General features: G+C 36.0%; 2 pseudogenes; one reads left to right on the top strand and one right to left on the bottom strand.

Moving 5' to 3' along the window:
* Positions 1–43336: 43336 nt before the first annotated feature.
* Positions 43337–98944, bottom strand: LOC114493624 (annotated as a pseudogene).
* Positions 98945–119859: 20915 nt separating this feature from the next.
* LOC114493470 lies at positions 119860–120324 on the top strand (annotated as a pseudogene).
* The last annotated feature ends 23855 nt before the right edge of the window (positions 120325–144179 follow it).

The raw sequence follows: 144179 nt of genomic DNA, 5'->3' as shown, positions 1-144179 counted from the left end.
TGTTTGCCTTTCAATGCCTGGCTTATTTCATTTAGTATAATGCTCTCCAGTCCCATCCATGCTGCCTCCAAGGGTAAGAGTTCTTTCTTTCTTTCTGCTGTATGTATTCCATTGTGTAAATGTACCAGTTTTTTAATCCACTCATGATAAAATCAACAAGGCTTTAACCAGACTCATCAAGAAAAAAAAACGGCCCAAATAGATAAAATCAGAAATGAAAGAGGAGAAATTACTACTGATACCACAGAAATAAAAAGAATTGTAATAAATTACTATGAACAACTAATGCCAAGAAATTTGAAAACCTGGGTGAAATGGGCAAATTTCTAGAAAAATATAATTTTCCAAAATCAAATCAAGGAGAAGCAGAAAGCCTGAACAGACTGATAACAGCTAGTGAAACTAAAGCAGTAGTCAAAAAAACTCTCAGCACACAAAAGCCTTGAACTGGATGGTTTCAGAGGAGATTTTACAAAACATTTAAGGAGGAGATAACCCCTATCCTTCTCAAAGTATTCCAAAAAATCCAAGAAGAGTGAAGACCCCCAAAATCTTTTCATGAGGCCAACATCATCATAATCCCAAGAGCAAATAAAGACACAAGCAAAGAAAGAAAACTATAGGCCAATATTGATGATGAACATAGATGCTAAAATCTTCAACAAAATATTGTCAAACCGCATCCAACAATACATTAAAATGATCATATACCATGAGCAAGTGGGATTCATCCCAGGGATACAAGGATGGTACAATATTTTCAAATCAATAAACATAATATATCACATAAGCAAAAAGAAAGACAAAAATCACATGATCATATCAATAGATGTGGAAAAAGCACTTGATAAGGTACAGCACCAATTTATGATAAAAACACTAGACAAAGTGGCAATAGAGGGTGCATATCTCAATATAATAAAGGCCATATATGAGAGACCTACAGCCAACAACATACCCAATCATCTAAAACTGAAAGCTCTCCCACTAAGATCAGGAACAAGGCAAGGGCGTTTGCTTTCACCACTTCTATTCAACATAGTATTGGAAGTTCTAGCCAGAGTGACCAGATAAGAAAAAGAAATAAAAGACATTAAAATTGGAAAGGAAGAAGACATGATAGAAAATCCTATGGATTCCAGTAAAAAACTACTCAACCTAATAAGTGAATTTGGTAAAACAGCAGGATACAAAGTAAATATTCATAAACTGGAAGTATTTTTGTACACCACCAACAAAATATCAGAAACAAATTAGGAAAAAATCCCATTTGCTATAATAACAAGAATAATAAAGTACCTAGTAATAAACCTAACCAAGGAAGTAAAAGACCTGTACTCAGAAAACTACAGGACACCAAAGAAAGAAATTAAGGAAGACACAAATAAATGGAAGCACATACCATATTCATGGATTGGAAGAATTAATATCATCAAAATGTCCATACTACCCAAAGCAATTTATAGATTCAATACAATCTCTATTAAAATACCAATGACATATTTCACAGATGTACAACATTTTATTTGGAAACATAAACTACCCTGAATAGCCTCAGCAATTCTGAGAAAGAAGAACAAAGTAGGAGGGATCACAATACCTGATATCAAACTATATTATAAGGTCACTGTAATCAAAACAGTGGTACCGGCATAAGAATAGACACATAGATCAGTGGAACAGAATAGAGAGCCCAGAAATAAACTGAGGTTTCTATAGTCAATTAACATTTGACATAGGGGGAAGAAGCATAAAATGGAATAAAAATAGTCTCTTCAAGAAATGGTGTTGGGAGATCTGGGTAACTACAAAGTCAATATTCATAAACTGGAAAAAAATGCAAAAACAAAAAACTTGACCACCAACTTGCACCGTTCGCAAAAATAAACTCAAGATGGATAAAAGACTTAGATATGAGTCATGGCACCATAAAAGTTCTAGAGGAGAACATAGGCAGGAAATTTCAGATATTCCACACAGCAATATTTTCTTCCCATACTCTTATTCTTGTTGATGATACACTATTCTTTCTTGTGTTCTCTCATTTTACCCTATTGTTTTTGCTCTGGGGATGGAATTGGAAGAAACTAATTTCTAAGGTGGAAATGACTAATATGGTCTAGTGCCTTATTTCTTAAAACTTAGTGTGAATCCACCCAATACATAGGTCCTGGGACAAATTCTATGTGTTAATAAGAGTTCAGCCTTCCTCATGACCATTGTTTAAACCAAGAAAGTATTTGTTTATCTGTTTTGTGCTCAAGAATTGTAGTTCTAAAACTAATTTTTGCTATATTAATGCTGACCAACTTGCTAATATTTAGTAAAAATTGAATCATAGATAGTTCCCTTTCTCTTTCTCACCTGCCATGAGGAATTATGGAGAAGAAAAATAAAAACTTAGTGATGTAATGAGATAACTATAGGTCCTTTTGTTTTCTCCCCAAAAGCTAAAAATTTAGAGAATTCAAAAAGAATTTATGCAAAATCCAAGTTTAAACAGAAACATTTTCTTTTTAATAGGGAATTGAATTCAGTGTCTTTCATGTGCCTCTAATACATCTAAAATCAGAAACAAGTCAATCTGTAGCTTAACTACATACAAATTCCTTGAAAGGCATCATAAATTATTGGTCTAAAATAAACATTAGATTATTCACCTAAGTGCTCTTAATCACTGTAATGGATTTATTATAATGCAAGGAAGACACTTTTTCAGTGATTTGCATGAGAGTTTATACTATTTCAAAATATTATTGCCTTTTATTATTGGTCATTTTTCCTTACACCATTATTATATATTTTACAGATTAGGAAATAATTTGGATATATACTAGATAAAGTCTAAATAGAATAATTATCAGAAAATTTGACAAAGATGCAATTTGGGTATTGGTTGGCAAAGATGGGATTTGAGCATTTCCGTGGACTTGAATGAAATACGAAGCTCTGTGAATATAAAATATGAAGTACTAGTAATCCATGGCATGCAGTGATATCACAATTAGTCAAATTATCACCTACAATTGATTGTAGTAAGTATCTTTGGAGAAAAGTACCTTGATAGCCTAATTATTACCATGTTTGACCATTATGATTATATAAATGACTAAAAGAAGCTGGGTGTGGGGAGAGTCTTCTGAATGAATGGGAATATTTATTTACAGAAAGAAAATGGGGAAGCACAAGTTTTTAACTCTTAGTTCAAGGCATGGTCAGTAAACCTGACAGCTTCTATGGTAGCCTCTAATAATTTCTTATTTCTTGTAGCACCAGTACCAACATTGCTGATAATTAAATACAGAATTTAATTATAAAGATTACAAATTATAATGTAAGTTGAATTGACAAGCTCACCAAATCATGAAAGCTAAGGCATCAACAGTAAGTTGTGGGACTCTGAAACCTGGAATGGAGGCATTGGCAATGGAAGCAAATTGCCTATGAGAAGACTTGCCTTCCCTTGAGTGCAAACTCATCAATAACCTTACCCAGGGCAGCCACTTTGTTAGGGTACTACCATTCTCCTCAAGACTCACCCCAACCATTCTTTTTAGGGCCATTACTAGGGTCATATCTCAGTATGCTCCAAGGTACAAAGTCTCACAAAATAGCTTATATGCCTAGAGAATGGCAAAATTCTGCTAATTTATATTGACAGAAATTTGAGGAATACATGAGGAAATAAATTCTAAGGGTGTTGGACCAAGAAAGATGGAACAGAGCATTGTGTTGGTACACATTTATGGATATGGGTGAACTTACTGAAGATTCTAAATTTAATTCATTAGCGTGTATAGCTGGAAGTGACTCCAACAGTTTACTTGTGTTGACTGAAAGTTAGGCTCAAAAGAAATTAATACACTATACTATACTGTAATATAATATTAACGATATTTTATATATATGAATGAAGAGATGCTAGAAATTCTTTGGAATATCAGAAGTCAAAGGCTTATGGAGATGGAAACATTGGAGTAGATTTATCATGCATGCCATGCACAGCCATTCCTAACTACATCTCCTGAGACTCCATTTACAAAGGCTTGAAGAAGTACATTAGCAGGGAATGCCTGGGTCCTTGAATAGCTCCATGATGACTGTTCTCTATAGGCCAAACAGCAGCACTTACTTTCCAAAAGTAAGTTGGGCACATTTTCTGTAATGGATAGCATACACACAGTGGTAATTAGAATGTCTGGACCTACAGGAATATTCAAGCAAGAGCAATTTTCTCAGTGGGCAGCATTTCCAGCTATCCATTTGCCTAGGTAGAAAGTACATTGTATTATTTTGCTAGAGTTGTCATAACAAAATACCACAAGTTGGGTACGTTTACAGTTTCTTTTTCCTACCCTCCACCAGGACATCAGCTGGTCAAAGTCCTTTTACCTGGCAGGGTGACCCAAACTTTTATTGTGATGGGTCTGAATCCTGACCTTTTTATTTGTTGGAATTTTGATTAATTTTTACTACTGGACATGGAAGTTCTAAGAAGTGCCCAGAGAATCCCCTGAATTCCAGACACGATCTTCTTGCCTTGTTGGGTAGTGTCAACCCAATCACAATCAAGAAACTGAACGTGTCCTAGACCTCAGTTCCCCACCTGCCTTCATAATTCCTCCCCCAGTCCCTCTTGGTCTTCCCCTGCCCTCACCCACATAGGTAACCTCTGAATCTTCTATAAATTTGATTACATAGTATATACTCTTCTTTTGGCAATTGTTTTTCAATTCGTTTATGTTGTTGGGAGTGTCAATAGTCGGCTCCTTTTTATTCTTTATTAGTATTATAGTATACGAATATATCAAAATTTATTTAGCCATTCCTATATTGATGTATATTTGTATTATTTCCAGTTTATGACAATCAAAATAAAGCCTCTATGAACATTTCTATGAACTCGGTGGGAAAAATGCTTTCATTTCTCTTTCTAGAGCAGAATGTAGATAGAATAGTGTGGTAAAAGTGAACTTAGAATCCCTTGAAGGTCTGAAGTCCCTTGTCTTTAGATTTCTTGACCCTTAAACAAGATTTTGGGTTGAATCCTGGTAAAAAGCATAATGTGGAGATCATAAAGTGTGAAGTTTGCACTTTAAACCACTGTAACCTGTGCATGGCCTTTTACAACAATTCCAGATTTAGGGAATGTTGTGAATTAATGAGTATATCATTATGGCCAAGTTTATTATATACTGAGAATGAGCACTCCTTTCAAGTTAATGGTTTGAAAATACACATATCCTAAAACTGATCCTTAAATTTCAAATGTATATAAAACAGGCTACTGTGCTATTGCCTCTGCAATTTGACTACACATTCATTTGCTATTGTACAATGAAGAAGAAAAAAAGTCTAGTGATACTGAGAAACTTTCTAATGAGGCCCAAAAAAGCCAGAATACATTAAAAGTACTGAGAGAATCCCATACCAATTGTTAGGCCAACAGATAAAGGCAGGGTTGGTTGATAACTACTCAGAAGTAGAAATCATGTTAAAGGTGATGTTTTGGCTGGTAGGCTTTCTTCAGGCCTTAAAAATAAAACTTTTTTCTAAAATTTTTAAATTTTCTTTTTTACTCAAGGAAGGCCTCAAAGACAGAATGCTGTCTTTAACCTTATTCTATATTCCACAGAGTGTTTTATAGACTAGAAAAATATTGCTGGGGCAAAAATGATTTGGTCTGGGAAAGATCAGAAGAAATCTATCATTATGATTTTTAACAAATAAGCAGACACTGAGAACTTCATCCCCAAGAGTTGTGCGGCATCCAGTGTTCTACCCAGAGACTTTGTAGTAAATAAATAAGACTGGCCTACAGTTCACTGTATTTTGGGATCTGAATGTTACTTTCTTTTAGATTGGCTTACCTAAAACTTTGCTTTTCTTTCTACAGTAGAATTTTGTGTACAGAATTTTTTTGAAGATTTTATTTATTTATTTTTAGAGAGGGAGGGGAGGGAGAGAGAGAGAGAGAGAAACATCAATATGTGGTTGCTGGGGGCTGTGGCCTGCAACCCAGGCATATGCCCTGACTGGGAATCAAACCTGTGACATTTTGGTTCGCAGCCCGGGCTCATTCCACTGAGCTACGCCAGCCAGGGCCAGAATTTTTCTTTAAAAAATAAATAAGATAACAGTTTGGAAAAAATTAAAATGAAAGAAATCCAAGCATTAACTTAAAAATTACCAGCAAATTGGTCTTCATATCTTTTTGTCTAGTGAGCAAAAAAACATGATCTAAAAAAATGCTTATCTTGATAAATATAGCCAGGTACATGCAGGGATTGTGACATTCACTGACGACTACAGGACCATATTTCAAAATCACCAACTATGTTGGTCTATTGTGAATATCTAACAAAATGAAATAAATATCTACATAGCATAAGGAAAGATAATTTCAAAAGGGAAGGGCACTATTGATTACTGAAAACCAACTCTGAACCAAGTGTTTTGCATGTATTATCTCATTTAATCATCACAATAACCTCATTAGGAGTAAAACAGTTACTCATTATCAAATAGTTAGAAAGTGTTACATCCAGCACTGAATGAAGCCTGCTTTCTTTCTACTACACAGAAATACATCTTAAATATATACTGGGTACTATTCATTCATTAATTTGGTGAGAAACAATAACTTTATAATCAAATAGTATCCCAATACCACAAAATGTATTAGATACTCAAAAAAGTGATATATCTTTAATAGTAACTTAGATATTCTATAAAAACTTATAGATTTCATATTGTTTTAAAAATATCAATAATAGATATTTTCTAAAAATTCAAATTTCTATCTTAAATTTTTTTGCTTTTTAAAAATAATTTTCAGTGCTGGCATTTTATAATATTGATGAGTGTCAATTTATCATATTTTTTGTTAGGAGAAAATGCATTAATGTACTACAAATGATTAAGTAAAATAACAAGTTCTTACACAATAAAGAAATTATTCAGAAACTGGAAAACCTGTTAAAACTTACATATTTTGATGGTAACTACAGTTTTTTATTAACTTTTAATTCACTTTATTAGTTAATTTTTTTAAATTCTAAAATTATCATATTTTATGCTTTGTTCACTGTTAATAATAAACTGTCATAAAGGACTCAAAGGTAAGATTTTCAAATGAACTGTAATGATTCTTAAGACTGGAAATCTTGTGCTATTTTTTCCATCATAGTTTCTAGAAAACAGTACAAAGTTCACATCAGGGATGTAGACCCTAAGAGTTCACTCTTCATATCATCTATAGATGATTTGATCAAACCTACCAGGGGTAGCAAACAGTTTCTTCCTACCTAAGTTTAGAGCACTTGCTGAGATTTAACTATTTCAACCCAGCTGCAGGAACCTCTATTTAGAATTTGTGGTCTGTAAAAGAAGCTTCTGTAATCTCTCTGAGAAGATTCTTACAATGGACGTATTGGAGGATAGATTACTCTACTTTAACTGTGTCTCCATGGTGGAACCAAGGTGAAGAGCCATTTATATTTTAAGTGAAGTTTGATGAACAGATCATTAATTGTATTTTCAATTTATTGAGTCAGAGTTAAGGGGCCAACACAGAGGACTGACATTCAGAACTCATCATCTGTCTAGTTCAGCATAGCGCAAACAGTACTTGAAAGTTTGTAGTTATAGCATTCTTTCTCTTTAGTTACAGTCCATGGCTAAGTGTGATTTACTTAAAGTGAACAAAAATTTTGTTTGAAAAGTGCAAGGGATTTTCATAATATCATCTAACTTTGCAACATTTTAAATAATTTCAAAAATATGAGATCGGAATAAGTGATTCAGAGCCACGCTGACAACAAAGATTATAATGAATTATTTCTTAGTGATGAGTTCTGAGTATGACGATCCTGTTGAAGACTCAGTAGATCATAGAACTGTAAGTGGTTACCAAAAGATGATTACAACACTAACTTTGTAAACACCTTTTTAAATGGCCTTTCTCCTTACTAATACTAGGGCAAGTGTAGTAGTATTTGCAGAAGAGAAAAATATATCTCCTAGCATGCTCAAATACGCTTTTAAATTAGAAGAAAAATTCTTTTTACTAAATTGACACTATTTTAAAATACTTCTGTACTGAATTTAGTATTGCTTCTATGAAATTAGTTTTTGACAAATGCTTGTCTTCAATCTTCTCTTCATCAACTACCGATAGTTTTATAACTTGATAAAAGGAGGGAAATTTAGCATGATTTTCCAACCTAAACTTCAACTTTCTTTTCTGGCAGAGACAGTCTTAGCCATTTATGTTCATGCATTTTTCACTGCATTTTTTTAAATAGAGAATTTGCATTTTCTTTATGTCATTAGACAAAATAAAATCCATAATTAAAATGTGATTTGGCTTTAAAAAAGTGCTTATTTTCCAAAACCAAATAAGAAACAAACAAAACCTCAGTAGTTTAACTAACTACAACAAGATATTGTGGTAAATACCTGCTCCTCAAGATGTGTGTCCAGTCCCCCCAACTCAATCTTGAGTGAACCTGTGGAGTCTAGGTAGGAGTGGAACTGACTATATTTTATTTGAAGAGAAAATTAAGAAGGTCTAAACAGTGAGGCATTGCTCCAAGGAATTGCTAAATGCTTTTTGCATAAAGAAGCAGCAAGAAAAAATATGAAATGCATAAAACTCCGCACAGCAGTTTTAGAGCTTTGATAAAATATGAAATGTCTTTAACCCCTTTGCTGTTCTTGCAAACGCTGGCAATTCAAGAATTTTATTATTCTGGGGCTAACGTATTTTAAACCTCAATAACTGAATGTTTCCTTTGGGATACCTTCAGGCAAACTATATATTGATTTTCTCAGAATGCACTGTATTTTTCATTAGCACCAAGGTTTGGTGGATATCTAGTCATTTGTTCACCAAATTCCTCTGAAAATTAAAATGGACTACTCCATTTTGGCTCTGGAGTCTTCAGAGCATAGGCATTAACTTTTTTCTATTAACCACTACCAGCATGCACTATTTTGACATCCATCTTGTCCAGGCATCTGATACCAAGCCACCGCTTTGATGTGGTATGCCATTTGCCTCTAAATACCATTCCTTATTTGCTACTTTGGTTGGATGACACATTTGACATCTCCAAGATCGAAAAGTTTTTTCTGATTTATGTTTTCCAGCTATATAGTTACGGATTTGCCTACATCATGCAAATAAAATCTTACGTGACCATTCTTTCGTGACATTTAGTTATTTTAAAAGGCAAATCATGTTGACTTTGCTCAATAGTCATTATTTAATTTGTTGGCAGGAACTTTATCTGTGATGTAGGTAGTGCGGTTTTCACAGTGGGAAGTAGAATTTCATAAGTGATTTTGGTGTACTTTCCCGTCTCAATCCCTATGAATCACTTCTGTTTTCCTGATTGAGGTGGTCCCCCGTCTTTGTCTAATACTTCTTCATACCCACACAGTTTCAACTCTCCTAGTCCTCCCCAAAGACAGGTAGTTTGAAGAAACAGGTGGTACTTTTTTTTGGTCATACATTTAAATCATGCAGTTTGCCAGTGAATGAGAAAACTGAGCCCCCTGAATCTATATATCACCACGGATCTGTGGTTCTTACTTAATTTTCATAACCTCTGTAGTAGGTGTCTATTAGTATACCAGTTCTACAAATGAGAAAACTGATAAAACTGTACTCTATGGTCTGATTGTTAATTCAGTGGTACAGAGGAACTGAGGTGTATCCTCAAGCATCTACTATGGCAGGAATGATTTAAGGAAACAGGGAAGGGCTCAATGCAGGCATGCACTGGCTGTTCTGTATTTACTGTATGAGTTCTTAATTTTGAAATTTTGAAATTCAAAATTTTGAAATTATAAATGCTTTTTATGAGTAGGGCATTATTCTAGGCATGGAGGATGCAATGATGAATTAAACACAAAATACTCTTGCTTTCATAGAATTTACATTCAATCAGAATGAAGGTGAAAGAGTCAATACACAAGGAAACTGATAAATGAACAAGGTAATGGATAAAGGCTTTGAAGATAATAAGACAGGGTGATGTAGAAAGAGGAACTTCAAAAGGCAGAGTTCAGCTGTGGGTGATGAAAGCTACTTTAAATCGGTTGATAATTTCTCGGAGGACGTGAACTTTGTGTTCAGGCCTGAATGTTATGAAGCAGCTAGCCATGTAGAAATCTAGGAACAGGGAAAACAGTGAAATAACCCGGCTGTGGTGACAAATTTGGAGTTACCACAGGAAGGAGAGGGTAGCCAGAGAATTGTGTGCAAAGTGGCAGCATCATTAGTATGAGATGAGATCCTTTTATCCTGCATTAACCAAATTTGTAATTTAAACTTTAGGCCAGGATCAGTGTTCACTTACAATGGAATATTATGAGATTTTGAATCAAATGTTCTTTTACAAGAATTCATGTTGAGAAGAAGACAGAATTCAACTTAAATGTAGCAACAAACAAGTAAAATATAACAAAGACATTGAAATAGAGAACAGGCTGACAGTGTCCAGAGGGGAGAGGGGAGGGAATTTCAGGGGAATTTCAGGGGAAAAGGGGAAGGGTTTACAGGAACAAGTATAAAGGACACATGGACAAAAACTAGGGAGGGGTGGAAATGGGAGGGAGGTGGGGAGGCCTGTGGGGAGTGGGCTGGGATGGGAGTAAAAGAAAACTGTACTTGAACAACAATTAAAATAAAAATGAATACAAATAAAGAAAGAAAGAAACCATTTAATGAAGTAGTGAGCATTTCTGTGTATCAGACTCTGAGCTAGGCAGTGGTAAGATTATGAATATGACATGATCCTGTCATTAAGGAAGTCCCTGAGAGGTAAAATGAAGGTTAAAACTACTGTCAGCCAGATGTGCATGTGAAATGAAGCAACTTCCAAAGTTGTTTCAACCCCATGTCAGTTGCCTCTTGTATGTGCTCTGACTAGGGACCAAACCCACAACCCAGGCATGTGCACTAACTGGGAATTGAACCAGTGAACTTTGCTTTGCGGGATGATGCCCAACAAACTGAATCACACTAGTCAGGGCAATAATACAGATTTTTAAAATTCACATCTTCAAACTATTTCCACATACTCTATCAGTTGTAATAGTATATATTTTATTTTCTAAATCTGACTGCAATTATTTTACTCTAAATTTTAATCTGAATTTCTAACACTAATTAGTTTTAGGAAGAATGTGGCTGTTTGCAAATTACCAGAGTCCCTTATTTTTCTCCCTTTATTATTTAAAGAAAAACAAAACTAATATACTCTTATTATAAATATTATGAAGATTTATAGAATAAAAGGTCTAAATACTGATTGACTACCCCTCTCCTTTCCAATCTTAAACCTGAGAAGCATTCACCATAGTTAGATGTATATCTTGCATATCTTTTTCTACACTTACACCTCTCCTTTTCTATACACAGAATTTGCTCAATTTTCTCTTTATATGGACAAATCACATCGTACATGTTCTGTGACTTCCTTAGTAGTCTATCACTAATATATTTTCAAGTTAATATACAGGGATTTAAACCATCTGTTAGGATGCCATGGAATTCCATAGAATCAATACATCATAATGTATTATTATTTTGTGCTTTTTAAGATTGTCTGTGTTATAAAATATTCAACATCAGACAAGAGTAGAGAATAAAGTAATAAAAATAATGAACACCTGTGTCTACAGCATGCAGCTACATCATACATTTAACAAGATATCTATTGATGAGAATTTGTTATTAGTAGATCTCCAGTGTTACAAACAATGTTGCAATGAACATCTTTGCACACTTATCACTATGCATATGTGCAAACTACATATGAAAAGTCATCACCTAGAAGAGGAATAGCTGGAACACAGGGCATGGGCATTTGAAAATTTGAGGCCCAGGAATTTGTCCCACAAAATGGTTGTGCTTACAACTGCCATTAACAATGGAGGCAAGCAAGGCCTTAACTTGAACATGGTACATTTACACAATGAAGAATGAAAAGTAATAGAATTTTAACATGAAAGAACAATTTTTAGAAATGTCAAATTAAACTTTTAAGATTATATTTTCAAACTCAGAGCTACTAAACTGCTTTACCTTTACTAACTTCATTATCTGTCAGTTCTTCTGGCTGTTGTCTTCTTGCTCATAAATTCAGGTTTATTTAGAAAGTTAAAAGTATTTCTGCAAAGATCAAAAAAACCTGATTCCAAAGGGTTCCTCTCTAGAGTTTGCATTTGCACTTTGTTTTCACCTGCTGCTGTTCCCACTGTCTGAAGTAATTTTATGTAGTATTACCACCCAATATAAAAAATATCACCCAGGATCCTTTCTTCATCTATTATAATTGGAATAATTCCAATATTGCCTTTTCATCTCCATGAGTTAGGTGAAAAATCTTTTCCTTTATCATAATTTCTTTTTCAGAAATTTTTTCTCTTTATCACGATTCTTTTTTCAGGAATTCTACTTTCTATTTAATTTACCTAAACACTTAGAAATGTTGAATTTGATCAAAGTTACAAATCTGTATTTCAAACTCAACAAATTAGCATCAAATTGCAACTAATTTTCTGATAAATTTTGCTTACTGAGGGATGTTCTGAAAATTAAGTGCATATTACTCTTGCATCATGTTAAGGAAATACATGAAACAAAAATAACTATATATTTTATATAAAAACCCTTAGAGTCTTTTAAAATTAAGGGTGTGCTATTTATAGAGAACTTAATTTAAGAGTCCTCTTGAACTATTTTCAAGGGAGAAAAAGGATAAAATTTTATTAAATGGATTTATGACCTCCAATCAAAAATATGTATTGAACTCTGCTGCTTACAAGGCTCTGTTAGGTACTGTTGAATTCAACAATAAATGACACATCCCTCACAATTCAAGGAGTTTAAACCTCAGTCAAACTAGACTTTGGTCTCTGTTATAGGTAGATAATAGTTATACATTTTCTGTATTTTTCTTTCTTTTTAAAAATATTATATTTATTTATGCTTAGAGGGAGATGGAAAGAGAGGATGAGAAATATTGATTGACTGCTTCTTCTACATGCCTGGACCAGGGACCAAACCTGCAATCGAAGCATGTGCCCTGACCAGAATTAAACCTGCAGCCTTGCAGTTTGCAGGACAACACCCAGCCAACCGAGCTACACCAGTCAGGGCTGCACTTTTCAAACAAAAATAAAAAGTTATAAAGTTAACTGAATCAATGTGTAATACTAGCTGAAAATAATTTAATTATAGCTCCTATCTCATACTTTATTTCCAGCGGAAAAGATAAGAAATGATGATAACTGTCAGCCTGTTCTCATCTCAATGTCTTTGGCTATGCTTTGCTTGCTTGTTCATTTTGCTGATTAGGTTCCTGTTAAAGGTGAGATTATGTGGTCTTTGTCTTTTACTATCTGCCTTATTTCACTTAGCATAATGCTTTCCAGTTCCATCCATGCTGTCGCAAAGGGTAGGAGCTCCTTCTATCTTTCTGCTGGATAGAATTCCATTGTGTAGATGTACCATAGTTTTTTGATCCATTCATGTACTGATGGGCACTTGGGTTGCTTCCAAGGGAGAGGGGAGGGGATAAAGGGAGGAAAGGGTGAAGGGTTTACAGGAACAATTATAAAGGACATATGGACAACAACAAGCGGTGGTGGAATTGGGGGAGGGAGGCAGGGAGGGCTGGGGTGCTGGGGAGGGGTGGGGGAAAAGACAGAAAACTATACTTGAAAAAATAAAAAATATATAATAATAAAAAATAATTAAAATTTAAAAAATGATGATAAGAAGTAGGAAGATTTTTCAGGTAGCCAGAGGTTCAGGCTAAGGCAAGCTGTTCACTAAGTAAGTCCCTTATGGATTTCAGTATTTCTGGCTATGAGGAGAGTGTGTTCAATGCTGAGGAAAAGTATGGGAATGGAAATTATGCATATTCTGGTGAATTATCAGAGAGATGATCTAATGAATTGCTATGAACTTTGGGGTTTATGATTTATAGTCTTGCATTGTTGGAACAGGTATATGAATCCTCACCTGCTTATAGAAATTGTATGAGGATTGGCTTAAAAATAAAAACAGAAAATGAAAGTGGTGTTCTTTAGATAAACCTGAATTCTTCAGCTACTGCAGTTGTAAATAGACTCGGTGATCTCATGGTTAGACAACACACTTTTATAAACTACACATATTTTAAGCTTTATTTTATTTCTTAAACAGTCCAAGTACTGTTTGTGATAAAATCATTATTGCTAAAAGCATATGAGAAGAATAAGAGGAAACAAAGCTGCGGAGTAACTAGGACTTTCTCTAGAAACAGGATGCCTTTGCAGGTACAGCTCTGAGTGCTGCGCTCAGTAAACATGCGTGCACAGGTGCATACCCCCGTCATACCTTTTTCTTGTCCTGACTTTATGCCCTAAAATTAAACTTTTAAGCCATTAAAATCAAACCACTTAAGGGATAAATATTTGTTTAGTCAGGATGAAAGAATAGATGAATTCAAATTTGTGGTTTAATTTCAATGTACTAAAACTCGAACTAAATATTCTAAGGTTTTGTGTCAGATCTAGTAACAATACTTTTTCTTTATCAAAGTGCTTTAATTCCATTGTGAACTTGAAGTAAAATGCCCTCTGTTATCTTTATGAGCTTAAATTAACCTCATATTAACCTTTATTATTATTTTGAATTGTTTTTCTATGCTAACAAAGTTACAGAAGGTGTTTAGCTATTTATCTCTTCCAGGATGCTGAATTATATTCTGATCATCTGAGACAGTATATACCTGATATAAACAAGCATTTTTTTCCTAGACAGATTATCACAATTCACTATAGCAGCAGTTCTCCAATGTTTTATATAGAAATCACCTGGGGAGCTTGTTAAAAATTCAGATTGCCAGGCTCTTTCCCCTGTGATTCTGATTCAACAGGTCAGGGTGAAGTTCAGAAAGCTTTATTTTCTCAGCTACCCCTTTCCCTTCTGATGTAAGAGGTCGATCCAAGCCTGGCACTTTAAGAATACTGCTAGGGGTCAAAGTCTAAAATAGATTTAATGAAACATTTGGAGTGAAATATTTTCTTACTTTCCTGCTGTTTTTCTTACTTTTCACTACTCCAAACTTTCTGTACAAACTTTCATCAACCCGTTTGCCCTGAAATCCACAATTAAACAACTAATTTGATCTTTTCCTAAGAGTATTTGTTTTTCCCATGGAAAATATTATTTTATTCATTTTATGTTCCTCTAGTAAAATTTGTTCAGCCACACCAGTAGTCTTTATGAGTAGACTTAGTTTTTCTATCATTGTAGGAAACTGATGAGGAATTAATAACCCTATTAATAACTCTGTTTCATGAAATCACACTTTCAAAGTGATTGTGATTTTGAAATGGAATGATACTGTTACTATGATAAAGGTCCTCTGGTTTAGGGAGACCACACCATCTTGGCTCTGAGCATCTTTGTGTGGTGAGTGCAGTTGTCTGTTTCTTCTTTAGTTTAGGGTGATTTTGGAAATTAAACATTCATTGTTCACTGCTCAAATATCACTTCAGTGTGCACTCCATGAGAAGCACTATCCTGGGCCCTCGGGACACCACTGTAAGTAAAATAGAACTGGCCCTTGCCCTCCTGAAACTTTCAGTCTAAATTCTGGCCTGAAGTAATTGGTAGATTTTATGAGATTACTTGGGTTGTTAAAGTGAACTTGAACTTAAAAGGAACATTAGTGATACAGGGTTGCTGAAAATTTTTAAAGCTGGAAGGGCCCTTAAACATAATTTATTTTAGACTTCTTATTTTAAAACTGACAAGAGTGTCATGAAGAGATAACTCCTCATTTTAAAATTGAGGATACTGACCAAGGTCCCAAAGCCACGTGGCTGCTCAGCATTTCATATTCTCCGTTGCACTCTGTTTTCCATTCCATTCCTATATTTTTATTGCTCATATTTGTGTAATGTATGGAGAGGCAGCTTCTGTTGACCCAAGGCAATCCCTTACAGAGGGACACGATGTGAGCCAGAGCAAGAGCAGATGGTTGAGGTTCTAAATACAGTTGACAAGTAGAGGGGACTAGTCAGACTGGTTTAAGAGTATTTATAATTAAGATCTTCAATGTTTTTATAATTAAGGTCTTCAATGTTTTTATAAGAGTATTTATAATTAAGATCTTAAATTTGTTTCGATAACTACTGATGGTTTTTTGAATTTCCTTTTATATACAGTTTGAATAGAAATGATTTGTCAGGAAATCCTCTGAAGTATGTTCTCACAAATAGTCACACTAGGTTACTTATAGGCATCTATCTTCCTTCAAGAAATTGACTTATTGAACTCTCTCATATTTAAAGGGTTGTAAAGACTGAACAGACAGTGTGTCCAGGCACTGCATAATAATAGTAATAGTGAGATAATCCAATCACTGGATTGAAAAAAAAAGGGAAAATCAGAAAATTTTAACAAAAAAGCAAAATTTTGTACAAACAAGGATAAAAACAATAAGAAAAGAGGTTTAAAAAGAAAAAGAGGGAATTAACATAAGTGAGAATGCCAATGTATTATTGTGCAGGGAGCTACATAATAGTTAGGACCTACTACAGCTACAACACAAATTTTGAACTATATCACCAATGTCCTATAATACCATAAATCTGAATAGCCAATTAGGACCTTAGCCATTTGAGAGTGATAGCTTGAAAACAGATGAAAATATTTAAAGGATGTTTCGCAAAATATCCCCACAAAGTCTCAGAATACCAGAGGAAGGACTGGCAAAATTCATCAGCTCATTACTATCACTGACCACCATGTTGTGTCAACAGAGGAGGATGACTTTAAGTTAAATAACACTTGTTAATTATAATAAAACTAAATAGACTATAACTTTTTAAACAGTAGCATCAGACTAAGCATAGATGTACAAATTTGATAAACTCTGATGGAATAAATAAAACTATAGAGCTTAGATTTACACATTTTAGAATATTAGAGCTGAATATAGCCCAGAGTGCAATCAGTTCAACTGTGTTTGTATTTTATTTGAAAATAAGAAGAAAACATATCCAGAAATGCTGAATAACTAATTCAAGGTCATTCAGCTTGTGATAAAGACTAGATTAGAAAGCTGATCAAAATATATCTACTCTAAGCTCAGTGCTTGGTACTGTGAGCTGTTGAAAAAAATGTTTATGCCACTTTCCTGTCCAAAAGGAGTCTGAAATCAAGCTTGATTTTTGTCCAGACAAACATATGTGCTCATCTCAAGGTGGCAATTCCTGCCTTAAAAATCAAGGGAAAGGCAAACTTGGGGTGAGCAAATTATGAAATTACCTGTAGTCTCTTAATGCAAAAAGTATTCTTTCCAAACTCAATTCTTTCTAAATTGTGTATAGAAATAGAATTGAATTACTTCAAAAGTGTTGGAGACCAATGAAAATACTTGAAATTTTGAATGTTTAAACTTGTTTTTCATTCCTTATGAATTTTTGGAACACAGAATTCACTTTTAACCAGTCTCTCACACTGGAAATTTTAACTTTACAATGATTAAGAAACATGGTGACTTGGAGACACATTAATGCTGGTTCATGGTCAGTGAAGTTTGGGAGAAGGGAGATCTTTGGTTTGTGAAGGGAAAAGTCAGTACTTTATACAAAATTCTTGCATAGGAGAACATTTTAAATGCTTTAAAAAGCTGTTTTGGGGGAAGTCATTTACTTATTCATTCATTTACAAATATTTATTAAGGCAAGGCATTTTTATAGATGCCAAGAACACAGCAGTAAACCAAATAGACATAAATATCTTCCCTCAATTAGCTTATATTTTATTTCTGTTGAGACTCGATGAGCAGATAAAGAAGTTAAACATACAGTTTGTCAGATGGCAACAAGCACCATGGAGTGAAAGGGATCAGGGCTTTGGGGGTTGGATTGCGACTTTAAATAGTGCATGAGGGAAGGCCCCACTGAGAAGATGACATTTAAGGAAAATCAAAGGGGATGAGAAGGCAAACTGCATAGCTCCCTGGGAAAACAGCATATCTGGAGAAAGAGTGTTCCAGTTAAAGGAAACAGCAAGGGCAAAGGACCTGTATTGGAAGCATGTTAAAGTGTTTGAGGATGCCAGTGCAGCATGTGCCGGAATGCTTGAGGGGAGGACAAGGAGATAACATCAGAGGGGCAATGGAGAGTCATAGCATGTAGGGCCTTGAAAGTTATTTGAGAGCTTTGACTTTTACTTTGATTTAGATAAAAAGCCACACAAGCCCTGACAGGTGTGGGTCAACTGGGAGTTGTCCTGCAAGGCCTAAGGTCACCAGCCTGATTCCAGGTCAGTGCATATGCCTGAGTTGCAGGTTCCATCCTTGGTTGGGGCATGTACAAGAGGCAGTTGACTGATGATCCTCTCTCACATTGATATTTCCCTCCCTTTCTCTCTCTCTAAAAGTAAATAAATAAAACTTTTTAAAAACCCCTATTGAAAAGGAAAATGTCATTCAAGGGTTTTGAGTGAGGGAATGATGATCTGCCCTATACTTTAAAAAGAACATGCATAAGTGCTATGTTGAGAACATTCTCTATTCTCTTCTGGGGAAGAGATGGGAGGCCAGTTAGGAGGCTTTTGCAATAAGGTAAGAAGTGACAGAGGCTCGAAACAAACTGATAATAGCTGAAGTGATGAGAAGTGGTCAGAGATCGGGTCAGAGGTCTGGATATATTCTGTGTAGAGCTAAACTATTTTGCTAGTGGATTAATTAAGGGAACTGAGGAAAATAGAGGAGTCAGAATGACTGTAAGTTTCAGCCTTGAACACTTGTGAGGTTGGAGCTGCCATTTGTTGAATGGGGGAATGGGGAGGGGCAGTTGTGGGAGGTAGGAAACTAGAAGCTTGGTTTTGAGCATAGTTAACTGCTTTTTGCTCATATTGTGACTACAGATTTGCTGTGTGTGGCTATGTGAAAAATCAGCAATCATAAAGACTTAAAATAAATTAACTTTTTATCAGTTTTGGACAGAACATTTTCAGAAAGTTTTTTTTTTCTCTAGAAAAATGTGGCAAATGATTTAGTAAACATTTCTTTAAAATATTTAGTATTTATACTTAAATTGAGAAGTTCATAGTTTAGATAAATCCAGTTCTTCTTCTTCCCCCCCTCCAGAATACTAAGAAAAAATTTTAGATGTACAGTTGTTAACAATTAGATAGGAATAATAGAGTTAGTTAAATATAAATAGGTATAATGGCATTCGTTTTTGTTTTATGATATTAAAGCAAATCCCAGATAGCATGTATTTTCATGCATAAATACTTCAGTAAAAATGTTTATGTCAGAAAAATGTTTTATCCACTTATTATCTAGCTATAGCTTTTAAAAAAATTATTCTCACCTGAGGACAGTTTTTTTTTTCATTGGCTTCAGAAAGAGATGAAGGGGGAAAGAGATAGAGAAACATCAACGTGAGAGAGAAACATCCATTGGTTGCCTCTTGTAGACTCCCCAACTGGGTATAGAATCTGCAACCTAGGTAATGTGCCCTGACCAAAAATTGAACCTGCAATCTTTTGGTGTAGGGGACAACATTTCAACCAACAGAGCCATACCAGCAGGGCTAGTTATAGCTTTTAGTTCCAATTCCAATTTCAATGAACATATCCAATCACATTCAAGTCCTTATCTGTCTACCAACAAGTATAAGAGAGCCTTAAAGTAAGTCAAGAATGCTCTAAACAAAGTGACAATAATAAAGTTACATAAAAATTCTTCAATGACATTATACTATAGATATAAAAATAAAACATTTCCTTTTCCTCATGCAATCTTGTGTGAAGTATTTGATTTTTCTAGGAATATTTGTGTAAACATACTTGTGTACCTCTCTGAGAAAGTATAGCTACTGAACAACTGCCTGACATACAGCTTAGCCTATGCCTGCAAATGAACTACTGAGAACTTTCCTGGGAGGTTAAAAATGTTTCAGTGTTCCATTTAAGAAAGCAAGAGATTTCAAATAATCCAAAGTGAAGCTTCCAGATCAGTGTTATTTTCAAAATATTTACATGGAGTGAACTTTTAATTATTATACCACTTTAAAACATTAATGAATTACCTGAGAAATATTTTGCATAATAGATTGGTAAATAAATATCTGTCAACTGCCCCCAGATTCAATTGCACAAATTATTATCACATTTATAAAGCCTATGGTTGAAATTTATTTTAGCCAAGAATACTCCAAAAGATATTGAAAAGGAGGCATAGATTTCAGCCATTTTCAGATTCTTCAAACTGATCTTTGTGGTACATCAAGGGTTTGTATTGGAAAGGACATCATAGGCATACAGGTCTGGAAGTGCCCATAGGGTTCATCTAGTTCATCATGTCATCCTAAGCATTATTAAAATTTCCAGATGCAAAACCAGTTATAATAGGCCAGCTTTCCAACCTGTGAACCCTGGAGAACTCTTTTAAAGGCAGAATCTCCTTTTCAAAGATATTAAAAATAAGGTTCCTCCTCATTTCATTTCTGCAGGGTCCCCAACAGTGGTGGTATATTTTAAAGGGTCTCCTCACAATACTTTAAACCCTTAAAAGATTTTAGAACTTAAACTTCAAATAATCTTCTCTTTGTCAAGGTACTTTGGTGTTCTTCAAATAATAGCTCTTTGTTTAAAGAAAATCAGACTTAAACTTGTGTATTAAGTGATTAAAGTAAAAGCTCATTATTATGTTTTCCCTGTTACTTCACCTCTGATCTTTCAACTATAACCTCTGCTTTTGATCCATTTCCAAAGTATTAAAATATAACCACTATAAAGAATTAGCCTTTATATTAGCACAACCACCAACATGGCCCTTGGCTATTTCTGATTATTCAGGCCTTGTTCTTCAGTTTTGAGACTACCTAGTACTTTTTGGGCTCACTTCATATCAGTGGTCACCCAACTTTCTCTTTCAAGGCCTAACTATTTCAGCATTCATACATTGAATGTTAACATCATTAAAATATTTAAAACTTCTGTTTTTGCAACTATGCTTATAAAAGGAAATAAACAAAAAATGAAAAAATATGTTAAGGTAGAGAATGACAGGTGATTATTTTCATAATGTTCTTAAATATTATTGCTATATCAATAATAATATATATGTACATACATATATATTCCCTATAATTGATTAAAATGATCAAGTAGGTTAAAATATCTGATATAATAATGATAATTTAAGAGCATATTTCATTGGTCATTCTTGGGAACCAAATCATTATTCTAAAAACTGATCAATTAAATATAATAAGCAAAAAATACAGTTTTTAAATATCAAAAATTTAAAAATATTTTTAATTTCTATTAAATATTTATAAACTTCTCTATCCTTAGTAAATTCATTTTACATCTACTATAATTGTATATCATCTATGCTGGGGGTTCCAAGGTTTTACAAGATTAATTTAGGAACTTATTAGGTACTATTCTTTACAATGATGTACTTCAATAAAGAAAATTAGTGGTGCTATTTTTATTTTTGTGTTTTAAATTTATTTTGATTCTATTTTATTGATTATCCTATTACAGTTGTCCTGAGTAGTGCTATTTCTTAAATCAAAGAATGAAATGACTTTCTTTAATGGCTCTGTATTAGTTGATGAAAAGGGGAGGGCCAAATGTGGGACAGCAAAGGTTTCCCTGTTTTCTCCCAGTGCCCACAACACACTCTGAAGACCTATTTCAGGGAGGAAGAAGCTTTCTAGAAGTTTGGTGCCATCTCAAAAAAATCTCAACAACCTCTTAGCTCCTTATGGGGTAATACATTTTAACTTAAGTTTATTACAACTCTAACATTAAATTAGTAGCTTTGGCCTCCAAATTCCAGGTGATTGCACTGTACATTTTCACTTTTGTAGATGTGCAATACTGATACCTCCTCTTTAAGATCCAAATTATGATGAATCGTGATCCATAACATTTCTCTGCTATATCCACTCATCTGCCTAAACTTTCTCCTTATTGTTCTCCTTGCTGGTTTTCACTCTTATCAAAGCAGGAACTCTATGGCAAAATTTCCCCAGGGCACATCTCTTCTGATAGGAAAAGACAAGCTTCTCCCCTACTTATCTCCTGTCCTTGACTATAGACAGATTCACTCACATTCACGAAGATATTCACTTAAAATAGTCACTTCCGCAAACTTCCAGATGCAGCTATTATGTTCCTGTCTTCAAGCAGTGGTCCCCAGACTTCTCAGATGGAGTCAGTGGCTCCATTTTTTTCTTCTGCAGTCACAGAACCTAGTTTATAACTTTACTGTGTTCTCTAGTCATTTGTTCATTTAATGGTGTGGATCTGACTTATGAGCTTCTCCGTAGCAGAGTCCATGTCTTAATAATTTTTTTTCCAGTACAGGTCCTGATCCTTGGTAAAAATTTAATAGACATCTGTTGAAAAACTAAAAGAATGAATAGTCTTGTGCACTTTTATTGTTTCTCTGACAATTTCTTCCCATGCTTATGGCATTTTTGTTTGTTTTCACGATTACTATACTGTTATGTTTATTAAGTGGAATGTGGTCTTCAATATAAATAAATAACACCAGTTCTTATTTTTTCCTTAAGTTGAACTTAAATAATCCATGCTTCAGTAAAGCACTGTGGGAACTTCATTTTATGTTTGTCTATGCTGGGGAACCCTAGCTGAATTGCTATAAAAAGGCAAAAATTAGGGTTGGTCCGGAGACTGACTAAATTGATTTATTAGAGCTTGTCACCAACACAGGCATTTGTTTTCTAACTTATTTGCAATAGCTTTTCTTCTCTTTTTGTAGATACTGGAAACCAGAGGGAAAGCCACAACCATGTAAGATCAATCTTAAAGTGTTTTTCATCAATGGTAGGGAAGTTGAGAGCCAAGTGAGGACGTTTGTATTTTGGCAACTTTATCTTTACTCTGACCTTCCTTGCCTTCTGGCCTGGCCATGCTTTACCTGGCCCTCCTTTTTCCCTTCTTCCTACTTAAAAGGGTTTTGTCTTAGTGGAAAATGTGTGTTAGTAGGTCTCCTTAGTTATGTGAGTCACAGTTTCCTCATCTTTAAAGAAGAATAATAGATCTGCATGCTTAGGAAGATCAAATACATAATGCACATGAAAATTTTCTGTGAACTCTAAGAAATTATATAAATCTAAATTAATATTATTTTAAATTTATTAGACATCATTTATATGACCATAATTCAGTACTTCTACTTGTGTGTCTGTGTCCTTTAAGGTGACAACTAAGTAATGTAATAATCCAGTCTTGTTATAATTGGGATGTGCCTAGCCATCGGGAGAGGATGACTCCATCTCTGTTGTTTAGCCCTGAAGCGCCATGATCACAGGTGGGCCTGGCAGGCAGGTGGGTGGGACTGACTGTGAGGCAGGGAAGCACTGGCAGTGAGGACAGAGAGTGACTGGACAGGAAGCCATAGAACACCTCACCACCTGGAGATTGTCCCATGATCAAAGGGACAAGAATGTAGTTTTCTTTTAAAAAAATTAATGTATACAGATTAAAAAGGAGATTTATATTGCAAAATGAGCCATTTAAAAGTATAAACCATCAGATTAGGAAAACATTCCACATTAGCAGAAGGATGCTTTTATGTCCACATAACTTTGTTAATAGTATTCCAAACCAGTACATCTGAGGAAAATTATTACTGTAGGTTGCTTTTAAGATTCTTCATAGAAAGCCATGGGTGAAATCTAATATACGGGGTGGTTTGTCCACTTGAGTGTATATTGTGCCATCTTCACTTGTAGGAAGAAAGCATATGATTAAAAGAAGATTTTAAGGAGACCCTTGATGCGCATGCAGACCACACAATATACTTGTTAAAGAATATGAATAAAAATGAAATTTTATGGCAATCAACTTTGTTTTTTATGGTCTTCCAAATTAAGTATTTATGTACTGTAAAGTTCATAATATTTCTAATGTTAATTTTAGAACAAATAGTTTGGAAATAGCTAATTTGGTGAGATTATAGTTTATCACAGAAAAGACACTAATTAAATATCAGCACACTAGATATTATTATTGAATAACTAATATCAGCACACCAAATAATTTCAGATAAGTGAAATAGCAACATGAAATGGGTGACAAGTACATCTAGAGGATCAGATAACGCTGACCCTCAGTCTTTGTTATTTTGTCAAGACAGTTTCTTTATCGATAGAAGTGTCCCCCTCGCTAGTCCATGAGTGCTGCATTGTTTTCCAGAACATTTATTTTAGCTTTACCCTCCTCAAAAACATGTGTTATATAAAAAGTGTGGTTGGGAAACATTGAAAGGAACTGCAAAAGTAGGAAGAATCCCAAATAAAGTTCCTACCTCCTAGGTGATATCTAGGAAAATTTGCTTATTCAAATTTTAGTGCATTGTAGTTCATTGATTTGTTAAACCATTTTACTCTAGACTCTAACTCTCAAATGATGAACGATGAGTAATTATTCATCAGTTTATCATTCATATTTTTATCCTGAGCATTTTGCTTAATGCATAGTAGGTGCTCCATAAATGGGTTTTAAATGAATGAATAGATGATATTTTATATCTTTAAAGCAATTTCATGAACATGGTAGCCATTTTTCTTACTGCAGTCTTCATGTGCAATCATCATCCCACTTTTGAAATGGTAAAATCAATTTTGTGTTTCTTTCAGTGGATGCTTCTCTGAGATGAGAGCACAGACTAAAATGAGTTCAAATTAAAACCGGTCTGTCCTGTTCTCCTTGGTGTTCCTAGGGCCTGGAGCAGTGCTTGGATTATGGGATAAGAGCTAACTCTTATCTTTGGTACTTGCCTGGCACAATACTTTAGAAATATTAACTTATTTAATTTTCACTTCAGTTCTATGATTAAAACCTTCATTTATAGGTGAGGAAACTGATGAGCTGAGTTAGGTCATTAAGGCCCTTGCCTAAACTAGTAAGTGGAAATGCTTCAGAGCTGTGCTTCTCAGACTCTGTACCCTTCAGGATCACCTGGGGACCTTGTTAAATGTAAACTTGCTAAGCCCCCACCTCAATGTTTCTGGTTCAGCAGATCTGGGGTGAGACCCAAGAATTGTCTTCTCCAAGTTCCCAAAGGATGCTACAGGTCCATCCAGAAACCATCCTCGGAGAATCAATGCAATAGTGTTTACAGAGCATTTTCTCACCTTAGCTATTTTAATTCCCACATTTCAATAATCAGTTATTTTGCCTATTTTGTAGATGAGGGACCTGAGGTGCAGAGAAGTTAATTGGCCTTTCCACAACCACAGAGAGAGTGGAAAGACTGTCTGGACTTAAGTCTGACTCTAAATCAGTGCCCTTGGCATTGTCCTAAGAGGCCTCTACATGGTACTGGATTTTTAAAAACGCTGCTCCAGTAGATAAATTGTAAAGACTTTATGGATATGGCAGATAAACAAAGGAACCCCATGGGAACAGAGGAACTTACATCTTCTACTCTGTTTCCCTTAATTAATCTGAGTGACCAAGATAGTCTCAAGACAAGGTGACTTGTTCAAAACTTACTTTCACCCTAACTTAGAACAGCCCTTGTCATGTAATACAATCAGAGGCATATCATAGCACTGTATGCGAGGTTTCTTTGGCTTGTACTACTGTTAAAGAACTTTTCCTGCAAAAATAAAAGGAAAAATTCAAGAGTATTCATTGAAAATTACCACATTTTAATATTTAATCCTTCTTAATAATGACACTTGTTCTAAAAAAGTGTTTGAAAAATATCTTACAACAATTTTCACTAAAATTTCTGAAGTACTAGAATTTTTTTAAGATACCAACCTCACTACACATTAGAGACTTGAAGGTACAAGATTTTGTTTTCCTCAGCTCCTTTCAGGCATTAACATTCTAATGCCATATTCTTATGACAAAGACTAATAAGAAGAGAAAGTGGCACACCCTGGATCTATCTCAGTGATAAAGATAGGAGTGGGAAGCAGTAGAAATCTACCTTGTTCTCATTACTACGGTGCTAAAACTGTCATCAATTATAATCACTCACCACATCCGTAACGGGAGACTTTGTTGGTAACTTCTCTTGAACACAAACTCAGTCTCCTTTAATCCAGTACGTATGTGAAACAGATATGGAAATATATTGAGAGTGCTTACATGGATGGCATTCTCTTCACTTATAAAAGCATGTGCTGAAAAAGAAGTGATGTCAGCACATAATAGCAAGGTTTCTAAAAGACAGTTATTTCTTTTTTATTGCTCATCCTCTTATAAGCAAAATAGAAAATGTTATAAGCATTTACTGGAACCTGTATTTCTAGTCATAGTTATCTATGCAGAACTTTTGTCTTTGCCCAACGTGCAAAAATGTCATTTACATGTCTTCCTTATCCTTTGCCTATGGCCTCAGGTTCATTTTTGTTTAGTTTGACTTGACTCATTTTTTCCCTGTATTCTTTAATTCCTTTTTCCCTTCCACTATCTCTTTTTTCAGCAAATAATTATTGGGTTAGTAATGTCCTAGATTTGGAAGGTAAGACACATGCTTATGCTGGAGAAGAAAACATGAACATATAAAAAAGTCCCATAGTTCAAGGTGATACATTATATGATGAAGAAGCCAGAAAATAGTCCAGGACACAGGAGGTGCCATAAGCATTCAGTGGGAATAGAAATCCCTATTTAACTCATGTTTTTAGGATGGCTTCATAAAAAACATTTTTTTGTCAATCTGTTACTGGATAACAACCACTCCAAAATGGAGTGGCTTAAAACAATAGCAATTTATTATTTGTCTTAATTATACAGTTTAAGCTGGGCTCAGCTGTCTTCTTCCTCACTGGGTGTCAACTAGTGTTGGAATGTGCAAGATAGCTTATTTGCTGGTAGGTTCGACACCTCATCTAGGTGGCCAGGACTGGTAGTGGTTGACTGGGCATCTCTCTCCATGAGGTCTCTCCCCACTAGAGTAGCTGAGACTCTATTCATGGTTGCTCAAGGCTCAGAGAGAGCATTTCAAGAGACTGCTTTCCACTTGCTAATGTCCCATCGGCCAAAGCAAATCAGTGTGGGAGGCAATGAATTCTAGGCAGCTAATAAATACTTGGTTCTCTGAGGGCCACCAATCCAAAGTACTTGGACAACCTGACTACATATGGAAGAAAGAATAAAAGTCACATATGGAGAATCTGAGCTTGAGTAATTACAAAAAATATGGATTAGCACAATCTATTAGAAGAGAAGAAGTTTTCTGGAGGAACCAGTTTTATATATGGTAAGTTTGAGATGATGGGAATGTCCACTAGGCAGACAGAGAAAATTTATTAGAATAAAATGAGTTAAAGGCTGAAGTTCTAAACTCTGGAGTCACGTACAGAAAAGAAATAGGTGAGGTTATGTGATTGCATGTGTGGGGGGGGCAGGGTTTCTGCCCACTTGGTTCTCTCTACTTCTTAAAAATTTCTGCCTGCTCTGGGGCAGAGCCCCCACCCTGGCTGCCATGGTTGGGAATAAGTCTACCAAGACACAATCTGCTTGGGGAGAAAGGGTAGCCAATCTCTCAGAGGAGAAGGGCCTGGAACCTGTTCCTCGATTATCTTTTATTGGGTTTAATTTGCATAGGAATATAGGGTGTATACATAAAGCTCATCAATCATTGTCAGGCAGTAAGGATCAAACAATAGATAACATTCAAAGAACTCTGAGGGCTTATTCTGAGTCAGGGTCAGATAGTTAAAGGGCCATACAACTTTGGGCAACAAACTCACTTCATGCTTGGACCTTTATCATTTAAATTGAGGGTATTAGCAAAGCAGGTTTCATAGAATTTTATGCATTCTTTCTCAGGCCTGATAGCCCTAGGAAACTCGCCCTTTCCAGAACTGGGCATTGTTTCAGGCTTAAGGCATTGTTGCAGGCTTAAGTCAGGCTGGGGAAGTAAGGCAGCCAAGAAATCAGGAGACTTCTTGCAGACAGAATGAGGACTCAGGCTATGTCAAAGCCAAAGGGTGAGGGTCCATAGCCCCCCAAGTCCTTCCCTGAGGGCCCTCTCATCACCATGCTTGTCTTAGGTCATCCCTCCCTTGAGGAATCTTACCCACCATTGACTAACTGGTCATGCACTGGGGGCCAGGCAGGGTGAAGTAAAGTGGACAGAGGTGGTGCTCCTGCCAGGGAGATAAGCTTTGTCTCCTTAGTGGCTTATGGTCCCAAGGTCTCTCACTCTGCCTTAGCCATGAGGGGTTACAGGTTCTGAAACCAGGCAGGGCGGTTCCCAACAACTGCATGAGTTCTGAGAAAGATAGAAAATGCATCAATTAACTTTCAGCTATGCTTATAGTTTGAAATTGGGAGGAAACAGAGGACCCAGGTTAGGATCGCACGTATTCTCATATGCTGTGATGTAACACTATTAGAATTTTATATTACCAGTTGAATTTGACTCTCATTTTTCAGACATCTGGGAGTAGAATTTAATTGAGAAGTTATTTGTTTTTATTTTAGTTACTTTTACTATGGGACGAATCTAGTGCCTAAAGTTAATGACTTAAAAATATGTGTTTATTAATAATAGCTAATATCCTTTGAAACTTCTTCATGGTCCTCAAGTAGGTGAAATTATTGTATGAAAGCTAAAGTTAATGATACAACTTGACAGAATTAAGCCTTTATTAATTAATTTTATTTAAACAATTAATTCTATTAAGTTTTCTTAATCTTTCTGTAGTCCTACTTTTGGAAACTAACAAACTTGTACAAGCTTGATTTCAATGAAGAATTCATTTTCTTCTTCTGAAATGGACTTGATATTGAGGCTAGATTAACTCAAGTGCAGGAGATTAAAAATGTGGTGCAGAGATATTTTCTTCATGTCCACTAACAAACTAAACTCAATATTCAGAGACAATTAATAGTTTACTATGAACCTGTTACACACATAAATGAGAACTATTGGTTGAGGAACTGCGTTCATATACTGTTTGAGGAAGTGTCACGAGGTTTTTGCATTTAAGCACTGTCTTGTTTCTCTGAGCTGCTCAGGTAGGCCTTCAATAGTAAATCAGTCCCAAACGACTGTGGGTAGGCTGTGGAGCCCTGTAACACTGCAGCGGGTGGGGATGGGATATACATAGTACAGAAACCATTTGGAATTTTTTTCTACTTAGTCCCCTGCTTTTAGAGAAAAATATGAAAGCTAGGAATTTGGTTAAAACTGAAATCAGATATTTGTGATCTTGTATTGTTTTATGGTACCCCTGATTTCCCATTTCCATCTCACTTTTAAGTCACTTTGGATTTATTATATGAAAAACAGTTCAGGGGTGTCCAACCTTTTGGTGTCTCTATGCCACACTGGAAGAAGAAGAGTTGTCTTGGGTCACACATTAGATACATTGTGACAAGTATTTACAAAAAAAAATCTCATAATGTTTTAAGTAAATTTATGATTTTGTGTTGGGCAGCACTCACAGCCATCCTGGGCAGCACGTAGCCTATGGGCCACAGGTTGGATACCCCTGCTAGTTGCATATCTGCAAGACTATAATGAGAACTATATAAAAAGTTAATTGTAACTTTGAATGTCCTTACTGTGTAGCAATTTTATTTAGTGTGCTATTTGGTTCTCTCTACTTTTTAAAAATTTCATGGTAATGTAGATAGGTGTTATGTAGGTCATGTCTTCCATAATGTGCTACCTTATGACCTAATAAAAATAGGTAACATTTATCGAGCTCCTACTATATCTTAAGTGTTTTTACCTGTATCCTGTATTATTTTATTTGATCCTCACAGCGGCTTTATGAATTAGGTACTGTTATTCCTAATTTGTAGAATTCCTATTCTGAGACACAGAGAAGTTATATAACCTATTCAAGATAACAAAGCTACTTCACAACAGAATAGGATTTAAACATGAATCTCTGAATTAACAGTCAGAGCTTTTAACTACTATCCAGTCACCAGACATTTTATGATCTTTCTCTTACTACTTTGGAATTTATTTTTTTACCTTTTAAAATCTTGAACTCCAAAACTGAGAAAAAATGGACCGATGGAGAAAGGGCACTCATCTGTAACATTGCTTCACTATTCTCCCACTATTTCTTGAGGGGCCACATCTGTAATCAGGTAGCTGTTATAGTAATAAATACATAGGGTTTGCTACATGTCAGTGCTGTTGTTTGAAGTATATTTTGTTTCTTAGCTTATTTAATTCTCAGAACAACCCTGTGACATAGGCATTCTTATTATCTTCATTTTACAGATGAGAAAATTTAACACTGAGAGGTTAAGTAATACGTTCAAGGTCACATAGCTATTAAGTAGCAGAGTTAGGGTTCAGATTCAGGCAATATAACCTCAGTCCATGTATATATCTTTTTAAGTTATTTATTTATTTTTAGAGAGATGGAGAGAAATATCAATGCATGAGGGAAACATCAACTGGTTGCCTCTAGCACACCCCCAACCAGGGACTTGGTTCACAACTCAGCCATGTGCCCTGACCAGGAATCGAACCCATGACATTTTGGTCCATGGGACAATGCCCAACTCATTGAGCCACACCAGTCAGGACCCCAGTCCATGTATTTAACCACTACACAATACTGCTTCTTTAGTTTTAATTTGTTTTTTCTTAAGCTACATCTTTTTTACATAATTATTTTGAGGAACAAACTAAATAATCAAAATTAGCCTTGCCTGTATAAAGACTACGCTATACTTTATCCTTTCTTCCAATTTCTTTTAAAAGCTGTATGGTTTATATTGGGATAATAAAGTTATTCTTTGTGTTTAATAATGATCTGTGATCTATCTTACCCCTTATGGAGCCCTTTTGCTTATTAAGTATCTACTTATTTTAATCAACTCATTTTTGGGACACCTGTGTCCTCATGCACTGAAAGCACAGAAGATCTGAATGTAGCCTAAATATTGTTGAAATAGAATCCATTTCTGATCTGATTTGAAAACAACAATACTAGAATTAGAATATTCCATGTACCATCTTTTTGCAAGTAAAAGAAATATAGGTATCTCTTAATCTAAGCATATCATTCTGGACTAGAGGGCTGATGTAAGAACCGAAAGAAGCTTTTCTCTTGGAAAACTGGCTAGTGCTCACAAATGGGCCTATTTATAGCAGGCAAAACCCTTCTTCAACACTTTGAAACTATGCATTTGAGAGAGAAGATAGTTTATTGACTTATGTTCTAAAAAGTTAGCAATATTATCAATGGGAATGATTCTAGAAATTAGACTGGGTGGTCCTTTCTGCAAAACTATGGTGACACTTCGGAAAAGGAGAAAATGCCCATGGCATACATTCCGGTGACTATGTCGATTACCTCTACCTAGACAAAGGGCTGATGCCTGCAGCCTCCAAAATCAGAAAATGAGTCTGGAGGTATCAATATGGTAAACATCAACTTTCTAAAAAAAATATTTTATTTATTTATTTTTAAAGAGAGGGGAAGGGAGGAAGATAAACATCAGTGTGTGGTTGTCTCTCACGTGTCCACTACTAGGGACATGGCCCACAACCCAGGCATGTGCCCTGACTGGGAATTGAACTGACAACCCTTTGGTGCCCAGGCCAGCACTGAGTCCACTGAGCCACACCAGCCAGGGCAAAACATCAATGTTTTAAAGGAAATTTTAGACAGAAGTAATACTCAATTTCTGACTTTTCTCATGTCCTTCAGTGACAAACAAATTTTAACGAGAAGAGTTCTTAATATGAAAATGCAAAAGAAATAAAAGTTTTAAAGAGAGTTAGTTAAATAGCATGAAAATAATTCATGTTTATTATGCTCAACTATTGTATCAACTCCTGTTGATTATATGACTTTTACTTAGATTTGGAAATCTTTCCATTTTCAAAATTAAATCTTATAATGTTATATTAATGATCAGTAAAATGAAGATCTAGATGTAAAAATTCACTTTAAAATCACTGCAACATTCTTAAATCCACAGGATGCAAAAATACTTTGAAAAGTGATGTACCATTTAGAGTACTTGTTTATAGTTATCAAATTTCCTTCAGTCTTTAAATAAATAGGAACTTCCAATGAACTTTGAACATGAAAATAACTTTTGCTGATTAACTCTGACTTTAGCATTTTAAATGACTTTCATTTGAAAAAATATTCAGTTAAGTGTATAGAATAACTAGCAGCATGCACATAGTGACTATATCTACCATTCTATTAATTTGCAGAATGCAAAACTAATTATATAGATTCACTAGCAGATTTATTTCCTCATTTTAAGAGGGGTTGTAACACATACAGTTTTAATTTATCATAACTTTGAAAATTCCTTGGGATTTTAGTTATATATGAACTAATGAATAACTAAATATCCTTTAGTCACAGTCTTTCACTCAGTGAACATAGAGTTTAGACAACTTTCTATGTAGGAATATAAATCATCTAGTAGAAAGGGTTTTTTCCTAGCTACTTGTATCCCCATAGTGATAGTAGGTATTAAACTGAAGCTAGAAGAAAATTCCTTACTTTCATATGATCTTCAAACAATTTTAAACCCACTAAATTCTTTTCGAGTCGAATTTCATGTGTTCCAATAACCCTGGGCTCTTCTTTGGATCTTGTTATCACAGGATATGTAATTTTAGAAATGTTTTTATTTAAGTCATAAAATAAAATGTACCCCTGTTATAGCATGGATATTGCATGCCTTTCGATTTAACACAAGCCAGCCTTCTCTCAGCTAACTCTGAATGGAGTTCCCATGGAATCACAAAAGCTGAGAACTATATTTTATATAAAGTCTGTTACTGTTTTCATAATGGAGGAAATGGCTTGCTCTTTCATAGTGGATTCCAAGAGAGTGAGACCTATTAGGTGCCATCAAATCAAATTTAGTGATTAGTGACAGACTTGAAGGTAAGAGATAGACTTGAATTGTGGCCTATGCCTGCACTACAAAACAAAGTCAAGAAAGTTATTGGAGGCTTTTATTTTTACAAGTGCATTTTTTCTGAGTTCATGACTCCATTCTTCACTAACATAGTAGGTGTATCAGTTCAGTACACATGCAATCTTATTATTTAATTATAGGAATTTATAGTAATATCATGAATACTAATTAACCTGTTTTACTAGGATGACCCCAAAGGGTTACAGGAAAATTATATTTAAACTTGTTCATTCATTCACTTATCTGTTCTCTTATTCAACAAACTTTTGTTCTTTTCCTACTATGTGGTAAGTCCTTAAAAGACAGTCCTTAAAAGACATTGGTAAGTGGGGAAACAAATCCAAAAAAACTGAATCAACAGACTTGATCCTCGCTCACATGAGGGTTCAGAGGAGTGGAGGAGGCAGGCATTAACCACATCACCATACTAATGAAAATACTGTATAATGACAAGTAGATATGTTATTTTATGAAAAGCAACTCTGTACTTAGTACAGCAAAGCAGCCAGGCTTTTTCTTGTGGTGAGGTAGGGGTGACAAAGAGGTTCTGCAGATGTGTGAGCAGGTGGAGTGTGAGGCGCTTGTATTGAGAGACAAAAAGCATTTACTACAGTCACAGAGGGCAGCAAGGTGGTGAGATGGGGAAAGTACAGGAAGGCCAGTGTTGCAGGTGTCCCAAAGGAGAGAGAAGCACAAGAAAATCAGGGGTCAGATCACTTGGGGGTTTTCAGCCATTTATAAACTTTGGTCTTTTATCCTACGAGCAAGCACAATAGAAACTATGACAGTGTTTTGAGAAAGGGAGTGTAGTGAATCTAATTGTAGCCCCCATATAGATATGTCCAAGACCTGAGCCCTGGAACCTGTGAATGCAACCTTATTTGTAAAAGGGATTTGTAGATATAAAGAAGGTAAGGCTCTTGAGATGAGGTCATCCTGGATTATCCCAGTGGGTCCTAAATCTAATGATAAGTCCTAATAAGAGACAAAAGAGGAGAAAGAACCTCAAAAGGGAAGGCCACGTGAAGCTGGAGGCAGAAGTTGGACAATCTAAGGAAGGACGACAATCATCAAGAGCTTGAAAGGAACAGAGCCTCTCCCAGAGCCTCTGGAGGGAGCACAGCTCTGAGAACACCTTAATTGCAGACTGTAGCCTCCAGAACTGTGAGAAAGTAAAACTCTGTTGTTTGGAGCCACAAAATTTGTAAGAATTGGTTATGATAGCCCTAGGAAACTAACATGGGGGTGGCAATTTAGTCTGATTCTTGTTGTGGACGTTACTGGTGCAGTGTGCGGAAACCTAATTCAAGTCAAATCAGAGAGACTGGGGTGGAGCTGGTAGTTTCATTTTATTTGAGTCAAGAGCTGATGGTAGCTTGCTTGGTCCAGGAGGATGACAGTAGAAGTAGACTAAAGGAGGTAAATTTGAAAGGACTTGGTGATGGACTATTTACCAAGGTAAGGGAGGGCGGCAGGTGTCAGTTTTAAGATACACCTTCTTTTTAAAAAGATTTCATGTATTTATATTTTTAGAGAGAGAGGAAGGGTGGAAGAAAGAGAGGGAGAGAAAGATCGATGTGAGAGAGAAACGTGGATTGGTTTCCTCTAATATGTGCCTGAACCTGCAACTCAGGCTTGTGCCCTGATTGGGAATTGAACTAGTGACATTTTTGCTTTGTGGGATGACATCCAACCACCTGAGCTACACTGGTCAGGGCAAAGATTTATCTTTTGTTTGGAGCAGATAAATTTGTGTTTTATTTATTATCTGCTATGCTTCAGACATGGACCTAAATTCTGGTGGCAGTACAAATAGGAAAGACAAGATTGTGCTGTTTTAGAGATCATAATTAGCAAGGAAATGTAATATGTGAAATGCACACATACGTCTACTTCATGAATACATAAGTAAAAAACATTAGTAATAAGAAAATTGGCTTATTTTACATTAGATTCAGAGTAGTAATTATATACTATAATTATACCAGACACAGCTGACCAAGAAGATGTAATGGCTTTTTTAAAAGGTAGTCTCCCCAATACCATCTTGTCATGTTGAGATGAAATAGGATGAAACACAGTTCAGTGTCATAGTAATCCTGTTATATCTAAAAAAGAAAAAAGAAAAAAACAAACTATACTTGTTTTACCTCTGTTTAAGTAAAAGGACTGAACAAAATTATTTCCAAAGGTCCCTTTTAGTTGAAAACAATTTTTTGATTCCATGTTATACAGGAAAATGTCAAGAGTCTATATTTAGAAAGAATTCACTAAGTATAACTTAGGGATAAACAATAATTTATAATAGATCTTAAAGAAGGTATAAATTATCATGTTTTTCAAAGATGGCTCCTAGATTATAATCAATCCTGCACCCCCCACCCCGGGGATGTTGCCATTCCCTGAATTGGAGATTTTAACGTATCTCTGATAGTCACTAAAGATTTTTGTGTATTCTTTATACATAAATGTCCAATATTAGCATTTTGAAGAAAGGACTGGTGAACATTAAATTTCAGTTTGGGGGATCTGATTGTAGTCTCAGGTATTATATTATGAATTTTAGTCCTATTCCATCAATTGCTGGTAGCTTTTAACTGGTTCTCAAAATGATGCTTGATGTAGTTCCATTTGTCTATTTTTACTTTTATTGCCCATGCTTTTGTGTTATATCCATGAAATCACTGCCAAGATCAATGTCCTGAAGCTTTCCCTATGTTCTCTCTAGGAGTTTTACAATTTTAGATCTTATAGTTAAGTCTTGAATCCATTTATTTTTGTTTATAGACAAGAAAAGGGTCCCAATTTATTCTTTTTCATGTGGATATCCAGTTTTCCTAACACCATTTGTTGAGATTATCATTTTACTATTGTGTGTTCTTGGTATCCTTGTAGAGGTCAGTTGACCATGTATGCATGGATTTATTTCTGGGCTCTCTATTTCTGATTCATTGGTATATCAGTCTATCTTTATGCCAGTACCATACTGTTTTGATTACTGTATTTTTACAATATATTTTGAAATCAGAGAGTGTGATGCTTCCAGCTTTGTTTTTTCTTAAGACTGATTTGGCTATTGATGGTATCTTTTGTGGTTTCACATGAAGTAAAAACAGAAAAGTGGGACTACATCAAACTAAAAAGTTGTGCAGTGGAGGAAACAATCAATACTGTGAAAAGGCAACCTATGAAATGAGAGAAAATATTTGTAAACCATTTATATGATAAGGGCTTAATATTCAAAATATATAAGAAACTCCTACAACTTAATAGCAAAAAACTAACAACTTGTTTAAAAGTGGGCTATGGACTTGAATAGAGAATTCTTCAAAGAGAACATACAAATGACAAACTGGTATATGAAAAAGTGTTCAAAACTACTAATCATCAGGGACATGCAAGTGAAAACCACAATGAGATATTACTTCACCTCTGTCAGGATGGATAGCTACTATAAAAACAAACAAAGATAACTTAACAAAGATAAGATGAGTAGACAAAGAAAATGTGCTATATACATACCATGGAATATTATCAACCCTAAAAAGGAAGAAAATCCTGCCATTTGTCACCATAAGGATGGAGCTGGAGGATTATGCTAAGTCAAATAATCCATTTTACAGGAAGACAAATATTGTAGGATTCATTTGCTTATAGGTGGTATGTAAGAGTTGACTTTAAATCATGAAAGATTGGGATGGTGGTTGCAGATCCTAGAGGACAGGGACATGGGAGTTACTAATCAAGGAGCAGAAAGCTTCAGTTAAGTAAGATGAATAAATTCTAGAGGTTTGTTGTGCAGCGTGGAGCCTATAGTCAATGATGGTGCATTATGCACCTAAAAAGTTGTTAAAAAGATAGACCTCCTGTTAAGTGTTTTTAACATACTAAAATGATTATTTTTTAAAGATTTTATTTATTTATTTTTAGAGAGGGAAGGGAGGGAGAAAGAGAGAGAGAGAGAAACATCAATGTGCACTTGCTGGGAGCCGTGGCCTGCAACCCAGGCATGTGCCCTGACCAGGAATCGAACCTGCGATGCTTTGGTTCGCAGCCTGGGCTCAATCCACTGAGCCATGCCAGCCATTATTTTATCTTAACATGATAAAATAAAATCTGAGAACGTTATGCTGACTTGGCCTCATTCTGTGAGACTTTCCAAAAAAGGGGCAGGAACTGAATGCAAGTATCCACAGGTGTGGTTTAAGAGGTCCAGCTGCTGAGGGAGTCAGCAGGAGGTAGACAGAAGCAGCCTCCGTGGTTGGAGGCTGAGGGCCCTCAAGGTGAATCCTGTTACAAGATTCACGTGCTATATCTTACTTTTGTTTTTGTTTTCTTAAACCTGTAAAATACCTATTTTGTAAATGTATTTTGAAGATTAGTGAACCTTTATAAAGGATTTAACACAGTTTTGGGGTTGTAATAGAAGCTAAATAAACGGTATCAATTATTATGGTTATTGTGAAAATGTTAGGAAGAATCATCTTGAATCTCTATAAAACAATTGGCACTGATGAGCTACTTTAATTAAATGCACTGGATTGAAGTCTGGTTAGCTCAGCTCATTTGAGCTACTCCTCAGGAGGATGTGAGGCAGAAATTCAAGAGGAGAAAGGTAAAGACCTTCAAGATTTTCAAACAGCCTACTTCTGCTCCATCCAAACAGGCTGGGGGGTGAGAAATCATATTGTGTTTGAAACAGAATATTTCTAAAACATCTATATATAATCATATGTATCTGTTAATTTTACAATGCTTATTTTAAATTTAATTTCATTGTAATTATGTACATAAAGGAAACAATATTCTCCCAGTTTATTGACTTCCTAAATGATCCTTGGTTACTGCTGAAAGCTGCATTGGGTGCTTTGCATTCATAAGGGTGTTACTTAATAGAGTATTATTTATTTAACAAATGACTAAATAGTGCAACTGAAGAAATAACTTGCCAAATGTCCTCAGAATGACCATATATTTTAGTAAAGATTCATTGATTTAAAACTGTTTGAAACTTACCGAGGTTCATATTTTCTCACATTTTATCTGAGAAATGCACAATGTTTATTTGTAAAATGGGGATGAATTTTAATATTGCATTTCTTACTGCTGTGGGGTTTAGAGTTGACTTCATATCATTAAATGCATGGGTGAATTAGCGTATTTATTTGCATGTATGATATATCTGTATTTCAAAGCAAACATTTCAAAGGAGCACCAAAATATGTATGTAAAGTTTGTATTTGCCTCCTAGTAATGTTAGAGAGAGAGTATGCTCTACACAGATCTGGGTTTATAAGAAAAAAAATTGGACTTCTTGGAACTCCATTAATCAATTTTCATGGGCATACATGTAGGCAGACTTATATATGCAAATCTTACAAGTGTCTACGACATAATTTTAAAATCTGACAATATATAGGAAAGATCAAATTCTACCCACAGGTGACTTAATATTGGTCAAAACAATGCCTTTGCACCTCTGTATTTATAGCACAAAGCCAAGAGACACAGGGACAAGCATAGTTTGTGAAACAGTTACACACATTTCATTTTATAATGTACACACTCTACAGTAAACAGCCTGAGACCAAGAACATATTGGAAATGGTGCCAGAGGCCTGGTATGCTATTTCAGTTATCTATAAATGTAAGCTTCTTTAATTAAGCACAACATGGTCTCATTTTTTTACATGCTTTTCCCTAGATTTTGGTTCTTAGTTTTTATTTTATCATAACTATATTTAAACACATGAGGGCCTGGTTTCACTTTGGTGTGTGCGTATTCAATTCCCATGGAAGGTAATGGGGGTTGTGAATACCTATAGAGGAGAGACTATACCTGCAGCCTCCAAAACAAATTAAGAACAATTTAAAATGCCCTGGAGTGATAAAGAGCAAGTTCAAGGGGTCAATCAGAAGGTAAATATAGTATGTTTTAAAAATTATTTTTGTGAAAACTCTGTGGCTTTGAGGCCCATGGGAGGAATAGATGGGTGTGAACAGAATGAAAGGATAAAAACTAACAATTATGCCTAGGGTAAAAGTGTAAATGATAGTTTACTTTAGCAGAAACCATGTGCATGGTAACATATTTTTTATGAGAGCTATTTGTATTTCCAAGAGCTATGTAACCATTGTTTATCCCTCGGAATGTCCTTGTGGGGTGCGCATTTCCTACCAGTCGCCCTTGTGTGACAGTGACATGCAGATGCATTCAGTTTTGAGGATCTAATATTGTAAGGGGTCAACTGACCTACTGTCGGTGTGCCCCTACTCAAATAAGAAGTCAGGGAGTTGGAGGGGGCTCAGAACTTGCCTCAAATACTTGAGTGGCAGAATTTGGACTGGATTTTGTAAGGAAACATTCTATCGTGTTATCTAAGAGACACGGAACACATTTGTTGCCATGTACCATGCCTACCTCTTATCCTCCCACCTTACCCACTTCTCTTCCATAGTCAACCTGGTCATTAGTTATCAAGGTGCCAGGAAAATACACACTCGGAACATTAGTCTTGAATGCTATTTAAATATTGGCAAGCCTACTCTCTCCTTAAAAAGTAGCAGAAAATATTAATTCACTAAAAACAAATACACACCTTCACCCCATTCCTGTTACAGCAACATAACAAAAATAACCTAATGACAACACCAGTTGCATAGCATAGTATATACCACCTATTCTGATTGGGCATTATGTAGTATAAAAACCATTGAATTAAAGTCAGAACACCTGAATTCTAGCCAGTGCCTCTCAATTCTGGCTGCCATTAGAAACATCTGGTAAGCTTTAAAACACTACAGATGCTAGAAACACCCCTTGCTACACCCAGGCGTCTAATTCAGTTGGTTTGTGGTAAGGATCAGGCCTCAGTATGTTCACAAACTCCTCAGATGAGTTTACTACTCTACTTCCCATTCTATAATACCAACTTTTTGTTAATATTTTTCAAGAATTCACCCCCTCTTTAAGCTTCCGTTTTCACATCTCTGAAAGTGGGGCAGCACATACGCAACCTGTTTGTCTCACATAGCCTTGAAGGGCAAATGGTGAGATGATTTAAAAACTTGTGAAAGCTCAAACATGCTGTATTCATGTGAGATGATGACGATCAGGTTAACATTCTTGTGCTTTAAAGAAGTAAGGCCGGAGAAACATTGGGAAAACTTTTTCCTCCAATCTCCAATTCCCTTAATTTTCTACATTGGTTTCTTGATAAAGCTTCAGTCTATTTCTACCTGAGTATATGTTGGGTACTTTTTTCTGTATAATGTTTGCTGATTGATCTCTGTTAACTCAATGGTAAAAATTGAGAGTGAGAAGTGTGATATGTGTGTATGTTTATGTTTATGTGCATATGCACACCTGCACGTTTGTCCACTCTCTTGTTAGATTTAAACAGTGGATAGTGATAAATATATAAAAAGGCAATTGGCCAAAGCATGTCATAGTATATTCATTCATCCAAAAAATACTCTATTGAGGGATAAATATGTGCCTGTCTCTCCACCACCGCATAAAAATAGATGACATTGTCAACACCCTGAAGGAATTCACAGGCAATTGACAATGACAGACAAGTAAACCAACACTTACAATACAGCATCATGATGCTGCAGTTGAAGATTTTTCAGTATCCTGAAGACGTCTGTGAAGAGAACTGAAGGGCATGAGAATGTGGTCAGGTAAGACATGAGAAGATATAAAGTCTGAACTGAGTCTTGGCAGACACAAGGAGTAAGGTAGGTGGAGGAAGGGGATGGCTCTTCTATGCAGAGGTGAAAGTGCAGGAAGAGAAGTGAAAGAATGAGGTCCATTCCGGGAAAGTTTCTGGAGTTTATGTAACTGCATATGAGAATACATTTGGGGAACTGAGTGTGGATGTGTAAGGAGAGAGAGGTAGCCAGGAGCCAAACCCAAGTGGGTTCGCAATTATTATTCTGAGTGCTGTGGGGTTACATTTTATTTACATAGGGGTATATGGATTGGATTGCTCTTTGGGAAGTTCACCCCAAGAATCATGGGGAAGGGAAGGAGATAGGCTAGAAGGTAAGAGACCAAAAGGATTCATATAGAACGATGTAGTCTGGGCAAAAAAAAAAAAAATGGTAAAAGATTGAACTAAGGCAGGAAGGTGATCAAGCCATTTTACAGAGTAGAATTAGTAAAATTCAGCGATAGATTAGTAATAATCATATTAAACATGTTTTATTGTTGTTCAAGTACAGTTTCCATTTCCCCACCAAAACTTTCCCCACCCCCACCTCCCACCCTCAATCCTGCCCCCCTTTGGTCTTGTCCATGGGTCTTTTATACATGTTCCTTGATGACCCTTCCCCTTTCCCCCCATTATCCTCATCTCCCCTCCCCTCTGGTTACTGTCAATTTGTTCTTTATTTCAGTGTCTCTGGTTATATTTTGCTTGCTTGTTTGTTTTATTGATTAGGTTCCTCTTATAGGTGAGATCATATGGTATTTGTCTTTTACCACCTGGCTTATTCCACTTAGCATAATGTTCTCCAGTTCCATCCATGATGTCACAAAGGGAAGGAGCTCCTTCTTTGTTTCTGCTGCTTAGTATTCCATTGTGTAAATGTACCACGGTGTTTTGATCCACTCATTTACTGGTTGCTTCCAGCACTTGGCTATTGTAAACTGTGCTGTGATGAACATTGGGGTGCATAGGTTCTTTTGAATTGGTGTTTTGGGATGCTTAGGGTATAATCCCAGCAGTGGAATTGCTGAGTCAAAAGGCAGTACCATTTTTAATTTTCTGAGGAAATTCCATAGTGTTTTCCACAGTGGCTGCACCAGTTTGCATTCCATCAACAACAAAACCAAAACATGGATAACAGAATGGCAGATTGGAACAGTTGTAGACTAAATAATGCCTCCCTCCCCAAAGATGTTTATGTCCCAGTCCCTGGAACCCTGTGAATGTGTTACTTTCTATTAGAAAAAGGACTTGGACTTCACAGATAGGATTAAGTTAATGGTTTTGAGACTCTCCTGAATTTCCTGGTTGGGCCCAATGTCATTATAAGGATCTTTGAAGAAAACATGTGGAGGATCAGAGTCAGTAGTAGGAGATCTGAGGATAGAAGCAGGAGTTTGGAGTGATGGGAGGAAGGGATCTCAAGTTAAGGAATGTGGGTGACCTCTAGAAAAATGTAAGAAGGTGAATTCTCCTTTAAAGCATCCAGAAAGAAAACATCCTTGCAAACACCTTGATTTTAGATATCTAACCTCCACAACTAAGTTTTTGATGATTTGTTACAGCAGCAATAGGAAGCTAATAGAGTGACTTTCCTTGCCACAGTGCTGGGTGAGAGACAGATAGAATAGATATCAAGATACTCAAGTGAGTGTGAGACACTCCTCTCTACCCTCACTCCCATGTATATATAATTGGAGAAGTTGCCTTTGGGAGGGGATACTTTCTAATCACAGCCTAGTGAGGAGTGCTTTGTGGACATTATTTGAATAGCTTAGGAATAAATACCCTGTTTCTAGAAGGTACAGGTGATTCACATCTGATTGTTGACAGATAAAGCTGTGCGCTGGATTCCAAATGCTACCTAGGGAATCTAGATGGTGAAGGAAAGGCTAACTGACCACTTGTTTGTGGACCAAAGGAGACTGCTACTCTACAAAAGCTGGATCTTTAGGTTTTCCACATTCTTTCTGTTCATCTTACCCAACACTCACTAATCATTGAACTAGAATAGTCCCTTAAATTTATTGCCTTCTGCAATTGCTACATAACTTTTTATTGCACTTTGATGTTAGAGTCTAAATTTTTTGGACACTATGTTCTCTTTTTTTTTGGATTCTTCCATAATGTTATTGGAATACATCTTGAAGTATTTTTCTTTATAACGATATCTATGAGAAAACTTTCGGGGTCCTCATATGCGCAAAGACATTTTTCTTTTTTTTTTCCTTACATTTGATTCATAGTTTGGCTATGTATAAAATTTTAGGTTCAACATTATTTAACTCTAAAACTTTAAAGACATTATGTCATTTTCTTCTAGCATCAGTAATGAGATTCCATTCTCATCCATACTCTTTAAATGCCTATTCTTTTATACTGGAAGCTTTAAAGAAATTATTTTGAAATTTTTATGTCAGAAATATTACAAAGTATGCCCAGCTGTAGGTCTTTAAAAAATTCTTTCTGCTTATCCTGTTGTGGCACTTTTGATCTGTGGACTACTCTTCTCCAATTCTGGATATTTTATTCTACCTATTCCTTGATTATTTCTCCTTCCTCCCTTAAAAAATTATTTTCAGACTCAGTTATATAGATAATAAACCTGACAGAGTAATCTTTTATGTCTTTTAAAAAAACTCAGCCGTTTTAATATTCTTTTACAGTAGACTAAGCAGTTCTCTGGATGACCACAGACATGTGAGCTGTGTGATAGCACTCAGAAACATCACAGTAAAGAGGGTTTCCTGATTGGTGCATGGTCTTCAATAATTATAAGGAGTTACTTGTATGAACCTGCTGTCAAACCAGTAAGACTGTGTTTATGCATCTGTTATTTTCAGGATTGTTGGTACTTGGGCATACTTTCCCTAGATTACTTCGCTTCCTTGTATCACAAGGCTCAACTCGCTCACGTTCACCTTGATGACAGTACCTTTGGTAGTAACAACCAAGGTTGTGTAAACTGGGCATGGGGGATTAATCTTTATACCAAGAAATGGTGGGCAAAGGTGGCTTTCGGTTCAGGAAGTGTTTCATGGGCCTTCTTGAAATGAAAGCCTGTTGGCCTAATGAACCTTTCATATTTAGGTGGTTTTCGAGTATAGCCACCTCCAGTGAAGCAGACTTTAGTAACCATCCTCTTCCATGCTTTCTTTCTCTTTCTTGTTCAAATAACTTTTAATAACTTTGCTTCTCCTTGGGCATGGACTTTGGGCTGAGACACTTTCCAATTTTTTGCTTTTTCTTTTTGTGTTTCTTTAATCACATTGGAAAGTACTTTAGCTGGGGACTGTCCCTCTCTGTCCAGTAGATATGCAGGTACTGCTCCTTGTGGAGTCTTTTCATCATTCTTTTGTATGGTGTCTCTCTTTTCATGCATCTTGATGGTCTTTTTCATTTGTATTTCCTCAGAATTGCAGGGTTTATGGTAGAGTTTAGTCTTCAGACCAATCATCTTTTCTTTGCATTTTTTGAATGATGAGCCTCTTGGTCTTCCTTCTTCCTCATTTTCTCATGGTAATCCAAACAATATACACAGCACTTACTGTGTAACTCAATATACTTGTTTTGTGGATGGTTACATGGCCAATGAGCGGCAAGGTGCAGTCTCCTGAGTGGGAAGAAGCGCTCAACATTTGGGTCTCAGAGACTCATGAGCTGACTCTACACAATTTGAGTCGGGAAAGGACTAATTCTTTTTTTATTTTTTTTAATACTGGAATGAATGAGCATATTTATGTATTTATTAATACTGTAATGGTGGGCTAATTCTTTATATCTTAGAAGTTTTTCCTGTATTTGTTACCCACTTTTTCCTTTTAACTTTTTATGATGTATTCTCTACTTGTTTTAGTTATTCTATTGAATTCTTTATTTCAAGTATCATATTTTTAATTTCCAAAACTTTTTTTGAAAGATTTTATTCATTATTCATCTAAAAATGAATAAAGAGAGGGAGAAACATCAATGTTGGGCAATCCAGTCACTACCCTGAGAAGGTCAGACCAGTGACCTTTCAGCCTGTGAGATGAAGCCCAACCCACTGTGCCACACCAGTCAGGGCCTCTAAAAACCTGTATTTTTCTGTTCCTCTTTTCCATATCTGTATACATTTTTATACATGCATTATTATCTTGAATCTCCCTGAAGATGTAATCAACATTTTTTATAAACTATTCTATTTACTAAATAACCTCTCATTTCACATTAGCATGAATTTCTTAAGAAATGTCTTTGGTATAAACACTTGGGAAAGGGAAGAAGAGGGAAGAAAACAAGACTGAACAGAGGAAGAGGTTAAGTTGCAAAGCAATCTCAACTGAGCTCTCAGCTGAATTTGGGAAGTTCCAAAACTGGGATGGTCTTTAGAGTCTCCCCAGTGTAGAGTGAGGGGGTCAGGACTTTATATAACCATGTTGATCAGTCATTGAATGTAGGCTGCTCTAGGAAGGGTGTGATCTTGGGTGGGTGGATGTCTCTTGTCAGCCAATGAAATTCTCTTACAGATTACTGCTGGAAGTTCTCCCAGCAAAGGAAGGTGACTGTTCATCTTAGCATCTACCACATCTGGTTTTTGTTTGTTTGTTTGTTTTAAGGTTTAGTTGTTAGATTCTACTTGCTCAGCTTTTTTCTTTCCCCTTTATGGTATTGTTTTACCCTCAAATGTTTGGTGAATTTCAGTTTTCATTCATTTTACAAAATGAAAGTCTAGGAAGTTAATATGGATAACACTGTTTTAATAATAAAGCTGTTCCCTGAATGCAGAGCTAACAAAGAACTCTATGCATGTGATTGGGGAATGCAGTTTGGTGAGAATCACTAGAACTATCTGGCGATCCCAAATGCTGGAATGAGGTGCCATTTCTGCTAGGCACTTGAGACAATTTTAGAATGTCTTTAAAAATTAATTATCTTAGGGGATCACTTTGTAAGTTATATAAATATCTAACCACTATGCATACACTGAAATGAATATAATATTGAATGTCAACAGTAATTGAAAAAAATTAAAAAAGAAACAAATGAAACAGTCATTTAAAGGATCTGATTTTAAGCCTTGGAATAAATGTTAATCCTAAATGCCATACAGATCTCTCGGGGTGGTGAGAGTGGGGAGCTGTCCACATTCCAATATTGCCCAAACTTATTTTCCATAGAAATCACCTGGGACTCTTGTCAAAAATCCAGAATTCTGAGTCAACAAACCAGATTCCCCAGGGAAGGGTCCTGAGATTCAAGACCTTTTTTTGTTTTTTATCCTCACCCAAGGACTTTTTCTTTTCTTTCTTTCTTTATTTATTTACTTACTTACTTATTTATGTTTACTGTTATTCAATTACAGTTGTCCCAATTTCTCCACTGATACTCTCCCCTAGCCACCTATACCCTGCTCCCACAGTTACTCCCCACCCTGTTGTCCATGTCCATGGATCCTTTATACATGTTCCTTGACTAGACCCTTTCCCTTCTTTCCCTCATTATCCCTATCCCCACAAGCTGGCCACTGTCAGTTTGGTCCTTATTTCCACGTCTCTGGTTCTATTTGCTCATTTGTCTGTTTGTTCTTAGGTTCCACTTACGTGTGAGATCATACAATATTTGTATTTTGCCACCTGGCTTGTTTCACTTAGCATAATGCTCTCCAGGTCCACCCATGCTGTTGTGAAGGGTAAGAGCTCTTTTTTTTTCTTTTCTGCTGCATAGTATTCCATTGTGTAAATGTACTATAGTTGTTTTTTTTTTTATCCACTCATTTACTGTTGGGAACTTAGGCTGTTTCCAGCACTTGGCTCTTGTAATAATGCTGCTGTGAACCTTAGGGTGCATGTGTTCTTTTGAATTGGTGTTTCAGGATTCTTGGGTTATAATCCTAGCAGACCAGTAGGTCAAAAGGCAGTTCCATTTTTAGTTTTTTGAGGAAATTCCATACTGTTTTCCACAGTGGCTGCACCAGTTTGCATTTCCAACAGTGTACTAGGGTTCTCTTTCCTCCCCATCCACACCAGCTCCTGTTGTTTGTTGATTTGTTGATGATGGCTATTCTGGCCAGTTGAAGTGGTACCTCGTTGTAGTTTTAATTTGTATCTCTGGTGGCTAGTGATATTGAGCATTCTTTCTTATGTCTATGGTCCTTCTGCATGTCCTCCTCAGAGAAGTGTCTGTTCAGGTACTTTGCCCAATTTTAAATTGAATTGTTTATATTCCTGATTTGAATCATATGAGTTCTTTATATATTTTGGAGATCAAACCCTTGTCTGAGGTATCATTGACAAATATATTTTCCCATAGAGCTTGTCCCCTTTTTATTTTGCTGATGTTTTCTTTAGCTGTGCAGAAGCTGTTCAATTTGATGTAGTCCCATTTATTTATTCTTTCCTTTATCAAGGACACTTTTTCATTGCTTTTGCAAATATAGGATGTGAGAGAGAGAAACACTGATGCAAGAAAGAAGCATCAGTTCATTGCCTCCTGTATGTGCCCAGACCAGGGACTGAACCCACAATCTTGGAGGGCAATGCTCCAACCAAGTGAGCTGCACCAGCCAGGGCAAGATTCATTATCTTTAACACAAATAACACATATTTCATGATCAGCCCAGGGTGGCAACAACACCTACATGCAATCCATCAATCCACCTTCCCTATTCAGCCATTCACCCATCCACCTCACTTCCACTCTCTGTATCCACTTCCTTGAAGTTTTTCTGTGGCTCTGCAGCCAGGAACAGTGCTTTTGTTTATGTTATATTTTTTTCCCTATGTTTCTTTAAAAAGGATGATCCTGCTTTTGTTTGTTTATTTATATGATAGCTTCTACCTACTTCCTATGTTACAGAAAGTCATCAAAGTCTCTGCAGTTCTTGTTCTCGGGATTGTTATCAAATCATTTTCTGTTGTACTTTACTGTTTCTTCAATTGATTTTTAGTAAAGAGAGAAGGTAAACATTACACTCAAAATACCCTCTTGAATCAAACCTCAATAATCACACCTTTGAAAAATATCCTGAGCTAGGTTATTGCTAATGTATAATATGACAGATTGGATATGAGGGTAAGGGAGATGGAGCAGTCTTGGGTAACCCTCAATTGTCTGGCTGTAGCAGTTGGGCAAATTTTTATGTTTACTAAAAAGATTAGAGGAATAAGAGACCATTTTGCTGGGAAAAGATAATAAAGTTAGTTTTTTACATGTTCAGTTGGATATTAAGGAAGAGATCTGATCTGGAAGTGTGTACCTGTGAGTCATTCATTCATTCATTTGTGAATTTGCATATATTAAACACCTTCTTATTATTTGCCAGGATACAAAAGCAGAAATATCTTACAGGGGATACAAACAAATAATTAAGCAAGTACAATAAAATATGACAAGTACAATAGTGGGGAATATATGAAATGCATGTCAACTCAGTGAAGATCACCCCAACTCAGACCTGGTGATCAGCAAGGAACTGACATCCAAACTGAGACAGGACAAATTGGATGAGTCCTATAATGTCACCTAGATATGGAAGTTATTTTAGAAAGAATGAAGAGCCAGTGGGAAAGCTGATAGCCAGAAGAGAATACCAGTAGGAATTTCTGTATGACTAGTTCTTAGCAGGGAGGAAGGCAAGAGAGGAGGCTGGAAAGGCAAGAAGGTTGAGTTGATACAGGATCTTATACAATGGGAAGCCACTGAAAAGTTTTAAGTAACCATTCTAAAAATGAATCTGGAACCTTAGAAATAGCTACCACCTAGTGGTTCTCTAGCTTTGTTCTGCATCTAATTAACCAAAAAAACTTGTCAAAAGTGCACCTATTATCTGTGGCATAGCATTAAACCCTTTACATGTATGTCTACTTTACATCTATTATCTCTGACACGTCACAGTCTCAGACAGGGAGGGAATTTATACTCCTGAGGTCATATTGCTAGTAAGTGCTCAAACTAAGACCTGAACCCAAGCAGCCTGGCTGTAAAGTCCCTGCCTTCTCTCACTCCTCACTGTGTCACCTCCAGGTAAAAGCACTGTATAAAATAGACCCTTGAATTTCACAGAGGATGTATTATGAAGACTTTGAGAATGCTGAGATTTACAATGCTACTGTAGGAAACCATTTGTTCTTACCCATACCCAGGGATTTTAATTTAGGAGAACAGAAGTGGGCATAGGAATCTGAATTTTAATAGGCCTAAAAATATTGTTTTGTGGTAGATGGTTCCCTGGCTCTGCTTAGAGTAACTTGAGACTAGAGAAGAGATCTGATGTCAGTCCCTTAGAGCTGAAGACTCCATAAAAATGACCAACAAAAAATGTCTGGAGAAGCAGGAGGTAAATTTCAAGAGTTTTATTGTGGAAAAGGAGAAAATTTGAAGAGAAAAGAGTTTAATGATATGCTGTGCAGCAGGCAAGAAACTTTGGGTAAGAGCTGGAAATTGCCCATTGGGTGTGGTCACGAGTTCATTGATAAGGCTGATACATTTCCCTCCAAAGCCACAAATCCTGCTTCAGAAGAGCTTCTGCTTCTGGTTGTCCACACTGCATGAAACCAACCCTAATAGTATTTCCATTTTTCTCACATTTCTCTCTATTTCACAGAAGCAGTTAACATAGATTTTGGGAAGGTCATTTCTCTATAGCTTACCTTTAGCATTGAATTTCAACTATTGCATAGCTCCGAATGGCAGAATCGCTTAAATATCTTACAAATTTGCAGATATGCTCTAGGACTTGACACTTTAAATATGCAAAGATTGTTTGTTTTGATAAAGCACTACTCAAGCAGCAGTCTCTTTAGGTGAGAGAGTCTACTACCCAAGATAATTGAGCTTGAAGAGAAGTGAACTATGACTTAAGACAAACTCTGTGCCTATTTTTAAATGTAGGCAACCAAAATTCTCACAATTGAAGTTTAAACTGGCAGTGGGTAATCATTGTTTTGGAATATTTAATGCTTTCAAAATCAAAATAAACAGACTCTGCTTTGAAATTCTGCTGCCTATTCAGGCACCAATGGTAAGTAATATCCTTTTTCCCCCCAACATGCTGAAATGTACATGTCTGATTCCTAGTGCTTTTTGCCTAGGAATTGATTTACCTAATAAATAGTGTTAAATCTCTACTTAACTTACTTTCAATTATATGTTTCTTATTGTAACTCTAACAGTTCCAATTTCTTCCTAGAAATGAAAAACATTTCTTCTAAACTGAATTCCAAAACTACTTAATTATTCTTCAGCCATCCTTCCATTTTATGTTAATTCACATATTTATCTTAAATTAGAGGTTCCAAATCCTCAGCCCGAAAGATCACTTAGAAGTTTTAATGATAATAAAAATAAATAACAATCATTGAGCACTTAGTATGTGTGGCATTGTATTATGTTCTTTACATATCCTTTAAGCCTCGTGGTTTTCCAAAATGAATGACACCTATAGTTCTAAGGTCATATAGTTAGTAAGTGCCAAAACTGAGACTTGAACCAAAAGAGTCTAGATGCAAATCCCCTTTCTTACAGTTGGAATGTATTGCCCCTTACAGTTGGATAGAAGCATTGTATGAAATAGACCCTTAAACTTCTCCAAATCTGTCTAAGAAAGCTTTGAAAATTCTGTGATTCGCAATGTCACCAAAGGAAACCATTTACCCCATGAACAGCAGATGGTTTCCTAAACCCATTGGAGAGCTTGCTGACTCTCCTACAGACTATCCTCATTACCTGCTTTGTTCATCTTACTCTAATATCATTGTAGATTATGATGATAGACTATTGAGTTTACTAGCTCATTTGTTTAATTCACTCAACAGATGTTGAACATGTGACCAATAAGACAAGGTCCTTGTCTTCAAGGAGTGTATAACCTAGGGGAAGGAGCAGAAATCATAAACAGAATGATAAATGTATAAATATCAAGAGTTTGGCAGGTTATTTTGTGGTTTTCATATACATGTATGTGTACATGAAATGTTCATATACAATGTTGAGTTTGTAGAGCCACTCAAACAAAGATGGCATCTTTCAGATGTGAGAAGAGGTTAATTTAAGAGGCTGCAAAAGGCTTTTATTTGGAAAGGGCTGAGAGCAAACATTCTAACAAGATGGGAATGCCAAAGAAAAATATTACCTTTTGCAAGGACAAGAAGAAGTCATATCAAGGATATGTTATGCTATGAATTTTGTAATATTGAGAAAATAACATCTGGACCACTAAGTTTCTTTGATTTTCATATTTCTGTCAGGTGAGAGATGGAATAACCTGACAATCAATGGTCACTTCTATAATAACCTGAGTGAGAATTTCAAACTTTCATAAGGAAAGGAAGAGTAACAAAAGTTCATTCTATAGTGTTGCTTCCAACTCTCCTGTCTACAGTTGTCTTCTAATATCATTCAATCCTTCTGAAATAGCCTCTCATGTATCGCAAGACTTTGGGAATTTAAAATTTTTTAATCAAACTCTGCAGATTATCAAACTTATGCTTTATGATTACTGCCATTAGAAACCAAGTAAAAAAGCAATTTTCTATTTCATTGCTTTTATTAATCATGGTATAGAGCCTTATGTTTGCTTCTAACTTTAAATTACTCTGTGTTCTATATTTGGGTGTGGGTTTTAACTGATCTCTTAAAGAATTATCATAACAGTCAAAACTGTTTTTAAGAATTCACCAGGAAATCTGAATGAAAGGCCCATTAAGTGATTTTTTAATGGTAACACCTGCTTAAAATACAAACTATTGTGTTAACAGTTACCATCAGCCAACCTACTAGAAAGCTTAAGTTAAGTGCTACAATAATATCCTTTTATAAAAAACTTGAAGTATAATTATCTCTAGGTTATTTTCAACATAGTCTATTTCAGTTACTAACATTTATACTTTGTTCACATTTATTAATATACTGATTTTACAGAAAAATTTAATTAAGACCATGATAAAGAATCAAATAAAAATAAACATTTTGAACTTCAGAAAAAGTATTTTTCTTAACAATGTGTGCAAAAAATTCCTCACTTATATTTACACTAAAAATATTCACCTATGCCCTTATTCATTCAAATTGGAAAAACAATTAGGTTGTCTGTATAATACAATTTAGAAATCATTTGAGAGAAATAATAGCTTTTCTTTACTAAAAGAATAAAAACAAACTTTTCTGTTATTTTTATATTTTAGCAGTTTAAAAAGCAATATAGCTCTGAAACTGATTCTGAGTGTTCTCTCTAGTACATACTAGACATGTTTTCAACAAATTTATTAACCTAACAAAGCTCTTACTTTCTTATTTGTAAAATGGGGTAAACACAATTATTTCACAAGCTTGTTCAAAATGTCAGATGAGGTAATGCACATAGTGTAGACAGTGTATATAAACAAGGAAGTCCTACACACATTATATACACAAATACCCTCATAAAACTTTTTTGATTGGTGAACTAGATTTGTAGGAAAAATCTAGTGAATTGATATTTATAAAAGAAATATTTTATGTTTTAAGATAAAATCCTTTTAGGAATTTCTACAACTCAATTATATAAGAAAAGGGAATATGTATAAATGAAAAAGCCACTGTACTGTAGTAGGAACAGAGCATAATCTATCCAGGAATTATGCTGGATAGCAGGAATATTTCTTTAATGGGACATTGATACTAGATCTGATCTTTTATCTCAAATAACCCTTTACTATTTCAGAAAATATTGATTTTAATGATAGGTATATTTAAATTAACAAAAAGTAGTTGTCACCCTGCCCAAGTTAGAGATTTTATCTTGTTTTTTGATCTGCTGACATTATGGTGTCCCAGCCTTCCAGAGTGTGCTAGGCAGTCACTGGGTGAGGATGGAGGCAAATTCAAGAAAAGACATCATTAGTACCCTTTAGGAACTTATTATCCAGTTGAGGGAATGCACTCAACACTCAAAATAAGGAAAAACGCATTTATGAACCAACATGCCAGTGAGTGCAAATTGATATAAAAACTCTGCTGGTCTGAAAGAGAGATAATGGACCCAAATATTTTAAATTCAGATTGTTTTCTGCTTGGGTATGGTCTGTAGTGGTCATTCTCAATGTGTCTGCATGGCTGTCAAAAGCATGATTTGAAATGTTCCCATCTCACAATTCATTTCTCTTCTATTCCCTGTCTTGTTATCCTTGCCCCATCAATTAGACAAATTGTACATTTGTAGGGTGATTCATAGTCTAGCTTATATATTTTCATACTTGCTGCAAAAAATTACATTTACTCTCTTCTATGAAATAAAGAGGGTTCTCTTTCAACCAAAGAGATAGTTTATTTGTCTAGACTAATTATTATAGTAATAGCATTAGGCAGGAACTCTTCTTTTGTTATACAACATGAAAAGTTCTATTTGATTCTATTAAATAACTAAATACTATGATTGACCCTAACCATACTTTCAAAGTTATAGCTTGTCTATCCATAGAGCTTCAGAAATGACAGAGCTTAATTAGTTCTAACAAGCTACTCCTGGTGGACCCTGCTTTATCTGTCAGGATAAGATAAGATAGGTCCCCAGATTTTGGTCTCGGGTCTCTTCTTTTTAAGAGTATTTATTTATTTATTTTTAGAAAGAGCAGAAGGGAAGAAGAAAGAGAAACATCAAAGCATGAGATAAACATTGGGGACCTGACCCACAACCCAGGCATGTGCCCTGACTGGGAATCAAACCGGTGACTTTTCAGTCTGTGGAGTGATACCCAACCACTTAGCCACACCAGTCAGGGTAGTCTCTGGTCTCTTTACTTTAAAAATTATTTAGGACTCCCAGAAAGCATTTGTTCAAGTAGCTTATAACTGATTTTTACTTTATCTTAAAAATTAAGGAAAATTTGAAAATATTTATGATTTTTAAATGACAATAATAAATCCATTATATATTTTTAAAATATATTTTATTGATTATGCTATTACAGTTGTCCCAATATTTTCTGCTTTGCCCCCCCCCCAGCTGGTACTCCTCTTCCCTCCAGCAATCCCCACCCGCCTTAGTTCATGTCCATGGGTTGTGCATATAAGTTCTTTGGCTTCTCCATTTTCTATACTATTCTTAACACCACCCCTGTCTATTTTGTACGTACCAATTATGCTTCTTAACCCCTGCACCATTTCCTACATTGTCCCACTTCTCCCTCCTCACTCCCAGCTGATAACTGTCCAAATGATCTTCATATCTATAATTCTATTTCTGTTCTGGTTATTTGCTTAGTTTTTTTTTAATTCAGTTGTTGGTAGTTGTGAATTTGTTGCTATTTTAATGTTCATAGTTTTAATCTTCTTTTTCTTAAGTCCCTTTAACGTGTCATGTAATATTGGTTTGGTAATGATGAACTCCTTTGACTTTACCTTGTATGGAAAGCACTTTATCTGCCCTTCCATTCTAAATGGTAGCTTTGCTGCATAGAGTAATCTAGGTTGTAGGTCCTTGCTTTTCATCACTTTGAATACTTTTGTCAGTCCCTTCTGCCCGCAAAGTTTCTTTTGAGAAATCAGCTGATGGTCTTATGGGAACTCCTTTGTAGGTACCTCTCTGCTTTTCTCTTGCTGCCTTTAAGATTCTCTCTTTAATATTTACCATTGGGATTTTAAGTATGATATGTCTTGGTGTGGCTCTCTTTGGGTCCAGCTTGTTTGGGACTCTCTGTGCTTCCTGGACTTGTATGTCTATTTCCTTCATCAAATAGGGAAGTTTTCTTTCATTATTTTTTCAAATAAGTTTTCTGTTTCCTGCTATTCCTCTTCTCCTTCTGGCATCCATATAGATTTCAATGTTGGTATATTTGGAGATGTCCCAGAGGGTCCTTAGACTATCTTCATTTCTTTGAATTTTTTTCCTTCTTGCTGCTCTGGTTGAATGCTTATTTCTTCCTTATGTTCCAAACTGTTGCTTTGAATCCAAGCTTCCTCTCCTCCACTGATGGTTCCCTGTAGATTTTTCTTTATTTTACTTAGTGTAACCTTCATTTCTTCCTTTGTATTGTTGCAGTACTCAGTGAGTTCTTTGAGCATCCTGATCACCTGTGTTTTGAACTTTGCATCTGATAGGTTGGTTATCTCCATTTCATTTAGTTCTTTTTCTGGGATTTTATTCTGTTCTTCCATTTGGGCTATATTTCTTTGTTTCCTCAATTTGTCAGTCTCCCGTGTTTGTTTCTGTGTATCAGACAGAACTGCTTTGACTTCCTGTCTTAGTAACATGACCTATTGTAGAAAAGGCACCTATAAATTATGTAGGGCAGACCCTTAGGTAATCACCATGGTGGGGCAACCTGCTTCACTGCCTTGTGGCTCTGTATGGGGGGAGGGCTCAGAGAAGGGACAATGTGACTGCCTGGTTTCTGGAGGTTTGTCCAGTACTTGCCCTGTTTCCAGCCACTTCAGCCACTTCCCATATGTGACTGGAGTCCTTTCAGCTATTGCCCTGGTGGAAAATTCTAGAGCAGGTGGGTTTGCGTATGTTCTAAGTCTGTGTGGACCCTTTAAAAGGAGTCTCCTGAAAACCTGGAAGTTTCTTCTGCCACTCTGGGTCTCACTGGATTTCGCAGCTGGAAGTCATGGGAATTTATCTTCCTGGTGTTGGAAGCCTGGGCTGTGTGGTCTGGCCTGGGGCTGGGATTGCTCACTCCCAAGGTATCCCTCCTAATTTCTTTCTACCATACATGAATGTAGAACCATTCATTCCACTGCCATCTCTATGGCCCCTCTCCTTGTACCCATTTGGATGGATATGGCTTTAAATCCTTGCTTGTTGGACTTCCATACAGCTTGATTTTCTGATGGTTCTGGTGTTATTCATTTTGAAATCTAGTTGTAGTTCTTTCTATAGTTGCATGAGGAGGTGAAGCATGTCTACCTATGCCTCCATCTTTAAATCCATTATATGTTAACATAAACAATACATTTTTATGTAAACTTACTAAATTTTCCAAAATAAATTAGTAGGGAGGGGGCCATCACTATTGATTTTAAAACATCTCACCCTGGCTGGTGTAGTTCAGTGAACTGAGCACAGGCTGTGAACCAAAGGGTTGCCGGTTTGATTCCTAGTCAGGGCACATGCCTGGGTTGTGGGCCAGGTACCCAGTGGGGACCAAGTGAGAGGCAACCACACAGTGATATTTCTCTCCCTCTCTTTCCCCCTCCATTCCCCTCTCTCTAAAACTAAATAAATAAAATCTTTAAAAAATAAAATAAAAATTAAAAATCTCCTTAACCATTGAACTCTTATATCAGCTTCTGTATCAGTTGATTGCAATATAACATATCATGTAGAGTTGGACATCTCTTTTGCATTTGTGAGAGAATGAGAACAAAAAGGGAAGTAGCATCTTCAACTATTATGATGTAATTCTGACCTTACAGATCCCAAAAGAGCTTCAGGAATCCAAGGGGGTTTCTAAACTGTTAGAACCACTGGGCTAAGTTATACTGTGATAACATAAAATCCTCAAATCCTAGTAGTTTGACCATGAAGTTTTCTTTTTCTTCTTTATCATTCTAATTCCATTGTGCATCATTTGGACATTTTGCTCATGTTATTGTGGCTCTCACTCTAGGACCCATTTTGGTAGAGCAGAAACTCATTAGAACATTGCTGGCCACTGTGGCAAAGGGAAAGAAAGCATTCAAAATATAGGCTAATTCTAAAAGCTTCCCCCCAAAATGACACATTACTTCTGCTCACATGTCATTTGCCAAAGCAACTAACACATCCCAGCCTGACTTCATGAAGGCAAGGAGCTATAACATTCCTGTATGGACAGACACAGGATATTAGTCAACAGTAATACTGTCTACTTTACCCACTAACATTTTTCAAGGCACACTTAACTCTGTTGTGTCAAGTCATTGAGTGTGCATAGATTTTGATCTTGGTCAGAGTTTAGTAAGGTAATCTTTATCTTTGCCTCCAAACCTGTTATTTTTCTAGGATTTAAGAATTCTACAAATACCTGGCATACAGTTAGTGTTTAATAAACATTCATCAAATAAGTGGGAAAACACTTTATAAAATTTCATTTAGACTTTGGCATGACACCGTTTCCCTAAAAGTACAAGAATGATATATCCAAATATAGATCAGGTTAATTTGGATCTTGGAAGTGTTTTATTGATAATTTAGCTCAACCCCATCATTTAACAGATAATGCAGTTGAAATGGAAATAACACCATATTAATCATAAAAATGGAAAGAGAGTTGTGTCCAGTGTTATGAAAATGGCATTGAGTTTTGGGGGGGGGACTCCTAGGTAAGTCCTGATACTCAAATGATATCATCTTACAGACTTCTGCATCAGAATTGTATATTGTCCAATGTCTAAAAATTCTAGGACTCAAAAAAGTTAATGGAATTTCAAAGCAACTGTAGCTTAAAAACACTTACTCACTTTGCTTTCCTTGAGGTGCCACTGGAATAAGAATTCCTTGCCAAATTTTTAGTTCTCCTACAGGCTTGTTTCGAATGCTATTGTGTTGACTACTTCAACTGCAAAAGCCATTTTCTAAAAGCAATTATGCTCATAGAAATATCTTGCAAATGATAGCAAGGTTATATACTACAAATTGCCAAGATGTGGAAGATTGCTCCCACCTCCCAGAAATCCAATTAAACATTTGTATTTTATTTTTATTAACTCTAGAACTTGAATTGCCAAACTTAAATAAAAAATATTGACTGAATATAGACAAACATACAGTATTTCCTTTTCCCACAGTAGAGTAAAAATTAATCAATGAAAGAAATAGATACTTATATTCATAACATACTTTGCTCCTAAGGAAAATATATTATTCTAATTAAACTTTGCAATAGGCCAGTAGGTGTAGGTAGAGAAAAGACAAATATTCCCTTTACAAATATTCAAAAAATCAAAGTGGAAGCAGGTTAACTGGAAGCCAGAAGTTTCACAGTGTGTCACTCACAGAACCAAAAAGACTTGATGGTGCTTTTTTCTCCCAAGATGGTGCCCCAGACATGTAGCCACTGTGACTGTGGTTATACATTTTGACAAACAACAAAAATTAGAAAAGCATCTTGCTTAAAATATCTGGAATGAAATCTAAATTGTACATATGACAATTATGTTCGCAAAAAACAAGAAATTGCTTCCATTTTCAAAAGCATTCTCTCCAATATTTTATTTTCCCCATATTCTTTATGTATAAAAATATCTATTGTCTAACTTCAAATAAATGCAGATATAACTGTGATATAAAGTAGCATTTATGCCACTAGTGCCATTAAAAACCCTCACATGTGAATGGGTGTTTAATTAGGCTGTATTAGATTAATCCCATGTCTCCATTGGTTCTAACAAATGAAAAGGTATTATGCACTGTCATGGGGATAGACATTTAAAGCCCAGTGTAACTTTCATATTTTTCCATGCGATCGGTCAGCCAGGACTTTCTTCTAATTTGATGAAAATTTGGTTTGTAAATCAGAAAACCTTTTAATTGCAAGAAATGCAAAGCAGGAGTCTTTTTTTGTTTTGTTTTTAAAGGATTGACATTACCTTTGTTGTTTGATACATTAAAGTGAGACCCATAAGGGACAGCTCTAAACAATAAACTTCATATAAAATAGATAAAAGCTTCTTCCTTGGGCCTACATAGAAATTCAGACAGAGGCTTAGAAAGATCAACTCAGTACTTCTAATATGATAATATTGCCTAGGTATCAGTAGAATATTTGTTATAAAAGGTCTTAAATGTCATTTTCTAATGTCATTTTGAGGTAATTTTAACCACTTTTAAAATAATTGCATACAGATTATGGTTATTGTATAAGAAAAGACTTGCTTCCAATTTAAGCAATGGTGGGAAGTTAAATGTAAATGTAAGTAGGGAAACCTAATTTTTAAATCAGAAAAATATTTCACTCGACATGTAAGTTTTGCTTTGTCACTGTACTGTATTCCGTTCAGTAGAACAAAGACCCGATGCATAATGAGCCAATGTAAATGAAGTCAAATCAGCAAAAGCATAGTGGGGGAGGGGAAGGTGTAAAATATGACAGTCAGTATAATGACCAGGGAGTAGAGAATTTAAATGTTTAATGCCTACACATTCAGATTCGTTTTTGTGTCATAGCTTTGAATGGGTAGACTGAGGTGCTTGAAAGTCCAGAATGAAAACATCCCCTGGACCAAAAGAATTATTAATACTATTTAATAGCACAGATATGATCTGCACTCCTAATCATCTTCTTTCTACCACTCCTCTAACCCACCTCAGAATAAAAAAAAGAAAGATGGTTATAATTAGAGATAATTAGGGAATGCTGTTAGTGTTTATTTGGTGCTTTCTCTCCCACCCTCCTGCACTGCATGCCAGCTTCCCATCTCCCAGCCATGATGGAGGCTCAGAACACAATAGGAGCACAGCAACAATATGAATTGCAAATACATGTATATCTTTCTGCACAACCTATCTTATTGACTCTTAATAAAATGAGTATCTTCTGAAAAATATCCTGAGCTGTAAATTGCTTTACTACTCAAGATGGGCTTTGAAAAAATACTACACATGCCTTACAATCAACTACACAGAGTTGTGTTAAACAGAATTGCTTAGCTCTTGTCTGTAAATTACTCCCCACCCTCTCCAATAAAGGAATGAATCTTGCTTAATAATCTATGCTGCTTAGTATGCGTTATAAGTGTACATGTGAAAATCTTCATATTTTACCTATCCCCCACTTTAGAACTACAATAAGCCTTCATCATAATGTTCTCATGTTTAACATTTCTCTACATAGATAGTGTGAATTTTCCAGAATACTGACATATAGATCATTGAATGCAGTGTCCCCCACCATGCTGTTTTCTCTCGTGTGAGTCCCAAACTATGGCTGCCGTCAAAGGTATTCATAAATTCGTTTTGCTGTCTAGGCAGTTTAACACACAGTAATTAAACTGGAGCTATAAACAGCTAGGCATATACGTGGACTTCTCAGATTTTAATATTACAGTAAACTAGAGACTATTAATTCTTGAAAATAAGTGCATTGATAATATGAAGGTGGGATTCTATTTTGGGGGGAGATAGGTGGGAAATGAATGAAAAATTATTGTAAAGTCAGTTAAATTAGTAATTTTAGTGTTAAGTAATTCAAAAGAGTTTGTGTCTTTACAGATTTAGAAAAAGAAAAGATTTCTTTGCTACTAGTGGTGTGTATTAAAACATTTCTGTCAAACTATCTCCATGTATGGGAGGGGGGTGTGTTGAGGGTTGGGGGGAACACAGGAACCTGGGTACTTGCTTTGTGAATGTTTAGGCTTTTTGCAGGCTAGAATCTAAAGAAGAAATAAAATCCTAGCCTTTTACCTTTGAACCCTTTTGTGAAATATCTTAATGCTGCCAAATGTGAATATAGTGAACTTAATCAGTAAATTTGACTGAGATTTATGAACTTTTTTATTCTAAATGCATTTACATATATACAAGCACATATATGTACATAAATTTATTTTATTACATCCATTTTACACAAACTGAACCTTAAGCAGTTGAAGTACTAAAAAAAGCCAATCAAAATACTCTTCATATATCCTTAAGTCCATAAACCTCTTTAAATTGTCTCTTTTAAAAAACAGCTAAATTATGGAAATGCAGACTGCATTACAGAATATTTGCCAGTTATATCTTGATTCTTATTTGAAATTCCCACAAGAATATAGGCATGACAGTAATATAAACCATAGAAACAGGCAAAAAAAAAAGTAGAACACAGGGACTTGTAAATAAATCCATGAATATCAAGAAGCACAGATGCTAAGATTATGCATTTTTACCAGTACAGTTCGGTGCTTGTAAACTATAAGGCCAGACATTTGTAAGATGCAGTGTAGCTGGCCCTGCAAGGCAGGGAGGGAAAGGAAAGACACTGAGAAAGGTGGGGAGGAGGGAAAAAGGGAGGGATAGTGAGTGAGAGAGAGAGAGGGAGGGAGAAAGAGAGAGAGGATTGAGAAGGGGGGCACACATAGCCAGACACAATAACGCATAATAATGTTAACATTCCTGCATGTCTAATGGCTTAAATATGCTGTGTGCCTCACTCTGGCCCCACACAGCAGCTGATGTCAAAGAACCATTTAATATTTTATCAATAGTCCTCCTTTGAACCCCCCCAAAATGTTCCTATACAAAAAGATTCAGGGGTTTCCAAGCATGGAAAAAATTAAATCTCTTGAATGGCAAAATTTTAGGACACGACGTATTTGTGAATACCTCATGTTCCACAAGATTCACACCATTCTCCAACTCGTCTTACATTATTTACATCTTGGCAGTGTCAACATGTCTTATTTACCAAGGAAACAAAGTCATATTTTTAGCATGTGTTTTTTTCACATTAGAAATGCATAGCTTTATTTTTTTAATGTAAAGTAAGTGGGTTGATTGAATTATTGTAATATCAGTTGGACTTTTATGGGTTTTTTGGGGGGTGGAAAATATTGTTTTCTAGTTTGACGGATACTATGCCTGTAACAAAGAATGACTGAATTGTCTTAACAAAGAAGATGAAGGCTGTATGTGTTGGTTACAATAGAATAACCACCTTCCAGATCTCTTAAATCCACAATATATGTAGTGCGGGTCCTGAGTGGCTTTTGTTTTCAATGTCTTTTGTAAGCTTTTAGGGTTTTTTCTGCATCAAATGTCAAGTTAATTTACAGGGCGCTATTACTGATATGTTTCCTTGGTTTGTGGTTTTCTGTGAAAGGCAGGCAGCTGAGACCAAGTCTTAGGCTGGGGGGAGGGGCAGCCAGTGAGCCCATAACACATACGCTGTGCCAGGCTCTGTAAATTGGCTGCCCGGATGACAGCGGGCCCAGGGAAACCTCCAGTCTTCATTTGCATGCTGAAGAATATCCAGGATTAAACCGGACTGATTTTCATACAGGATTTAGACCTGACATTTATTATTCGGTTCACAGACCTCTTGAAGGAAAGTTTGTTTTCCACTCATAGATGAAAAATCTTCTAAGATAAATAAAGACTGGCTTAGCACTAACAGTAAATAAATATCTTTCCTGTATTTCTTATGAATTTATCATATATGATTACCAGACAGATGTTTGCCATCAAATTATTATATTTTCCTCTTTAGCAATTCTAAAGGAAAATATCTATCAAGGCCCCACTCAGTATTTATAAAATATATCCACTTAATTTTGGAAGCTGATTTTTCATAAATAAATTTAGAGACAGACACTTGCTTTTAAGAACAAATTAAAACAATATTGGAGTAGTAAAATACTCTGAAATGCTTACTTTTACACCTGCTCCATGTGTTTTTATGAGGACAGAGAAGATTTTGGTTGTATTGTAAGTATCAATTACTTTTATATAAAACATGAAAATTATAAATGAATGCTACACATGAGCCCTATCTACCAAATTTATAACATAGATAGTTCGTTTTCATTGCCAGATAGATCCATAAAATATTCCAGTGTCTTTGAACTTTTAGGTATCAGTTGTTTATTCATAGAAACATTTATAATTCAATACTTTGGCAATATTTTGACTAAACCAACGTTTAATTTCTAATGTTCTAACAAAACCTATTCAGACACAGTACCAATATGAAGAAATATGGTAGAGTTGCTTTACATTTTCTGGAATGCATTTTTTATGTGGGCCAGAGTAAAGACTGAAAATACTGATCAGGCAGGCCCAGAGGAAATTTAGTATGCCTCATGTATTAAACACAACAGATTTTTCAAATGCATTGGAAATATACTTTATACATGAAAATATGTAAGGTAAATAATACAAATGTCAGCAATTAAATGTATTATTGTTCCTGTTAGTGCATGTGGAATAAATATTGTAAAATCTGCTACAAATTTGAATTTTGAATGTGTCAGTGAAACTTTCGAAAATGTGTCCCAGTATTGGATTTCTTTATGGTATAAACTTATTCATCACAAATCTTAAACATGAATGGTATGGGATGTATTCTTTGAAAATTTTGTTTGCTTTAATATTGTCCTTTATTATAAATATACATATTGATCACATTTACTTCTTCAAAACAACTTATGATTATTCTAAGTAAGAGGTATATATAATTAAAGTTTTAGACAGACTATAATAGTGAACTTTTTATGGAGAGATATCAATATCACATATACAATTCAGATTGTTAACCAAACATTTAATAAATGAACAAATGAGTTCATCTGCCTTTGCCTTAATTCAATTACCATATATAAAATGCACACGAGTAATCAGATTCTTTATAAAAAAAATCAGGTAAAACTGAAGAGTAGAAATTATTGCTGTGAAAAGATTTTGGTCATCTTTCATGTTGAAATATTTCTTCTTTATATGTGTGTAAATGACAATGCTAACATAAATGTTATTTTAAAAAGCATCTATACATGCAAAGTGAAGAGAATAAAGGCACTTAGTTGGACAATTCAGGCTAAACCCCTCAGTTTTGCTTGCAATAGATAATTGAAGCAAAAGTGTTTTTCCCATGAATTATCTGGATGATTGCATCAATTCTTCACTTTGCTTTCTATGTGTATGTAGACACAACGATGTATGTCCTTAGCCATTGCCACTTCAAAAACCATGCAAATACAGGACACATTCATTTATGACGCTGCTACCTTTAGGTTTAATACACCACTGAACTTATTTTTTTAATCAAAATGGAAGCTCAAAAAAGGGGAGGGGTTAAATATATTTTCCTAAGTAATTATTTCTAAATCAATATACAGTGATATTTAGATATAACATACAATTATATATGTATCATTCAAACTAGGTTTCCCCAAACTTCACTGGCATACTGATGACCCAGTATCCTTGTTATTACTCCTATTAGTGGTCTACTTCCACAGTAGGCCCTGCTAATTGTGTGGGAAGTATTCACAGTGGTGAGATACCAATATAGTAGTGAAGAACATTTAATTGTGCAAGTTTGACCCTCAACCTGAAATCCTGAACGTATGTGTTTGAGAAAAGAGAATTCTGAATCCAGTTGGTCTGAATGGGGAGGACCATTTTCAATCAAGCCAATTTTTAATGACTTTATTGTTATTACACTTAAAAATATGGCTGATATAATGAACTGAACTCATACAGTTATTTTGTCTTTTTTAGTAACTGCATAAGAAATAGATATTAATTGCCTCATCATTTAAAATTCTTGATACAGTTCACACTTACTCACTTTAAACTCAAGATGTCTCTCAATCAAATTGTGGGGCTCTTTATATCTTCTAATGTAATTAGTATTGCTCAGTATTCATGACAAACATAAGGATCAAGGAAAAGGATTTTTACTTGGTAATCATTGTAAATATGAAATTGTCAAGCTAGTCCTAATTAGTCACTGAGATAAAGATAATATGCAAGTCTCTAAGAGGTGTAACAGACTTAGAACAAAATTCGAATATGCCACCATTAGATTATTGTTTCAAACGCCTATGCTTAATAAAGTTGGTGGACCATGTTTGCCAAACAATTCTGTCAGGCAAGGATTCATAGTTTAAAAGTAATTAAGCAAGTCAGCCAAATCTTCAAAGCATGCAAATGTCCGTGCTTTTGTTGGTTTGCAGATGTGTAAGATGTTTGGTAAAAAGTATCACCTAAGAAAAAATTCCATTTATTACACTTTTTGAACTTCAACAGGTAGAGAATCAGATTTAAAGTTGCCTTTAAAAAACATTCTAGTAAAGTATTTGAGTATTTAACATTTTTATTATTCAAATTCTTATCATTTTACACTACTCCCTAGAGAAGGGCCAAGAAAATATTAAAAATACTATAGAAATATAAAGGATAAGATATTTGTCACTCCCATTTAAATTGATGTATGCTGCTGTCCTATAAACGTCACATCAGATAACCCTGAAAAATTACCATGAATCTCCATAATTACACATATTCATGATGCTGTTTTGCATAGCACTAACAGCAGACTGCATGTGGGGTGGGATGTGAAGGGGGGTAGGAGTGATGTGACAGATTAAAATTATTACCAGTATCATGGAAATAGACATAGCAACAGTTCCATTTTGTTAGGTCTTACAAAACAAAAGCATATATTAAAATTGCATAGTAATTAAGTAACTAGAAATTTTTCTCCTACACACTTCACCATAAAAAGTTAACAGCGATAAGCTGATTAGAGATATCATTGTTACTTGAAATGTGCTTATATTTACCATAGATTCCTAGGTACAGGACCATGTCAGCTGAAAAGAGAAGATTCTTTTTAACTCTTTTTGAGGGGGGGAGGGGAGCAGGTAGGTTTTGGAGAATTTTCAAGCCTTCCAAAGTATACAGGTTTCTTATATTGTTCGAAGGCTCTTCATGAGCTGAGTGCAAATCATGTAGGTACATTTCCTCTGATAAATATGAGGACTGACTCATATTTGGTAAACAGTTAAAAGACTCTAAGAGATAGCAAAATTGTCTGGTGTCTATCTCAATGGCTTTTTTGTGCTGAGGCAGAGAGCAGAGTTAATCAGGGACTCTAGAAGTAATTATCGACAGAGTTTGGGTAATACAAATGCTTGGGTAAACAGCGATTGTTCTTTCCACAAGATTTTGAGTAGAAACAACAATACTGGTATTGTCCTCCACTTCTCATTAAGGGGACTGGGGAGGGAGTGCTGCACTGTGAGGCGGGTGGGAAACTGACAGGCAAACTGTGTTCCAAACGACTCTCTCCTGATCCCACTACCACAGCCTCTGGCTTTTGGCATCAGGAGTGCCAGCTGCATCAGGAGAAGCCAAGCTTGTCATACCATCTTCACATCAAATCTACTGGGCACAAGAGCTAGAGCATAGTTAGAGCTTAATGAAGAAACAAATACAAAAGGGAAGATTAGGCCTTGTTAACACTTGCATTCATTTGTTCTTATAGAAACTGCATTGGATGGGTTGTTTTTATAGAACTCTTTCTTTTTTCTCTTAAGCAGAAAAGTTACATTGAGGATGCATTTTTTATACTGTAAATACACAGGGAAAAAAAAATGTTCAGTTTCCCTGTAACTATCAGCCAGCAAATTGTTTTGTCAAAAATGCCACTTGAAACAGTGATGTCCATGACAACTGTCAAAATTGGTAAATAAGTACTTTTCATTTTTTTATATTAATCATATTGTATTCTTGCTACATGAAGCATTTCCTTGCATACTTAAGTGGTACTATTGCATTCTTTTGAAAAATTGGGATGTGCAAGTTTATCTATTGTTATTAGATAAACAATCTTCTCTTTAGGGTGAAATATTTACATTTCATGGCACCACATTACTTTTATCTTCAAATTAATTGCATTTGAGAAAAAAGAACCATATTTTTGAAGTTCACTATAAACTAGCCAGAAAGTTTGACAGCAGAATGCCACAATTATTTTTTATTGTTGTAAGCAATCAGTCAACTGTACAAAGGTGTATTGTGTACAGCTGCAATGTAAAACCTATTTTTGTTTATGCTATCTGTCAACCACTTAATATGGTTAAGGTACATTCTAAATTACATTATTCCAAAGGAAACAAGAACACTTCAATGGAATAATATACTCTCTATTCTATACTTTGTATACAGGGCCTACCCCCAAAAAGCTCATAATATGGCCCTTAAACTGTAGGTACATGATATAAGAAGCAGGGCAATTTCTTGTAGACTCCAAAGAGAGGAATTTGCAGACTCTGTATTGGGAACGAGATATTTGATTTTTACAAATTCTCACATATTTTAGATGCAAACTTCATGAGGAGACCATTTATACCTTTGCCTTGTTTATGATGGAAAACACGGGAATATGGACAGCTAGTTATTCTTTCAGGAAGTAACTTTCTGTAGATACATGAAAAGACAATATCCAAACACAGTAGTGTAATTACTAAATATTTTAAATTTTTACAAGAAAAGTATTTCAAATAAACTGTATTATAGAAATGGCAAAATGGCTCAATGGACAAGTCATTTTATATAAACCAAGCTTGACCAAGGTAAATTTATAACTATACTCACATAATGATGATAAAAAATTAAGACATTATAAGTTAGATTTTGTGCTGTAAAAGTAGAGTTTACTGTTTCATATGAAGCAAGACTCTACATCTCAGGTATAACTGGCAAATTATCCCTTAATTTTTGAGGAATGTCACTTTGATTTACATTGGCCTAATATGAGTAAGTCCCTTGTTTTTCTTTTTATATCCTAAAGAAAATCAATGTTTTTAGTGTGGTGGAGATGAATCCTTTTTATTCTGTTGTTTTCTGGAAATACCACCGTACCAGTGTTGTATACTGAGTTCTCTTGAACTTTACTGTTTATGATTTTATATTTTTGTATGACATGATTTTGCCTATGTATAAACACCCAAGCAACAGTGGGCCTTGAAATACTCAAGAATATTTCATATTTCTTACAGCACACACCTGTCAGTTCTCTGAACTCCAGGGAGCCATCACTGTAAGGTGGTGCATCTCCACATGGGAGGTCATGTTGTAGGGCGTTGACCTCATTACAAACACTTCTCAGAGAAATTTGCATGAATTTATTGATTAATCATTTAAATGGCACTTAGTGTTATAAGTGGAAAGTGTCATATGCTTTCAGCCCAAGAGCAGTTAGATACAGAATATTGCTATTTTTGTTTGTTAGTTTTATTGGTAGTCTCCTCAGTTGTTTGTAATTGAACATAACAGGCAGACTTGCACGATGTCTCCAAATGTGTTTAGCTACACAGTGGTATTAATGTGACTTTTTTTGTGATAATAAGTAAAATGAGGCTACATTTTTCTTTTTCAGCAATATAACTCCTTTTTAGAATTCTATTAATAATAACTTCAGCATTAATGTGACTATACTAATATTCATCTCTAAAACTGTCCAACCAGTTTTAGCTGATGCAATCAATTTTGTCTTGATAGGACACATAGCTAGATTATGTGCAAGAGGATCTTTACCTTTGGAATTCATTGCATCTTAATTATAATATCAAATACATGTATGTTCATTTGAATTATTTTGTGGCAACGTGATCAAGTAAAATAGTTCACATTCCAAAAGCAAATTTGACCAAAATATTTACTTATTGTACCATAATCATCGCATGTAACTATTACATATATCTAAATATTTTACTGACAAAAATGTATCCTAGTAAGCTTTTTGTCTGAAACTGTCTGAAGGTGGATTAAAATTGTAGAGTTTAGAGTAGATAGAGCTCTAAGTAGTATTACATTCATCAAATTGACAGTAATCAATTTGGCTCCATTTTGAGCCATCAAATTGGCTCCATTTTGTATTACAAAATGTTATTGAAAGAAGTTTATAGTTTTATAAAGTTTTTAAAAATTTTTTAATTTATTTATTTTTAGAGAGGGAAGGGAGGGAGAGAGAGAGAGAGAGAGAAACACTAGTGTGTGGTTGCTGGGGGCCGTGGCCTGCAACCCAGGCATGTGCCCTGACTGGGAATCGAACCTGTGATGCTTTGGTTCGCAGTCCACGCTCAATTCACTGAGTTACACCAGCCAGGGCTAGTTTTATAAAGTTTAATGTTAATTTGCACAGGTTTATTAGTTAGGTGAACAAAAAATAAAAGAATAAATTATACTTTCATTTAGATCAGCAGGCATCCACCATGAATTTTTTTTGTGCCTTCCTTTAAAATGGGTTGATTTTAAGTGAAACATGAACTAAACTATAGCAAATTAACTTTTCTCTCTAAACTGGCCAAAAATTTGTTTGGTAAGAATTAAATAATTCAAATATAACTAAAGAAATCAAATATATAGGACTATTAAATATTTGGGCATGGGATGCACTTTTAAGTTGTTCTCTTTCTTAAAAGAGCAAGCCATTCTTGTTCAGAGCAATAATGAGAATAAACTTGCTACACTGCTCTCACCTACCCCTTGTCCTCTAGCTCTGTGGAGCTATCTGGAGGGAAAGGGCATGAATAGGAATGGAATCATGGCTGGGCCTAGTAGCAAGCAAGTTCTGCTCTAGTATTCTAATCTCAAGCTTGCTAAAATTAGAGACACAATCTCACTAAGAATTCCCCCTGGTCTCCACCTCTGTGGCAGAGAAGAAAAGCATAGTTTTTTTCAAGAGAGAACTGTTGGAAGGATAGGAGTGTGGGGATAGTTTGTAGTCAGAGTTCTTTTTATCTGAGCTCATGCTTGCATGTGCTGGATAAGTGTATCTTTGTTCACTCTCTTTTCCACAGGCTTCAATATCTAGGGTCTTTAAAAAAAATCCATTCACCTAAGTCTAGGTTGACGAAATTTCCACTCAGTATGATACTGCTCAGTCTGGGTGAATCAGGTGGCCATTTTGACGTATAGAAATCCATTAGAGGACTGGCCTTGGAGTGTGGAGACCTGCAGCTCGTCTGCATTTGGAGCCAATTGCATTGTCTCACTGAGCCTGGGGAATTTCTTCCTAACATAGTGCCTCTGAAGATTACATAAAAATCATCTGATGAAATAACTAGTGCTGTGTCTAGAGCACAAGAGGTGCCCCAGAATAATGGCTGAGTTGAAATTTGAATTTGTAGATAGAGCCCAGGATACATTCAGAGCTGGACGATTCTCTAAGAATGGTTGTTTTATCCTGAGAGGCTCATGGGAGACATAGCACCCCTTCATCATCTGGGAAAAGTGACGAGGCCCACTGTGGGGCTGCTGCTGGGTTCTGAGGTCAGACTTCCAATTGAACCAAACCATATGAAACTTTTGAGTTTTCTCAGAGCTACAACTTGGGCCTGAGTTGGAAAACTAGATGCTTAAAAACAAGCAAAATGAAAGTTGACACAGAAATCCAGTGTTTTTTATCTTTGCTTTTTAACATAGAACCTGACATAAAGTAGACTAAATACATAAATAAGAAGTGAATTTTAAGTACACAAACCACTGAAGTTTGAAAATATGTAATTCCAAGGTCACCCCTACCCCTTTCCTTTATTTTTTCTTTTGAGAATAAAAAGTTTAAGGGACTTTAAGAGAGTGAAGGACATTTTTAAATGATTCATTTTTATATTCACATATGTTGAAAAAGAACCTACTTGACAGATACATTTATGGAGTGTACCTTAAAGTAGTGATACAAGAATACACACATATTAATGTATATTTCTTACACAGTTTGTTTCACCACAAATTCTAGCCATCACATATTAATTCATGGAGTAGACTATCATTTCATAGTACAAACATTTGTTTACAATATTTTATTAAATGACATAGTCAGGTATTTATTAAATATGCCCTTTAACTATTTCATGATGAAGAATGTATTTTCAGATGCCACCACACACATTTGGACTGAGTCGAGACTGCCAATGTATGTAGGCCAAGAAAAATGAGTGTCTCAGCTGTAGGCATTGTGTTGACCTGTTAACCTGAATTTCATTTCTGACTACTTTTGTATTTAAACTTAAATTCCATAACCTATATATGCATGGGGGATTAATTCTCATTTGAGAATTATCATCCTACTTTAAAATAACTGTAACAGCAAAAATAGGTGTTCAATCCAAATCTTTTTCAAGATTTGGAGTTTGTTTTCTTGAGAGTTCTTCCACACAACAGAGTGGAAGAGGCAACTAAGTATGGGGCAACAGAAGAGGCAACTAAGACTGATGCCAACAGAAGGAGTTTGCAGAGCTGCTACTTCTTCATGAACGGTGGCATCTGTAGGGTTCCTTCATTGTCTGACATTCACAAAAATTCTACCACATCTATATACATTTAAGTACTAATATAAATACAAAAGCTTTGTAAATGATATTTTCCTAGTGACTATAATGTCTATAAATCTCAATGATTCAAAATAAAACCAGGTATAGAACTTCTTTTTGATATAGAACTTACATAGGCCAAAATTATAAAAATACAGTCACCTAAAAGTAAAATAAATACAGAAAACAGATAATAATTTTATAGCTGCCAATTGATGGTATCATCCCACTGATAAATGCTAATGCTAATGTAAAAAAGGGTGCACTGAATGTTCAACTTTGCAAATGTTTCTGTAAAGATTAGAAAGGGAATTATCTTTCTTTCTAGGAAACATATAAAAGTTAATGCAAGAAAATATTTCTACCTATTTATTTTCTTCATTGTACTTTGATTTTAAGGTCAAGACAATCTCTCTATACATTAAATTTAATTTAGCCCATTTTATATCCTAGAAAAATGGGTGATAATTTTAGATCATTATTTAAATATCTGTCTTCAAAGTGTTTTTTGATTATTTGGGGAGAGCTTAATAAGTTTTTTCATATGATATTTTTACCTAATGAACATTTGAACTTGAAATGTGAAATGGCAATGATGCACTTACCTTTGTTTCTATAGCACTGCATGGTCTGATAACACACACTTATAGAAATTATCCTACTAAGTAAATAAGTAATAACTTTACACCCAATGGATTTTTTGGATAATAAACATTTCTCACAGTTGGATGCTTATTTTTAAGATTCAGCTGTTTTAACTAAAAGACAGATATGTACTTCAAGTCCCTCCCCCCTTCCTGTGTTGTAAAAGACTTATAAGGACAAATTTAATTAGGGAGTTCATTACTTATAGTATATAAGAACTTGAGATAACCACAGAGAAACATGAGGATGGTTAGTTGTGTTCCACTTTCATTTACTTCGAAAAATAATGTATCACACAACAGATTTACTGAACTATTAGGACTCAAAGGAGTGCTAGTTAAATGAGGTGCTTATGTCACACCTCACTCACATCAACCCATGATGACATTCTAATAACATACTTGCATGTATAAATCTTCATAATTATAAAGTTAATGTTTTTTATCTTGTTCATTTTTAGCACACTTTACATTTTATTTAGAATAAATTGCAATCAACGTATAGTGCTATAATATTAATAACATTTTAATGTCAAGCATATATTAACTATATTTCCTACAATACACCCCCCCAAATTCGGAGTTATTGCTCTTTGCCACATACACATGGCTATATGTTTCTCACCAGTCACAATCTTCACTCTCTTTTCTCTATCTCTCTTTCTTTCTCTGCCCTTCTATCTCTTTTTTTTTTCTTCCTCTATTTCCTCCAGCCTTTCCTTCTCTCCACCCAGGTCCCTTTCAGTTCTTCACTGCAGAGTACAGTGAACATATTAAGAACATTCAGTTGCGGTTGGGCTTCTAACCTTGTTCAACTTCAACATTAGCAAAGGGATTCAATTTCTTGAATTCATTAATAGTGTTTTGCCACAAAAGGCTTTGTAGTTCTCTCCTGAATATTGAGCCTAGCTTAATAACATTCCATTTATGTTAAAGACACACTTAATCTGTAAATGTGACCTTTAGAAGAATTCTCTTGTTTTTCATTAAAGAAACACTGCATTACAAATATTAATTATTCTTTGATGCCATATTTTAATTAACTAATCATGTGCTATTTGCAGCAATAAGGAGTGTAGTAATGTATGTGCAGTAGTGCTATGTAACGCAAGATCGATATCGAAGAATCCATTGCTGCAGAAAAGACATGTTTTGAGTATTTTCTCCAGATGAGTTTGCTTCTGTGAAACATTTAGTCTAGAATGCTGCTTTGTTTTGCTTTGTGTTTTGTATTTTTAAATGCCAATGAAAGTCTGATTAAAATGCTGAACATATCGTTAGCCCCATCACTAATAAGTGAACGTTCACTGATGCATATTAGCAGGGTCTAGCAATGTGGTGAAATTGTCACTTAAGTGCTTGGAATCTGAACACAGAAAATGACAGGCAATGCCGAAGGTCCGGCTCCAGTGCATGTCTTCACTGGAGCTGGAGTCACTAGAATGGTGAAACCAGTTTAGGTTCAAGGTCGCTGCTGACATTCAGCTGTCACAGCTTCATTGTCTGCAGGCCTTCTCTCCATTGACACATTCAAGAGTACTTTATAGCAACCACAAAGAGCCAGTCAATTGATACCATTACACTTTATGCACACACAAACTGCAAGCCTGTTCAGGACTGTTGATACAGTCTAACATTTATTCATTAAGGGAGCTATTGAAAATGCAACTTGCCCAGCCCCACTCTTAACAACATAGACTTACTTGTTTAGCCCAAACATTTAGCTACGTCTTTTTCAAGTTTTGCACAGCATTCTCTAATTGAGGTAACATTATCTGCATTTTAATGCTACACCATTTATGTCCAATGAAAGATTACCTGAAGAACCCTGCCATTATACACTAGTTTAAATACGGGCAGTCGTATAGAAAAAATATACACAAAAGATGTAAGCGAGGAAGGAGGGGGAGAAGGGAGATATTTATTTGTTCTGGGAGTGCCACGGAAATCCAATTGCTCAGAAATGAAATAAGAGTCTGGAGTGAAAGGAGGGAAAACCTAAGCTTGGGTCAGGGAAGAGGCAGTGATTAGCTCCATTGTCAGGAGTTCTTTTGAGCTTTGTTGGTTGTAAAGAAAAACCCACTAATGAATGTATTGAACCTTGCCAGAACTTTGTGTGGAAGACAACTTAAGTTTTGGTGCTTATCTAAAAACTAGTAGTAAAGCATGTGGATACATAAAACAACACATATGTCTCTTTATTAACAGCTTGCCCATAGACAACATTGTTTAAGATTGTATGTTGCACAAATAGCTTATTTAATATGTGTATGTTTAATTCAATATTCACGGGTCTTGAAAAAAATCACCTCAATGATGAGATATAAGAAAATATATCCTATTTAATAGTTCAAAAACAGGAAAATAGGGTGAAATATAATGTATCTAAGCCCTTCTTGGTTTTCTACCAATATTTGTAAAGAAAGATCTGTGTAAAAGTTGTTAGAAGGTTGTTTTATATCTACATATTTTAAGTATGCAAAAAAACACTTCATTTAGAAATGTAATCAGCTAACATTAAAAATAATAGACTTTGGGGAAAGGGTCAATATGTCTATGTACTACATTAGAAAATGTTTATCATGTTCCATCATGTGTGACATTTCCAATGCAGAATTGAGTCTTTTTTTGTAGTTCAATATAATATTTATTACATGTACTTATTTACCTCTACAAAATGCATGCATTATCTAAAATGTGGCTCTCATTAACGTAAGAGTTCAATTAGGTAGCAGTATACTAGAAAGAATGATTTGGTCAATCACTTGTCAAAATCATTGCTAAAACCTAGAGAACTTACATTGTATAAGAAGTAGAAATAAGACATATTCTTCTGCAAGTTCTGCCCTAAGTTAAGTTTTGTCAAATACTCTTAAGTATTACATTAGTGAAGCAAAGTTTGAACACTGAATGAGAAAAAATTCTCACTCTTCTCTCATGACCCTGCATCATCAAACTCACGCATGGTTGCATGACTTTGTGGCAAGAATGAAGGTTATTACTTGACAGCATGATGCTCTGTCTCTGAGAATTTGTTTTACAAATAAATGAGTGTTTGTTCAATGGATTTGCTCATTTTTTATTAGCATTAAAGCATTATTCTTCCAAAGCATACTATTTGGGGGGCAACAGGAGTAACCACTAAGCGTATTGTCCTCTTATAATGCCACGACTGTCTTTACTTTTGGCTCAGATTTCTAACTGCAGCTCTAGGAGACTTTTTGTGGAGGTTGTCTTGTAGTTAAGAAATTGTCTCTTTAGACCCATGTCTGCATAAGGGAAGATTGAACTTTTCTTCAGGTATTCATTATTTGCTTCAGGAATCAAACTAACCTAAGCAAAGGCTAAATACAACCAAATAAAAACTAGTTATACAGAGGTAGTTTTTCTCCAGTCCAAACCATTGGGAATTCATTATGATAAGATTTTCTACCAAGAATGTCTCTATTTCAGGAATTTTGACTTATTAATGGCCAACCGAGTAATTTGAGGGTGAGAATTGCAAGAATTATCTCAAAAAATTCATGGAGTAAAGGGACTCAATATCTATAGGATATCTACTATATTCTGGATATTATATTTGGCACTTTACTTCTGCTCAGTCTCTACAACAACTCTGTGTATTGGGAGATTATTATTGTTTCATTTTATGAATGAAAAGAAGCTCCTGGATTCTTAAAAACATACTTCAGATTACAAAGCAAGTAAATGTTAAAACTGAGATTTAAACTCAAGACCTTATTCTCCTGAAAATTATACTCTCCTAAATATCTATTTCAGCTAAAGGAATTGGGGAAATTTGGCTAATGTTGATGATGCCATTTTGGTGAATGCTACCATCTCTCTTTCTCCTTTAGATCATCTCACCTCTTTTCCAATTCACTCCCCAGAGTGATCTTTTCCTTTTGTCTCTTTTTCTTCCCTCCTTTCCTTTACTCCTAGAAAACACTGAAGATTCATTATCATCCATATCGTACTTCTTCCATATCCGACATCTTCCATACCAGCCTAATAGAAACAGCTTCACTAATGAAGGAAGATGATCTACTTGTTCACAACTGTTCATACTGGGGATTTTTCTCCTGAAATAAAGAATATTAATATAAATCTGTCAGTCCAAAATTCTGGGTCTATAAATGTTACATAAACCATTTTAACATATATTAATCCTTCAAGCTTCTCTCCAAAACTATTTTTATATCTGTGTATTAATTTAACAATTTTTTTCTAGGAAATTTCTTCTGAGAAGAGGAAACAAACCTATGGCACTACCCTATGTTGTTTCCAGATTGAGGAGATGTGTGTTATACTTATAGCCTTGACCACAGTGCACTATTGTGCGTTGTGTTCCCGTGTGTGCGTATGTGCATGTGTGTGACCTTCCTGTCTAACATCTGGCCATCCTCTGTTCTCACTACTTTTGTATGGAGGGATTTTAATATGCTTATGACATTTTTGAGAAAAAGAACTGTTTAAATGCAAAATTATCACTTAACTATACCATGGTCAATTTTTGAAGTATTCATTCATTTGAATGTCAAAGGAATTATCCCATTTGAAAATTAGAGAGGGTCTAGTGCTTTTGTCACAGACACATTTACTTTGCCTCCTAATGCAATTTTTCTTTGTCTGTCCAGCTCTATTTCCAAACACTACTCTAAATGGGAACTTTTTCAGAAATGCCTTATGATAAATGACACCAAATAATATTCAAATATTAGCAGAGGGAGAGTGATGACTGAGCAAACAGTTTGACTCTCCTCCTCAAACTCTGCTGACAGTGGATACATATTTCTATTTTTAATGATGTAACTTGGTCAAAAACATTTTTAAATTATATTAAGTTGTACATGGGAAAATTAAATTATTATCTGGAAACTCACCCCATGTGTAATTTTTCTTCTTACTGTTAAATCAAATATTATATGGCATGGTTATTGTTTATATTTCACACTTTTGGTAAAGGAAGATTTTTGTGTTATAAATAGCTTACAAAAATTATAAAATCTTTTAAGTAAGTGAAATATGCTTTTAAGGTATGCTTTCAGTTAATTTCTAATCTAGAAGGAGCCTTATTTGATGGCTGTACCCTATAATTAGGGAGATCAGTAATCAAGGCAACTGTGATTTATTTTGCTAGGAGAGCTCAGAGACTGAAGACATCTGGCCTAAATGAGTCTGATGGTAAAATTCAAAATGCACCTAAATTTGCTTTGTTGCATGATTCCCTTCAGAGGGACAAGAGAAGAGGTTATATTCTCTACATAAGGACAACTCTACAGTGTCAACATCAAATAATATTTGTTTTCTGGCAGCAGAACATTGTATCATATTTCCAAGGACAATAAGCATTTGGGTAGACGTCAATGAATACTAAACACCAATTGATCTGATACATCCATATGCACTCTCACAAATGCCCATGGTGGTCTGTAATGGTTGAAAAATTACATTTTGCTTCTCTTAAAAGATCTGTCACTTTTAGGCCAGAGTGGGATTTTGGAGGGATAATCTCCTACCATAGAAAGCTCTCCTGACAACGGTGGTGTTTTGGGGTTGTTTGTTGTTTGGCTTGTTGATGATGCTTAGCCAAGGAGACACTTCCTTTCAGATTCTGTCTTCCAAACCCCAGGGCTCTGTTCTGGGCAGTTCAGCCTAATGGAATTAAGCCTGACACGTTTCAACTCTATTTCTTTATAAAATAAACATAAAACAATGGTTTAGATTTCTAATAAAACTCTTGAAGCATGTGGGACTCCAACTTTCCCTCTTCTTTACACATCTGTAAATAAAGCACATAAAAGAGAAGCACAACAGGATAAATCAACATAAATTTGAAATCCACTGCAGCATATTAAATGGCGCAGTCTCAGTCAAAGAGAGGCTGACCCGGCGGCTTCGTGCAGTTTGAAGCTAATTGTTTTCGTCAGGATGGGAACGTCTGGAAGTCCATAGCTGTGTCCCACCAGTAAGGCTCCAGTAACTGAGCCGGCCCACAGAGAATGGACCCACTTTGTAGCGACACAGCGGGCTCAGACACCACCTATTCTGCTCTCCAAACTGTCATGCATAACAACTTTATTGTGCTAAATTGAACTTGAAAGCAACCAAAGGCTATGAGAAGGAGAGGCTATGAGAAAAGCGTGCTGTCAGCGCTGGCAAAGGCTGACCTGGAAAGTAGGCTCAGAGACAGGGGAATAAAAGACCAGGCCCCATGAACACAGCATATTGTTTCATTTTAAAGTATGATTCCCATACCAGAGAAAGTAGCAAATGTGATGTAAATTTATTTAAATAGATTCGACCGCTTAAAAGTTTGCCAGCCGCTCTTATCCAACTTTCCCAGCTCTCTGATTCGTTACTTACAGTGGGAATATAATGACATATAGTCATCATTGTAACAGCTTCTTTGCAGGGGCACAATGATGATTAATAGCCAGCAGCAAATTTTCACATGGGCTCTGAAGCACTATGGCATTAAGCAGCCAAACAGTCCCCAAATCCCCCTTTTCTGTTCCACTGAAAAGTCCCCTCCTTGTACCTTGCAGATAGGAACAAAGCCTATCTTAATTCCAATCAGCTTTTCCTCATTCAAAGGGAACTTCTCTTTTTCATAATTGATTCATGTGCATTTTTTAGTGTTTCACTGAGCTGAAGCCACTTTTCTCCTTTTCTCTGTTCTGCCCCCACACTGGCACCCCTCTTTTTTTGAGGGGGTGAGGATTGGGAAACATTTCAACAACAGCAATCACAATAAAAACGGTGTGTTTTTTCTTCCCCAAATATTTGCCAAATAGATTTCTCAATTAGTATTCATTTGTGCTTTACAGTGAAAGGGTGTAAGATAAAAATTAACTGCTGGATTTCTCCATCCTTGGAAATGGTTTTGGTTAATAAAAGTATGAGCTCACTGAAATCACTGTGACAGGAGCCCCGAAGGATGCCCTGTGTCATAGGGGGAGCCTCAGTAGTTCTTGTTCCCACGAGGGACTCAGAGCTGGAACAAGGACAGAGTCTCTTGCTCTGGACAGATTGTTTTATCTCTTCTGTGCTGGTAGCCATCAAAAAAGGAAAAAGTAAGCAGCAGAAGGCAGAAAATGAAAACTTCTTAACCTGCTCTATCCTTCCTAAGTATCGTTTTACCCTATAGTAATCTCACATTATAATAATTAGTAGAAACTCCTGCGCTGTTTGTAGGAGTGCTCTTTCTCATCTACACTTTCCACCTCCTGTGATAACGACACAGTCACATCAACCAGTGCTGTCTTGGAAAGAGATTTCTACATGTCAACTCATCTGTGTTTCTATGACAATCAAATGGCCACAGAGTGCAGAGTTTTAGTAGCTATGCTTTGCATATTTGTTAGATTCCCTACAATCCTGTCCTCATTTGTATATATGAGTAGGGTGACCAGATGACCCTGTTTGCTCAGGACACACTTCATTTCTGTCTATTTTTTTACATAATTATTAATAGTTCTCTCTGCCACTCTCAATTTGATGCGAGCAATTTGCAACACTCATACCTCTTGCTATTAAAACTACCCAAATGACATCTACAAAGCAAAACAGTGGGTTGTCTTTTACCCAGGTGGCTATGGACTGATGTACCCTATTGCATTTTAGGGGGAAGAATCTGACTTGGAAACCCTGCTGCCAAGGTAGCAGCACAAACTTTTGTTTCATCCACTTTTAAGAGGTCAACTGACCCTATGCAGCTTCTTTGCTATGTGGCACAAAGGAGGTCATTTGCTGAAATGAAAGACATATTGCAAACCAGATTTTAAGCGTGACACTTTCCTTTGGCTGGGTCATGGTTCTCACTGTGAACCAGAGCAACACACTTTACTGGTCAGATGAAAATACTACGGCATGTTTGATAATGACCTTTCTCTTGCTTTGATGTCTTCAAATGGTTAAATGAAGAACATGCTGTGTTGATAGGAGTGATTCCATTCTTCCTATTCACTGTAGTTCTGATACCTCCTCATAAAAAAGCCACATATTAAAGTAGCATCCTAACACTATATTGTATTTTTCATCCAAAAATATCATACAGGTGAGTGTATTACAGTCTTTGGGTTATAGAACCAGAGTGTCCCAGCAAGTGTTATAAATCCACAGGCCGTATCCCTAAAGTCTGAATTTTGCATTTGAACTTCAGAGTTAACTGAGAGATGTGTAATATCGTAAGCAGAAAAGTCCCTACTTACTGGGCCACTGAGAAAGTTCATATGTGTTGTCCATTCCTGAAAGTATATGGAGTAAATGCTAGTTTCAGACTAACATTAGCAAGATCCGAAAATTTCCAACTTTCCATCAAATGTAGCCCATATTCAAACACCAGAAGGGCATGAGTATGAGAATTATGACACTATTCACAGTTCCTTGGTGAAACCATTGTTCTTAACCAAATTTGGGCCTATCCAACCTTTATTAGTGCATTTTATACCATTTTTAGATAATTCTTTCAGAAATGAAATGAGCAGAGTACATGAAAGATGTTTTGTGATATGCTCTTATGCCTTCATGTTCTCATGTTACTCCTATGAAAAAGTATAATGAAAATTTTCATAAAATATCAGTTTTGTTAGATCATGATTATGGGTCTGGCTATGAAACTCCCACATTCATGAAGAAACCTGATTTTTAATGGCTAAGACAGGATTTCTATTTATTTAATTTTTTTAAACTGTTTAAGTTTTTCAATTATAGTTTACATTCAATATTATTTTATATTAGTTTCAAATGTGCAACATCAAGGTTAGACAATCATATACTTTACAAAGTGTTCCCCTAATATTTCTGGTACCCACCTGCCACCATACATAGTTATTATAATCTTACTGACTATTTCCTATGCTGTACTTTATATCCAAATGACTGTTTTGTAACTACCCATCTGTACTTCTCAGTCCCTTCACCTTTTCACCCAGTTTCCCAACTTCCCTCCCCTCTGGCAATTATCAATCTGTTCTCTGTATCTATGAGTCTAAGACAGATTTTTTAAATGCAGTGACCCTGGGTACTCTCCTGTTACCTTCTCAACCTTGAGGTCCTTTTATGAATTGCTAGGAACACACTCTACCATCTTTAAAGTGTCCTTAACCACTTTTCTTTAGGAAGAAAAATCTCTTTATACAAACTATGTAAACTGAGGCCCACTGTCATTACACAGGCAGAGTTAACTCCTTTCCTACCAAAGCTGATTCTGCCTGGCTGCCCAGGATATTTTCCTGAAGTGCATAGGCTACCCTGACTTCAACCCCAAACCAGCTAAACAAATGTGTCATACCAATGGTGATTATTTTTATTACATGATGGTACATGTAAAAGTAAAAGATCTCTTAATTAACTTCTGTCCTGTTCCTTGATATATTCAAACTAACCCTTCAGGACTTTGCTCTTTCAAATTCTCCTTTCCTCCCTTTACTCATTAACAAATACCTGCTTTTCTTTCCAGGTATCATGCAAATATTAACTCAGAGAATGTAAACACATGTCCATGAGATGCTTAAGAGTTGGTCTAAATTCTTCATCAGAATCCCATTCTCTTTTGCCAGGGACTGAGTTGCCTTAAGATGGGCATGTGACTCACCACACAAAGATACATCATAATCAAATTGCTCAAAACCAGTGATAAAGAAAAAATCTTAAAAGCTACCAGAAAATAAAAGGCAAATCATACAGAGGAAAAAAAGGTAAGAATAACAATAGATTCCTCATTAAAAATAATGCAAGTTGGCATTGAAGCAACATTTTTACAGTTTAAAAGACCAAAAGAAAAAACCCGCCAACTTAAAATTCTATACCCAGCCAAAATAACTTTCAAAGATAAAAGTGTTTCATACAAATGACCCACAGACTTACACTATAAGAAATGTTAAATTTCTTAAGGAAGAATGGGAGTGAGGCCTCATGAAAATAAAAAGCACTGAAAATGGCTCTTTTATTAAAAAATTTTGTATTATTTAGATATCCTTTAAAGAAAATTGACCTAACAACTGACTAGCTAAATAAAGAACTCTCAAAACAATAGTAAAAATAAAAATCCAATTAGAAAAAAGTATAAAAGATTAAGGGTGAGAAGTGGGGATGGCAGGGGTGGGGAGAGTGGTAGGGGAGAAATGGAGACAACTATACTTGACAACAATAAAAATGTGAAAGAAAAAAAGGGTATAAAAGATATAAATAGATACTTCACTGAAGAAGATATACAGATGACAAATAAGCACAAGAAAAGATATTTAACATCATTTGGAAAATGCAAATTAAAACCACAGTGAGAATATGTATCAGAATGGCTGAAATAAAAAATAGTGATAGCATCAAATACTGGTGAGAATCCAAAGAAACTAGATTATTCATTCACTGCTGGTGGGAATGTAAAATCGTACAGTCACTCTGGAATATTTTTCAGAGTGCCATTATATTATTTTATGGCAGTTTTTAAAAAAACTAAACATACACTTCTCATAAAACCCAGCAATCACACTCCTGGATATTTATCCCAGGGAAATGAGAATGTACATCCATGCCACAACCTATACACAAATGTTCATAGCAGCTTCATTTGTAATAACCCCAAATTGGGAACAACTCAAATGCTTATAACATCTGAACAGATAAACATACTATGGACTAGCCATACAAGGGACTAACTATTGATATGCATGACAATATTGTTGTGAACTATTGAGATACACACACACACACACACACACACACACACACAATGTGGATAAATATCAAAATAATTATGCTCAGGGGAAGAAGCCAAAGAGTACATTTTGCAGGATTCAATTTACCAGTACATAAAATCCAGAAAATTCAAACTAATCCATACTGACAGAAAGCTGTTCAGTAGTTTCTGAGAACTGGCAGGTGGGGGTAGGGAGCAGGGGATAAGTTGGGGTGGTTACCAAGGGGTATAAGAAAACTTTTAGGAGTAATGGGCAAGTTCATTATCCTTGTTGTAGTGATTGTTTCACAGGTTTATACATTTGTCAAAACAAATCAAATAGTTCACTTTAGTTCACTGCATGTCATTTAAATTAAATTAAATTTTAAAAAGTGGGCAATAAAGATGAATTCTATCCCCCTCCCCTTTGAGAATGCCTTAATAATTGAATATGGCAGACTTCAAGTTGCATTCTCTCTGAGGTTAGATAATAAAAGTCCATGCAGCTGCTTCTAGCTTACTTTAGGACACTTACTGAAGGTGTTTATTGAGCCGCCATATAAGAAAAATGACTACCCTAAGTCCTTTCTGTTGGAGAGACTCCAAGCAGTTACAGAGCTGCCCAGCCAGGCTTCCTCTGTCAAGTTGTCTGAGCTTGGACCATCATCTGATTGCAACTCCATGAAGGAGATCTCAAACCAGAACCATAACTTATACCAAAACTTATACCACTAAGTTTTGTGATGATTTGCTGCACAACAATGAATTACTAGAGTGCAATTAATATTTAATGACAAGAAGGAGCTTTTGAGTTCCAACTCACTTAATATCTTTACTATCATTTTGAAAAGAGGAACACAAATTCTTAGTCTATGCCTAGTTTATTTTCCATGTTAATACTATAAATTTCATTTGTTTCAGGAAAGATTATTTTGAGTTAAGAAATGACTACATGTGATTTCTGTTTTATATGTTTTTATGACTTTCCATATAAAGAGACTTATAAATCAGAAAAAAACTATCAGTCATTCTATATGTCCTAGTTACATTTAGGAAAAAAAAGAGAAACCTTATCTATGGATTCAGAAACTTACTGGTGTAAGTTTGAAAATACCTTCAAGCTTAGCTAAAATCAATCAAACAATCAACCAACAAAGTATAGAACATTGGATTTTGTGAAGGATACAAAAGCTATCTGGCCCTCCTGCCATGTTCTCCAAGGGTTTGTCACCTCGGTGGTAAAATGAGGCCTTTTTGAAGCAAGGTGTGGTGGAAATTCCTCATGAAAAATGAAGGATTTGAGCTATAAATGATAAATTATAAGTATCGAACTTGCTTGAATTATTTTGAATTACTTTGTTATATCTCAAAGGAAAATTTATTGTGCATGATTATCCTATTAACGCTAAACATCAGGAAATACAACCAGAGGACTCTTACTCACTAATCAGGCAATTTCCTTCCCACAATTTACCCATCTTATTCAACTCAGGATTATTCCTAAGTGTACATTTTTCAAACACTTTGTTTGCTTTAATTTGGAAGAAACTTAGCAATAGGACAATTGTAATCCAGCTAATATGGGAATAAATAGAGGTGCTGCTTAATGCAGTCATGCTAAAAGGTGATAGATTTTTATCTATCTTATCTAAAGAGTAACTAGTAACATTAACCTGTGTTAGGTCTTAAAAACAATTTCGAATTTTTTTTGCATTCAAAATTTATAAAGTGGAAAAGTGTCTAACTTCCTACTTGGGTAATGTATAGCCATTGCAAGAAGCAATGGCTAGGAATGGAAACGAGGACCCCTAAAGTGTTGGCTGGGTGGCCATATGAAGTACTTTTCTGTTTTGAAACCTGCTATATGATGTGTAACACATTTTAAAAGTTTGGGTCTATTAAGTTGAGTAAGTTAAGTTAAGCAAAACTGCTGGTGTGTTGGAGCCTCATGTACTGGCTCACATGAGCTAGTTGTTATCGTCTCTTTCCAATTTCATGTATGTGGCATCATATTGGAAGCTTGGAACAGGCCAGGGTGGAAGTATTTACACCACAGAAAATGCATATGCTACAAGTCAGGCCACCCCAATACCCCTGCTTGTCCTACTACAGAACAGATTATTAACATTTATTAGCACAACCCTAGCTACATTTCCAAGTGTTTTGATGCAAACTGATTCAGTAGGTTCTAATTTGGAACTTGTTTGAGAGGTGATGAACTGTACTTGTAGTGAGGCCAATGTAAAACTGTTCAAGGGCGAGGGGATGGTGGATACAAATGAGTTCTGGGGAAGGAAAAGGATTAAGTAATCAGTTTTTAACATAGTATTTATCACAGGTATAGATAGTTTTCAGCTTTTGTCAGTCCTTGTGGGGTAAAAAGGTGACTTTCTGACTTCTCCAAGAGAAGAAAGAGGAAAATAATGGTTGGTGAGGAAGTGAGAGTCTTCAGTACCACTGCTCCCTGACCCAACAAAGGTAAGTCAAAAGCTTTTATAAGGGAAGAACTGTGCAGATGAAAGGTTTGGCCATCAAGATCCCAAAAGTCTCCATATCAAAATTACAACTAAACTACAGAACAACCATAATTTAAACTGCCTGAAATCTGTCAGAATGAAAGTCCTACAATTAAGCTGTAAAGAAGAAACCACATCAGGAGTGGTGGGAGGGGTGGAGACAAGGAATGGGCTGGTCCCACACCTATGTGTGGAGGATAAAAATCAGGAGGAATATCTCAGCTGCAGAAGTCCACCCTGAAGAGCAAGGGGTCCCAGCCCCATACCAGAGACCCAAGCCCAGAGTTTCAGTACTAGGAGAGGAGATCCCATACTTCTGGCTGTAAAAAAAACAGTGGGATTTGTGGCTGAGGGAAGCAGAGGGCTTCTGGAGTTGTAGGCAATTTCTCTTAAAAAACTGGCATAAATTTGGACTACATGCTGAGCTCCACCACTAGGGCAGCAGCTTGAAAGGCACCAGGGATTTATAGAGAGGAGCTGAACTGTATGGCATCAGGGTGCAAGCTAGAGGAGTAGCTTTCTCCCAGCCAGAAGTGCTGGCAGAAGCCATTGTTTCTTTTATGAAACTTTCTGACACAGAACCAGCAGGTGTGCACCATATCTGAGTCTCCATCAACCTGGCTCACACTGTTTACCATGCCCTGGTGATTCCCTGGGACCCTGCCCCATTCAGCTTGTGAAACCCCCCCAATCAATTTCCAGTGGCTTTTCTATACAAATATCCTCTTGGCTTGTGCTTCAGACTTTCCTAAAATCTCTCAGACAAACAGCATTTGGCCTCATCATGCCCTGTACCTCTTCCTAAGTGGCCCCAGGACTGGTACTTGCAGCAGCCAGACTTTGCAGCTTGGCCTCTCCTGTATACCTCCAGGCCAAGCACAAATGACAGCCATCTGCAAATGATTTCGTAGCTCATGTCAGGTATCCTGGGAAGAACACAAGCAGTGGCTGACCTTAACCTGAGCCTCCTGGGAGGCCCCAGAGTGAGTCCACCTAATGGACAGCTTCAGATCATGTTGAAGCACTGCCCAACCACATCCACAAGCAACATGCTCAAGGGGAAGACTCATCAGAGTCCTGCTAAAGTAAGTCTTGGTCTGTGGTGTGGACCCCTGCAGAGCTGGTCATCAAGGTTGTTTGTAGTGACAGTCAGTCTTTTTTTTTTTAAGATTTTATTTATTTATTTTTAGAGAGGGAAGGGAGAGAGATAGAGAGAGAGGGACAGAAATATCAATGTGCGGTTGCTGGGGGTCATGGCCTGCAACCCAGGCACGTACCCTGGCTGGGAATCGAACCTACAACACTTTGGTTCACAGCCCACGTTCAATCCACTGAGCTACACCAGCCAGGGCTCACAGTCAGTCTTTGCAGTCAATCAATCTGTGGGTAAATTCTTCCCACTGAAATGGTAACAGCAATCAAGGTTCAACTACAACAGAAGAGTACACAGCCCACAAAGGAAGATAAGGGCACTTGAAGTGCTCAGCTTGAGTGACTGGGGAGGCTGTGCCACTGGACCCTACAGAATACCTACTACATTAGGCTACTCTACCAAGTTCAGGAGAGGCATAGCAGCTCTACCTAATTCATGGAAACAAACACAGGGAGGCTGCCAAAATGAGGACACAAAGAAACATGGCCCAAATGAAAGAACAGATCAAAACTCCAGAAAAAGAACTAAATGAAATGGAGATAAAGCAATCTAGTAGATGCAGAGTTCAAAGGATGCTCAATGAACTTAGAATTTTAACAGCACAAACAAGGACATGGAAAGCATAAAATAACCAGTCAGAAATGAAGGATACATTAAATAAAATGAAGAATAATTTACAAGGTGTCAACAGTAGAGTAGATGAAACTGAGAATCAAAATAGCAATTTGGAATATAAGGAAACAAAAAACACACTATCAAAACAGCAGAAAGAAAAAAAAATCCAAAAAATGAGGGTAGTGTAAGGAGCCTCTTAGATGGTTTCAACTGTACCAACATTTGCATCACAAGGGTGCCAAAAGAAGAGAGAGAAGAAATTGAAAACCAATTTGAAAAAATAATTACAGAAAACTTCCCTAACTTGATGAAGGAAATAGATATATAAGCCCTGAAAGCACAGAGAGCCCCAAAGAAGAGGAACCTAAAGAGACCCACACCAAAACACAACATAATTGAAATGTAAAAGTTTAAAGACAAAGAGAGAATCTTAAAAATAGGAAAAGAAAAGCAGTTAGTTACCTACAAGGGAGCTCCCATAAGACAGTAAGGTGATTTCTCAACAAAAACTTCAAGGATAGAAGGAATTGATAGGAAATATTCAAAGTTATGAAAACAAAGGACCTACAACCAAGATTACTTTACCCAGCAAAGCCATCATTTAGACTTAAAGGACAGATAAAGAACTTCCTACACAAGAAAAAGCTAAAGGAGTTCATCACCACCAAACCAGTATGGCATGAAATGTTAAAAAGGGTCTTCTTTAAGATGAAGAAGGAGAAAGAAAAAGATAAAAAATATGAACAATAAAATGCCTGCATATATATATAATTCATATATATATATATATATATATATATATACAATTGAATCCAAAAAAAAAAAAATAGACAGCAAGCAGAACAAAAACAGACTCATAGATAAAGAGAACATTTTGACAGTTGCCAGATGGGGGGAGCCTTGGGAAGATGGGAGAAAGAGGTGACAGGATTAATAAGTACAAATTAGTAGTTACAGAATAATCATAGGGGTATAAAGTACAGCATAGGGAATATAGTCAATAATATTATAATAACTATGTATGGTGTCAGATGGGTATAAGGCTTATCTGGATGATCACTTAATAAGTTACATAATGTCTAATCACTGGGGGGTACACCTGAAACTCATATTATATTGTATGTCAACTGTTAATTGAAAAGTAAAAAAAAAAAAAGATAATAAATCCCAAAGGCTTCTCTTGGGAGGTTCTAACGCCAAGAAAAGTTCCAGGTAGTTTGATGTGAAAATAGAACCAGTGACTGTTAAATACTAAAGCTAAGAATTGAAGATGCAGAAAGAATATTACTTGTAAACTAGGTGCTAATAACATTTTTGTATTTTTCTTTTGTTTAATATGCCTTAAAATACAGTGTGTCAATAAACACTAGTGTTTATATATTACTACTTTATTTTTATTTGTTCTTTTTTCTTTTTTTCCTTTTTTTACTGTTGTGCAATTACAGTTGTTCCAATTTTCCCCTCATTGCTCTCTCCCACCCTACCCATCCCCACCTTCTACATTCATTCCTTCCCCTCCCCGTTGTCTTTGTCTATGGGTCTTTTATACATGTTCTTTGATGACCCTTTCCCTTGTTTGTCCTGTTATCCCTATCTCTCCTCCCCTCTGGTTACTGTTAGTTTGTTCTTTATTTCCAAATCTCTGGTTGTATTTTGCTCATTTGTTCATTTTGTTGATTAGGTTCCACTTAAAAGTGAGATCATATGGTATTTGTCACTCACTGCCTGTTTTTTTTTCACTTAGCATCATGCTCTCCAGTTTCATCCATGCTGTCTGGAATGGTAGGAGTTCCTTCTTCCTTTCTGCTGTGTAATATTCCATTGTTTAAAACCACAGTTTTTTTAACCACTCATTTGCTGATGGGCACTTAGGCTGTTTCCAGCACTCAGCTATCATAAATTGTGCTGCTATGAACATTGGTGTGCATGTTACCATTTTAGAAAAAAATCTATTTCTTATAGAGAAAATGAATTTTGGAAAAACATGTACTCTGATTCCTCAAATCACCTTTGTGGTAGGCCATGACAGGAGAAGCAATATCTGCCAACTTATGAAATGCTCAAATACTGCCTAGTAGAAAAGAATCCCACCTCAGTAGTATACCCAGTTCCATGCAGAGTAAAATATGATGGAGAGAAACAATTTAAGCTGGCATGCTTACAAAATTTGATGTCACAGTTTAAGAAAGAACCTTAATGGGATAATTAGACTGAAAGAAAATGAACAATGTGGGAGAAGGATTGTTGCTGTGTGAATCTTTTGCTAGGAAGGGCATGTGGATTGGAGATTTTTTTAAGAGTTCATTTATTTATTTTTTAGAGAGGGAAGGGAGGGAGAAAGAGAGAGAGAGAGAGAGAGAAACATCAATGTGCGGTTGCTGGGGGCCCTGGCCTGCATCCCAGGCATGTGCCCTGACTGGGAATAGAACCTGCAACACTTTGGTTCACAGCCCGCACTCAATCCACTGAGCTATGCCAGCCAGGGCTTGCACTGGGGATTTTAGAAGCAGTTTTGAACCATGATCAGAGATAAGCACCTGTAATTGTAAAATCCAATGATGCTCATTGTATTGTTCTTCAATTCCCGCTAATCAATTCCCCATTAACTCTCCCCATCTCTGTTCCAGGGTCCTACTTGAATCAATGTTTCTGTTGCACTTTTGAAATTTATTTATCTGTAGAACCTTTAAATAGGAATCATGTCAGAGAGTTACAAATCTCGATCATGAAAGTATATACAGTACAGTAATGTATGTACAGGAGGAAGCATGTGGTGTGCAAACCTTTAGATATAGCTTTCCAGTCGACAGGCCCAGCAGACAGCATTAGTCCTCCACAACTGCATATTTCCAAGTGGAGCTTCTCTGGGCTATTGCCTGCTGATACGTGCTACTCCCCTACACCTTGGCCCTATTTCCTCTTCTCACTGGCATTTATAACTCCCAGGTTTGTATCACTTATGGATTTCATTCATGTGTCATTTACCTTTTTTCCAAATAATTAAGCCTGAAATTACATTAGAGCTTGCTCAGAGTGCTTGCCACTAGAATGAATTATCCATCATAACTTCTCCAGTCAATCACCATCTAGCATTGGCAACATTCTGTGTGTCGCTTAGCTTTATTAGTTGTCTTCTCTGGCAGTCCTTGGGAGGATGAGGTTTGCCTAGGGAATTGCAATAAGAAAAATGTGCAGCAGGTGAATTTTGTTTTCTTTTAACATTGCAACCTGAATATTCTCCCATGTCTTCTTTTTTATTTTATTGTTGACACTATTAGAGATGTCCCCATTCCCATACACCTTTACCCACCTCTACCCATCCCCCTCATCTGCTTCCCTCTGGCCATCACCACACAGTTATCTGTGTTTATGGGTTATGCATACATTGGGTTAGCCAAAAAATTCATTTAGATTTTTTTCCTTATGATGGCTGTGGTAGTGCTTAGCTGTCTTTAACTTCATTCAAAACAATTTTGTTAGATTGTACTGTGACAGCTGTCATATCAGTGTGCATTTAGAAAAAATTATCAAAATTGGTGAACTTTTGTGCAGCTATTTTAACATTGAAGATGGAAGAAAATACACACCTTCAATGTATTATGTTTATTATTTCAAGAAAGGTAAAAATGCAACTGAAATGCAAAAAACAATTTGTGAAGTGTATGCAAAAGGTGCTGTGACTGATTGAGGTTTGTCAAAAGTGGTTTGCAAATTTCTTGGCACTATTGATATTTGGGCCAAATAATTCTTTGCTGTGGGGCTGTCTTATGCATTGGAAGATATTTAGCAGCACCCTGGCCTTAACCTACTAGAAGCCAATAATGGGAGAGAGACAACATACTCAAAATATCCAAATCAATACAGTTATTAGTGAAAATGAAAAACATGTCTTTTATTTTACAGAAAAAAAAATGTAGTGGACTTTTTGGCCAGCCCAATATGTTCTTTGGCTAATCCCTTCACCTTCTTTGCCCAGTCCTTCCCTTCCCCTCCCGACAGCTGTCAGTATGTTCCATGGGTCCATGCCTCTGTTTCTATTCTGTTCATCAGTTTATTTTGTTCATTAGATGGCACATATAAGTGAGATCATATGGTATTGTTTTTTTCTGACTGGCTTATTTCACTTAGCATAATAATCTCCAGGTCCATCTAGTGTCTTTTTTTCTTTGAAAACAATATTATCTGTTTATCCTATACTGATCAATACTACCATTTTGCAAGTTAGTAGGAAAGATAGAAAATACTTTCACTAATATCTAGCTAAGATTTAATAAATAAAAAATATGAAAATCATTTTTTTACATATTACATCTTCATGAACAATTCACATGTTAAAATTCAGGTAGATAACAGTTTTATTAGTTATGTCTCAGTTATTTTTTTCCTTATTTGAAATTTGTCTAAATTGTGGTTAAAGTTGGGACTATTTGTTCACTGCTATATCCTCATTACCTAGAATGCTTTCTGACTTAGAGGCACTCCATAAATATTTGTCGAGTGAATGTTAATAAAACTACTGAATAGAAAACTTACTCAGTTTATCATCCTCTAAGGACAAAAATTGGAATACAAGTTTTGTGACTAAGGAAGTCCTGTCTACATTGTCTACTGATGTATATTACTTGACAAAGTGTTTTGGCAATACAGCGTGTGTTCAATAAATGAGTCTCGTCCAATATTTCAGTAGAATCATTCAAGTAAATCATGTCTGTCAATCTTGGTATGAGCTCCCTGGCAATTTACATGGTCAGTTATCTGTGTCACTGTCACCATTTTTACAAATGCTGCAGTGCACTCAGTCCTTAAGGAAAGGTGCGCAACATGTATCTATGGCTGCAGTACTTGGCACACCTTCAACTCCAGCGTGTTTACGTTTGAAACCATAGTTCTGTCAATGCAAAGACTCTTAATTAGTCTTTTTAAATTCATTGTTTTTGTATTGCAATGCAGAACATAATTATAGAATGTTATTTTCCTATCATAGAAAACTTATAAATCAGTAATAAATAAAAAGAAATTAAAAACTGCTCACATTCCTACCACTCAAAAATGGCCACTGTTAAAATTTTATCTATCCTTCCAATTATACATGATATATATTTATAGACATTATTGTATTATATGTGGTTTTGACACTTGTTTATTTCCCAATTAATTTGATGTGAACATTTTTTGTTTTAGATATTACTTACAGAATTATTTTAACGTTCTAGATTTCCCTTACCCCTGGTCATTGCATGACAGATTTCTTCTTATTTTTCAGGATTCACCATTTTCACCTCCCCCTGAGGGAGGCTTCCTCAATTACTGCAGCAATGGTTACCATCCCTGCCCCCAACTTTTCCCTATCATATGAGCCTCCTTGAATTCTGAAATGTGTCTTTATCTGTGACTGTATTCCCAGTGCCTAAATAATGTCTGACACTTGGTTAAATATTTTTGAAAAAAATAAATGAATGAATGAAAAGATGAACATTGATAAATCTACCATAGTGACTTCATGCTCCTAGTTTTACACATTTAGGTTATTTACACTTCTTTTATTATAGTAAACATCACTTTGATATATTTATCTGTATAAATTCGTGCACACATCTATGATTATTTTCTTAGTTTATATTCCTAGGAGTAAAATTGCTGTGTCTAAGAATAACTAAAATGTTAAGATTTTTAATACATATTATCAGAAAGTTTGTGACAATGACATACTTATCAAGAGAATTTCAAATTGCCATTGTAATCAAGTTAGAAATAAATTTTTGTCATTTTAAAATACTGTTATTAGCTAAGAAACATCTTATTTTATATAAAATTTATTTGAATATTAGGTATATTTATTATATAATTATTTAAGCATATAATTATTTTCATATACATATTGGCCATTGTCATTTTTGTGTGAATTGTTCATGTATTTTGCCAACTTAATTTTTAACTGATTTATGAGTTTATAACACACTAAGAGTTTATTCAATTACTTGTTATTCATTTTACAATGCTTTCCACAGTTCATAGGTTCTATCACTTTTGTTTATTGCATTAAAATTTTTTATCAAGGAAGATGAAATTTATTTTATGGTAATATCAAATGTATTCTTTTTATTCTTTATTTCATTATATTTTGCAGCCAGCCTCCTTTTTTAAAAGATGCAAGATACTTTTGTACTATTTTTTAACTTTTTAAATTGTTGTTCAAGTATAGTTGTATTTATTTTCCCCCACCATTTATGTGATGTAACTCTAAAACATATGCAAAATATCAAAATAGTAGAAATACATATATAAAATTCATTTGTTCATTATCTAGCTTCAACAATTATGAACTCATGCCTAAACTTGTTTTTGTTCCTTCTACTTAATTCTCTTACCTAATCTCTTCCCAGCTCTTAGGCTGAAGAAAATCCCATACATTGTACCATTTAATCTATAAATATTTCAATAGGTATCCCTAAAAGACGAAGACTCTCCTTTTTCAACACAGCCTCAAGACTAAAATTATAGTTTATGATATAAAATAGAGAAAATTTCAATTTTTATATAATTTTAATCTTTGCCTTAATGTTTTTTGCTTTTCTTGTTGTTCTAAGAAAAACTTTCTTGGGGAAAAATTGGGACAAATGTAATAGAACAACAATAAAAATAAATAAATAAGAAAAACACTTCTTTATAGCATTATAAAAATTCACTTATTTGTTATAGGATTTTTTTAAAGATTTTATTTATTTAATTTTGGAAAGAGGGAAAGGGAGGGAGAAAGAAAGGGAAAGAAACATCAATGTGTGGTTGCCTCTTATGTGTTCCCTTCTGGGGACCTGGCCTGCAACCCAGGCATGTGCCCTGATTGGGAATTGAACTGGTGACCCTTTGATTCACAGGTTGGCACTCAATCCACTGAGCCACACCAGCCAGGTGTTATTATAGGATTTTAATACACAGGTTTTATAGAACATTCTGAAAATACAGATGAATAAAAGAGACTTGAATTTCATAACTCATACATATCACTCCCAATATTATAGTATAAAATATATTCTGGAAATATTTTTTTAAGTTTTCATAAAGAAACATTTAATGAGAAACATATCAAATTACTGTGGTTCCTGTCATATCTTCTCTATATGCTTCGCAAAGATGATCAACTCAACTAGAACTGATAGAACTCTTTTTAAAAAAAGTTTATTGTTGTCTAAGTGCAGTTTTCTGCCTTTTTCCCCCACCACACTCCCCCCAACCCCAGCCATCCCCACCTCTCTCCCCTGCTCACACTCCCCACCCCTTGGTTTTGTCCATGTGTCCTTTGTAGTCGTTCCTGAAAACCCTTCACCCTTTTCCCTCAATTATCACTTCCCATCTCCCCTCTGGTTACTGTCCATTTGTTCTGAATTTCAATGTCTCTGGTTAATTTTGTTTGCTTGCTTGTTTTGTTGATTAGATTCCACTTAAAGGCGAGATGATATGGTATTTGTCTTTCACTGTCTGGCTTATTTCCCTTAGCATAATGCTCTCCAGTTCCATCCATACTGTTGCAAAGGATAGGAGCTCCTTCTTTCTTTCTCCTTTGTAGTATTCCATTGTGTAAAAGTGCCATAGTTTTTTGATCCACTCATTTACTAATGGGCACTTAGGTTGCTTCCAGCACTTAGCTATTATAAATTGTGCTGCTATGAACATTGGGGTAATAGGTTCTTTTGGACTGGTGTTTCAAGGTTCTTAGGATATAATCCTAGCAGTGGAATTTCCAGGTCAAAAGGAAGTTCCATTTTTAGTTTTCTGAGGAAATTCCATACTGCTTTCCTTAGTAGCGGCACCAGTCTGCTTTTCCATGAAGAGTTCACTAGTGTTCCCTTTTCTCCACAACCTTTCCAACACTTGTTTGTTGCTTTGTTTATGATGGCCATTCTCACTGGTGTGAAGTGATACCTCATTGTGTTTTTAATTTGCATCTCTCTAAGGGCTCGTGATGCTGAGCATCCTTTCATATGTCTCTGGACCCTCTGTATGTCCTTGGAGAAGTGTCTAAATCCTTTGCCCATTTTTTAATTGGGTTGTTTGTCTTCCTAGAGTGGGGTCATGTGAGTTCTTTATATAGTTTGGAGATCAAACCCTTGTCTGAGATATCATTGGCAAATATGTTTTCCCATATGGTTGGCTCTCTTTTCATTTTAATGCTGTTTATTTTAGCTGTGCAGGAAGCTTTTTATTTTGATTAGATCCCATTTGTTTATTCTTTCCTTTATATTTCTTGCTCTAGAGGACATATCAGTGAAAATATTGCTGTGTAGAATATTTGAGATTTCCCTGCCTATGTTCTCCTAAAGGACTTTTATGGTGTCACAACATTATTTAAGTCTTTTATCCACCTTGAATTTATTTTTGTGTATGGCATAAGTTGGTGATCAAGTTTCATTTTTTTGCATGTAGGTGTCCAGCTCTCCCAACATCATTTGTTGAAGAGGCTATTTTTCCTCCATTTTATGTTGCCTTCCCCTTTGTCGAATATTTATTGACCATAGAGACTTGGGTTTATTTCTGGGCTCTCTATTCTGTTCATTGGTCCATGTGTCTGTTTTTATGCTAGTACCAGGTTGTTCTGATTACAGTAGACTTGTAATACAGTTTGGTATTGGGTATTGTAAATCCTCATACTTTGTTCTTCTTTCTCAAAATTGCTGCAGTTATTTGGGGTCATTCAAGGTTCCACATAAATTTTTGAAATATCACTCCCAATATTATAGTGTAAAATATATTCTGGAAATATTTTTTAAAAATTTTTATAAAATTAAACTATATTATTTTGTAACTTGATACTTAGTTTATTGTAAATGTCACTCCATATCAAAAAATATTGACTAGTGTTATATTCTAAAGGTGTGTAATATTTTATTGTAAAACTGGACCATAATTTATTTTACTTAATGCCATAATTCTAGATATTTAAATGGAGTAAAATCTTTTTATAATGTAAGTAATTATCTAAACAGGTATTGAATTCCTATAGTACATCTGATACTAAATTGGCACTGAAGGTACACAGGTGAAAAAACATACACATGATACAGGTTTCTGGCTGGTGTATGGCTTAAAGTAGTCATGAACATTTTCATTCAAATAATTTTGCACCATGTTTGATTGTTCCTTTTGGATAAATTCCTAAAAGTGAAAAATGCTTTTTTTAAAAAGTGATTTTATATGTACTGTTAAATTTTCCTACAGAACTATTATGACATTTTACATTTCCATTTGCACTATACTAGTGGTTTTTTTTAAGATTTTTATTTATTCTTAGAGAGGGGAAGGGAGGGAAAAAGCGTGAGAGAGAAATATTAATGTGTGGTTACCTCTCATGTGGCCCCAACTGGGGACCTGGCCTGCAACCCAGGCATGTGCCCTGACTGGGAATTGAACCTGCAATGGTTTGGTTCACAGCCCATGCTCAGTCCACTGAGCTACACCAGCCAGGGCCAAGACTATACTAGTTTTAATACTAGGTATCATTGTTCTTTTCTATCTCTGGTAATCAGGTAAAAAATGACCTGTCAGCATTGTTTTATTCAGTATTTCATTTATTACCAGTGACATTAACTTTTTGAACTTTTGTACTCTTTTGTGAATTACCTGTTCATTTTCTTTGCACTTTTTTTTCTCATTGAGGTGTGTGCCTTCTCATCTTTTACAATTTTGTTTTTAAAATTTAAGCACTTTATGCATCACAGCAATGGTTATATGTATAAAACTACTAAAAACCTTTGGCCAAGTAAAATGATTGTACACTCTAACATTTGAAGTCTACTACAATAATAGTATCAAACCAATTTGTAGACTTTCCTAAATTGTTCAACAGGGCCTACATAAATATTTTCATACTAGAAGACTCAATTTAAGGCACCCATCCATGAATAGGTCAAATGCTTCTTTAGAAGTCAGTGTAAAACAATCATAGTTTTGTGTTGAAAGAAAGAAAAAATGGGCCTTCAGTTGTTGTGAAATTGCTAATGGATTATAGAGTCTTCTGGATCAAAAATGGTAGTGCTGGCAGTGACAAAATGTCATTGCTATCTGCCAGCTGTTTGATTATGTAAAACGATGTTGAGAACTCAGAATAATTCTTAATGTGAGTGTAACAAAAGTCACCAATGCAATTAGCACCCTTGTGGGCAATCTCAAGAGAAAAGTTAGGGATTGAATTATTGTGGAGTATAAAATACATTCTCACCTATGAGAAATTGGTATGGAAACATACATTGTCTTAGATTGGACTCTCTTTAGTTGGAGAATAGGGAACTGATTTTAATTTTAGGACCATCAATGTCCTCCTTTTATGGGTAGTAAATTCTCTTTAAATTAAAACAAACAAACAGTCTACCTGTCAGACTGTGTCAGAATAAACACAGGCTGCCAACAACTTGTAATTAGGACATCTAACCTAATCTACTTAAATGGCTTTGACAAGGAGCATGACAGAAAACCAATTTTTAATTTCAAAGAGGAAAATAACTTTTAATCAAAAATTTGAAAAAATTACATGCTTTCAAATTTTTTCTGCAACTAGTATATCACACTGGGTTTCTTTAATCACATTTTTATGCATAAACTGAGTAATATCACTTATATTCATACCACATTTTTTTGTTGCTTTCATTTATATTTTTGTTTTAATGACTCATATCCCAGTTAAGAATAGTGGTTCGTAGGTAAAAGTACTGTAACTCTTGGTTTTCAGCACAAGTGGTGTCAGTAAATTAAAACCATATTAATTATTAATGTGAATGAGCAAGGTCTTGAGAATGTTTTGCTTGTGCTCTACCCAGCATGCTCTTGTGTAAAGGACTTTAACCTATGGAAAGTCACCAACCATAAAATTGCTAGTATGAAAGAATGGCAGAAATCATTTTTGCTATTTTGGAAAACTAGATTTATTAATTTTGTTGTTCTGACTTGCACTGAATAGAGGATGGCCATTTTAATTTGTCCCCTGCTTTCATTTAAAAAATTGAGGAAATAAAGAAAGACGAGTCAGGTAAGATCATTTATATAACATGTTCTGAGTTTTAAAAAAACATGCCTTAGGTTCAGGTCACATAATACAAAATTCCAAAAGTACTTTGGCTGCAAGTACAACTGCATTTGGGGATAAAAATGATTTTATTAAGATTTCATTGAGATTCTATTTTTTGAAAAAAGATTCTATTTCTCTTCTCAAGCTTTATCTTCTATTGGCTGCATTCACAAGCAACCTCAACCTTACTTCCTTTCAAAACTCTTGGCCTTTGCTCTGACAAGACTGGCTTAATTCAGATACCCGTTATTGAATAAACATTGTGGTTAGGTAATATTTTAATGAACCTCAGCCATGGATTCCAGTCACGCAGTCAGAGAGCTGAAACCCACTCTAGTCCACATGGAACCAGAGTAGAGAAAGGGGATTATCAAAACAGTGGTTGTAGGAGGAAAGGGGAATCAATGTTGCAGAGGCAAAGTTCAACACTATAATATGGGGATGTAGAATTTTCCTCTGTTGGGCTCTTGATCTTCTGAATTGTGGATGCTCCCCAAACAAACAGACATAGCCATAAAATAAATTTACACAAACTATCCTGCCATGTACCCACAAAAGGGAATTCAGAGATACACTGACAACACTAAGATAAAAATCTAAGGGACATGAACATATAGAATTTCGCATATATTGATGATGTTGTCTGGATCATCTTTTATAAAAATATATATATATAAAATTGATTATGCTATTGCAGTTGTCCCAGGTTCTTTCCCCTTTGCCTTCCTCTGCCCAATACCCCCATTCCCTTCAGTAATACCCCTTAGTTATGTCCATGGTCTTGTATATACGTTTTTTGGCTTCTCCATTCCTATACAATTCTTAACATCACCCCATCTTTTTTGTACATACCATTTATGTGTCTTATTCCCTATGCCTTTTCCCCCATTTCCCCCACTCCCTCCCTGCTAACCCTCCATATGATCTCCATTTCTATGATCCTGTTCTTGTTCTAGTTGTTTGCTTAGTTTATTTTTGTTTTTGTTTAGATTCAGTTGTTGATATTGTGAGTTTGTTGTCATTTTAACATTCATAGTTTTGATCTCCTCTTTCTTAAATAAGTCCCTTTAATATTTCATATAATAGTGGTTTGGTGATGATGAGACACTTTAGGTTTACCTTGTCTGGGAAGCACTTTATTTGCCCTTCCATTCTAAATGATAGCTTTGCTGGATAGAATAACCTAGGTTGTAGGTCCTTGCTTTTCATCACTTTGAAAAAGTTGCAAGCAAAGCTTCTTGCCAGTCCCTTCTTTCCTGCAAAGTTTCTTTTGAGAAATCGGCTGATAATATTATGGGAACTCCTTTGTAGGTAACTCTTTGCCTTTTTCTTGCTGTTTTTTTAAGATTCTCTCTTTATCTTTAACATTTGACATTTTAATTATATGTCTTGGTGTGGCCCTCTTTGGGTACAACTTGTATGGGACTCTCTGTGCTTCCTGGACTTGTTTGTCTATTTCCTTTGACAAATTAGGGAAGTTTTCTGTCATTATTTTTTTCAAAAAAGTTTTCAATTTCTTGCTCCTTCTCTTCTCCTTCTGGCATCCCTGTGTTTTAGATGTTGGCATGTTTGGAGATATCCCAGAGTCTTCTTATTCTCTCCTCATTTTTTAAAATTCTTGTTTCTTTATTCTGTATTGGTTGACTATTTATTTCTTCCTCATATTCCAAATCTTTTATTTGAACTCTGGCTTCCTTCCCTTAACTGTTGTCTCCCTGTGGATTTTTCTTTATTTCATTTTATTTCACTTAGCGTAGACTTCATTTCTTACCTTATGTGTTCCCCATACTCAGTGAGATCTCTAAGCATCCTTATCACCAGTGTTTTAAACTCTACATCTGACAGATTGGGTATCTCCATTTCTCTAAGTTCTTTTTCTAGAGTTTTGATCTATTCTTTCACTTGAGCCATATTTCCTTTGTCTCCTCAATTTGGCAGCCTCCCCATGTTTGTTTCTGTGTATTAGGAAGACTCCATCTTGGCACACCTGTTATGTTGTATGGGGTATAGTCTTAGGTATTGGCCAGGATGGGGCAACCCACTTCACCACTTTGTGGTGCAGTATTCCGGGGATTGGTCTGGGAGGAAACAAAGCTGCTTGCTCAGATCTTGCCCCATTTGCAGTCACTTCCCTTACTTCCAGAATGTGACTGAAGCCCTTCAGCTGATGCCCTGGTGCTTAATCCCAAAGTGGGTGCATTTGTGTATGTTCCAGGGCTCTGTAGGTCTTTTAAATAGACTCTCCTGAGAGACTGATATTTCTTCTGCCAGCCCAAACCCCACTATGAGACATTATTTTCCCAGCACTCGAGCCCTGGGCTGTGTGGTCTTGCTTGAGACTGGGATGGCTCACTCCCCATGTGTCCCTCCTGGTTTTTACCCACCACATGTGAATGTGGGACCGACTGTTCTACTGTTGGGTGCCACACCATGTCCTCTCTGCCCCAGGTCCCCATTTCCACCCCTCCTACCCATCTGGATGAACATTTCTTCTTTAAATCCTTGGTTGTCAGGCTTCCATATAGTTCAATTTTCTGGCAGTTGTGGTCCTTCTTATGGTTTGTGTGAGTAGGTGAAATGTGTCTACCTATGCCTCTATCTTGGCCAGAAGTCCCTGGATCATCTTAATGTTCACCAATTCTTTGTAAAATTTTTCCGGTCCATTAACTTTGGTAAAATATTTCACCCTTCTGAAAGAGTTCTAAAAGAAACTTCTTTAAAAAAAGACTTTATTTATTTATTTCAGGCAGAGAGGAAGGGAGGGAGAAAGAGAGGGAGAGAAACATCACTGTGTGGTTGCCTCATACACACATGGGGGACCTGACCTGCACCACAACTTGGGCATATGCCCTGACTGAGAATTGAACCAGCGACCTTTTGGTTTACAGGCTGGTACTTAAACCCCTCAGCCACACCAGCCAGGGCCTGAAAGATCTTGACTGGACATGAATATTTTTATGTTGCAGAACCATCTTTAATTAGCTATCATAGGAAAACTGCATATTGTTTTGTCCATGTATTTAAGGAGAATAACATTTACAAATAAATGATTTTTTCATTTCCTAAAAGATATCCAGTTGTAGGTATAGGATTATTTAATTGTAGGTATAGAAAACCATTGTGTAATTTATGCAAAAAAACCCACAAATGACTGTATTTTCTTTAAAACATCAATGGGAAACCTCCAAGATTTATCAGTTTTTTACAAAATGGATAATGACATCTAAAAAACAGGTGACCTCTGGCCAAGAAATACTGTGGTTACAAATTTTATCTGCAAAATTGTCTGTAATGGCTAAATATTTCAGTATTCCTATGTTAGCTTCTACTCACTTTTCAGTTTAATGTAATCTTCAGGATAAAAGTTTTACAAGATTTAGTAGTCCAAGATAAAGAAAGTTCACTATGAACATTCTAATGTTCACTAGAGAAGTCAACTGAGCATACAGTGGCACAGTAGAAAATTGAGAGTATTTTTGCTCTGATTATTTTTATTCACAATGGCAATTTGGAAACTAAACTTTAAAAAAAGTTGGAATTTTAGCATTATTTCTTCTTTTAAGTTATAAATTAATAGTTTTATTTTTTAATTTTATTTAATCTTTATTGTATTTTTCTCATTACCTTTTAGTCCCCTTATACCCTCCTCCCCCCAGCAATCACCACACTGTTGTCCATGTCCATGAGTCCTTTTTCCTTTTTGTGCATTCCTAGAGAATGGAGGGAGGAAATAGACTTTCAAAAGGAAAACAGATTCCTTTCTCATTATTATTTAAATATAAAGTGATTATTCTAGATAACTAAAAATGACTGTTTTGACTACTCTTTGCATCAAAGTGTACCAAAGTTAAAATCACAGTTCAAACCAATTTTTCCTATCTAGCAGAAATGTATTACACCCTTTCGAGAGAAAATTATTGGTTTCTTATAGAGACTAGGATAAGTTTTATGATGCTTTAATATGACATAAATGTACAAGTATTACCTTAGCAGTTATTTTTAATTTATTTTTAACAAAATCATGGCATAGTAAGCAATCAATACTCTAATTCATTATTTATTCTTTTCTAGGATAAGTATGTTATATATATTTTTGGATTGTCAATAGCTTTTCTGACAGAGTCATATCAATGACTTACTAAGTTGAGGATTGCATCATGAAATTGTTTATTGTGATTTTCATCAAATAAGTGCATGGACCAATAAAAAAATATCAAGTACAAATGTAAAAACCTGTGTTTTCAAGTAATTTATTAATTTTCTTTATTTTCCTCTTTTTTTTTGGTCATGTCTCAAGTAATATGTTTAGGGCATTTTTCTCTTCAAGAACATGGCTTAATTTGGAGTCTTAGGCAAGGAAGGGAAAAGGAATTATTATGGTGTAGTGGGAAGGGCTGGGAGCCAGACAGACATGGTGTGGATCTCAGCTCTGTCACTTGGTAACTTTGGTTAATTTAACTTTGTTGATTTTTGGCTTGCTCACCCTGGAGGGAACACTGATTATGTCCAACTAAAGATGTAATGAGATATTTAAATAGTCAAAAATAGGCTTTCCTTTTGATGGGCTAGGTGATTGAGGGGCCTGGGCTCCCTTCACCTTCTGGGCTTTATCATCTCCAAGGCATGACCTCTGAGGATGTCATGCTCTTTTGTGTAAACCTAGCAGAGTAAAAGAACATGGAAGATGGTACTTGACAGTTTTCTATGGGCCATATCAGGAAGCGCACTTTTACCAATCACATTGCAACGGCGAGAACGCCATCACATGACCACATCTAGCTCCGGGGCAAGAACAGGAATGGAGTCCAGAATCGTGCCCCAAAAGAAGGTCAGATGTGTCTGAGGAACAGTCAACCAGTTTCTACTATGTCAAAAAGTTAACAATATGAGAGGTTAACATAAAATATAAAAAATATTATAAATAGATGAATATATTTAAATACTATATTTATAATTTTATAATGGTTATATCATACAATTGGGCTGGCTAAAGGAGAGGTGATTATATTTTTAAATAGCTAAATTTTAGTGTATTTGAGGAGGTTTGTAAGAGAGGAGTGCCGAAAAGGTGGATGGATATTGACAGGAAGGGTCCGATAAAGTTTATATGAGTAGAGTGATCAGACAGTAGGGAGATGTAAAGAAGAATAAATATACAACAATCAATAGCTTTCATTTCAATTGGTCACTTAAAGTCAAAGCAATCAATTTGAAGCACTTGAGATCTACTTACAATGGCTCAATTGTTTAAATTACAAGAGTTTGCTTTATAGTTATGAGTATTTGTACACACAAAATATATCGAAATTATGTACACAATGTGAGTCTTTTTTATGGAACTTTATAATCTCAATTCTTTCCTCAGCTATAGCTCTTTAAACTATGTACACCAAACAATTATAGAATTGTGCTTAACTACTTCTTTTACCCTCTGTATATACTGATTCAAAGAAGAGGGGAGAAAGAAAGCAATTGAAGTTTCACCTATACAACAAAGTGACAATTCAATTTGTTGTTTCTTTGCAAGGTAATCTATCAACCAATGTATATGTAAAGAACCTCAGGCTTGTTATGATAAACTGTGTTATTGCAAAGTAAAACTTTCATTGTAAAGATGGCTTTTATCTTGTTTCCTTATTTCTTTGTAAATTACACTTCTCAAAATAAATACTTTTGTGCTTTTATAACATGACCATTTGTGTCATATTTATGTGTGTTGTATTTTTTCCTCATACAAATGGCTTCTGTTCAGAGAAACATTTCAGGCACATTAATGACTAGGAGCTTAATCTGTGGAGTCATAACAGACTTGAGTCTGAACCTTAGAGAAGTTGCTTGCCCATGTTGTAACTGCAGGCAAGCTGCCTAACCTCTCTAAGCCTTAGTTTGGTCATTTGTAAAATGGGGATAATGATGCTCACCACAAGGATGTTGTGAAGATTAAATAAAAGTGATAGGTAAGTAAAGCACTTAACAAAGTATTTGGCATAGAGCAAAGCCCCAAGAAGGCATAGAAACCATTAGAATTATAAATTTTATGAAAATTATATAAAGAATAAATTTTAATTCTCTACAATATGTAGAACTTACATGAAATAATTTCAATAACTATTGTTTTATAAAGTCTACAATGATAGAGACCATCAGATATTATATAGTCTAGTGGTTTCCTCCCTCTCCTTCCCTCTGCTCCCCATTTCTTCCCTTCCCTTCCCTTCTGTTAACTTCCTAGAAATTCTTGTTTTATTTTATTCTATTTTATTTTAAAGACAGACTGTCCATGCAACACCTCGTTTAGATGTGTCTAGAGTCTTAGAAGCATGACTACCCTACATTCTTCTGAAAATGGATGTTGAGAGGTTATTGGGAGGCTCTACTAAGGAAGTGCAGCTATCCATGTGCCCTTGACCAAAGAAGGATCCTCCTCTATCCAGGAAGGTCGTCCTCTTGCCCTAGCACACAGTTTGTGGAGGTATGCACATGGAGCAGTGAGAGAGAAAGGGGACACTGCCTAGACCAGTGGAAGCAAGACTGGATCAATGGGGTGACAGATGTTGAAGTCAGAATGCCCTCACAACCAGAAATCCTTGTTTTGAACAGTCTTGGGAGAAAGCCTAATGCATAAAATGGGCAAAAGCAGAGGTGTTGTGGTTGATGGACAAGTATGGTGCCCAGATCTCCACCAGCTCATTCACCCCTCGTCATCTTCATCTCCTAACAGCCTGTGAAAGGGTACCAAAGACATCCAGTGAGTCTCTGGGAGAATTTGAAAACCAGTTTCCAATTCTCTGATTTTCAGTAGAAGAAACTAAATCCAAAAGCCTGAGTTTCATAGTCATTAATGTGGCTGGTGGGAGCCCTAGGAACACCAAGTTGTCTTTGCTCTACACCAAACTGCCCAGTTAATCCCTTACTTAAAATACCTAAGGGGGAGAGGAAGAATTTGAAATGTTGAGATAGCCATCCCCCCAAAAATTACCCCTGAAGCTGTGCACATGGACAATAGAAAATTCAGCCTGTACCTCAGCATCACCGAGCAGTTCTGGAAACTTCATTGTCCATAGGACAATTTTGGTATTTGCGTCAAGCACCAGGCATAAGCATAGAGACAAGGTGGGGTCTAAAAAAGATTTTGGAAGGGAGTTGAGGTACTCAGAATTGGGTTCTACTGGGGGAACTAATGCAATAGCCCTCATTGATTTGTAGGTTGAAAGAAGGAACTAAGTTCTATCTAGACTTCTTGGTACTTCCAACACTAGTTAGCACCTGCTGGGAAAATTTATTCAACATAAAAAATTTATAAACAACCAAATTTCCAATTCAGGTTACTTTTAAAAATGAAAAGAACAAAGAAATGAGGAGAGACTATAATAGTATGTGTCTTTAGACTAGAGTGACAAAGACTAAGAAATGAAGCTCATAAAATTGCAAAGAATATAGACAGAGTTGAACACAGATTGTACACTAAATTTAAACATGTGAAAAACAGGTGGAAACTCTTCAAGCTTGAACCAAGTAAATTTCAGACTGATAAAGGTAAAACCAGGGCACCTTTCTTTCTGGTTGTACTTTGACTAAAATATTTTGAGAAGATGTCAATATGTTATGGCATAGTGATCTGTTTTCATTTTCTATTTTTACATCAATGTCTCTTTTATACTTACAGAACAAACAGAATTGTGATTTGAATCTCTCAACTAGTATAGATGATTTAAGGTTCTTGGACAACTAAAATGATTTCTTTGGAAATTTGGGAGCACACAAGCCCCACTGCTGTACTTCTCCATGCTAAGTTCAGTTGTTTGGAAAGGCATTGCACCCTATCTAAAATGCTTCCAATAGCTGTTATATCAAAACTAGTACTTTTTAAATTCTTACTCAGTCCTTCAGTTTATGCCAGGAAGAAAATCTTCATTTGGTGTTAATATGACTTTAACACCTAACATGTGCTAATATCCCTTTTAACAGAAAAAGGAGTTTAGTAATCAAGTGAATCTGTGATAATTGGGGTGGGTTTGATAAGCCTCAGGAAGAATACGAATCAGTTGACCTGGTAGAGAACACCATAGATGTTTGCAGTAGTAGGCCTGGAACACATACATCCAAGGTGTTTCCTATGTTAGTTTTCTCAAAAGGCAGTGTATATGTGGAAATTTATATCATGCAAACCTAAAATGTGGGCTGCAAGAGAGATCAATCTAAATTCACAGAAGTCCAAAAAATATGAAGAAGTCTCAGGGTGTATCCCTAACCTTTGAATTTCACATGACAGAAGATCACTATCACATGACTTGCCCCTTCATGCTCCAGGAAGAGACAGAATATTGGATGGACCATGGCTCAGACCCACTACACTAATTCTTGTGCTTTTAAGTAAAATCCTCTGTTTCTTTGAAAAGACCTCTTTTAAATTGCAGATGAAGCTGGTCTTGGGGAAAGGTGTCCCTAAAGAGAAAGTAGCCTAAGTACCCATGTTAGTACTGTCTTACTGTGTGCACAGGATAAATCTAACGCAGATTGAACTAATCTAAAGTTCAACATCTGTTTCATTCAAAGTAGAAAATTTGAAATTCAATGCAAAGAAGGACTTCCAAGACTGGCTTTTATTTCGATCAACTAATTGCAGTAGTCAGATTCCAGTTTTTGAGTCCATAAAGCTCTTTAACTAGACCCAATAAAAGTCCCATAAAGTAGCCTTACAATTTGATGACTATTTTATAGGCTTCATTCTTTTTTTAAAAAAGAGCCATTTCATAATTTTATAAAATTTTGAATTTAGTAACATTGAATATCAGCAATATTGGATACCATGGTTAAGAGCCTGTACTTTGGAGCTGGACAGATGTGGAATAAAATGTCATATCTGCTACTGAGTAACTTTGGGCAACTTATTTAGCTTAAGTTTCAGATTTTTTTTAATAAAATAGGGATATAGATATGTCACACAGATAATACTTGTTGGGCACATTAAAATAATTTAAGTAAGCTCTTAGCACAATACCTGACAAAGTAAGGAATCAAACATATTAACTATAATTAATAATCATCATATAGTATCTTTATTCAGCACTGATCTTTTGATTTAATAGCTTTGTTTATAGAACACAAACAGGTTAAACACATATTTAAAAAGTATCTTGACATTTTCAAATATGCAAATGCTTGGCACAGTGAATATATGAAGGGTAAAAGGAGTAACAGCAATAATTGTTATTTATTTTTCTGGAAAATTTGATTTTTCAACATCCATAACAATGGCAGTATGTTCACCTTAGTCTTTATTTACTCACGTTTTCTGTGACACCCTCTTTGCTACCTCTGCCCTGGGCTGTGTTCTGTTCTCCATGCCCCTAAGAAGCAGGATGTTTACAACAGGAGGGCAAAAGTTCAGGGCTCATTTCCTGGGACTGCCACAGACTTCACCACCTCTCATAAGGAGGAACCTAAAGCCCAGAGGGGTCAGTAGTTTGCACAAATTCAGCTGAGTCTGAATTTAATCTGCTTCTTATGCTCATTCAATTGCATTATACTGGTCCTCAAAACTGAGATGGCTCCTCATTTGTTTGAACTCATTGTCCTTTATTTAAGAAAGGAAAATAAACTTGAAAAAACATGCTGCGAATAATGAAGGAATAAGAGTATATTTTGGTTTTCTAGAGTCAGTAAATTGTTTTGTAAGCAATGACCCTAAGGTCATATCCATAAGATATTACATATATATAATTATAATATACTAATATTTATTTAGTATGTATTCATTAATAATATAATTAATAAGAATAAAATAGCATAATAATAATTGTTAATATTAACATTCAATATTAAATTGATTAATATGCATTTTAATGTTAATTTTAACATATACATTTTTCTGTCTAGCTAAAGAATTATTGTAATGTTACCAAAGGCACACCATTTTCATTAAATTTCCAATTGATATTTAGTTGGAAAAAAATATCTTTTTACAATGCCATGTTAAACCTTAAACAAAAGCTCAAACACCATATTATATGGGAAAAAGTACTGTTCTGTAATTCTGTGTATGATGCTGGGATTAGGCAAGCAGCTGATGGCTTGATCAGTCAGGGGATAACCTGAAAACTGCCAGCTTCCTGGATGTGAGCCAGAGGTTGCCCTTGGGGTTGAGATAAGCCAGTTAATCTCCCGACTGAAACAACTAGTCTAGACATTGAATTGTTCTGGCACAGTACTTGTCAGGATGTTGTGGGTTGAGGACACTCTAATTTTTCCCGCTGTGTCCTGGGATTGCAAAGTGTTTTGGGCCAGGGTATGGCATACTTGCTATAGACTTAACTTATTCAGCTGTCAAGAGGTTATATAAGATGAGGTGTTGGGTTCATATAAATTTTTTTAGGTCAGTTCCCAGTCACTAAAAGAGAGAAAACAGCAGCATAATAGGTTTAGCTTGTTTTATTCATGTGTAAGGATATAATAAGGAATCTGTAAGCTTGTATTAGCTCTGCTTCTGATCCTCTGAGAGGTTCTTCTGATGATGAGGATCCTTAAAAGTTGTCAAGAGAGCCATTCGGGACTGCTTTATGCTGACGACTCTGAACTGGAAGACACGTACAAAATGAAAAGAAGACTTTCTAAAGAGCCAGCACAAAATAGAGGCAGTCATTGGACATCAAGTGAATATTTGACACAAAATTCTAACATTATGTAGTATTTTGATATAAGAAATGCTAAATCAGAGTAAGCAGCAAAATGGGTGTTACACAGACCTCGAAGTCTTCTGAGCAACCATCTTGTGCCTAAAGAGAATTGAAGATTTCAACCAGCAGCTGGGAGCTGCTCCACTTTGTATTTGTACCATACCCCATTCAATGTTGAGTCCCTCCTTCATTTAAGATATTTTGAGCTAAAGAGATGAACAAAATCAGTCCCTTTTAAAAATGACTTTGCATTCTAATAAAGATAATGTCATGTAAGAAAAAATATCATGAAGTAAAAGATAAACAGCCATCTTACTCAGTTACTTGGAAATTGAGACTGCAACTAAAATGCCTGAAGGATTCTGGACCTGTTTAAGAATCTGTCTTCCTTCAGTTTCTTTTGTTAGTCTGTATATTCTTCTCACATTCACCTACACCTATAGCTACTACTTATGTTCTATTAAAACCAACCTTTTTCTCTCTTGCACTATCTTTACTCATGCTCTACTAGCCAAATGCACAATGAATTTTTTTTTACAAAAATATCCCATAAGAACTTTGATCAAACCCATTTTCTTATTTTCAAAACATGACATTTGGATGTGACCCACCTGAGTTGTCTGCTTCATAGCCCACCCAGCACCAACCCGAACTCTGGACATCCTTTGAGATCCCCTCATTTCTCTGACTTTATAGCTAACTGGCTTCTAAGTTTAGTTGTCTCTACCCCCTCTTGACTCCTCTTCTGTTACAGGTTGGGTTCTCGTGGATCCAGATTCTGCTTTGAATCAACATCTGTAGAAGGAAGGGGAAGGGAATAGCACTGGGCGTAGGGGGAAGTGGACCTGTGATGCAGTCCCCATAGACTCAGCCACAAGGATCTTGGGAACTAAAATGGCTTCTGAGTTTCCCTACATTGTACCCAAATGTCAAGGCCTTTATCCTTGAAGAGATTCTGGGCTGAACCTCTCTGTCTCCATGTCTGTTATACCTGTCTTTCTGTTTTCTTTGTAACCACCTTATTTTAGGTTTCTAAAATTTTTTGTTTGAACTTTCTCAGAAGTTTTCTATTTCTCTTCCCCTGTTGTACCTCCTCTTTAATATAAAAGAAGTTTATGTCATTCCACTGCTTAAAATCCTTTAGTAGCTCCTCATCACCTGCAGGATGAAATCCTGACTTCACAGCATGACTTACAGGACATTTATGAGTTCAGACTCACTGCCTACAACTGTTCCTGGATTAATCCTACATGCCACCAATATGGAACTTCTGGCAGTTCCCTAAATGTACCTCACTCTTTTTTGCATGTCTGACTTTCTACTCCATTTTTCTTAAAAGGTCTTTTCTTATCAGTTCACTGAATTCATTCTAATCATTCCTTGAGAACCAACTCAAGTTCATTTCCTTAAAAATGCACCCTCAACATTTCTAGACAAAATTAAGCCCTTTCATTTCTGTGGGCTCTCATCATGAGCATTATTTTTTTAAATTTTTACGTGTCTCAGTCGCTAGGATGTGAGAACTCAAAGAGCCAGTAACGTGTTTGTGCATGTATATTATAGATAGAAAAATTCATCTTGTATTTCCTATGCTTAGCACAATTCCTGGCTCAAAACATATGTTTGAGGATGTGAAAGAAGGAAAGGGAGAAATCCCTTTCTATACTAACTATAAGTGGTATATTAATCAACACCTATAATTACTTCATTAAGGTTTTCATGAACTGTATATCTAATTATTTTGTCAATGTCACATTAAAATTTTGTGAAATTTATTTTTCATGTTCTTTGGCTTTTGTGTGAATTTTATATTCCTAGTAAGAAAATCACATGTTCATAATGATCAGTCACAGCCGTTTGATCAGTGGTAAAATAGACCTGCCCAGAACTGAAAACCCAAACAGATCCTTAGGGTAAGCTTCCAGGAGAAGTGCTAGCAGTAGATATTCAGAGGAATTGGAGACAGTTGGGCAGTCACTGTGAGACTGACCTACAAGTAGGCAAGAGATGTACATGTCTGCAGGTGACTGGGATGGGGGTGGTTTATGACTGCTGGTGGGAAAGGAGTGATTCAGGAGGACAGAATAAAGGCTTCTCCTGGAGATCCAGCCATATATAGTGAACATTCAGTCATGGCCACTGGCATTCAGAGGTAGTTGATAAGCCTTGAAAGGCCTAGCATGAGGAGTATATCAAAGTACTCATTTGGTAAGTGCCAGGCTTGAAGCAGAGAATCAGGCAAAAGATTGGTGCATCAGGATGGAGACTCAAGGTTTTGGGGCTGGGCTGTGTGGCAGAGACTTGGCCACTGTGGACAAAACGAGAACTCATTATAGAAAGTAGGAGCAACATCTTGGCAGAACTGGCAATAGTTTGAGTCATTGCAGAGTTGCTGAATGTAGCCTTGTTTTTCTCATTAGGTACAGGTTTGGGAACTGTTTGGGAAAGACTTGAAGCTATAGCTTATGAGAATTACCTTCAATACTTGTTATACTGGAGACATAAAGGACAACAAACCAACTTCATTTTAGTCAGGATTCTAGGAACCCATAGTATCAAAGTTTCCTCCATTAGTAACCATAAATTATCAAAGAGTACCTCAAGGTCTAGGTAAATAATTTATGTTGTGACTGCATTGAAAACAAATTTCTCAAATAGCCCCATCCTTACTGTGCTTTAACCTGTATACTCTCTACAGTTCAGAAGCATGAGGAAAGAAACAATGGAAAGGAGAATGCATTTAAAAATGTAAATTTAACCTGTTGCACAAAGCTCAGCCCAAGAAGAGAAAGATCCTGCAAAAACATAGGAGGAGAGCCCAGACTGACTTCTCAAGGAGGAAGAAAAAAGCATCCTCTGTCCAAAACAAGAGTAAAACATGGAGCTGTGGTGATGTTGTTTAATGTTCACAACTAGGTCACAACTAGACGGCTGCATTTCTAATGCTGTAGAGCCCAGGTCAGGCTGGGAGAGGGAGAGGAATAGCAAGTCTCCTTTAATGTGCACTCATCCCACTCAGGACCATAAACCATACAGATGTGCTGCTCATCAGGAAGAATGGGCACAGGAGATCAGGTCTAGGTGGAAGAGAGACAAACAAGATCATAGAATGAATCCCTGGGCTATCTTTGGCATTTGTGTGGTGGGCTGCTTGTATTTCTCTTCTAGGATAGGAATTATTCTTACTAATCATGGGATGGCTTTGTGATGTATCATCTTGACTGACCTACCTCCCATAATTTCTTTTTTAGTATGTTTCTGGTTTGGGTGGACTTCAAGGGAGATTCTCTCACAAGGATTGGAGAGCAGAAAGAAAGCAGCAGCCATTTTGTAGCAACACACACCTTCTTCCAGGTATTCAATCAAATACTAGTTTAGGTGCTGTAGTGAAGGTGTTTTCCAGATGTAATTAAAGTCCAAAATCAGCTGATTTTAAGTTAATCAAAAGGGAAAATATCCTGGGTGGTCCTGCCTGAATTAGGTGAAAATGCTTTAAAGAGGGCTAGGCCATCCATCAGGTGTGGAGACTCCAGATACCAGAGAGAAGGGAAAACTAAACCAGTTCTAAATTCACCTCACTGAAATGAAGCAACAGGTGGGCTTACAGTTGCTTTCCCTCACTCCAGTTCCCGTTTAGTTTCTCAAACTCTTGAGCCAAGGGTATGTCTAGCTCTATGGTGAGGGGCCCCTGATTCTGCAGAATACCCTTGTCACCAAGGTCAGAGGCAACAAGAATAAACAAGTTTTAGTCTATTCTTGTTGATTTTCAGCTTGTTTGTGATCTTTAGCCCTGCCTGCCTGTGCAATTTGGGCTCTGGCATTTGACATAGATCTAGCTTTACAGAGACTCTTAACTAGGAGTTCTCTGTAATAAATCTACACACATGCATAAATATTTATATACATAAAAATATAAAATACATATAAATATGTATACTGGTATGTTTCTCTGGTTGAATCTTGACTGATAAACAATACCTTATTTTTATCTTATTTTTGTATATCATTTTATAGTTTGTTAAGCATCTCCATATAGTTTATTATATTATGGCATAGAGGAAAAAGATGGTGCCCAGAATTACTAAGTGACCTAACCAATGCCAGATAGGCAGTAGGTGACCTAATCAAGACTTAAGTTAAAGCTCATGCTCCCTTACCTGAGAACACTGCTTGTAATGGTTATGTTTGCAGTGCCTGCAGAAAAAGAATCTTATAGAAGTACATTAAATTTTTTGGAGAGTAGAAAAAACACTGCAATTTAGGTTGAAGTAGTAAATTCTATTTTTATAGGCCAAAAAATCATGTAGAATTCCATACTTTGGATTAAAGTGTGTATTTATTATAATTCCAATATTTATAAAGAAATGAGAGAAAAAAACTACAGAGAATTCAGCAAAGGATTGGCTATTTAAAGTTACCACAGTTCCTGAGGTGGGAATGGAGTGGGTAGGAAAGTCTGGGTGAGGAGACATCTTAAAGAAGTAACAGATATGTAAAGTCAAAGAATAAAGCAATAAAATAGGAATTAGGCATTCTATATTTTCTCCTCTATTGCTTAGCTGTAACAGTTCTAATTTAAAATAATCAATACTAGGCATCATGTCCCAGCCTGGCCACTTTCTAGAAATATTTAATCTCTTGATTAATAAAAGTCAATATTGAAAATGTTATACATACACATATTTTCTTTCCCCAGTGAAAAAGAGTAGGTATAGAATCCTGGAATAATGGGGCAATTTTCCAAATAACAGTGATTTTTAAATTGAAGGACTAGAGATTTAAAAAGATATAGTTGGCAATGAGTATCAATATCTAATACATCATTGTTCTCCTTGGGCCTTCATACAAACTGAGCAAGCACATTTCATGTAGAGGGGAAATATGTTGAAATTCCACTCCAATCACGTAGTGAGGACACTAATTACAGAACAATTTCCCTGGCTGTGGTGGGTGGTGTGGCAGGAGGGCTCATGGGGAGGGAGCATCTGACTTAAGCAGGACCAAGGCAGGTCATCCGCCAGGAAATCTTATGCCTGCCTCTAAGGTAGGGAGCCATGCTTTACCTGTTATGGGAGACCTGGCAGGAGTGTTGGTAGTGGTCTGCACCACTTTCAGAGTGTGGGGCAAAGTCTGCCATAGGAGAGGATAAAGCTACATTTAGAGGTGAAGGAAAATGGCCAGTGCAGAGGGAACCCTGGTAGTTCCAGTGGTGAGTGAGTCCAGCTGTCTCCAAGGGTGAAGTATCTAACTTTTGGATTATTATGAGTTGCATTTCAAAGAGCTACCAAAGGGCCCTGGGCAACAGGTTTCTCTCTCTCTCTCCCTCTCTCTCTCTCTCCCCCCGCCCTTCACATTCAAATATACAAAGTTGGGTCAGAGATATGTCCACTCAGGGGAAAATAATAAAAGGAGAAAGTATTTTGAGAAAAATTTTAAGGGCTTCTATTATTTTGTAGTTGTGGGACTTGGGTTTAATTTGAATCAGTAAACTCTCAGATGGTATCTGTGAGCATTTAGAAAAGGAAAGTTAATTCACAACTGATACTAGCTTTTGTGCAGAGGCAGAAAGATGTACTGTAACATATGATGCAGATCACTTTAGGGTAATTGAACCATGGCTTTTGCATGCTTTCGATCCTAAGCTTATCTCTATCTGAAGCCTGTAGAAAATCTTTTCCCATTTACATAACAGGGCCAGAGATTATTACAACTAAAATTAGATCCACGAATTGCTATGCATAGTGCTTTGTAGCATAATCAAATTATGATAAAATAGCTTTTATTTCTTTATAGCTATATAATATAGTTAGGTTCTTTGGTAATTTGTTTAGAAGTAAAGGAGTGGCAGTACTATCTTTTTGTATTAAAGCATCACTGATTTTTGGACAAATCAACAACCTTGCTAGCCTGTTTTTTAAAGACATGCTTATTTGAAGAATGGGAAGGAGTAGGACTAATAAAAGATAGGATCTAATTTCTTTTCCTTTCTTTTCTCTGCCCCTGCCTTTCAAGAATGTGGCCCACTACTCCTGAGGTGTCCATGCTCACCCACATCATTTAGCCTGATAATGCCGCCCTAAGGAAGGGTTCTTGTTCATTTGATATGACTGATAAAGTCAGATGCCTTATGCTTTCTTAATATCAGAAAATCCTTAACTGTTGTTTTCTCTCAGATTCTGAATAGAGAAAAACCATGGAAACCTTGACATTAGTTAAACTGCTTTTTAAAAGATATAAATATGGGATGGGAAGGGAGGAAAAACAACCCAATTGTTGAGGAAAAAAGGGTACATGGGGAGAGGAAAAAGTGGAAATTAAGACGGAGTAATGGGAAAAACTTACAGAAGGAAGAGAAGAAAGATACTACAAGGACATGGCTAGGAAGGAAAGGAGAGTAGAGAGAGGGCAAGATATAGCCCAATGGAACCTTGTAACACTGTGTGAGAGAAATTTTCCACATCATTTCAAGGCTCTGAAAGTTTCTCCATGGCTCTGTTGAGCAGAACCCCCCACCCCCAACGCATTCTCTATTACCATTAATGCTGAAGGTGCGGTAGCTGCAGAGGTGGCATTTTCTTCTAATTTAATTTTCAGTTACTGAACTCAGTTACTGACTCTTCAGAGCCTCAGGGAGGATGAGCCTTTGTTAAAGCCTTGGCTGCTAACTTTCACTTTTCTTTTTAACCTCATTAGATTTCCCAAGGTTTGGTCTAGACCAAAAGTGCTGCACAGTGGCTAAACTATGTAAAATAAGGGTTTTGGTGAAAAACAACACCTGCAAAAATGTCACATGAATTTCAACTTCAGTTGTATCCAGTGACGTCACCAAATGAAATCCGAGTGCAGACATGGCACTAGTAACAGGGTATTAAATTTGTCACAGGCTTCATGAAAGCCACAGCCTGTGACATCCTTCATGGCACCCTGCGGTGCCATGAACCAGAAAGGCTCTTTGTTTGGTGGTGTCTTTATGTGTGTGTTCAATGGGTAGCACAGCCAGACAGACAGTAGCCTCTGAGGCAGAATTTGAACATGGGCTGCTTACCTGGGTTAGTCCACATTGGGCATCACAATTCTGATTTAATTGGTGTAAAGAAACCATTTCAAGTGTATGGGGAGACTCATTAAAAAATATAATTTTTATTTGTTTGAGAATAGCTGGACCCTGGAATGAGAACTATGTATGATTAACTCTGAACAATAATATAAATGACCTATCAAGATTATGTGATGATACTGCAATCTCTTTGCTTCCAAGTTTTTCAGGGCATGTTTCTTTACTGGCTGGATCCATGCCCCTGGGTTAGAGACTTTGTCCTAAATGGGCAGACACAATAGGAGAGTTTCACTGCCTCAGGACTCACTTGGCCACTCATGGAGTCTCTGTACCTCTGCTCTTTGTGACAAGCTGTTTTCTCTCCTCTGATGCAATATTCTGTCCTTGACATGACTTTGAAAGACTGCTAAAACCACCTAAGTGGGACAAGTCCCCCCTTCAAGGAGTGTAAATCTAATTGGATCCACTACTTTTTCAGTGACATGGTGCTGCCTGTGTAGCACCCTTGCTTTACTTGAGATACCAGCTGCATAAAGAATCATTCTAAAGGATATATAATAATAATGAAAAACTTGGCTTGGTATATTGCTAAAACATTTTATATTTTATTACCTTTAATGAAAGAAGTGATATAATAAAATCAGATTTATTTGTTGTAAGAAAAATGTACCAGATTTCACTTGGGCTTCTAGAGGGGGTATTTTTATAAATACTTTTTTTTCTAAATAGACAGCAAGAAATACATTTTACATTATGATCCATTTATTGCAATGTACACAGTTCTTGCTAAGAAACCATGCGATGTGGTCTGATTGCTTCTAGTCTATTCCATTCTATTTATTTCCAGGGAGGTGGGTGAAGGGGGGATAAATGGTGATGGAAGGAGACTTGACTTGGGGTGGCAAATGCACAATATAGTATATAGATGATGTATTGCATAATTGTATACCTGAGACCTATATAATTTTATTAACTGATAAATTTAATATAAATTTGTTAACCAACAAATTTAATATAAAATAAATAAATAAAAATTTAAGAAATAAAACTGCTAGTTACAATGCACCACATTTATTTCATTACCCACCAAAGGGTGGTCATGCACAGTTTGCAAATGTCTTTTCTAGAATTTTGAGGAAAATAAGCACAAAGGATAAGAGAAAAATTCATCTTAATAGAAATTAGGTAGTAGACACATGGTGCTAAATTCTAACCACACAGTAGCTGTTTTGTCCTTCTTATTTTAAGTATTGATTTTAATTGATGATTATTATTTTTAAAGATCTTGATGGTAACTTGTTACATTGACTTCTGTATGAAGTTTCAAACCAGCTATGAGTGAACACAGCAGTAAGTTTCTTCATGGTTACTATTTTATTTAATCTTCAAAATAACAAGAGGAGATAAATGATTTATCAGAGGAAGAAGCTGAGGCTAAGAGTTATGCAATTGCTCCAGGTCATGGCATAGTTAATAAGTAGGTGAGCCGAGTTACCCCGAAGTGTGCGACTTCCCTCCAGTGCACAGGCCCTTAGCTAAGAGTGGCACAGTAAGGGGGCAAGCTCCTTCAACCACACCTTCTCGGTCCCCATCCCCCAAAGTCCACACTGCACTTGGCTGCTGCTTAGACTAAAGTGAAAGGAAAACGTGGTGGATCTATTTTTGTACTCTAAATAGACCTCATCTCTACACCTCCTCAACCTGACATTTTTATATTTATATAACTTATCACTAATGACACAATACATATCATAGGCAGATTGATAAATATACCAATTAGTCATGGGAATTTTAAAAAGTAAATAAAGTACAATTTATAGAAGCACATGGGATGACTATGCTTCTCCACCTCCTTGCATGCAGGTGCAGCCACACAGCCCTCCTTAGCTAATGTGCAGTCATGAAGTGCACTGATGCCAGGGGGCATTGGAGAGCCTGTGCGGGATTCCCATGTTTTCCAGGGAGGGCACATGCTTCCTATGGAAGTCCATGGTCGTCCAGGGAGACAGGTTTCCAGGATGTGCAGACAGGTTGAACAAGAAGTCACGTTTGTTGTATTCTTCACTGAGACTTTGCAGTTTGTTACCACAGCATAACCAAGACTATCCTATTACAGTTAGTAACTCCAAAGAGCTGGTTAACATACAAAATATTAAAACATAGTACATATATAACTCTAAAAATTATTTTCATTTGTAATAGTTAAATATATATGTATATTATAAAATAGCCAATATTTTTGTTGTTTTTTAGCCAAGGCTTTTTTTTATAAATTATGAATTTGCTCTTCCTATTTTTCACTCAACCAGCTTTCAATCTTTTCTACACTCATTTTATCAGTTTATGTTGTATTTTATTAAATTGTGTAATTCTAATAACAAGTAAAAATAGCAGAAAAATTGGGCATACATGTAACTGATTCTTAGCAAGCATATAACTCATCTGGTTAAAGTAGAAAACTGGACAATACTAAAGAATAGTCTTTTGGTCATGTTTTGGTGCAGAGTATTAGTTCAGACTTTTACATAGAAGCCTAGAAAATCAGTGTATTCAACACCAACTTCGTGCATTTTCTGAGGTTTCCTAGCTCACATTCCTCCTTCTCTCTCTTGGGAAGCACTCACTCAAAAACCAAGTTACCTTTCCACTTTGAATTCAAATGATACAGCATATCATAAGCATGAAAACTGACTTCCTGAGTGGCCACCAAGGGGCCTAATGATGCAGCTTGGAAGTGCCATGAAGTTGTCTCTTTGTATAGTGAAACATGACCAATAGGAAACAAGAAACTGGAGGGATCAGTAGCTGAATCTCCCCCCTTTCTTCCTATGGCTGCAACAAAATGAGCATCTTCTTGCAACTTCCTAAGAGAAAGTTCTTTGTGTGTGTAAACATAACTGCACCGTGAATTGTCACACTGCTTCTGAACTAAGTGTAAAGTGGCAGCTATCATTATACCACATCTCTTATTTCCTCACTTCTCCTTTTCCCCTCATCATCATTATTTTGGGGTTACCAGTCCCTAGTGTCAGCACTTGAATCTCTGCCTCGGGCTTTGTCTTCTCAAGGAGCCATGCAAAGACAGTCTCGTGGGTCAGTTAAACAGAGGTGTATCTTAAAAGCTTCTATGGTACAGTAGTAGTGCCAGGTGAGGAGGGACTAGGAGATTAGGGGGCTGGTGGAATATCTATAGTAATGTACAGTCTTTAGTGCTTATCCAGGGAATATGATATCTAAAATTAATATGCATCCTTAAGGACAAAAATGAAGAAATCGCTAATTGGATAAAATAAGGTTTCTACTCTGGTAGGCAAGCATAGGCATACAGAAGGAATAATAATATTCTTATTAAAAATAATAAATAACACTGATTCTTACTTGTTGCAGCCACTATGTTAAACATTTTATAAAGTGTATTTAATTGTTATAATGACACTCTGGGCTAGAAACTGATTTTCAGATGAAGAAATTGAGATTTAAAAAAACATAAGAGGCTTTCACATTGTCATCTAGTAGGAAATGGTGGAATGAAGATTCCAGCCCAGGCAGTTTGACTCGTAACCAACGTGTAATAGAGGATGGGCAAACACTTGAGTGCGGCATGAGGCACATCGGTGCCACAAAGTGAGCTACTTCTCGCAACCTCTCAAAAGAAAGTCTTAGAAAGTGTTTTGTGCTGAGTAAACATACCTGCCTAGTGGTGTCCAGAGAACCAGTAGCAATAGCTCAAGCTGCAAATAGGAGAACCACTTCATAAAATAGGACAGCCCGCGTGCGACTGTTGAGTAAGGTCAGAGGCAGTTTGAATGATTTCTCAGAAATTAAGCAACTTCCAGGTAAAGTAAATCATAACTAGCTGGTATAAACCTGCTTATATTGAAAGAGCCTCTTTCTACTTTTATCATAGTTTTTGAAGACAGCTAGATCTTTCCAATTTCATTATTTCATTTATTCAATTATTCAACAAATATTCAATAAACATCTACTCTGAACTCTGCAAAATTATAGGTGCTATGGATATTCAGAGATAGTTAAGGTACAGGCTAAAACATTACGAATTCACAGGCTGGTAGAGACTTCCAACTACTCAAGAAATTGGAATTAGATAACAGTAAGCATGGACTATGAGGAGCACAGACGAGTGGATCCAACCCTTTGTGTGTTGCTGGAGGAATAGGGCACATGCCAGAGACAGTGCAGAAGAACTGTGTCCTAAGAACTGGACACATGTTTTTCTAAGAGACAAGGGAAATAAAGGGCAGAAGGAACAGTACAAAGGAATTGAATCATGAATGAGTATAGTGCATTCCAGGTATAGCTAGATGATGGGTTTAGAATGTAGGCAGAGTGACCAGCAAAGCCAGGATGATACTTTTGAGAGTGAAAAGTAATGCTTTTTATAATTACTTTGGGACAACAGGCACTGTCCTGGGTAAACTGGGATTTTTGGTCACCCACGTGAAAACACTGCAGAATGGAGTTTTGAAATCATTTAGACTTGTGTTTGAATCAAGGCTTGGATTCTCAGAGGCAGAGTGACTGTGTTCAGTCAGTTATTTAGCTGACTATGCCTCCATTTCCTCATCTATAAAATGAAAATTAATCACTTCTCCCTTGAGGGTTTGTGTGATGACCAAATAAGGTGACACATATAATGCAACTAGTGCAAGGTGCCCAATAACTATTGTTTCCTAGTGTACTCTACTCCCACTATAATACAAAAGAGGGATATGAGGCTGAAAGATCAGGCAAGTGTGAGATTACCATAGCTCTTTCATATCATGCTAAGGAGCCTGAATTTCAACCTGAAAAAAGTAATTAAGCAGAGGTTATCCAATCACATTTGTGCTTTAGAGACATGAGTCTGGCAGCACTGTTTAAGATAGATTCAACTTACCTGGGCAATGAGTCATACCTAGGACCTCCTAGTGATCTCTGACACAGCAGAGTCTTGAGATCTTTATCTTTTTAGGTAGGGTTCACACTCTGCTGATGGAAAATGAGGATGGGGGGTGGGGTTGAGCCACAGATGGTGATTTAGAATGGGGAATTCTGACCCTTCTGGTCCTTATGCAGACTCAGAAAGAACTAACCATGGTGCTGGCTCCCATGACAAAACCAACGTCAAGGATGCCTAGGATAAGTTTGGCAGCCATGCAGGTGACTATGGTGCAGAGATCCTAGAGAGGATGTTTCTGAGCTTCCCCATTACCAAGACCTACTTATTCTACTTTAATCTGGCCCAAAGCTTCTCCCAGATTGAGGGCCATGGCAAAAAGTTTGGTGATATTGTGGCCTATTTGGGCAACTTATGTGGCACCCTGCCACCTCTGAGCAACCTGTATACATACAAGCTGCATACGGACCCCATCAACTCCAAGCTCCTGAGCCACTGCTTGCTGGTGACTCTGGCAAGCCACCATTCCTCTGATTTCACCCCTGCAGTACACACCTTCCTGGGTAAGTTCTTGGCCTCTGTGAGCACCATGTTGACCTTCAAATATTAAGCTGGAGCCATGACTATCCTTCCCCTGGGTCAGGGCCCCTTTGCTCTTTTCCAACTACACTTCCTAATCTTTGAATAAGTCTGTGTGGGCTGAAAAAAAATGTGAAATTATGACAATTCCTAAACCAGGTTCTCAAAATATGGTTCTGAAACAGCAGCACCTGAGAATATGAGTTTGCTAGTAATGCAAAATCTTGGCCCTATGGACCTACTGAATCAGGAACTTTGGGGGTGAAGGTTCAACAATCTCTGTTTTAACTAGCCTACCAGGAGGTTCTCCTACACACTAAAGTTTAAAACTACTCACTAACTCAAAGTATATAGGCATACCTCGGTTATATTGAGGGTTTGGTTCCAGACCACCTCAATACAGTGAGTTATAATATTTTTGCTAGTAAAGTGTCTTGTCCTTAACTTATAAAAAGTGCAGCATGTGTGAAGTGCAATACAATGAAGTGCAATAAAACAAGATATGCCTGTACTGCAGAGCTAAAAATGAAGTGGAAGAGGATCAAGATCAGTGAATCAGAGAATAATAATAAATATGTCACTAAACTAAGGGAGAAACAGAAGTAGACATTTAAAGTCAAAGTGTAAAGTGAGGAATGTGGAGGGCTGGGGAGGTAAGAAGGAACCCCCAGCCCTGGCTGGTATAGCTCAGTGGATTGAGTGTGGGCCTGCAAACCAAAGGGTCACTGGTTCAATTCCTAGTCAGGGCATATGCCTGGGTTGTGGGCCAGGACCTCAGTTGGGGGCATGAGAGAACCACACATTGATGTTTCTCTCCTTCTCTTTCTCCTTCCCTTCCCCTCTCTCTAAAAAATAAATAAAATAAAATATTTTTTTAAAAAAGGAGAAACACCCAATTGAGCAAATAAGCAGCTGAGATGGTTTTGGAAAACACCTAGAATAGGCTTTGTATCTTATTTTAGTTTCCTAGGACTTCTGTAACAAAGAACCAGGAACTGGGTGGCTTAAACACCTGACATTTATTTTTTTATACTTCTGAGGGCTAGAAGTCAGAAATCAAAGTGTTTGATTTCTGGGTCATGTTCTCTCTGAGGCTCTAGGTAGAATCCTTCCTTGGCTCTTTCTAGCTTCTGGTGGTAGACAACTCCCCACACTTTGTGTTCCTTACCATGAAGCTGCAACACTCCAGTCTTTGTCTTCTTCCTCTGTCTCTACCTCTGTGTCTCTTCTTCCTTTTATAAGGATATCAGTCTAAAATGCAGACAACTGTAATTGAACAGAAATGAAGTAATTTTTTTAAAAAAGGATACCAGTCTATTCATATACAAGCTACTCTAATGACCTCATCTAAGCTAATTGCATCAGCAAGATCCCTATTTCCAAATAAGGCCACATTCTGAGGCACTGGGCATTAGGACTTCAACATATTTTGGGGGAAGAGCAGGGAACATAAGTCAACCCAAGACATAGCCCACCATACTTCTTATTCAGTTGATACTGCACAGTTTGGGTCCCCCAGAAAATAGACTCTAAACCAGAGATGCGTGTTTAAATAGTTTATTTGGTAGGTGATCTCAGATAACTACCTAGGGAAGCTGAAAAGTGGGGCAGGCCAGGGAAGGCACACAATACAGGATGTAGGCAACTAGGACTTAATTCCACTAGAAAGCTCTGGAAAATGTGTAGAACCCATGCCTCAGAGGGGGCTCAGGTGTTTGTACAGGCTTGGAAGAGAGCTACTCAGGGGGCCTATTAATTCTTAGCCATTTCCAATCTGCTCCAAGCCGAGAAGGAACAGGCCTCACTGGTCAGGAAAGCCCTCAGGTGAAGAGATCCTGGCAGTTGTAAGTCAGGCCAATGTATATGGAAATGGTCAAGATGAAGGACACAGGGTACTATAAGCATCTGTGATTAGTGGGAGGGCTGGCTTTAGGAAAGTAGGGGAGAGGAAGCAAATAAATAAATGCAAACCCCATGTACAAATATGTGAGTTAATTGTCAGGTCTATGTAATATGAAAGGGCCAATTTAACTTTTTAAATTTCTCACTCAATTGAGTTGATTTTATTTATTCTAGGCCAAAGCTTTATGGTCACTGAAATATCAAATAAAATTATTTTATTGTATTCCTTGATTTTAATTGTTGAAAAATTTCTAATGAGACTATTAGGAGCTTCCAAGGGACTTTAGTTTTTCAGGTAGATTTGGAAGAATTTAGTGAAGGAAGAAATTCTAACAGTTCCCTGATAGCAGAAAATAACAAACCTAGACAGAGAGAATCTAAACAAACTGCCCATGGTCACTAAACTTAGTTTACAAAGAGTACAAAAGAGCATTTCTTGTTCTGGTCTCTTCTTTGCTTCTTTAGCTACTCAGCTATGTCTAACTTTTCTAGGAGACTAACATAAACTGAATTGTTATGTGGTCCTCTTCCTAAGAAGGTATGGTGAATTTCTTAGCATTAAGGCTTATTTTTAAGGTGGACGCCCTGCATTTTCATAAGTAGAGGTTCATGCTACTGCTGTCTTCTTTAGTAAAAGGGAAACTGAGACTCAGAGAGTTTTCCTACTTAAGTCATGCACAAGTTTTTGATGGAATCAGAATTACAATCCAATTTTTTTTTCCTCTTACCTGTGTTATTTCTTTTTACACAAATACAACTATTTTCTGGTTATTTAGCAGATAAATATATAATGTGATCTAGCCATAGAGACCGCTATCATAAAATACATTTTACTGAAGACAGAGACACTATACCATAATTTGGCCTCATATTTAAACTGTGTCAAGAAAGTTGGTATATCTGGCCAAGATGGAGGCATAGGTAGATACACTTTGCATCTTCACACAACTAAAAGAAGGAAAATAAAAAATTAAAAAAAAAATAAACAGAACTGCCAGAAAATCAAACTGTAGGGAAGACCAAAAACCAAGAAGTTAAAGAAGAAACATTCATCCAGACTAATAGGAGGGGCAAAAATGATGCATGGCAAGGTGGTGGCTGCAGGACCAGGTCGTCCCACATTTGTGTGCAGATAAACTGGGAGGAACAACTAGGGAGTGAGACAGACCACACAACCCAGAGTTCCAGTGCAGGGAAAAGAAAGCCTCAAAACCTCTGGCTGTAAAAATCTGTGGGCGTTGTGGCAGCAGGAGAAACTCCTAGCCTCTAGGAGAGTTTGCTGGAGAGACCCACAGGGTCCTAAAATGTACACAAGCCCATCCACTCTGGACTTAGCACCAGAAGGGCCCAATTTGCTTGTGGGTGGCAGGGGAAGTGACTGAAAGCCCGTTGAAAGCCTAGCAAGTGGCATTATTTCCTCTCGGACCCCTGCCCCACATATAGAGTCACAATGAAGTGACCTGGGTTGCCTGATCCTGGAGAATACCTAAGACTCCACCCCTTACTACATAACAGGCATGTTGAGACCAAAAAAAAGGCCCAAATGAAAAGAGATCAAAGCTCCAAAAATAGATCTCAGCAACAAGGAGATAGCCAACCTATCAGATGCAGAGTTCAAACACTGGTACCCAGGATGTTCATACAAATGGTTGAGTATGGTTGCAAATTAGAGGAAAAGGTGAAGGCTGTGAAAAGTGAAATAAAGAAAAATATACAGGGAACCAACAGTGAAGGGAAGGAAACCAGGACTCACACCAACAATTTGGAGTAGAAGGGAGAAATAAACATTTAGCCAGAACAGAATAAAAAAAAAACAAGAATTCAAAAAAATGAGGAGAGGCTTAGCAACCTTTGGGACAACTTTAAATGTTCCAACATCCAAATCACAAGGGCGCTAGAAGTAGAAGAGGAAGAGCAAGAAATTGAAAACTCATTTGGACAAATAATGAAGGGGAACTTCCCCAATCTGGCAAAGTAAATAGACTTCCAGGCAGTCCAAGAAGCTCAGAGAGTCCCAAACAAGTTGGACTCAAGGAAGCACATACCAAGGCACATCATAATTACATTACTCAAGATTAAAGATAAGGAAAGAATCTTAAAAGCAGCAAGAGAAAAGGAGACAGTTACCAACAAAGGAGTTCCCATAAGACTCTCAGCTGATTTCTCAGAGAAGAAGTATTCAAAGTCATAGAAGGCAAGGACCTATATCCAAGACTACTCCATCCAGCAAAGCTATCATTTAGAATGGAAGGGCAGATAAAGTGCTTCCCAGATAAGGTCAAGTTAAAGGAGGGCTTCATCATCACCAAGCCCTTATTAAAAGGACTTATCTAAGAAGTGGAAGATAAAAAATATGAACAGTAAAATGAAAACAAACCCGTAAATATCAATAACTGAACCTAAAAAACAAAAACTAAGCAAACAAGTAGAACAGGAACAGAATCATAGAAATGGAGATCACATGGAGGATTATCAGCAGGGAGTAGGAGTGGGGAAAAGGTACAGGGAATAAAAAGCATAAGTGGTAGGTACAAAAGAGACAGGGGGAGGTTAAGAATAATATAGGAAATGGAGAATACAAATAACTTATATGTATGACCCATGGACATAAACTAAGGAGGGGAAATGATAGTAGGTGGGGGGTGCAGGGTGGAGGGGAATAAAGGGGAGAAAAATGGGACAACTGTAATAGCATAATCAATAAAATGTACTTTTAAAAAAAGGAAGTTGGTATAGCTCAAAAAGAAGTGGTTTCCCCCTTACATATTGTGCTTTGTGACTCAAAGTTTTTGCATACAGAATGATGTTCTTTTTTTACATCTAATATAGTAATGTAAAATCCAGTGTGATTAAATCAGTATAACTTTGGGTGATAACCTAATTGAAGTTATATGGAAAAAAAGTTTAGCCAACAAAGAGTAATTTTCAACATCAGAATAGCTAACTGGTCCTGGAATAGTCAAGGGAGGAAAGCGAATCCAATTATTACTTTCCCAACATAGTGTTTAATGGGGAATCAAAGGTTTATAGGCTCATAATTTATAATTGTCTCATGCCAAAGAATCATGGAAATTATATTGTGGAAAAATTTTAACAAAGTTATGAAATAAATGTAAATTTTATATTTCCTTTTGACAACAATTGAAGTTGAAAGGAAGATTTTGTATGGATTATTTCTTCGGATTCTCATAGATGTAGTTTCAAACTCTGTCTTCCACTTATTAGTGCTATGCCTGGAAAATGTATTGACTTGTCCTCTATTTTGTCAACTGTAAAGTATTCTCTAACTTTCTCCCCCATCTGCTAGTGCAATGCCTGTCATACATTATCTACATGAGCACTAAGTGTAATTAAAGAGTCTTACTCTAAATAAATCTACTTTAAAGGATTATCATTAAGATAAATAACAAAGTCTGATATATTAAGTAGACAGTCAACAAAAAATATTTTTTATTCCCAGTCATTGTATGTGCTCTTTGTGCTACATTATGATGTGTGTTGGAAGAAGTCTGGACAGACAGAGATTTGGGAACCCCAGAGTGCCGCTCACCAATGTGTGATGATGGACACTCCATCTGACAGCTCACAGCTTCCACTGTGTCGTCCCTAACACAGAAAACAGGAATAAGCACACGTCAGCCTTGAGTATCGTATGAGTTTATGAATATATTCATTTCTTTAATTTTAGTTTTTTTCATCTCTAAAATGGGAATTCTACTTATTACTTATATTAAAATGATGTTATGAAGGCCAACTTAGATAATGCATTTGAAAGCAAATTTTTTAAAAATCTGTTAAGTATTAGACATTGATTGTTATTTCAGTTTCATTAAAATAATTACATCATTAATAGAATAACATATTAAAATTAAAATATAATTTAAAACAATTTATTTCTAATGAATAATAATTTACCTTATAAAGTATTTACTTACTTCCCAAATGTAACCTAATCGTGCAGTGGTGAATATTTTTTTAAAAAACTTTATTTATTTATTTTTAGAGAAAGGGGAAGAGAGGGAGGCAGAGAGGGAGAGAAACATCATTGTGTGAGAGAAGCATCGACTGGCTGCTTTTGGCACACCCAGCCAGGGGCCAGGTCTGGCCCCCAACCCAAGCATGTGCCCTGACTGGAATCCAACCAATGACCTTTCTGGTTTGTGAGTTGATGCACAACCGACTGAACCACACTGGCCATGGTGAAGTGGTTAAATATTATACATCATAGCTCAATATTTTTATAAATTTATTTGTATTTAAATTTATAGCAAACCAAATAAATCTGCTAATGGTTATTAATATTATATTTTTATTTTCATTTTTAAAATGATTGGTCAGCTCTACTCTATGTTAAATATGTGATTTAATTAGTAAAATGCCATTTTACATTACTTTTTAGGGTCTCACTGCTTTTTTAAATCAAAATAGTGTAAAATGTTTTCCTGTAATTAAAAAGAACAAATTAGAAATATTAATTAATTTCTGTGGATAAAGCCCCACAGGTAATCTCTGATTTGCAAGGCCCCTGCCCTGATGGAGCTTAAGTATGAAATAAAATCGGAGACAGACGGCACTGACACTGCCAGTGACATGTATGGAGGCCTTGGTGTTGGGTGAGATGGTGAAGGCAGAAAGGAGGGGAAAGAAGAAGGGGGTAGCCTGTGTAAAGAAGGAGAGCTGGGAACGGCCAGGCATTTTCAGAGAGAGGCCTTGTGAACTGAGGTCAGGCATTGGTGATGAGAACAGATGAGAAATAAGTCACTTGTGGGAATCGCTTTTCCTTAGGAAGGAGTGAACAGACATTGAAGGTTTTTAGCTAAAGAGTTGCCAACTAAAAGTGAAATTCTGAGGGGTTAACTTGTCAGTGAAGTTTAGAGCTGAATAGACTGGACAGAAAAACAGAAACACTTCTCAGAAGAATATCAATAGCTTGGGTATTACTTGAGTATAATGACAGCAAGGCTAAAAGGTCAGGGAGAGAGTTATATGAAAAATTAAAAACTGATTGATTATACTTGTCAGCTGATTCAACAGAAATACAGGTTAGATTTTCTTTTGGGAGTGGGGAGTGAAGCAGGTAGAGGAATAGCAGATGTGCAAGTACAGAAATGTTGTGTTTAATCTGATGAAGCATCCAATTAGACTAGTGTTGTAGCAGACCAGGGCAGGCTTCTTGAAAGTGGGCAAGTTCTGCAGAGGAGAAATTGGTGCTTGTTGTATACCTAACTCTGGTCTTGGATACAAAGAGCTTAGGAAAGTGGGCTTGGAAAGCCATACGTCTTTCACCATTATTGTAGTCCCATTGTATTGAAGGCTTTTCCTTTTGTTCAAATTATTAGGTAAACTTTCTAGTTATGAAAGTCATTTCAACCTTCATGCTGTCAACTGACACACTTATATTCTGTTAAGTTAAACACTAAGTTGCGGGTTTTCACATTTACTGTAATGGAATGTTCTTTGCAAAGCTTTAGCTATGGCCACTTAAATGTCAACATTGTTAACAATATCGTCTCTAAATTAGATACCCACAGGAAAGCTCTTTTAGTTGGAAGACCTTGCATGTTATAATGCCTCCTATATTTGAATGTATTATTAATAAGGTAGCTTCCAAAGTATATGTGTTTCTAGCCTCAGAAAGCCATGTCCACTATCCTCATAACTGGGTTTAAATTCAGTTTTGTACTTTAAAACTTTATGATTCATTAGGAAAATCACCCCAAAGGTGAATTCATCTAAAATTTTTTTAAGGATTTTAGCCACTTAAAGTGTCTTTCATCAATCCTGGAACTAATCTAAAGAATGATTTTTAACAATAAATTTGTAAGAAGGTTTTTATCTAAAACTGACATGAAGTGTGTATCTGCATTCTGTATCTTTATCAAACATTCTCACTTGTTATTAGCTTCAACCATGAAGAAAAAGGAATTGAACAGTATATCATTATAGATATTGGAGCAGCTAGCCCCCAAAAGCAGTTGCTAAAGACAGCCTCAAATTAAAAGTGTAGGGCGATTTTCTTAAAGTGCATGCTTTATTGCATAAGGTTTCACCCATGTGAGATCAATTTCATGATTTAAATACTTTACTTTCACTTTAACTTGAGAGCCTTTGCAGGATTTTTTGCTAACCCTTAAAAGTTTGCAACTTTTCCATGTAGTTCTTCAGTATATCTCCTCCCCCACCAACTCTAATAATACTGTTATATTCAAGCTACTGTAAATTGAACATAGCATCAGTTATTCAGGAAAGCTCTCCTGGCTGTGTCATTTTAGCCACATTGCTGTCTCTGGCAGGAAAGACTAATTCTATAGCTTTCTAACTTTAAACCTAAAAGAAAAACTCGCACAGCCAAGACACATGAAAATGTAGTTCATCTAACTCAAAGGGCCATGTTGTCTTTAATACAATCCAGCCACCAGTGCTACCTCCTATTACTGGGCTTCCCTTCTATTTAGAAGAAATGTTTTCGCACACTAACCCTTCATGCCAAAACCCAGCCTGTGACTGGCCCCTCTGACAGAATCGTGGGCAAAGTCGTAATTATTTCTTAGTTAGGTGTCTGCTCCAGTTGACATACGTGAGTCACTTTTGTTCTTTTCTTTTTTGTCATAAGGCTCCCATCCCTTTAGATTCCTTTTCTCTGATTAAAGTGGGAAGTCTGTCTGAACTGTTCCCACAGTGTCCTCCATCCAATAAGTTACAAAGGTACTAACACACTAAATAGAAGTGGTACCCTTGGGAAATTTGATTTCTTCTGAGGTTGTCTCTATTCCAATGAATGAAGACTTCTTTGAGGTTACAAATATGTTTAGCAACATCTCCACACAAATGATTGCAGGTTGTTTCATTCAGACTCAAAGGGGAAAGCTTTCCTATCCTGGATATGCATGAGGTGATGAATACACTCTTTTGGAACAAGGAAGCTTTATTTAACAGACTCTTTGTATTCTGCTGAGTACCCTAATTGAGCTACCCAGGGTGGTGCAGCGATGTGGGGGCGATCAGAGAAGGCCAGACCCTCTTTTCAGTGGTGCTGCTCTCCTTTGTAGGACTGTGCTTGTTGACTTGTCATCCTCATCATTTCCCTGGCTGAGGAAAAAAACATGACTTTCACTTTATGGCTCAAACCACCAAAATTACAGCTTTTATATATGGCAAACACTAGACATAGGAACCTGATCTCTTGACTCCATGCCTTCAAGAGAGTCTCTCCTGGCATCAAGGATTCTGCTTCTTCAAAAACAGATGCAGAAAATACCAGTCTGAAAGCTTGAGGGATATGCTTGTTTGTTAAGTTTGTGATATTTAATGATCCTCAAACTACTGGTGAATCAATTTGGATATAGTCAGTCAGGTTGGATCTATATAAATAAAGTGAAGAATTAAGACACTTATCCTGGCAACTTGGGCCCCAATGCATATTTCAAGATTAATTCAGATAATGTCACAATTGTTCATTTCATGTAACATGTAGATTTGGCTTTAATGGGAATGTTTTCTTATCCTATAATAGTCATGGACTTAAATTGACAGTGCATTTCATTTATTCCAGACATAATTTATATACAAGTTCATAATATTTTAGTAATATAGAGCCCATGGAGAAATAAAATCCAAAATTAATTCAATTTTTAGATAAATGTTAAATAAGTTTCTTGCTTCAAAAATGCAGATACTGAAGGCTAGATGTGAAATTTTCTCCATATGATTTGTGTTATCATTGCCTTGAATTTCTATTTTCCTTTGTATATGTCATAATGACCTAAACTATACAACTGGCACCATACTCACAGACACTGTTACAACTACAGGGATCCAAGGAATATACATATTCCTTGGATAGATATTTGATATAAGATATCTTATATATGAAGTTATATAGTATGTATATAACTATATATAATATATTATCTATAATCATATTATAATTACATGTATATAATTAATATATATAAGATATAGATCTTATATCTAATAAAAATTTTAGATCACATGAGTACAGATCATTTATTTTTTGTGGAGTGCCATTTGTGCCAGAATATCAGGAAACACTTCATGATATGATTACAAAAAGAAGTAAACATGTCACATTCTTTCATTCAGTGGGGAGCCTCAGACAGATGTAGACAGTTCAAAGCAGAGATGATCCTCAGTCCTCGGACATAACTTTACTCATGAGAAACTAAGAAGTGCAGTGACTCTATGTGTCACTTAATCATCCTTCACTTTTTGCTCACCTCACTTATGTAACACTTTTCCTTTAAAATGACATGTTGAAATTTTTGGCAGAGAGTATAAATGAATCAGAAAAGTTGTACACAGGTAAACTCAAAACCTGATTCTTACACTTCTCAAAAAAGAAAACTGCAATTAGGGTTCAACCTTTGAATATTGGTCTACCAATTGTAATAAATGTACTATACTAATGAAAATGTTAATAATAGGACAAAGTAGGGGTGGGTGAGGGGGAAAGATGGAAACCCTCTACTTTCTGCACAATTTTTCTATATACATAAAACTATCCTGAAAAATAAAAAAGAACACTACCATTTTTGTCTCAACATTAACCAGTCAATGTAAATTGCAAGATGTTTTATAATATACACCTAAAATCCATACCTTTTGAGGCAAGAAGACAAAAGCTTTGTTTCGTCAAGCCCAGTAGCTACCCCTCAGTATTTTCATTCCATTTGTTTTTAATCGAAACCTCAGTTATAACTAAACTGGTGCGAGTGAGGGTAGAATGTCACTACCTGAACCCAGACCAGTTTGCCTGGAGTTCATGTGCAGGAGTACATTATGAAAGATGAAATACCACATTCTGTATTAGTCCTAGTCCTTGGTAAGTATGTGTCCACTGTTTAAAATTTGAGTTACTGATTTAAACCTTTCACCTAAAAATGCAGCTTCCAAAGCAAATAAAACTGTGTTTGAAGGTAAAGTAAAAGAAGCAATATCAAAATAGGCTAGAAGGATACCCTGTCATGTATTCCTGTGTTTGTGACCAAGGTGCTAATTACACTAAAGACAAGAATTAACAGGGAGGAAATAGACAGCCAGAGCTTTGAGCGAGGCCTAATTGTATTTGCACAGGGAAAGAGGGGCTAGATGAAAAAAGAAAAGAAACAATGGGTAAAAAGTTTAGTCTCCATTTAGTCTTTATAATTAGTTAAGACACATTAAAATTAATAATAAAACCTGAGTAATGCAGCATGTGTGGCATATATCACATTTTAAATTAATTCTTGAAATAGTTACTGGTGTCCTACTTTATTTCAATTTTGATAAATTAGCTTACAGTCACTTTTTGATGAGTGTCCCATAAAGTAAAAATTAGTATCTCATCTGCCATTAACAAACTCTTCTTGTAGCAAAATAATGTTAGCGTATATGTTAACTTATAAGATTTAAAGTAGATATTCAAAGTTGATCCTATTAATTTATGTTTATCTGTGGCATTAGAAGGGAAGAAAGAGAAAACAAGCTTTATTAGCTTTCTTGTATAGCCCTGCAATAAAAAAAAAAAACCCTCTTGATTGTCTAGGTTTGATATAAAATTCGTCACTCACATTCATCGTTCTGCATTGAGATGGTGTAATAGTCATCTCTGGTATTTTGGAGTTCAGAGAAAAGGTCTGAGTTTATAGGACTGCTTTTAAATGGCCAGCTTTTGTACTAGAATTATGTAAAAATTTACAATCTGCTGACTATACCATTAGGAAGCTACAGTCTCATTGAGCTGCTGTTATGTTTACCATTGGAATCCTTAATGTCTCAAGGCAGACTTTCCCATGATCAAGCACTTTACTTCCAAAATTATCCAATGTGATTTTGCCTGGATTCATGTGTGTGCATGTGAACATATGAGGCATACATTTAATTTTGAGCATTTGGGGAAAAAAAACTTTTGTAAGACCTACTTTGAAAAGCCACGATATTTCAGCCAAGCAGTGAATCCAGCTACTTTTCTCTGTGTTAATTTTTTTATTTTGTATACTTTCCCATCAGTAGAGGCAATTAAACCAGGCACATGTAATAATCATAGAAGACGCAATAGAAACTAAATAGCGGTTGTCTCTAAAGCCCAGACAAGTGATCTGGGCACCCTAAAGTGAATTTGAGAAGTAGCTGGAAGAATCATTGTTTCATTTCTAAGTTTTCTAATTTTTGTCCCTGAAGAAAATATTACAACTCAAGAGTATATATGCACATTTTTGTTAAATTGATGAAAAATAAATCAGGAATGTTTCTTTTGATTTACAACTCTGTCATCACAGGTGCATGTTCATCAGTACATTGGTATAAAAACATTTCTTTAAAAACTGTTTCATTATCTCTCAAACTCTGCTGTCTTCCTTACCACCCTTATCACCTTTACATTACTTTGTCTATCCTAACAATTAAGTGTATGGTTTAATCATATGTATTTAACCTTCTCAGCCTTTTTTAAGGACATTTTTATGTCTCAGAAAACCAAAATGATTCCACTTTGTTTTGACAGAATGGCTTACATTTTATTCAAGTGTCTGTTTTTAGGTAATATTCTTAGCAAGGGATTTTATTTACTAAGTGACATTTCTGCTAACCTGGAAAGGAAGATATCCATTCATCAAACACTGCCATTACCCAGCTTTAAAAAGACTTGATTGTACCATGTTAGGGGAACAGTGTCAGATTTTCCATCAAACTTTCTCTCACTGTAATAACTGAGCATAAAAATGAACTTGAAGTGATGAAATGACTACAAAGCAAATTAATGCAATCAAGTCTTTAGTAACAACTCTGTCCATATCTGTTAAATATTTTCAAACTATTCTAAAAAAACACACGCAGAAGGCAAACTAACAGTGAATAGAAACAAAATGGTCAGCAGCGTGTGTCGCATGTTATTTGAATGGAAAGTAATTTATCGCATCTGAAATAAAGGCTGTTTATTCTTGTGTTTCACTGTCTGTAACAATCTTTACCATTTATCTGTGAAAAAGTGAGAAACTGTACCGTCATTAGCATATGAATACTTGACACATCAAATTGGCTGTACAATAACAGAGGGACATTTGCGGTTGGTGTGTGCACACAGACAAAGCAGCCATTTTGAAAAAACTGGGCTGGGGTGGGTGGTTTAACCCTTGGCTACCTTTCAGGGTTCCCACTCCTGGTCTGCACCGACACAGCCTGGCAGTCAGAATCAGAATATTTTTATAACAAAAAAAGTAATCAGGGGCCATTATGCTTATGATAATTATATTGATACACACACTCTGCTAGAAAAACAAGCGGCGTGACAATGAGGGAGTTTGTGGGAGTGCGTGTGAGTGTGAGTGTGTGTGAGCACATGCATGCACGGGGTGGGGGCAGGGAGTGGAGTCTGGCAGTGTGTAGAGGGTACAGAAATTAAACAATGCCTACGTACAGTTTTATTTCATGGCGACAACATAGTGGTCCTTGGGTCAGATGTGTGAAACTATTTCTCAAAGAAGCTGCATACATAATTGAGGCCCTCCGAAGGGTTCCCAGTTGAAGTTGCCAGGCTACATTCATTTCAAAAGGAGAACCATTTGTTATCAAATTTAAATTAACTCTGCACACTGAACTTGAATTTTTAGAGTCCTGCTTATTTACAATTCTTAAAAATAGTTGAGAAAGGGGAAAACATGCATCTGGAAAATGGAAATAAGGTTGTCCCCACAAGGAACTGCAGTGGTTCTCATGCAGGCCTGCAGTGTAACAGTATTTCACAGATTAAATTGTGAAAGATCTATTTGAAATGACTAGAAACAAGTCTGTATTTTCCCATGTAACTTTTATAGATCCAGATTTACTGCAAAATCTTTTCATAGATGAATCTGTACTTCAGCTAGATTTTTACCTTCATCAGGGTATAAGCCCATTCCTTCCCCCTTACCCCACAGATTAATTGCTCTTTGCTGTGAGACTTAGAGTAAGATAGTTTATAAAGTTTTAGAATATTCATACTGTTTTAATCTAGTATGCCAATTTCAATTCTTTGGTATAATAGAATACAGCCCCCCCCCCCAATCTTCTTGGCTTTATGCATTATTTTAAACAAATTCATGCAACTCAGTAAGTAAGCTTGTGGGTAATTTTGCCAATTGTTGATAGCTTAATTCAAACAAACAAGGAAGCAAGCAAGCAAGCGAACCAACCCAATGAAATGTGTAAAATTACTTGTGTTGGGATCTTCCTACAACTACACAGAAGAAAATTTCCAAAAATGACTGTGCATGTTTCTTCCACAAGATACACACAGACATAATGACACATTATTCTCTATATCTGGCAAGTGTTTAAAGTTTAAGTGAGCTTGATTATCAAAACTTTTCTGTCACATAGTAGTTGGAAGAGTTAATTATGAGGCAGACTTCTATTCCTGCTAAGTTTACTACACAGAACTAAATACCGTATTCTGAATAATCCATGTCATTTTTCTCTTTTTTGAGAAAGTTCTATTTCTCAAAAAAGAGAAAGCACCCAAAGCACCTTTAAAGTTCTATTCCAAAATAGAACTTTAAAGGTGCTTTGGGGTTTTTTTTTGAACTTTAAAGGTTTTAATTGCCATTCTTTCATCCTTACATGACAGTAATTTACTAAAAGCGAACTTTTTTGTTGTTGAAATGCAATTTTTACTTTTTAGTCTGAAATGCATGATAAATTTTGCTTTGAAAGAAATAAAAAACAAAAATAAAACAAAACAAAGCAGCAAAAACATAAAAATGAAATACCATTAAAGGCTGTGATGTTAAATGTAATCTAAATACCTACCAAAATACCTTCACAGAGCAAAAGGAACATTTTATTGTTCTCTTTATAAATATATTGTGAAGTACTGTTGTAGCTATAGGAAACAGAAACTGATCACTCTAGTGACAACTTCTATTAATGATATAAGAACAATTGATATACAATATGAAAGTAGAGAAGAGAGGAAGTCATGCAATTTTAAGTTCCTCTAAAATTGTTGAATGAACACACCCCAAAATTGGTTATCAATCTAGCTTTCTTTTCTTGTACTAATGTTATTTTATTATTTATTTATTTATTATTGATTTTAGAGACAGTGAGAAACATTGTTTATTGGGCAGACCTCTAACCAATTGAGCTACCTAGCCAGGACCTAATATGTGTTATTTTAAAAATCACAGACACATTTGCTTATTTGAATATTTTTGCAGCCAACAATACTACAAGTTACTGTGTTCTACCAAGTGCTCTTTGAGAATCCTGTTTACTTACTGGTGGAAGTGATGCCCCATACTTGTGTATCCATGACAACACCACAACATAGGGGAGGAATACTAGATCTTTTTTCTTTCTTTTTTGCCACTGCAATATGAGATTAAAAGTAAGAAGCCAAATCTTATTAAATAGCATAACTTTTTCAAAAGACAAAACAAACTGGATAGGAACACATAGGAGTTGCTTGTGGTGACATATTTCCGCTATGTCAAAGCTTTACCCAGTCTATTCACTGCCTGTAAATAGTTCTGAATGGTAGAAAAATTAGAATAAATAAAACTTTGCAAATATTCTTTAATTTTTTCATAATTAAGTAATGTGACTTGACTGTGTCAAGACTGAATAATTAACAATATTAGTTTTATATCCAGTACTCCTATCAGACTTTTGTCTGTTTTGAATGCTTTAAATTATTTTTCTTATGTAAAATATTTTTAGATAAAACTGTTATATACAACAGGGGATTATTAATATACCTGTTTATCAGAAGTGTATTTTTATGTACAGAATAGAAAATTTTGAAAAATAAAACAAATTTTTATTTTTCAGCCTTGTTTTTGTTTCCTAAATTATGTTTTATTATTCTTCAGAATTATTTAAAAATTAATAACTATTTCAGTGAGTATAAGTGTTACATGAAATAACCGTTTTTTCCCTTTGATGCCTAGAATTACCATTTGGTCTTAGCATGATTATATTACATTTGAGGTTCTATTTTGGTATATTTCAAGACATGTTTTTTCTGGTTTCAAAATTAAAACTTAAACTTAAGTGATTATTAACATTTGTTTCATTTGATCATTTTATCACACACCATAGAAATATACTTGGAGTTAACTATTGTATTGAAATATCTCATCTCATGCCTCTGATCTGTTTGGTATCCTCATTATTTTGACACTCAATATTTGGAAATTACTTAGTAGTAGAAAAGCTACTGCAGTATGACTGGAAAATTTCTCATCAACATCACAGTAGAAGGAAGAAATTAAACTTTCAAAAGACAATAAAAAATAATTCTCATTCCCTTCCCCTTTCTCTTCCATTCTCTCACTTTCTCCCCCCATCTTTTACTTCTCTCTCAATCTGTGTCTGCTTGTTTCTCTTTTCTGAGGCTCTTAAGCCAATCAACTCACATGCATCATGCTCTAGAGAAACTGTGGCACACATATGGCAGTGAACTGGCTTGGTAAACATATGTCTTTGCGAGCATTGGATGTCTTGCCAGGAATGAGATATTCCATTTTGGGGAATGAGGGTGGGAAATGCTTAACCACCTACAGATGTTTTGCAGCAAAAGCTAAAGAATTGCAGTCAAAGAGCTGCAAAATGTGTAATTTGGAATTTTTCCAAGGTTCTTATTTTAATAAGAAAAAAGTTAACAGCTTTCCTATTCATCTCTTTTGAGAAAATTTACAGTTGTTTCCCAGTTCTGCCCCATTCTGAGGTAAGGACAAAAGACTGAAACCGAAGCTGTCCATCTGCTCCATAACAGTAATGTTATAATGGGTGCTGTCCATTTTTATGCTATTGCTCATGTGAGCCCAGGGGACTGGAACTATTTAATTCACTGATTTCACAGCTCTGCTGTGTGTCACAAAAGGTTAAAAAAAAATCCAACACACATTTTAGCACCCTGTTTACAAGGACTCCCTGTAAATCTAACTGAAGTAACAGATTCCCACCCTACCCCCAGGCTAGCCCCCCCTATTTTTTCCTTCTAATTTGGTGCATTCAGATAACAGGTAATAAATGAAACTCACACCATTAACTTGTCTTTTACAAAAAGTGGATATTTCAAATCTGCTGTGAATGTTACTTTCAAAAGCTCACAAATTCCAGAAGTAGATTTGAAAGAAAGATGTTTTCATTTAGGGTCTTGAGATTAAACAACTCTGTTTTCCCATAAGTCCAAGAATTAATGCTCCAGATTAGCAGAGAGTTAATGAAAACCTGCAGAGGAAGACTGACGACTTCTATTCCTCTCCATTGAGCAGGAGTCTGAGCAGTCCCACACGCAGCTGGTGTGTGCTGGTGTTTTGCCAAGGTCGTAATGAATCCTGCGCACTCTAGGGCATTTTCCTGGAGAGAGGTGGCCAGGCAATACTCACTTGAATCCATTCTGGTCTTCTCAGAGCAGTGGCATGGGTTGTGGAAGCTGGTACTCATGTTTGCCACCAGAGAGAGAATGTGGACGTGAAGTCAAAAGTGTTTCTATCTATTCCCATCAAAAAGAGCCTCAATGAGAATGGTTCAGAACATCATCTTTTTCCTGCAGCCCATCTGTGACAATATATTTCTCTAATATCTTGGATAGTTAAAATATTTGCCATAGGTAGTGCACTCTAAGTGAAATCACTGCTTTCATTTTTGTCATTTACCCAACTCACTTTCAACTGTGGTAAGTGAAGATACCTATACTGTATATTCTCCTGAAAACTAGTTTGTGAGTGTAAAGGGCAATGGGACTCTCCTCATATGCCATCTGAAAAATACTACCATTAAAAAGTTAAATTTCTTCATTTCTTTTTATAATAATAATAGTAAATATTTACTTTGTGTTCATACATTGCATGCAACTATTTAATGCTGAGTGCGTCTTAAAAATATAAATTAGAAATGCTCTCTGGCCTTACAGAAATTTTTAAAAATAGTATGTTCTCCTAACACTTCTCAAACTCAATTTGTTACCATATGATCTCACCTTTAACAGGAACCTAAACAACAAAACAAAGAAACAAGCAAAATATAACCACAGATACTCAAATAGAGGACAGGCTGACAATGAACAGAGGGGAGAGAAGAGGGAATTTCAGGGGAGAATGGGTAAGGTTTACAGGAACAAATTTAAAGGACACAGGGACAAAAACTAGGAGGGGTGGTAATGGGAGGGAAGTGGGGAGGGTTGGGTGGGTGGGCTGGATTGGGAGTAAAAGGGAGAAAACTGTACTTGAACAATGATTAAAATAAAAAAATTTAAAAACTCAATTTGTTCATTTGTTTGTTTATTCATTTATGTATTCATCCCAACATTTCTTGAGAATGTACTGTGTGCTAAGCACCGATTCTGAGAGATGTTATTAGGGGTAACCCAAAAGATGGTTTCTCTTATAAAGTGAGTATACGATACACTGCCACTATATTGTCCTTCTGTATCTTCTAACAGGCATTTTCACACACCAGGCAGGCCTTTCCTCTTTACTAGATCTGAGAAATCCTTTATTTCTTTGACATTTCCACATAATTTTTGGAACCTTCTCTTCTAAGCCCCCATTCCAAAACAAAACAAAGTAATAACACCTGGAACCCTAGATAACTGAAAGATAAAGCTTGGCAATCATCAGTGAGATATGGAGAAGAGTGACAGGGCTATTTTTATTGCGTTCATTTCTAGTGGTAATTCCAGTTGACTTGTTAACCAGGTTATCATTAATAGAAAAGCTAGCATATTATAATTCTTGAACATTGATTCCTTAAAGAATCAAGGTCTAGATTCCAAAGTTAGAAACCTAGAATCCCAGAACTGCAGGGCACCTTGTGAGAGAAAGAATAATGTGAGGACTAGACCAATTTTTACATATAAATCAACTAATCCTACCAGGTAGATGAAGGTAGAACCTATTTCTTGTAATAATTGTTATGATGTTTTTCTGCTAAGATGTATTACTTCAACAACATTTTAATCCTTTTTAAAATGCAGAAATGAGTTACATTTTAGAATTTGAAGTTGTGTAACAAGTAAAAAAATTCCTAACCAGTCTAGCCAATATGTGTAGGGACAGGCTAAGATAATAATATATTCCCCTTTTTTATTTTTGAATTTGAAAGCTTTGTTTTTATTCTATAGGAGCTAATATTGCAATGAAATACATCTTTTTTGTGGATGGCTTCTTAGCTACTTTCTCTGGACCACACAAATTTTTGTTGAGTATAAGTAACAGTTTGTACAGTCAACACAACTTATGATGCTATCCTACAAAGAAATAAAAATATGTACTTAATAGAATCTGACCATATTTTACGGATCTACATCTTTTATGAAGAAAGAAGGGTCCACTGGGGAAGTTTATGAATCTCCAAAGAAGTGAAAAAGGAATCCCATCATAGAACTATCACTATTGTTTTTCTGACATTCTACTGAAAGTGAAGCATTCACCAATTCTCCAAAGGCAATATTTTTTCATCTCAAATAGGTCTTCTTTATAGGCAATATAAATAGAATTAAACTAGTTTATAATGTTTCCATTTTTTCTTGCAGAATAAACTCATTATGGTTAGTCCATTAGGAAATATTAAAGGATTTAATTGTCTATGCATATTAAATATGCTTAAAATATATGAAAATAAACATTCGAAATTGAATAAATATTCTGAAGCAACAGAAATGTGAATGTGAATTTAATACAAATCTATGAGGTTATGTGGATATACATCACTGCAGTATACAATATGCACCTCTATAAATCACATGGAAATTCTAGATCAAACAAGGACAAAAATCCATTCTCAGTTAGATATGTGGAATTGCTAACAGATTATAAATGGCAATTTAGTTTATTTAGACAATATCCTTGGATTGAATATCACATTTATGATAATGAGGGGAAATTTATAATGATTGGCATGATGTCCTGTTGGCCTGGGCATCTATCCTCAAGAGAGAAAGTACATTTAAACATGTGTCCTCACACTTTCAGAATAACATATTTCAAATGTGCCTGACTGACAGCTGCCAATTATCAAAAGTTTCTGTGAAATGAAGACTCAAGTTAACAATTTAACACTAATTAGGAGCATGAACAAAATGAATAATCTGGGAAACTTAATCAAGTCCCAAAGTCCTGGAGCTGCTGAGGAACGTATCCTTGCCTTAGTTCCAGTTTCTCAAAAGCTTCTGGAAGGATTCTTTTAGATTTTAGATATGATGGCCAGACAATAGTAAAAAGAAAAATTTGAAACCATTTTTGACATCAGGTAAGCACTTTTATATCAACCTATGTTTATTCTTACACAATATCTATGCAAGATTCCCTAATACAGTTTATAAGAAAGGAAGAAAATTGTTAGAATGAAATGGGTCCAATTAAAAAAATAATAATAAATCCAGGCTTAACTTCGTAAGGTAACTTTTTTTCAAAACAGGTTTCTTTTTTTTAAATTTTATTTTAATCATTGTTCAAGTACAGTTTTCTCCCACTTACTCCCATTCCAGCCCACCCACCCAAACCTCCCCTCTTCCCCCCATTAACCCCCACCCCTGGTTTTTGTCCATGTGTCCTCCAAATTTGTTCCTGTAAACCCTACCCATTCCCCCCTGAAATTCCCTCTTCTCTCCTCTCTGGTCACTGTCAGTCTGTCCCCTATTTCAGTGTCTTTGGTTATATTTTGCTTGTTTCTTTAAAACAGGTTTCTTTAGTTTGAGTGGGAAAAAGAGTAATTAGTTGAATTCTAACTTTCTATGTGTTCTGGGAGAAAAATTAAAGGAAGAAACCTTGAAAATATATACTTGGGGGAATATTGGATTACAAATACAAATAGGTAGTTTCTTTCCAGACAAACAATAAACCACAGAGACATAAAACTTTGAAGGTGTGACTTCTAAAAAAATTATATTTTCTCTCTTCAATTATTCTAAAAAGCAAAATAAAACTAACTTCATGAAGTAAGATGGGCTGATTCCTGTCATTCCAGTCTTCTGACATTGAGTCTAATTTAGGAGTCCGAAGCTTCTGTTATGTAAGTAGTTCTGGGTCTAATGTTCCTTTGATTTATATGTTGGTTGATATATATGTTATGGCTGGATTGGTTTTTGTGCTTTTTAAGCCCATTTTTCCTGAATCTCATTTCCCTGGGTGGAACCCCTATATTCTGCTTGAGGCTACTTAAATACAATGTCAGCCAGGATTCCGTCATTTAATCTGATACTCACATCAGTAGTGTCCCAGCCACGGGATTTTTTGGGGTGATGTCTTTTTGAAGGCAGAAATTGTGTCTTGTTTATTTCTGATTTCCCAATAAATCCTATAGAACATGGAATATAATGGGTGCTCAATGTTTTCTGAATAGATCAAATAAATTTAACAGAGCTTATAGAGTAATTCACTTAAACCTGGGGAGAAGGGGAAGTCCGATGCTTTAGAGCAGTGCTGTCCATTAGAAGCTCGTTTGGTGACAGAAAGGTTCTATATCTGCAGAGTGACTATAAATATGGTGAGCATGAGCCACACATGGCTCTTAAATATTTGAAGTGTAACTAGTGCAACTGAAGAATTAATTTTTGATTTCACTGAATTTTTATTGTGAAGTTTTAAATTGAACAGCCATGAGTGACTCGTGGCTACATAGTTTTAGAGGGTCCCACTCTTATTGTCCTTCAGCCATGCCCATTTCCATGCAGAGGACATGTCCACTACATCCATGAACCCCCTTAGAAGCCATGCTTCAGACACCCAGAACTCCAGGATTCCCTTCCTGACAGTCTGTGCTTCCTTCTTCCTTGGTGCTCCTCCCCAAGGCAGACCTTGCTGCTGGTGTACACACCTTTTATTAAAGCAGTATTCAGTAGAAGCAGTTTGCTGCAAGGGGTAGCTGGCTGGAGGCAGTGTGAACAGGGCTTAGACATGTCACTGGACTGTCCCATATGTATTCATGAGGACCCTTGCTGTGTGGGGAAAGGAACTGGAAGCTGGGAATGAGGCAGGGAAGGGAGTGGCTTTCCCTAAGCTGCCATGCTCCAGCATGCATATTTCTCATTTTAGTGATTTCATTACAAAATATAAGCAAGAAATAAATCAGTTCTTAGTACAGCACAGGCAGAATGATTTAATAACCATCCATTTATTCATTCAGTCACCAAATATTTACTGAGCACCTAGTGTTCTAGGCACAAGAGAGGTAGTGGTAAACAAAACAAAGTTCTTGGCCTTTGTTTTTTTTTGCGAGAAAGACAAAAGGTAAATAAGCAAAATAGGTGTGTTTGTGTGTGTGTGTGTGTGTGTGTGTGTGTAAGAAAATGAAAACATCCTGAAAGGATAGAGAACAACAGAGGTGTTTTTAAAAAGTTTTCACAGGGAACACCTTTCTGAAAAAAATTACTTTTGAAGAAAAATAAGAAGTAATGAAGTATCTAGAAAATGAGTTTTCCAAGCAAGACAACAGCCAGTGCAGTGGCCCCGAGATGGGGACATCTCTGCCGTGTTCCAGAAGTAGCAAGGAGGTCAGTCTGCTTGGAGCACAGTGAAGCTGACTGACACGAAGTAGGGGAGGAACCTGAAGTTCAGTTTGGGTCGCATAGAAGTGCACAGACTGAATAGACTGTAGTAAGGACTTAGCGTTTATTCTGTGTTTGATGCGAAGTCATTGGAAGGTTGCAATCAGGAGTATGATACTTGCATTTAATGTAAACCACTATGGCTGCTTTTTGGAGAAACTGGTGGCAGGAGTGCAAGAGTGGAAGCAGGGAGACAATTTTAGTGGCTCCTGCAGTAATTCAGGTGGGAAATGTAAGGAATTTGATCTGGGCTGTTAACCGTCTTCATGGCAATACATGAGTTTAGAAGGACACAATGAACTTCTTTCAGTCCTGACAGTGTAGCTCTGCAGCTGCCTGTGTGACCTCATTTAGAAATAATGTGTCATTTAGAAATAATGTCCCAAAGTCTAAATTTGAGATCTTTGTGACTGTGAGTCCAGGGGCAAAAGTAAGTTCTACTTACCCCTCCCCCCAAAGGTCCTGGCACTGGCCATTTTAGCCTCACGGAGTGATTGTATCTCAATCACCTATTGTGACAGGTACCTTGGCGTCAGAGGAGCCTGTACTCACGGCATAAAATCACTCAGTGTCTCTCTTTGAAGCACTGCTGTTTCCGGCGCAAAAGTCCTGTGGATCTTTCTTGGTGATGATATGAACCGCTTTTCACTTAGCCACGGGTACAACCTTTCTCTAGAATTTTCCATGTCTTCCTGGCCCTTAACTTCCTCCTCTGGCCATGCTTTCCATTCAAGGAGGGAAGCTGGGGTCGTATTTTGTGGAGGAAGGAGTGGATTAAGCTACTCCTGGCCCACATTTTCCATTACACAGTATCCTCCAAACAGCCAGCTTAGAGTAGCTTAGAAGCAGAAAGACCTTTCCCTCAGTCTTTTCAAACTCTCCTATGACAGACAAGTAAAACTACACCAAAAAAAAGGGAAAAGAGTAGTTTTGTGCATACATTTCTATGCCTTTTCTAAAGGTTTTGTTACATTAATTTTTTGTATTTTTTGAATCTCTCACTGTGATGTGATTTTTTTTTCACTTCCCACTCTTCTCCAAGGACATAATATTATTGCAGGCTTTCTACTAAAAGATAAAATTACTGCTACAAGTAGTGTGAAGTCACAGAGAGATCATATTCCAGATTGAATAGTTTCTGAACAAAGAGGATGCTTTTTAAAGATTCTAGCAAATGTGACTTTTCAAGGGCCAGTGTGGACAGTCTAGACACTAAAATTACCTAGCCCCTCAACAGATGGGAGGGGCCGTGGCTCTTAGGGAAAGCTTGAACCATATGTAGGGCTGACTCCTGACAGTTGGAAAGAGCTGGCTGGGGTCAAACTTCAGAAATGTTAGTTTTCTTTCCTATTACTTTGATTCTCAGTGACTTTCACATATAAAATATATATGAAAAACAAAAAAAATGTTCTCTTTAATCTCATAGTTTTAGTGTTTCAAAGTACTCTCACATTTAC

This window comes from Phyllostomus discolor, chromosome 3 (genome assembly GCF_004126475.2).
Source record: "Phyllostomus discolor isolate MPI-MPIP mPhyDis1 chromosome 3, mPhyDis1.pri.v3, whole genome shotgun sequence".
Lineage (NCBI taxonomy): Eukaryota > Metazoa > Chordata > Mammalia > Chiroptera > Phyllostomidae > Phyllostomus > Phyllostomus discolor.
The sequence above is the reverse complement of the archived record's forward strand: the minus strand, read 5'-3'. Positions and strand labels throughout refer to the sequence as shown.